A 104,009-nucleotide genomic window follows, 5' to 3' on the forward strand; every position below is an offset into this window, starting at 1 on the left:
CGCGGGTCCCAGCCAAGAATAACGAGAGGTTTGGGAGCACGGGGTGTTCGGGGATGCTCATGTTTGGCAAAGGTGATTAAACGTGAGAGAACACGGGCAGCCCCCTCGTCAGGTGTTTCTGTTTAATCACCATCAGCAGAGTCGCGGGCGGGGCTTTATAAAGCCGGGCTTAGGGGATGTGTCCCCTGCTCGCCGACGCCCTGCCCGTGGCCCCGCGGCCGCCCCGGAACTCTCGGGCACGGTTCGCGTTTCCCGCCGGGCGGCCCCCCCCGCGCGTACCGAGGCGTGCGGGGGAGCGGCGCGGCGCGCGGACCGGGCGGGCGGCGGGCAGCTATGGCGTCGCCCCCGCTGGTGGCGGCGGCGGCGGCGGCGGCGGCCGGGAGCGGCGGTGAAGCGAGCTCGGGCTCCGAGGAGACGGGGACGGCGCCGCCGGGCCGCGACCTGGCCGTGCTGTTCGAGCAGGCGGCCGAGCGGCTGCCGGCGCTGCTGCCCGCCGCCAGCAAGGAGCAGCTGCTCTACCTGTATGCGCGTTACAAGCAGGTGAGGCGAGAGTGGGGCCGCGGCCTGGCACCGGGAGCCCCGCGGCTGTGGGAAAGACCTGGGGCCCGAGGAAGGAGCGGGGCGGGGGCGGCCTGGTCTACCCGAGTGCCCGGGCCTGGGGCTCGCTAGGGGCCTGTGGACACTGCACAAAATGTGGCTATGCAAGTGAGAAAAGTTGTGTGAGGGCTGTGGGAGCGTTCTGCCTGGCACAGTGTTCGGTGCTTCACCTGTGTTGAAGGTGGATGAAGTCTGGTGGGACAGGGTCCTGCTAAAGTAATCCCTTGCTGGCATTCCTCGTGTTTTCCCGTTAGCGTGGATGGCCTGAATGCCGCTTGCCTCTTTCGCAAAGACATTGGTTTGGTTTCAGCGGGACAGCCACAGTCTGGTGTTGCTGTGGTGGCTTTGGCTCCTGTCCTTGGCTGTGACAGGTCACCAGTGGGTTAGTGGCCTCTCCCAGCAGCCACTGAGTCTTTGTGGAGTAATTTGACTAGTAATATAGCTCCCTGGCATGTGCTTGCATCATGAGGCAACTGGGGTGGGTTAGAGAAGGTGGTTGAATGGTTTTGTAGCGCACAGGTGGGGCCCACCTCCCTGTTAGGAACAGCAGGGATCATCACTAATAACCCAGCAATAAATGTTGGGGGGGTTGATGCGAGCACAGGAACGTCCCTGTGCAGATCTGTCTGTGGCGGGCTTTAGAGCAGACCGGGAAACTAAACTGGTTGGTTCTCTGTAATGTTGAATGTGATTCCTTTTCCTATTCAGTCCCTGTGAATTGAGCAAGCTCTAGGATGCATCCCATGGGAATGCACAATGTGCCTTTTTTGCAGCTCCTGTGAGCAACATTATGTAAAACAAACCAAAGAGCACCAATGCAGATACAAAAGACTGTAAAAATCACTTAACCTGGAGAAACAGAAAAATTGTAAGCATTGTTACACTTGGAAGACTGAAGAGTAAAAGTACAAGTACAATTCAGGTATGTGGCAAGATGCTGCCTGGATGTGTTCCTGCTCCAGCAGGGGGACTGAACTAGGTGATCTTTTGAGGTCCCTTCCAATCCCTAACATTCTGTGACTTGAAAACTGAATCCCACCTGTTGGGATTAGTAGTAAAAGTTGGGTGTGCACATCTTCCCCATGATTTTCTTCACATGTGGAACACCCTTGTCCTACTGCTGCCACTTGCAAGTGCTTTCATTTTGTAATGCAATATTTAATTTTCATCCAAGCTAGTAGCTCCTAGGCTGTGGTTTATGGACCATTATTTGTATTAAAAGCGGACTGGTCATGTGAGGTTTTGTTTTCAGATTTTTCTAGTGTTTAAACAGGTGTCCAGGTTTCTCTTTCCCTTTTTAGAAAAAAAAAAAGAGGATATAGAAGAAATACTAGGAGAACTTTTAAGAATAACAAATGGTAACAAGACCATGCCTAGGATGAGGTGAAAAGAAAAGGTGTTTTTTTCTCTTCTGTAATGTTTTGTTTGTATTCTCAGGAGACTTGTTGCAAATAACCTCTTATTTTTCACTCTGTAGCAAATACTTAGTGACTGTCCTCGGTGGAAATGTGAAGGCATTACCTGAACATCAGCTCATGATTGTCAGCAGACTCCAGAGGGTTTTCTGGTGTTAGCTCTGCAAGACCAATAAGGCACTTAATGTTAAAAATCACTTAAATCAGAAGCTAGTTCACAACAGTTTTGGCCCAAGTCTCAAAAAGCTGATAACTAACGCTGTGTCAGCGCAGATTTCCAGTTGCCCTCAGCTGAGGGGAGCAGAGCATTTCTGTCCTCCTCTCCTCCCTCCTTGTCCGTGTCTGAGCAGGTGCCTGTGTGATGCTTGGTTTTGGGCTGTGCCGGGCTCCTGTGCTTCGGTGCCTTTGGCTGCCCAGAAAGGTGCTGTCCCTGTTACCGAGTGCTTGAAAGGGCAGCGCTGGCTGCAGAGGTAGAAGTTTGGCAGCACAGCTACTACTGGATTACCCTTTGCTACCTTTGAGTTTTGCAGCATTCTGTGCTTTAAATCAAAACCAGGGCGCTTAATGCAAGTTTTTCCTCTTTAATTATTGCAGCCCTATCAGTATGCATAATGGGCTGCTAATATATTGCTCCGGTGGGCACTAGTTTTGCTAACGCACAAAAGGTGCTGACTCAGATCTGTCCACCGTCCTTGATTTGGCATCCTTGTCTTTCCTCAGTTTAGTGTTTTATGTCACTAAGGGCTTTGATTTAAGATACAGTGCTATCATAAAAGAGGTGACAGTAACAGCTGAACTCTCTGTTAAAATACTGTATATTATTTATTTCAGACTGCTTGGGTATATAGGCATTTTCCTGGAGTTTTATTACCTTTTATTGAAGGCCATTTCAGGATTTTATTACTTTTCTCTCTGATTTTGTTTATGTGTCAGAGACTTGAAAATAAGAGAATTGCTTAGTTGTCATCTCCAGTGAGATTTTTAGAAGATGTTGCTGAGTTTACGACTCTGCCCCAGAACAGGAGGAAGAGCAGACTAGTTGGTAGGGCTCTGGACTGGGATTGATTTTTCTGTTTCTCCCCCTGCTTTCTCTGTGGCTTTGGGCAAATTGCTTGTCTTTGCCTTGAGTCTGTAGTGATGAAAGGAAGACAGTGCTTGCTTGTTGTGTTGAGGACACAACAAACAGAGGTTCAGGAATTGTAGTAATGGAGACCAATGCAGTGGCTGTCATTCAGAGAGGAGAGCGAATTTGGAACTTGCTGGAAATTATTGGACTGAAAAAATAAAACCTACCCTGTCAGGAGGATGTGCCACTGCTGAAGTAAATGCTGTGGGGTGCAAGCAAGCTGGAAACACAGTGCCCCTGGCAAAACAGGGCTTGTGTTCTCTCTGGGTGTAGGCTCAAGTATATAATCCCCTTTTTGCATGATGTCTTTCAGATATTGTAGAATGTGGGGCCACAAATCTTCCCTGAATGTGGGAGTTTCTGCCTGCAGGTTCCTTTTGCACAGAACAGCATAATGGTGCTGAGCTGGTATCACCAGTGTCACTCTCTCTGGGACGTAACAGCCACTTGACTTCTGTGGTTGATGTCTGCTTGTTCTTACACTTTCAGTCAGTTGAGTACAGGGCTTTTCCATGGTATGGGGCAGAGCTTTGGGCAGGAACGGGTAAGGATTCCTGTCGTGCCAAAGAAATTCAGCTTGCTTGGCCTGTGTACAGTTAAAACTGAGTCCTGCTGTCTGTGGAGGTGAGTTCTGTTCTTGTTTTTACTCCATAGAGTGGCTGCATATATTATTAACTTCACAAGACTTAGGTAAGACTATTTGGACAGAGCTCCCTGCTGTACAAATATATTGGTTAAAAAATTAGCAAAGAGCAGTTTTCCCGGGAGGGGGGAAAATCCCCCTCACCAGGATGAGGTGGTGGAGTAGGATCCTCACAGTCTGGACCAGCAGGTGAAGTTGTATGGGGATGTGAGCATCTGTCTGTCTGAGCACTTTTCTTCTGAATGTTGTGACCTTCAGCTCTCAGGTGAAGGTTCCATCCAAATTTCTAATTTGGCCGCAAATGGAGACGTCTGCAGACACTTTCCATTTGGAGCTGCCTGGGTCATCTTTGTACGATTCATGACTATAATGCCTGCGGGTGACTCTGCACACAGAAGCAATACTGGGAAAGTATTTAATGCATTCTGGCTGTCTTCTTCTTTTTTAATGCAGCTGATGAACTGTAAATGAGGAGAGCTAAGCATCAAGTGACCAGTCAGCCCTCTGGAGACCATCAGTAATTACTTTGTGGACACAGAATGAGAAACTCTTGACTTGAAATACTAATATGGGCTTTTGTCTTTTTGCTGGTTATGAAGAAAAACAGCTTTTGAGGTCCTCCAGGGAAGTAGCATGAACACAGAGTCTTTTACAGAATTTTGCCCCCAGTTATTTGTCAGCAGTGGTGTATTTAGGTAAAACTCCCCTTCCTCAGCTGTCAGGCTCAGACTCTTTTAATGACAGATTCATGGTTGGTTTCTGATGCATTATGGAGTCTTGCAGCAAAAAGAGGGAAGCCAAAACATTTCTTCTTTCCAGCAAAGCCACTGCAAGCCTTTTTAATATACCTTAAAATAGCAAACAGGGCACAAGTGCAGTTTTTTCCCCTCTTGATGGATGAAATTTAACTACTGTTCCTTGATTTGTATTACTGTTGATGCTACTAACAGTCTTTGCTGGAACAGCCTTTGAATGCCAGATCTAAAGAAAGAAAACTGCTGTTGTATTTTGATGATGGTAGTGGAAAATTAATATTAAAACAGATGAGTTTTTTTAATCCAACTTGGCCATTTCTTGGACATTAGATGGTGATCTAAAGAAATGCCAAGCAGGCATTTTCTGTACAGATAATGAATTTGCATTTTATTTCCATGTTTTTATTTTTTAAAACAAGTAGTCCAGTCCATGTCTGAGCACAGGAGACATTTACATTACAACATGAATTGTGACTGACTTATAGGAGAAAGGGCTAGCAACAGTTAACTCCTATTTCTCCATGAGATGCGATATGTTGTTTTAAAAACCAGCTAAGATGTTCTAATTTGAATGAATTGCTCACTGGGAGACAGTCAGATGTACAGAAAATTAATTTCAGTTACAGTCACTCATATCCTTTAACACTTTTAATGAAAATATAGTGTAACTAATAAATATCTCTCAGCATGGGCATGCTCTCTTTAAAGCCTGATTAACAATTCCATCCTCGGCATAAAATCCCCACCCTGTTAAGGTGAAGAATTGTTAGTTGATTTAAGCGTTTCACCTGCCTGAACGCCGGAGCATATTTCATAAAACAATTGATGACTGTGGTCTAGTTTTGCTTGGCTGACAAAATGCTCAGCCCACAGCCTTTGCCCACCTCCAGAACACATCGGTGTTCATCTCCAGGGTCTGTTTAAATACCGTGCATTACGGGGATGTGCTTCGATAACTACTTCCCAGGGGCTGTTGCATTTGGAGCTGTGGTTCTCTTCTGGCTACTACAGTCTTTCATCCATCAGCCCTGGGGCATAGATAGCACTTGCATTTAAAAATAAATAAATAAATAAAATCCCATGTTTTGTGCAAATTCATTCCCTATCACAATGATATTTTTATTTCAGTTAGATTCATTTTACCTCTGACACCTGTGTGCAAAAGGCTTTATTTTCAATGAGAAAAGGCACAGATACCAGCCAGATCTGGTGAGTCCTAGCCTGTATTCCTTTGCCTTCCCAGGCAGGGACAGAGGCCCATTCACTTACATGTTCCCCTGAGCTGATTTGAACAAAATATCTCTTTTGCCCACGTCTCAACCTGCTGATTGCTCTGTTCTTGAGACATTTGTCAGCGCTGGTGTTACCGCAGGATTGTGGTTGTGCTTTGGGAGCCTCTGTCAGAGACTTCCCTGCAGTGATAGGAAGGACTTGGTCCCATCCCTTCCCCACCCTATGGAAAAATACCTGAATCCTGTTGGCACCAACTCCATTTTACACTGGCTATAAGATTAATTTTTTTCCATACATCCATCCAGCAATTCTGTCTCGTTTCCTTTTATTTCTGATTTTGTCCCTCACCTCTTAATTTCTGGCTTGCTTCTGACAGCCTGGTTCATCTCCAGCACTCACAGTACCTATGCAGCCAGGTACTTCAGAGCAAATCCAGAAGCTACTTGGCACTCCTTGGCACACAGTTTGTCCCCTTGCCTTCCAGAGCACCTTGAAAATAATTAAGCAAAGTTGGTTTACTTGAGCTTTGTGCAGAAGCAGGCAAATCTCAGCCTTAATGAATCATTAGTTCTGTAGGAACCCTAATCAACAGGATTTTTCTTGATACTGGTGGAGGATGATGTATTTGGCTGGGTAATAAACATAACATTAAGTGAGAAATCACTTGCTGGTTATCTCTGTTTGGTAATGCATGCAAAAGAAATGAGCTGCATAAAAAAAACTGCTTCCTTTGCATCATGCAAAGAAAACACAAGGACGCAGAGGTGCTAATAACTGAGAGATCCAAAGTGAGGGTAAAGTGGGGTTGTGTCAGTTCTTTCACCTCAAAAGCCTTTCCTCTGGCACAAGAACAAAATTACCCTGAAACTGTCAGAACTCGGTATTTCCTTATGCAAGTCTCCTTCCCTCTGGTTTATTCTAACAGAAGGAATTTTTTTTCTTTAGGTGAAATGTGGAACCTGTAACACTCCCAAGCCAGGCTTCTTTGATTTTGAGGGAAAGCAGAAATGGTAAGAGGATTCCTAGCAATTTCTGGTTCTACTTTTTGCTGTGTTTTGTCTCATCTGTTTGCAGACTCTGGACCTAGAGAATGTCAACTCAGAGCCTGACACTGAACTGGCTTTAAAATCCTTTCTTTAATAGGGAAATGTTTGTTGCTCTGCCTGATGCAGACACGAAATACCAGACTCTTGCATTTAACTTGTTCATCCAGAATTAGCCTGCATGCAACAGAACTTAGCTACAGCTTTACTTAGAACACAAACAGTGTTCCAGCCTGGATCAGGATCCCCCAAAAGATCCTTCTGCAGCCGAGTGCTGCACTGATAGTGGCCACTTGTGGCTTCAGAGAAAAGTTGACAGTTTCAAGCTGAATGAAAGGTGGGTTTGCACACCCTGAAAGTGCTTAGAATGAGTTGCTCAGTGGGTTCCACCAATGACACTATGAAAAAGCGTTGCACTGTCTCCGAGCGGCTTGCTGATGTTTTGTTCTCTCTCCTAGGGAGGCTTGGAAAGCCCTGGGAGACACCAGCCCTCATCAAGCCATGCAGGAGTATGTTGCTACAGTGAAAAAACTGGACCCCAGTTGGAATCCACAGGTAGGAAATGTGAAAATACTGTTCAGAGAACAAACCGGCGTGTCTCTTTGTAAACCTAACGATGGTTCAGCTTCGCACCGATTTTAATTTCCACACGGCAAGCTTCATTTTTAAGCACATTAAAGTCTAAATTAATTTTTAAAACTCTCCTTTTGTTATGACTGAGACATGAAGAACCATCTCTTTCATTCATAATTATCTTCATTACAGGGAGCGCATGCACAGGGTTGGTTTGACTATAGTGATCTAATTTATTTTGCTTTTATTGGTTCATGCTGTATTTAGCATGTAAAGATACTTTTATCCTTTTCTCATCTTTCTCTTTTCAACTACTATTTAAATGTTGATCAATACAAAGTAATCTCCATGAAAGTAACATGAACTGAATGATCAATTCTAAAAATGTTTCCTTTTTGTTTCGATGCAGCAAATTACCAAATCTGATTATGATTAGGTACTCCAACATAACAAGTGTATTTGTAAGTCCTGTATGTGTGTGTTATAGAGAGACTGTACTGTCATTTTAATTAATCTGTCTTTCATCTTCCAGGTTTATTACTTGATTGAATATTTAAGGATATGTCCCTGTTTATAGACTGATTTTAATACAATTTTTAAAGAGGATTGCTCTTTAGAAAAAGTATTACCTTTGACTGTGGATAGAATAGAGATATTTCACTAATAGCAAAAAGCTGCAGGCATGGTGATTTCTTTTCATGGTAGGAAATTGATTCTTTTTTAGTCCTGTGCTTTGGAAGCAAAATCTTGCATGAGCACAAGCCTGTGAATCAAGAACTTGGTTCTCAGTTGTCTTCTGATGCTGTTCTGGAGACTTAAGAGTGATTGTTATTTTTTCACTAGTTGGTGTTTCATGGCATGGATCCTGGTTTTGCAGCAAAGAAATATTGCCGTTTAGAGTGAACTCTTTTTAATGCCCCTGGGGAAAATAGTTTTATATGCTGTGAAGTGCAGTCAGCAGAAGTCAGCTGCACGCTGTGCACATTCTTGTCCAATCTGCTATACAAAGAATCCGTGTATGATTGTGAATGAAGAAAGTGTCCAGCAGTGTAAAGTGAAACATATGAATATTAAGCAATTTTAAAAAAATATGCTTAACACTTCACTGAATTTTTGTGGGTAGAGGTTCTGTTCATAAAAAGACTTCTCATCCATGGTGCTAAGCTTAGCTGTGGGTACTCCCTTCACTTTCTTATCTCGGAGAAGTACTTATTGTCACAGGTGTGACCTTGTGGTTACAGAGCTTGGAAAGTGGAATGATCTGTTAGGGTTTGTTTTGTTGTAATGTATATTTTAAGGAAGCCGTGTGGCAGACAGAGAATGGTTTGCAGCGCTGCTCCTTCCCTCTTCCCGTTATGTGAGGGCTGTTTGCACATGAGCACGTTTTTCTGGTTGCTGTCCTTGTGCAGTCATGTCCGCAGGTCTCAGCAGAAACCAGACCCTGCTGGGTAATGCCATTGTACCCACATGTTTGCTTTTTCATTAATTGCTTTGTCCTCCCTTTTAGAATAGCAGATCCAAGAAGTGTGGGCTCGCTGGAGGAGAGCAATGCCTGAGCATGAACAGAAGTTTCTGTGAAGGTGGCAGGGCTGGGTTGTCAAGGTGGTTTAAATAAATGTGATTTTCTTCCTTTAGATGCTTTTGTTGCAGTGGTTAGATAGCTGTGCTTCTCTCACTCATGTAACTGTGCATATATTGGCTTTTTAAAGCCAATGATTTTCTTTCCCATGTGGTCTCAGAGCTATAATGCTGAGGAAAATCCATAGAGCAATATCTGATTTACTACCCCTGCACTGCTGCACAGGTGCCACGTTTCTTGTTCTGATTCTTTCCTTTTCCTCTGCCTTGCTTATGACTGAGCTAGAAACATGTTGGAGAGATCTGAGCACTTTACATTGAAGGAATATGCACAGGTGCGGAAAGTCTTAGCAGAGAAGTTCCATTAGCAGAGAGTGTAATTTTAAAGTTAACGTTAAAGTACAGGTAACATTGGGTTCTTTGAAAGAAGTCACCTGTCCTTTCTACCATATCTTCCTTTTAATTCCACTTCTGTATGACCAAAATGCTGTCAGTTTTCTCACTCTGTGTCTCATGCTGCTCTGTACTCGCTTTTTTTTCGCTGTTCCCCCTACCAAATCCTCCTTCTGGAACCACGAGAGGGAGCTCTGTTCTTTAAAATGGAGTTGCACGTGTCAGGGGATGGAGATAAAATAATAGCGACTTTAGTCTTCAAATTTCAAATTGTATTTATAGAAAAGATCTGTGAGCACATTACAAGGTGCTTCATCAGTGTCATTGTGTCTCATTTATGTGCTCAGCTGCTGGGGTCCTTTGTGTTTTTCTAATGTTCAGTAGGTCATGAATGAAACACTCCCATGTTTGGTTAAAAGCAGTATAAAGTGCTTGGAACAAATTTGAAAATTTCACTTTCAGATCATTATGAATTGTAAATAGTAATTACAAGGGTGTTTAATTTCTCATCGTGCAACTTCACGAGGTTTGCTATTGTAAAGCTTCCTCAGTATTGCCTACATACTTTCTCTTTGAGAGTCCATCTGATCCCTTGAAGTAGTTCTTGTGTGTCAGCTCCAATCCTCTTCAGTCTCCTGTTTCATATATTTGCAAAGGGTTTTTAGTGTCTTGATCTTTTAGTACTAAATGTGCAGAATTTAAAACTTAGGAACACCTTATCTTTTTCATAGATTCTTTTTCCAGCAGATTTGCTACTGTTCTGCAACTTTCAGGCTGTCAGTATTTTTCTTAATAAATAGAATAGAACTAAATGTGATATTTCTTATGCAGTCCAAATAGATTCACTTCTTTGTTCCTTTTTCTTGATTCTTCGTTGATTCATATTGACCTTGCAATGTCTGTATCGGTATATTTTTAGTGTCAGACTGTAACTGCTGTAATTTATTAATCTTTGTTTTGGATGGAAAAAGAGTGAAAGCATTCTGATGCAGTAGGAGCACCCCAAATGTGTTTGGACGCACTGAGAACACCAATAGCAGCCAAAATCTGACCTGCTTCCCTCTTAGTCCTGCATGGAGTTTGGAGAACCTGCGCTCTACTAGGAGACAACTGGACATGGAGAGGCAGCAGCACAACTGCTCTCTGCTCTGTGAAGCTGGAATGCCACTTTTGACAGCAGCAGCGCATTTGTTGGTTTGTCTCTGTGGCTATTTCCAATGCGGGTTGGGTGCCTCTTCACCCTTTCTGCCAACAGGTTGTCTGGTAGTCATGCCTAATCTTTTTTTCAGAGCTTTGTCTGAAACCTTGAAAGAAATTATCAAGATGTATTTCTTTTCAGCAATTTTGTTTGCTGGGAAATCTTCAAAATAGCAAAGAACCTAAAGGATAGTGAGGTGAGATGCGATGCATCGTCTTTACATTTGTGCAGGAATCTCCTTGCTGCTTTTGTCTTGAAACCTTACGTCTAGAACCAATAATCACAATTGTCTTTCTGAGTGCTTTGCTGTTATATCTTCCTGCATTGGCACAGTCTGGCTGTATTTTTGTGTCATGGGTTGTTTTGTTCCTTTTCCCAAGAGCAGCTGTTAGGAGGGGGCCAGGACTTGACTTTTCCACGCTTGTCTCCATTCTCCTCTCGATGCAGTCTTCCTTCGTCATTTTCTACTGTTTAGTGCATCTTTTGTTTCTTGTTCTTTCTTGTGAGTCATTCCTTTCAGTCTGAAGTTCCAGGCAGTGCAAAAGGAATTGCTTGGACTAGCTCAGCTCTATTTACATATTTCAGAGACATCACCTGTCCTTCAAGTCTATTCACTCTTCCTCCAGAACAGGGAATAATTTATGAAGCAATTCTTTTGCATGCTCTATCCTTAAACAGGAGCATTTCAAGCCATCAACACCTCCCACTGCTTTGGGTCCTGTAGAGAGGTATTTGTGTCCCAGCGGCTTCACTTCTCGTACCTTTACCTATTGTCTTCCTGCTTTACTGGCAGCAAATTGTTTTTGGAAACTATAACTGAGCACTTCTAGTACTTGCAGTTTTTGAGATGTTCTTACTGGCTGTATTGCCCTTCCCTCACACACTCTAAAATTCTAATCTCTGGCACAAATCCCTGTTGGCTTTAAGCATCCAGTTTTTCAAACCTCAGGTTGCCATGGGAGGTTTTGTCCGCAGGCATTGCCGGTCTGGAGGCAGGAGCGGGACAGCAGCTCTTCTGCTCAGCAGTGTCGTACATGTCTCTTTGAGTTTGTGGCACAAGGGATGTGGCTGGAGCTGCGTACACGACACTGCAGCGAGGCGGTTCGGAGCTGTTATTGATCGTTTCTCGTAACAAGATGGTTATATGGCACAGCTTAAACAATAAAAATAAATAATAAAAAAAAGGCATCCAGATTTGCTCATCAGTTTTAGCTTTCCATTTGCTGATTGCAGTTTTGGCATCTCTTGATTCTAAATATTTCCTTTTCCTATTTCTTATATTGCACTTTTACCAGTTGCAATCTCAACAGCTTGTCACACTACTAACTTCAGTGGCATCCTTCCCCAAACACTAGAGGCCTTCTTGCTATTTGATTTGCTGAAACTTGCAGAAGGACTTAATGATTTTTCTATTTCTATATTTTTAAAAAGGCATTTTAACTTGTTTGATTTGGCTTCACCAAGAATGCACTTAGATTTCTGCTGTGTAATGAGGAAAGTTGTGTATTGGGAATTCTGAAGAGCAGAGAGATGTCTCCAAGGCAAAGTGGGAAGAGAGCTCATGTTCAAAGAAAACAGGCAATCACCAAACATCTTTTTAAGCTCTCAAAGGTTTGAAATTCCAATGCTGATGTTTGCAGGGGAGAAAGCTGCCTGTGTTTTTCCGCTACTGTTCTGTGCCTCGTGTGAGTAGAGGAGGATTTTACTTCTCTGTACACTGGACTAAGCAATTAAATACCTCTATTGCTGTGTTGGTGCAGGAGCACTGGGTCGTGGCATTTGGAGCAGCCTGGAGAGGATCCTGCGGGGTCAGTGGGTCTCATGGGAAAGAAAACAAAATTGAGTGAATAAATTGGCAAATGCGCTATTGCTGCAGGCTCAGAGCAGTCTGCTAAACTGGAAAACTTGCAGGAATAAAAGCAAATTGATTTGCCCAGTGGCCAGTGGGTGTTTTTGCAGAAGTACGGCAGGGGGCAATGTTTGATAAGGTGGGTAGCCAGTTACCCTTTGCACAGGGCTGGGCTCCATCCCCCCTTCTTTCTGTTGAAATAACCTTTCTCTGTCACGGTTTAAATGCTACAAGCAAGTTGAAACTAGAAGGTGGAAAAGAGAATTTGCAATTTGAGGATACAGTGCAAAGCAGGAGAGACAATTTCCAGATTGGCAGAAGAGTTGAGCTTGTACATATGCTTTCTGTAGGTTGCAGCAGGTGTCACTGAAATATTTTAATGACAGATTTAAATCGATGAGCCTCATGTATTCAAGTAGTATCTCCAAGGCAGCTTAAAATTTCTGTAGTGACTCAAATACAAACTGTGTATCCAACATTGTTAAAACAAGCATTTAAAAATCCAAACCTAATTTTTTCTTAAACTTGGCCTCATTGTTCAAATCTGGCCTGTTCAGGTCTGGAGCAAGAAGCTTTGCTCTTTTGCAGTTTACAGGTTTTATGTTTGGTCAGCTTCTAAGCATTATATTAATGAATGGTAAATAACACTGTAGTTTCAGACTGAAAGTGGTGGATTTCTTGGTTAGCACTTCAGGTTGATGGAATTTCTTCAGGAAATTAAGAAATGCATTAGGAAAAGGAAATGTGGCCTGTAAACAAAATGAGCGCACCCATTGTGTTTTTCTGTTTTGTCTCCCACCCAAACAGATGTCTCCCTTGATAATCTGCCCGAGCAGCCACGGTTTGTGGTTGGGGAAGAGCAGCAGAGCGGTGTGGGCAGGATTACAAGGGGGAAGGGAACAGACCTGTTTGGGTCCCTGCCTTTGAGGATCCACAGTGTGTTCATGTACCCGCTGTGTGGTTACTTTGGGTAAATTCTCAATGTACAGCTTGCTAGACTGAGAGGTCAAAAACTTGGAAAATAGGGTGGTATAAAAGCAATTTAATGGCATCGTGTAAAGTGGGGACTAATCAAATTATGGCTGTGCTCCTTAAAGCTTGTGTTCCTGTGCTGTGCTAATGCAGAACACTGGGGAGAGGAGCCTCCTGTGTTCTGCGAGCTGGTTTTGCTCATCACTGCTCCTGTTTCTTCTCTGGTTTGTACAGATCCTTCTGTGTCATCTCACCTTTGGTGAATTTCATGTTCCATGTTTGTTCTGTCTTTACCCGAGTGTCAGTAGTTGTACTTAAGAAGAAAAATTGTTCCAAAATGCAGAAAACAAACTGCACTGTTTGCTCTATATATACATATATATTTTGAAAGCTCTTTCAGTGGATGTGACCACATTGGAAGAAGCAGATCACTGAGGTTATTCATAAGCTCTAATCAGGCTCTTCCCCTTTTAATTCTTTTAACAGAAAAGGAAGTACTTGAAGTTAAGAACAAAACAAAACGATCCACCCCAGGCTTCTGGCTGTGGGGCAAGTAAGACTGCAATGTCCTCTGGCTTTGGGCAAACCGCAGAGTTGGGTTTTTTGTGAACTGTGCAAGGGACAGTCTGTAGTGTCCAAGCAGAACTAACAGTAGATGCAGCCTTCCTGTGGGACAGAGTAATCGGTGCCATGCGGGTCTGACAAGAGCTCGCAGGTTGTGTGCGCCTTACTCATATGTGCAAGGCTGCAGGCAGAGTAACCCCCACATGATTTTATCCATGTTGGGAAAAATGACAGGTTGTTAGCTGCACAAATTGGGCCTTCAGTGTTTTGATTTTGGAGTGTGCTTTCAGAACTGGGTTTTTTCCTTACTAGGAAGGGGATGTTTTCTTGGTCTTGCTATGCAAGACTGTAAAATATCCCATGACAAACATGAACTAGATTTCCCTGTTCTTCTGCAATAAAGGCAGATAGTGTTGCATCGTTTCCTTCTCTGTACCTTCTCATGAGGGAAGTATGCTGATGCTTTAAGTACTTGATATAGGTCCTACTCATAAACAAAGCTGTCCATAGGTTATTTGCTACCTTTCTGTACCTGTCTTTGCACATCTAACTGTTTATCAATTTTATTCCATGTGAGATAGCTCAGCTCTGGCGCACTGAGTAACAGGTAGTGTGTTGCCCACCTGCTTTGTGATACAGACTGTTATGCTCTGAGCAGCAAATCAAATTCCATTTCCTATTTACATTTAACTGCTTTTAAAAGCAGCACAGGCTCATGGGCAGTACTGTGAAGATAACACTGCCGTCCTGTGGGCTATTTAAGTGAGGGAGGGGATTAATAAAACAGCACATGTAACTTGTGTTTTTAATGATGACAGCGGTGACAGGAGCTGGCGGTGGTTTGCCCTGAGCCCGTGGCCTGAGGATGGAGTTGTCAGAGATGTCCTGAGGATGTTTTCTTCTAGCAAGTAACTGGCAGCCGGGGTGCTGTGCTGGTGAGGCTGTCAGCCACGGTGGTCTGGGATTTTACCCGTGGATAAGCTAGATAAATTACAGGGCTTTTTGTCTTCTGTGGCTGCATTTTATTGCAGTGCACAAACCAAAATGCCAGGTCCAGAGTGAGATTTTTTTTTTCCAGTTTTTTGAAATTGTGGCTCTGGGAAGCGGTGCAGAAGTGAAAAAGTTAAAATGAACAAGTGTCTCATAGTAGAAATATAAACAGCTGGAATATGTGTCAGGCTCCCACCCCCTGGGAGTCTGTTGGATTGTTCTCTTTGATTTTACATCTCCGTAGAAATTTATGGCCTCAGCTCCTTTTATTTATGACATTGCAATCCTTGTTCAAGCGATTGATTGAAATACAACAGTGCCAAGCTGCAAGCCTGTATTTTAGAAAGATTGAACTTCAGAAAGCAAACCAGCAATGCAGACAGTTGTGTATTGAAAGCTGCACTGGAATCCTATACAGAGGATGCCCATGTTTCTATGTTCCTGATCTTCTTCAAAGGAAAGAATGATCATTACAAGAGTTTATATCTCGTCTCTTTCCCTCCTCTTAAGCTGCCTGATCTCGCTAAAAACATACTATATGTTAACTACACAATCTTGCTACCTCTGTAAGGATTAACTTTTGATTGTAATGATGTTAGCCCCTATTTTTCCAGCTCAGATCCAGCAGCGCTGATGCATTATGTTGTTAGTGTACTGTGAGCAGCATAATATATTCTCTTGCAGCTACTTGATGTCACAGTAGTTCTTTTCTGGAATTGCAGGCAAGAAATTGGGGGGTTCATCATTTTTTGGCTACCGATACAGTGATTGTGGTTGAACATTTAAGTGAAGATGAAATATTTGTTCCTTTTGAATACGTCAATGAATTAATTTTCATCATCTTGCTCTAACTCAAGAAAATATCTTGTACTATCTGGAATGTATTCAGGAAAAAGAATAATTAGAGGTGTAGCTCTGCCTTGCTGACGCTGAGTGTGCTGCTGCAGCATAGTGATGTGGGCGACATCCCGGTGTCCTGATTCCTGGCTTACTGGTGGATTAAGACACGGCGTGTTAGCCAGATATCCCAGAGGCAACTGGAGAAAAAAAAATCACATTTATATATAATATACATATATATGAAAACTATTGGTTTTTAATGATAATATGTAATAAAATGAGAAAAGGTACTTTATTGTCTAACTTTCTGTGCAGCTGGAGCGTAGTTGCTTTTTTCTTTCCCCCTGAATAGATGTCAGGAAGTAACAGGCTTTGCATGGCTGCTGTGTGATCCCACAGCACCTGCTTGTTCTGTCTGGGATTGAGAGGGCGAGACTGAATTTAAGATGTCAGAGCACAAGCTGAAGTGGCTGAGATGCAACCAGGTGTTGCCCTCTGCCATTCCTGTCTTGAGGTGGCAGTTTCTGGCAAGGCAAGCAGCCTTTTAAATGCCACGTGCAGCTTGCTTTTGCTGCAGATTTTAGCAGCAATGCTGCTTCTCTCCAGCAACAAAAATGTGGATAACAAAAAGCATTGAAAAAGCTTGCTTTTATGAAGCTGCTGTGTGAGGCTGTAAGCAAAAAAGAGCAATATTGTGGCATAAGTGACTCTACCAGCAATCAAAACTTTCCTGTTAGGTGCATTTCTGTACTGAAACTCCACTGTATAAAACCAGTTGGGGGAGGTTGCAGTATGGACCTGACAGAGGCGAGGTGTTGCTGTTGCAGAACTTTCAAGTTGCTGTGTTAGAGGCTGTTAAAAAAAAATTCAGGAACTTAGGTAGAAATTCTGGGTTTACCTTACTGTGGAATATGTAATGCCTTGATTTCTTTAGATGTGGAGTTGTAGGTATTTACTTGATAGGATTTAGATACAGGAAGGGTCCATGGACCCTGCTGCTTCACATGGCTGTGTAAAGGCTGGTTTAAAAGAGAGAATGTGTTGAGTAAAAATAGCGTATGCTTCTGGTTAGGAGAAAAGAACTGTAATTACCTTGTGTATAACATAAGCTATAGCATAATTAAGCTGTTTCTTTAGCGGAAATAACCTTTTTCAAACTGAAAAGCTGTAAGTGGTTATGTTTAACTTGCTTTTTTCCTGAAGTATCAAGAAGGTATTGAGTGTAATTACTAGAGATTAAGATTTTGTGTGGATGTTAGCTAACACATTGATTAATGTCTTGTAAGTGCTGTTTGTCTCAGAGTGGAAAAGGAATTATCCTTTAAAAGAGCATGTACATTCTAGTACTTACATACTGTTGTAGTGAATTATTCCTATTGTAGGGAAAGATGGCACTCCTTACATGTCTCTAGAGCATCCTTATAAGTATTTTTTAGCTGAACTAACCCAGGCAGAGGTGTGTGGAGGCTCAGACACAGGGTCAGTGCACAGCACTGAGGGCTGTTCAGCCGGCAACTGCATCCCGATCCTGCTGAATCCTCCTGGCTGAGCCTGCAGGTGCTGACACTCTGTGCTTCCAGAAACCTCCTGCTCCTGCGGGTCTGCCCTGATCCTCCCTTCACCCAGGTCTGTGGGGACAGGGACCGGTGCAGATCTCTTTATTCTGCAGTTCCTCTGTCTGCAGAGCTCATAAATCCACCTTTTGCCTTTACCACAGGTCTGTTGGAGGAAGCAGGTTTCAGCGACGCTGGTCAAGCAGCCTTGGAGCCGTTCCTTTTGTGAATGGGGAGGTTGGTCTCTGCTGCTGCTGTGATGCTGTCTGGCCCAGTGTCACCCCAGCAAGGAGAGGATCAATGTGTCAAGACACAGGCTGGGGACTGATGTCCTATCACTGCTTTGGATCTCAAGAGTCAGGGCTGCCTTCAGCTTCAGAATGCATGTTTTAGCCCAAGTTTGGCCTTCCAGTATTTCCAGTTTGCCTCAGAATATCTTCTGAACAGAGTATATTCAGAGAAGGGCAGTGGAGCTGGGGAAGGGTCTGGAGCACAAGTGTGATGGGAGCAGCTGAGGGACCTGGGGGGTTCAGCCTGGAGAACAGAAGCTGAGATTAGACCTTCTGATCTCTGAACTGCCTGGAAGGAGGTTGGAGCATGGAGCATGTTGGTCTCTTCTCCAAAGTAAGAACTGATAGAATGAGAGGAAATGGCCTCAAGTTGCACGAGAGGAGATGTAGATTCAATATTGGGAAATATTGCTCTCAGGCATTGGAACAGGATGCCCAGGGTGGTGGTGGAGTCACCATCCTTGGTGGGGTTTAAAAGACATGTGGATGAGGTTCTTGACAAAATGGTTTAGTGGTTGACTTGGTGGTGTGAGGTTAACGGTTGGACTGAATGATTGTAAAGGTCTTTTCCAACCAAAATTATTCTATATTTCTTGCCTACAGGAACATCTATGTAAATCTATATAAATTACTATCTTCTGTTGACAAAAAAAACCCCACAGCTATTACAGTATGGGCTGTGTTTGTATGTGTGCTTGATCCCCTCTGCCTGGGTGTTGGTGGATTTTGGTACGGGCGCTGTGGCAGAGGTGATTGCTAGCTTCCAGGGTGGCCAATGCAATGCTCTGTGTTCCCCTTGTGACAGCTCCCTATTTCCACAAGCTGCCTCTGGCTGGAAGGCTGCAAACATCCCACCTGCTTCAGCCTTTGGTCTGCAGGCATTGGGAGTCTATTTACTGCAGAGTCTGCGAAAAGGCGATGAGGGAAGGAGTCTGCTGTCAGTCTCGTGTTTGCCGCCTACTATGTCTTTCCATTAAAAAAAAACAACTCCAAAAGCCACTGCGTTTTGTCTTTTGATTGTGCATATTATTTCATTCCATGCATATGTTAATTTATCGTGAGTCATGAAATCACAGCTACTAGCCGGCATAAAATTTGCTCAAAATTACATTAAGCATTTTACATTAATTTCCCCTCCCCTGGCTGTCTTTACTACTAATTTCCAACTGTGATTATGGTGAAGTTATTAACTGGTTATAGGCTCAATGAGTAATCTACAAGCCTTGTTTTAGATCAGTGCTGTTTAGCTATGCAGCACAATCTATTATAGTATGTTTGTTTTTATTTTTTTTAATCTAATCTGGAAAATATTTACCCTTAGATCACATTTGTAAAAGGAAATTCTACAATGAGATTTAAAAGAACCAGATTTTTTTTTTTTAATGTAGCCATTAATGGAATGTGAACTAAACTCTCTGCAATATTTAGAACAACCAACTCACCCTCCCCATGTTATCCTGTGGAGCACACTGCTGGTTTTTATAGGACACCGTGCTCAAATTGTACAGGTCCTGGTCTCTTGAAAAGGCTCCAGGTGCTGAGTCATGTGCACACTCTCCCCCAGCTGCTGCCGGGAGCCAAGAAGGATTGTTGAGAGAAGAATATTAAAATAGTCTGTTTATGACTGCTGTTAATACGGCTGGTGCAGGGGGGACAGCAGCCTCTCATGAAAGGTGGCTTTGCAGCAGAGTATCCCAAGGAGGCTGTCCTCTGCTGGGCTGGATTTTTATCTTGTTTAGATATAACTGGCCTCTGCTAGCCTGTAAAGAGTGGGGGGAAATGCTGAGCTCATGCATTTTGGTGGAGAAGGGAGGATTTTATTAGTCCTGTTCAAGTGTTTAATACACTGCTTAATTTTATAGATGGCAAAAAAAAATCCTTTTAGTAGCATCACCTCTGAAGGGTTAATATTTCCCTCCCCACCTGTTGCAGGTAGGATGAAGTTCAGCCCAGCTGTAAAGATACAGGTGGAAAATACCTCTGGAAGAGGACATTGTCCTCATTTCATGCTTCATTAGCTGCCATGCCGCATTATTCTGGGGTCAGGAGCCTCCCGCCGTGTTGGGGACATCTCCCTGTCCAAGGGCTCTCATCTTCGGACCACCTGCATTTGGGGTGGAGCACACTCTCCTCCCCTTGGCTCTCCTGGCACTGGCCTGAACTAGCAAAGGAAAAGACGGCAGCAATTATGGCACACACAATTAACGAGCTTCTAATCTCCAGCCTTGCGTGTAATTGCTGCTGTCAAATACCATTAGTGTCTGCCCACGGTCCCTTCCCAGGGGATGGCCAGGCCATGGCACAGAGGGAGGCGAGTGCCTGAAACTTTAGGAGACTTTGTTTTCTTGTTGCCTCCGTAATAATCCTCACTCCTCAAATTGTGTCCAGAAATGTTAATCCAGAGCATTACAGGGACGTGGTGGCCAGCAGAGCAGGCCTTGAGATCTAATGTTGGCTTAACTCTGTGAAGTGTCTTCCATAAAACTTGTCACCTGAGACTATACCAGCTTACTTACGAGTCAATCAGCACACTTCAGGGATTTACTTGTGCCTTCACGTGAGCCTGATGGGGTTACAGGATGTCTCCTGCCATGGCAGCCAAGGTGTAGTTTGGGGAGTTGAGACATGAGCCAGGAAAGGAAAAATAAAACAATAAGTAGCCTCTGAGCAGGTGAGAGAACTTCTTCTGTGCAGTGAGGTGGCTCGGATGTGAGATCCTGATGCATAGCTCTCATTTAAGTTGTCTCACTTTTCTGTTTCCAAGGTGTGTGATGATAAAGAACTTAAGTCTTGACTGTTTCAAGGCATTAGTCGGTGTAACTTCAAAGATAAGTGTAATATTTTGAGGAGATGAACCTTTTTGCTCACAGGTTTCTCTTTTTCTCAGATATCTATGCATATGAAACTACTTGAAGTTTTGGGTGTGCAGAAAAGACAGGGTGAGATATGAGGAAACTGAGGGTGTGACAGAAATGCTGGGCAACACCTTGCCAAACAGCTATCTCTGCTGGGTGTCTAGACATGCAGAACTGGCCAGGCAGAGTTCTCATTTTGCTCTGGATAAAATTGGGATGCTCTACATTTAACCTATGCTTAGAGTCTAGCTGTTCTGTTAACTCAAAGTTATGGTATTTCTTTAAAAAAAAGCTTTACCTGAAACTTGTGCTATTCTTGCTATTCTGTGGCATCTTGCAGGACTTCCCTGTACCTTTACTTCTGTGAGTTGTGCATCCCTCACCCTACATATAAAATAGCTGGGTATTGTTTGGTCCAGTTCAGTCCTAGCTCATCACCAATAGTAAGTTCACTTGCATCTCTATAAGTTCTGGCACATGAGTTTGAAGTGAGTCATCGCAAGGGCCCTGCGAAGGGCCATTGTGTTAAATCTGCGGTAGCCTGTTTTGTGTGGACTGAAACGAATCTTGGGCTTGGAGATGAAAAATAATAAATCTCTGTCCCATCTTCAGGGATACAGCAAGAGGTTGGCCCACCAAACCAAGCCCCAACAGAAAACTACCGATCTTCCTCTTACATGATAATTTTTATCTTGCTCTCCAAAAATGCAAGAAGAGAAATGGATCATGCTGTGATCATGGGAGGCTTTTAAGACCAAAATAGAAGGTGAACTTAAAACCCTCACAAAGAAAATGTTTGTCTCTAATTGTTTTCAGTTTCCATAATGCTTACTATGATAAAACTATCTTCTCTTTCTCCTTTATTTTTCAATCATGATTAGACTTTAATGTTGTTAAAGCTTATAAGTGAGTTTGAGCTACTGTCTCATTGAAGAGAAGATGGAGCTGAAATTGTCAGTGAGGCACTGGACAGGGTTTTTTAATGTGTCTGTCATTATATGTTAACCTCTGAACTGGAACACAACGTCTGTTTTATGGCTGACAACAATTTAAAGGTATACATCTTGACATCGTGGATAAAGGAAGAAGGGGGAGTGGAGAAAAAAAATGAATTAATGATGTTAGCAAATATTAGTCCCTGTATTTCCATTTTGTTCAGAAAGTGGTTGTCAGGCTTTGGGGCTGTCTGGAGCAGCATTGTCAGTGACAGCCAGTCGAAATGCGATTGTACCTTGAATCAAGCTGCTCTTTTATTGACAAATACAGTGTGCTGAGGCAGGGATGAGGATGCTCTGCTGTCTGTTCCGAGAGGAGTGTGGCTTTTCTTCTGGCATTCCTGGTGACATTTGAGAAGGATCATTCTGGGCTTAGTGGAGTTCCCTGTGCCAGTCCATGAGCAGATTGGGAGTCAGGGGAGTTGAAAATGTCTCTTAATGAGTACGGATGCTGCATACTGAAGCACAAATTTGCCCGTGATTGATGCTGGCTTTGGTCAACCAGATCCACCTGCTAAAGTTAACTGTCAAGAGCAATAGTGACTTTGATATTGGCTTTAATTGTACACAAGCAACGGAGAATCAATGGGCAAGAATTAGGGGAAAACACAGCAATTAGCAACACAACTGGTGAAGGGACTTGAACATAAGACCTATGGGGAGAGGCTGAGGGAGCTGGGGTTGTTTAGTCTGGAGAAGAGGAGGCTTAGAGGTGACCTCATCACTCTCTATAGCTACCTGAAGGGCAGTTCTAGCCAGGTGGGGATTGGTCTCTTCTCCCAGGCAGTCAGCAATAGGACAAGGGGGCACGGGCTTCAACTCTGCCATGGGAAGTTTAGGCTGGATATTAGAAAGAAATTCTTTACCGAGAGAGTGGTCAGGCATTGAAGTGGCTGCTCAGGGAGGTGGTGGACTCGCTGTCCCTGGAGGTTTTTAAAGTGAGGTTGGACGTGGCACTTAGTGCCATGATCTAGTAAACAGACTAGAGTTGGACCAAGGGTTGGACTCGATGATCTCTGAGGTCTTTTCCAACCCAGTCGATTCTGTGATTCCGTAATTTCCAGCGCCTCTTAAGGCATCTCTTACATTTCTCTATAATCTGTTCACACATCTCTTACACGCCACTGCCTGTGCTTTGGCCCTCGAGTACAATCCTCAAAGTTTTCTTCCTGTGCTGTCACAAATTCTCCTTTATCCCCCCAGTTTTTAACTGGTAGTCTGAGGGTGAACCCCTCAGTAACTTTGTCTTTTCTACAGCATCTCTCTTACATGGTCCTGATTGTGGATAGCGCTGCTGTCATCTCTCTCGGATTCAGGTTGCAAATTATGGGAGCCTGGGATCATGTTATTTCCTAACTATCATTAGTTACATGTATATCTGCAGCGCTCTTGGGCAGCACTGCCAGCAGTGAAAGAAATTGAGCTGGCTTAATTGAGATCCACATAGTAGTTATATCTTTCCAGCCCTCTTCTGCTGCAGAAATGTCTTGAGACTTAAGAAGGAAAAGTGTTACTGATCTCTTTGGTACGAGTGACAAATAAAAACTGGATTCTGATAGAGCAGTAGCTGTGACCTGGTTGGGAAGGAGCAACTGCTTTGTCCTGTCTCTTTCATTACTCAGTTTAGCATGTTATGCTCAGATATTGTGGGTCCCTGGCACACTGGGCCATAGAGGTATTGGAAGCAGGCAGATGAGCTCATGGCATAGGCAAGTTATCAAAGGCGGCTGGTAAGAAACTAATTTGTGTCTGTGTTGGGGCAGAGTTAATGTTTTGGGGAGCAGCAAGTGTTCCGCATAGCCTGGGTAGATTCCCCTTGGGAAGCCCCAGGGTGATGAGCAGTGGAGCCCAGTGCTGTCTGTCATGGCTTTGCAGAGCAGAGGTGCACATTAAATTCTAGGAGAGCAGAGACTTTTCCTGGACATTTTTCATAATCTCATTCTACATATTGAGGGCTGGGATGAAATAAACTTGGTGCAACATTCATAAGTTGAATATAGAGTTACCTGTTTCTATGTGAAAGAGGTGAAAGAAAAGCTACTTGGACAAAGAACTCGTATATGGATTAAGAGCCAGAGAAGTTTTTGCCTGAGCATTTTTTGGGAAAGCCTTTATCGCTGCGTTTCCCGATGACCTTATGTGTACTCAATCAACGTGATTAATCTTTGGTAGAAATGCATTGGTTGTACAAAGAAGGTGAACTTAATCCAAGAAACCTTTCTTACGATTTCTGCCTCTAGAAAGATGAAATGTATTTTCTCTAGTGTTGTTTCTGACTTTGAAAAAAAGCAATAACCAAAAACTGTAGTGGGAAGAGATGAGAGAATATAGATTAAAACTTTTTGTAATTTCTGACCACTGTCCTCAATATCAAAGGGAGAGGCAAGTTGTGAGTATAGCTTCACGTGGTAGGAATAACTCTTGCATGTGCTAGCAGATGATTTGAAATTAATTTTCTTTGTAACTGGTGTGGAAATAATTGATGGACAGTAAGGTTCTCTGCTAAACAATTGTTTTAAGAGGGGCATTGCACTCTAAAGACTCCAAAGCCCTTTCCCTTCAGGAAAAGAGAACTTTGTGTCATCTTTTGCTCTAAATTAAAGAAAGCCTACTTGCCACAGAATAGTTTTCAAAGCCAATTTCCATTTTTTCTCTTATGTCTGTGGTATCTACAAACCTAAATGTTATAGCTTTGGGCTGAAACAGGAGAGCTGAAAGGTGGAACTGAATGGTTCAAACTGTGCAGAATGTTAAATTAAATGTATTATGAGGAAACTGTAGATTGTTTTAAAACAAAAGCAGCTCAGGGAGCAGGAAGAAAAACAAATGTAAGCATGTTTTATTAACAAAAAATCAACATCTTCCTATGTAGAATTCTGACAAGGCAGTAACTTTTTGCTGTAATAAGCAACATATTGCAGCTACTGAGAGACTGCAAGAGGTTGGGATGGCTTTCCCTTTGCAGATTTTATTCACCCTGGGTGTGACAATCTTTTGCCACAGAACTATCAATCAACAGCAACATATTGCAATGAATGGGCTGGTTTTACAAAGAATTACTGCTGTGAATTGCAAAGCAGTTTTGACTGCTCACCTGAAGACTGAGAATAGTAGATGCCTTTGGAAGGGTTGGGGTTGCTGGTGCCCTGCACCCCTGGTAGGGCCAAGCTGTCAGGCAGCAGCACTCAGCCACTTCTGGAGCTCTGGCACCCATGTAAAATCAGCCAATTGAAGATCCCAAGCTGCAGGATTATTCCTTTTTGAATTTTTTTTAAAGGTAGGCTTGAAGCTCCGTATCGATCAATCATTATTCTAATTGTTCATTTCTATTATGGTGGGAATCATTCAGAATCCTAGAGTTCCTGGGAGTAAATCATTTGGAAATGCTGCCCATTATAAAATTTCATTTTAAATCTATATTAAATAGATTTATAAAGGCAAGCTTTGCAATCTAGTAACAGAACATTATGCTGCCTCACAGAGGCTCGGCTTTTGGGTCCTAAGGGGCCACGACTGGGAGCGAGCGGAGGCAGCGCGCTTGGGCTTGTGAGTGGGACAGTGAGGTTGCCAAGCTGGCTTTTTGGGTGGCCTCCTGGGCTACCCTCAGAGGAATGTTGATTCCATCTGCTGAGGGATCCATCCAGCTGTTCTGGAGCAAGTAGGGTCATGAGATGCCCTCTGCTGTGAAATTGGGGCTTCCAGGGGGCTGATGCCATCTCTGGGGCAGGGGAGGGGGTGGGAGACGACTGCAACAGGATGGGAGCCAGGATGCTGAACCAATATTTCTTTTATTCTTTCAGACAACAGAGAAGAGGGGAAAGGAAAGCAAAACTGCCTTTGGAGGCCCAGTTGTCAGCTCATTATATCAAGAAGAAACAATCAGGTGATTATCTGTGCAGGATTTCAGTTAAAACCAGTATTTTTCTAATGCCCTTTTTTTAAGCTTTTTTTTTTTTTAATATTGGACAAGTGTGGTGGCAACTACAACAGGATAATAAATGACAGGAAAGAACTTTTCAGGTCCATAATCATTTAAATCAATAACTGCCTGTATCATTGCCAGGTAGTAACCTTTCCCTAGCACAAGATGTGGGGGAAGGGCAAGGCTTCCCATTTTTCAGTTATATGGCTCAAAAAGGTAATATTGGATATTTTTAATAGAAAGCTATTCAGACACTACCTTTTTCAAATAGTTATTTCTTTCCCAATACATTCATAAGGATCATTCAGTGAAGGTTTTAATGTTGGACAATGTTTGCCTTCAGGGAGAGTTTGTACCTTATATCAAATTAATTTTTTCTAGCATCTGCAGCCAGCATAGCAGAAACACGTTTTCTGAACTAGAATGGCTGCTATTTAGAAACTGTCAAGGTGCAAGTAGTAATTGATGTTAGCTACTGAATAAAGACAGCTGGGTTTTTTTGTTTGGTTGGGTTTTTTGCTGTTCTGGACTACTAATCGTGTTTATAATATTAACTCCAATACCTAAATGATTACCTGGAGAATCTTTCGGAGTACAGCACCAAATTTTATTTAAAATGAACAGTCAGGAAAGGCTAAATTTGAGCGATGTTTGCTGTCATGGTGCAGTCACCCAGTTATGTGTGTGTGATCGTATTTGTTTTATTGAATGTCTTGCATCATTTTAGTCTGAGGAAATTCGAAGATAAACACTGATGTCTCTACACACAGCCTCCCAAGCTTGCTGAGAACTTCCCAAAGTGTTAAAACTCTAACACAGCATTTCTTTGACTTCTTGTCGCAAACTAATAAAATAAGTCTTGAGGAGGTGGCTCCAAACCCTTTGTAAGGTAGAAATTTATGTGGCCGCTCCATGTAAGCAAAGAGTGGCAGTTTTGTGCTCGGCAGTAGCGCGGGCATGTCCCTTGGTGTTGCGATCCGCTTTATAGCGAGGTGGAAGGGTTGGCTGGGGGTGGCCTTCACATTTGTCACTTGCCTCTGGACCTTGACCAGAGGTGCTCAGGGACCTTGGTTTAACACACTGAGGAACAACATTTCTGCTCGCCACAAGCTTTTTCTTCCCTGCTCTGTCAGTGCCAGTCTCAGGCAACATCATTGCTCTCACAGTTTGACTTTGTGCTTTAAATTCTGTTTGAGCTCTTCTTTTAGGAGTGGAACATGTCAATGCTGCCCAGTGCTGGGTGCTGAGAACAAGCTGTGCTTAATCCTACGGTGCTTTCAGAGCCCTGGCCGTCCTGAATCCTGCCTCTGCCCCTCCTTGGGTATGAAACACAGCACAACGTACAGGAGAACAGAGTTTGCTCTGGTTGGCTTGACTAGTCCACATCTTCTTGTCATATTTTGGTTTTGTTTTCAGGAGAACAGGACTTGTGCAGGACTTGAAGTACAGCTCCAAATACACCATGAGGTACATATGTGCTGTCTATTTAGTGTAGTGTAGCTTTAGTCCTCAGAAAATGAGGCCTTGGGAAGACATAGTCTCTGACACAGCTGGAATTGGGTGATTCTGTTGAAGGGGAGTTAAATGAAGTCTCCCGACTGCTGGCAGGATGGAATCTCGTGATCCTTTAGCACAGCTTGACTCACAGGCATCAGTATCTTCAGTGAGCAAGTGTCATTGTAATCTCACCTGTGTGCAGACTGTACAGCTTCAGCTTTCTCTGTGTAGTTGCCCATCTATTATGGCTTTTGTCTGCGGTTCATTCTCTTACTGGAACAGGGAATAAACATGTGCAAATACAGGCACATCTCTAATGGTGTTAATTATAATAGTAAAAGCACAGCCCTAAAAAGCAAAATTGCCCTGGTACCAAATCTGCAAGGAGATGAGCCAAAGGAGGATGGCTCTAGACTTTCCATTTGGCATCCAAGTTTATCTCAAGCACGGAGTGAATTGGTTTGATAGTCAGACCACTCGCCTGGGAAGGGTGACTGTTCTAAGGCTGTGCATGGTTACTTAAAAGAACATAAGGTTAGCATTCAGCAATACTTAAGCACATTTGTCAATAGAATGTAGTCTTAAAGCATTTTCTGTAGAGAAAGACAGTGAAAATATTTTAAGGGAAAGAAAATTTAATAGCTTGAGCCAGCATAAACACATTGGTAGTTATGGGCAAGTTCAGTGCATGTGTGTGTTGTGTGAGCCAGCAGAGGCAGGACGCAGGAACAACCACAAAACCACGAATGAAATGCAGAGAGTAAATTTATTTTACTGACCTCACCAACTGGGGGATCCCTGAAGCAGCACCCAGGCAGAGGGACACAGGCACCGCGGAGCTCGGTCCGTGCTGAGGGATCACCAAACCTCCTGTTTTCCCTGGATTTCAAGGATTCACACAGGTGTAATTTACCACTGTGCGTTGATCCTTCCCGCAGCAGGGCAGGAATCTCAGGCATGTTTGGTAGGATGCCTGTAAGCCTCTCATAGGCCTGTGTTACCTATACACAGATGTTCTGCTTGTCCAACACACAGGGCTAAACAACAATTAATACAATATATGTGCTTTTCTGCACCCCAGCTGCAAGTCACTTGAGCATGTTTACAGTCCTCCTTGCCAGTCTTGCCTTATTTTCCCAAATGCAAGCTACCTCAGAACCTAAGATCCCAGAAAAGAAAGTTTGATGCAAACTATTTTGACTTGTTATGGCCCTACTGAAGCTTTACAAGTTTGCAAAAATGGGTGTACAAATTAAACCACTTCAGTCTCTGCTTCTTAGGGCTGTTGATAGGATAAACATTTCCTAGTTACAGGATCACATTAAGGAAGCCCAGAAAAAGGTGATTTGTTTTTGTTTTGTGTACTGAAATCCAAAACTCAAAGTCTCATCAGCCCTGGTTTCTGCCAGATGGCTGAAAGTGATTTCTCGGCAGGCATTACTCTACCAAACCCAGCCTACCATGTGCCCTTTAGGATTCCGCTGATGCGAAGGCAGGAAAGGGCTGTCTAATTTATCTGGAGCCTGACATCGGCACAGCCTCGCCTTGCGCCAGGAGATAGACAGGAATGCACGTGCAGGCCTTTGAGGGTTCACCTATGCAGATTTACTAATTTTATTCTTGAAGCTTTTGAAAACAGTTTATCAAATTATTAACCTCCTCCAAGCTACTGCTATGTAACAGGAAGATAAGAGATCTTGTTTTAAATAGAGTAAACCACCAGTTTACCATCAGCAGCAAAACACCAAACAAAGCAGCAAAACCATTGCTTTCAAACTGTCTAAAATTATGCATAAATAATGCTTACATTCTTTTTGTGGAATGAAATGCTTGGGTTTTAGGGTGCAAATCTGTAAATGTTGGACTGAGTGGAGTTACCATACCCTGCCCTAAAGTCAGGTGGATCAGAAGTAGGAGGAACTGGGATGGTGCCAGGGCTGATTTTTGCCTTATCACTAATTATCTCAAATGTTTCTGCTTTGAGAACTAGATAGAAAAATGGTCAGTCTGGCTCACAGAAGTACCCTGCACTGTTTCCAAATAAATTCAAGAACATCCATAGAAACAGGTTATACCGACCTAATTAAATCAATTTAGAAAGAGATTCAGTTAAATCAGTGCAATTTGTGTGTTCGTAGATCAATCCTCAAATCAGGAGAAGGTCTCTTGAGCTAATGAGACGTAGCAGTTATTTACTTTGGGGTGCTGGGCACTGGTCGTCAATTAGGAGTCATTAATAAACCCTGGCAATAAAGAGCTCAAGTACCCTCAGTGACTAATGGGGAGCAGTTGCAGAATGTATTAACATAGTGCTCTGCCTGTGTGTTTGTCTGCAAATCACTTACCTTTCTTCAGGCGTTACAGAAAAATAATGCATGCTGGTGACTGATGATGGGAGTTGGAGGTTCCCCTGGAAGGAAGGATTTGGAAATCATCTGTGATTGCAGGCTGGGTATAGTGGTGGGGTGTTTTACTGCTATATAAAGCTTTATGTCTCTTTTCTTGTCTTATTACCAGAACAAAAGCAGCAGTAGTTGAGCTCTTTCATGATCAAATAGCTATAATTACAGTTTCACAAACCCTGGGAAATGAGCAGTGAGATGAGGTTGACTGATGTGTCACCAATATAAATCTAATCTAAGACACAAACTGAGGGAGATGCCAAAAATACCATAGCATTGGAAATTCAACTTTAAAGTTATTTTTTAATATTTTTTTTTAAAGCAGAAGTGCGGGGGAGGCATTTTATAAGTGCTTCCAGCAAACGAAAGCATTGACTTGGCAGATGGAGAATGTGAAATATTATTAATAACGTTGCTAAATGTTTGTGTCCCTTCCCACTTCCACGGGAGGAGCCCTCCCGTACTCTGCTGTGGGCTGCATGCCGGAACGGGAACCACATCCACCGGTCGGCACAGCAGCCTCCGTGAGCTGAACTTCACAGTTCTGCCATCCCAGGGATGCTGAAGAAGCCCTTTTCTGGTAGAAATTTCCACCTCTTCCCATAACTCTTGGGAGCAACCCCAGTCACGAGTGGGGCTCCATTTAGGATGGGGGTGTGGAGAGGGCACCCCTTGTATTCGGGAGCCCGCCTGATGCTGCGTAATCTATCAGAATTGTATTAATCCCGCTAACGCAGCCGCCATCTGGCCCTGCTGCTGGGCCAGCTCGCACGAGCCCCCGTGATGGATGGCCTCGGGAATTGATTAGTTGTTGTGCGAGACAAATGAACTGTTTTGGCAGAAAATACCAGAGGTCACTGCGTGTGGTCAGGCACAAAGGCTGCTGAATTTTAAAGAGCTGCTTCCAGTATCCATTGCAAGGATGCCACTTTGGAGTGGTGATGGCTTTTGAGATGAGCCTGGCGCTCCGGAGCATAGTTGCGGTTTTGTTCTCTCCAGCCTGTTTTCGGGAACACTGGAGATGAGAGATGCTGCAGAGATGCAGGAGCCAGCATCCTGGTCATGTTGGGAATTGGGTGCTCGTGCTGGCATCGTGCGTGCATTTGAGTGGCTGTGCCACAGGCGTCGTCTGCTCGCACAAATGCTGTGCAATCCCTGTGGAAGAGTTTTCCCGGGTGTGCTGCAGCGTGCTCAGCTGTGGCACATCGCAAACAAAACACCTGCAGGTCTGGGCAGCTGGTGTTTGGGTTTTTTGCAGGTCAGTGTTATTTAGAAATGGATGCTCTTCTGATGATCTTTAGCCAACAAGTCCCTGACTTCAGGATGATTGCCAAGTTTATTGCTTTCCCCCTTTTTATTGTCCCCAGAGTGGTGACCCTTGGGGCTTTGCTTTGTTGTGCAAAGGGGCGGCTTGGCTCCGGCCTGCCTTCCCTTTGGGAGAGCCCATCCTTCAGTGGCAGCTCCTATTTGGGATTTGCACGGCCAACTCCACTCCGGTGCTACCGCTAATCTACCAAAGTGCGTGCGGCAGAGGGTGGGGAATTGGATGACACATGTCTCGCTATGTCCCGGCTGCTCTCAGAGGACGGCACACGAGTGTGCCGGCAAGTGGGCAACACTTCCCCCGGGACAGCCTGCCGGCTCAAAATAAACTTGAGTTATGGATTTATTCAGCTTGTAAAACCTCAGCTGGCATAAATAATTGAGAAAGCAAAGGTTTGTCTGTGGTGCATACCTCAGGGACCCGCTCCTGCCTCCCTCCCTCCCACCACCCTTTCTTATGAAAATGATCCCAGTTGCACTGATAGATAATAACAACACCAAGCAATTAAAAGCTATGGGTGGCTGGAGAGAGGAGAAAAGGTTCAGTTAATGAGCTTTTCCTCTTCCTGTGCCCAGGAGAGCCTCAGAAGTGACGAGGCGATTAAAGCGAAGAGATAATTATAGATTATGTGAAAATGGGTCCCTTGGGGGCCGAGGGCCTTGACATAAGCGGTAAGTGTTGCGAGTGTCTCCGGGCTCCCCGCACGCCTCTGGCTTCGCTCCACTGCACTCCCCCTTGCTCGGCAGCACTGTGCCAGGAGGGCAAAGCCACCTGTTAGTGGCACCTGGGGCTGCAGGGATGTGGCTTGGACCAGCCCTGGGAAAAAGGGGAAAGGACACCCAAAGCAGCAGCCACTGGCAGCCCTATGGGTAGAGCTTTGTGCTGGAGGTAACCTGCAAGGCGGGGAAATGGGGACAGGGCAAATCTGAAGGATGCTCTATGTGCCAAGGTAGAATATTTGAATTTCAGATATCTTCTGTGCCCCGTTTTCATGGTAATTTGGAAAGCAAGGAGATTTGCAGCGCTCCAGGTAAGAAGGAAGTGAAGCCTGATTAACTGGCAGCGGATCTCTCCCGTGAGCTGTTTAAAACTGTTGCGTTAACACGTGTTTCAGACTTTGAAGGCTTGTGGAGCCTTCCAAGCCTGGGCAGGGTGGCTCGGTTTAACTCCTTCCACAGCCTTTTATCCGAGGGTGGAAGAAGCTGCCCACGGGTTACCTGCAGGCAACAGGGATGCTGCAGCTGGAGACTGAATCAGGGTTAGCATCTCTTATTGGGATTGGGGAGGAGCAGAAGAGAACAGCTTTGGGCATTGAACACGTGTCAGCGATGGAGAAGATAAGATTCTGGCCTTCCTCAGGAAATGGATATAAACACGTTCCCTGCCTTTCCTGACAGTCAAGTTGTCACTGACTTGGAGACTCCTTTTTAGCTCAACAAGAAGAGCTGCTGCTTGTTTCCGTGTCAGATTGTGTGAAATGCAGAATTACATCCGTGTCTTCCTGTTAGCTACAGGTTTTAAATATTTTTACACATCTCCCTTAGACTGAATTTCAGTCTTTCCCATCTGAAAATGTCTTGAATGCTGTATTTTTACTTAAATTTAGGTTTATTTGAGGTTTTTATCTAAAAGTACTGATAGAAATGCTATGGGTTCCCCACCCCTATAACATCTAAGTGATGTATTTGCAGTGTCACTTTTGTGCTTCCGATGTACTTCTATCTAGTTTCAGACTGTTTCTACCGATTTCTGGGCCTTGTTGTTGACTCTCAACAGTTTTATGTGGAGTGCAAATTCCTGCTAGGAACTGGTCTGATGAAAACACCGCGTCGTCCTTGTTCTTGTAGCTACTACAGTGGAGGAGTTATTCAGTATGTACACATGCACACATGAAATAAAGAGGGGAAAAACAGTCTGTCTTGCAAGGTTTTTAAGCTATGTTTCTTATTTGTCATGTGTGGTTTTGAATGCAAAGTCAGCAAATAACAGTAACTTGTCTTTATTCCATTCCGACCATTCAAGTGGAGCTTTTTGCCTTGTATTGGTCCCTCTAGAAATCTGGATTTAACTCCTCTGAGCTCTTCTCTTAATTTCCCTTCCTGATTTTGGCACATGACTGGATCAGAATGGTTTACATGTCTAGAGCTTCATGTGGCTATTTTGTTTGCAGGTAAAATGTTTCATTATGACAGTATGGACTTTTCCCTTGAATCTATTTAGGAAAAGGCTTGTTTCTTCTTGTTAATATTTATAGAAAAGTTGGAGATAATATATGCTGATTTTTTTAAAGGGGGCATGAGGGGCAGAGGAACACCTTATTGGAAAATAAATGCAGAGTAGAGAGATGAAACTTCCCAAAACCTTATGTTCAGGTGGGGAAATTGCTATTCTGGATTAATTCCATTGTGGAGACTTCTGAAAGAAAAGTGGTTTTTTGGAAAGGGGAATGTATAGACCATTTGCAGAGGTGGTTATTCCAGAAAAGCTAAATCATATCCGAATAGCTGTGTCAGGTCATTTCCCCCTTACAGACAGTAATATCCTCGGGAAAGGACTGTAGGAGGCTTGTCAGGAGGCTGTGGTAGGACGACTGGTGATTACTGTCTGAGTAGCAGCTTGACCCAAAAGGCTGGTTTTGGCAGCCAAGGATGTTTAAGTGGTTGGACTAACAAGGCAGGACTGGAGGGGCTGCCCAGTGTTATCAGATCAGCCTTGTTAGTAGGGGCAGGCATGTCCTATAACCTCCATCACGAGTCTGTCAAGCTCCATCTCACACCATATAAGCTTTTTCCTTGTCTAATCCTACCATGAGATTATTTTTTTTCCCCTAGAATTCAATGTAACTGCCTCCAAGGTATGCAGCCATCTGTTTCCCAGGAACTTGTGTGTAGTGTACAGACAAAACCTCCAACAAATGAGTTTGCGGGAGGCTACTTAAGAAACTCGAAGACTTATCATGTCCCTAGGCCTATACGTGGAGTGTGAAATCTTGTGTGGCACCTGGCTCTTCACTAGAGATACAACTCAGGTGTGCGAAAAGGGACTGCTTGTGAACAAAGAGCAGGGATGATGTGTGAGACACTGCCACTGATAAAGCAAGGTCAGAGGAAAGGCTTCAGAGAAAGCTGAATATCAACACTTTCTTCCCACCTTTTGCTGGCACTGAGGAAGAAAAAACAGGTGCTTGAGATCTGAAGAACAGTGTCATGTAGTAAGCTGAGTATGTCACAATAAAAGACTAAGTTGATGTTGTGTCATGGAGCAGGGGACATGGTCTTGGTGGCATTGGTATCTTCATCTTTGTTGGGACTGCAGGTCAAAAAGCATTTTTTTTTTTTCTTTGTAACCCATTGCTCAGGAATATAAATGTTTATATTCCACTTTTCCTTGCTCTGATGTTCTTCAGCCTGTGAGCTTCAAGAGCAGTGCAGATGAATGCGAGGACAACTGTTGCCCTATAGCACTGGGGGATCAATTCTCCTCAAACTGCCCCATTGCATTGCAGAGACTCTTCTCTCATGTCCAAAAGGCTGAGAGCAAAACAACCTCCCTTTCACAAATCTCTCAGCAATTACTTACCGAAGAGTGGGTTATAATGTCAGGCACCTATTTTAAAGCCACCAAAGAATGTACTTGCCCACTGTTCAGCCCTTCACACACAGAACACTGAGCTGTAAAGTTTGTCCTTTAGAGAGGCTGAGAGTATGAATGTGTTGAAGAGCAGAACAGTGTGGAAAAAGGACCTGGAAAACACTGATAAATGTGCTCATCGGGATGCAGCCTCTACCTACAGAAATCCTGAAGCCACTGAGTTTCTGCAGCTGGGAGGATCTAATTGGGGACAGATTGATTTGTGTGTGTCCTATTTCTTCTGATTTTTCCTGCAAGCCACCATTAGTGGCCTCTGTGGGAGATGGATGGCATTGAAAGGGCCTTCGCTCTGACCCCGAGTGGCTGTTAGGAGTTTCTATAGTAGGGAGAAGAGCAGCTTTAGCCTTTATCTTCTGTGGGATTGCAAATACCAGGATTTGAACTTGGTTTTTGCTGGAGAACTGTACAAGCTTCCTGTGCCAGTTCATGGGAATAAGCTGATTTTTGCCCTGGCATAATATAGTTTAAAAACCCCTTTGTTTTCTAGGAGGTGGGATCTTCTGTCTTGTACCTTGGAAAAAAAAACATGTTATTCTGCACGTGCAATACTAAACGTCTGTTTCAGTCCAGTGATACTATTGAAATGTCTGTAGCAAAGTTAGAGTATATGGTGTGCATATACTTTGTGTTGTTCAATAATGTGGTACTTCTTCTGTTTTTGTTTCTTGAATAGGGAAGAGGACAAGAACATTTTTGATTACTGCAGAGAAAACAACATTGACTATGTAACCAAAGCCATTCGATCAAAAAAAGTGGATGTGAATGTCACAGATGAGGAGGTATGGAGAAGACCATCAATCTTTTAACTGCTTTGTGTATTAATTCAGGGCAACAACTTCTCAAAATTCACTGGTTAGGATTTTTATAACAAGGTGCTGCAACAGTTGGACAAACATTTGGTCATTGAGACAGGGAAAATCTATTTGAAAATGGCTTTCCACTGAATTCCTAGTAGCGTAGATGTACTGATTGTGATGCTGTAGTATATTGGAAACTTACTTTCTATGTTATTTTCAGCAATGCCAGCGACCACTTGCAGAATAAGATCTTCTAAATACCCCCCTTTCCTTACCTTGTGCATGAAATGTGGTCAGATAGATGTAGGAAGTGAGGGAAATGGCTTTTTTGACCGATTAACTCTGGTGAAGCAGGATTTCTGCTGTGCCATCAACTTTCATCATTCCCAGGTGGCAGGCAAATGAGCGACACCGGCTTTCCAGCTTCACAAAAACAGTGACATTGTCCACTCTGTCTCTGGTCATCAGACTCAAAATGGCATTTCCCCATGGGGAGATAACACAGGCATTGCCAGAAACCTCCAGAAAAAAGATAAGTGTCTAAAGTTGTGAATTGGCCTGATCATTTTCTTGATAAAAGTAAACTTTTGGAGGAGACAATTTCCTGTCCATCCATCAGGAACCGTCGCAGTCCCAGCTTTATGGCCATAGTTTCAATGCCTGTGTGCTGCCCCCTAGCCCTGCTTGTGACCTGTTGGATGTACAGCTACTTCTGCCCGCTGATTTCCAGCACATTGTGGTTTTGGTGAACAGATGAAGTGCTTACACATTCATAGACTGAGACGCCACAAATTCAGTTGGGTTCTCCAGTAGCTCTAAGCAGATTTCTGCCCTCTGAGCCATGACAGCCCCGGCTGGGGCTCTGAATGCTGATGGCAGAGCCTTTTATTATTAATCAGGAATTCATGTGAATTAATTTTCAGAGGAGAGGAGGGGAAGGTGTTCATGATCAGGACTGGAATTTCACATCATAAATTCAATGAACTGAAACTTGTCGTGTGCCACACAGTTGCTGCAACAGTGCCATTGCTGAGCTCCATCCCTCCTGCTGCTGGTCACAGGTTACAGAAGTAAATGTCCAGGGCAGTCCCCCGGAACACAGCTGGAGTCCTTTCGTTAATAAAATCTCATTTTGGGGATCACACGCTTGCAATAAGTGTGTAGTAACATCATGTTAACGTTGCTTCGTTTCCACTGGCAAGCTGCTCTTTCATAGTTAGCGGCATTCAGAAGCTCGTACCTTCCTTTGTGTTCAAGCAACAACTGTGCTTGTTTTCAGCCAAATAAATGTCTTTTAAAAAAAAAATGGTGAAAGACAGGTTGAAATATTTTTGTGTTTTAACAATATAAATACTTAGAGCCAGGTGCCATCCTCTTTGAGAATTATCCACGAGCCTCTGATGTAAGAGAAGACCCGTGTCAGAACTAATAGGTATTAACATGTGACTGTTGCGGAGTATGGAATTGCTTCAGCACGGTTAGGATATGAAAACCCTGCCTCCCTGTGCTCGTGGAAGGATCCCACTGCTGCAAAATTCCACCATAGATTAAATTCTCACAGTCTCAGTGTTTGTTTGTTTGAGCATTTGCTGGGATAATATAAAATAAACAAACAGGGAAGAACCCTTTTTTTTTTGGCTTCCGTAAGCTTGACTCCAGTTGGACCAAGAAAAAAAAAAAGTAGAATTTCAGAAAAATCTGAAAAATACTTATTTCATGTTGAGGAGCTGAAAACATCAGTAATGTTGTTCGATATCCAAATGTGTTCTTCATAGTCTGGAGTGTAGCTTATTTTCCAATATCATGCAGGTTGATTGAAGTTTTAGAACCCATTTTAGACTAGAGATAACCCAGACTGAGTCTTTGGTAGAGTGAAGTGTATGAGGGCATAATCTTGTCATTTTTATTAACTATTTTAGTGTTACTGTAGAAATACATCCTACCATATCCAAAAGATGCCTTCCCTAGCCCTCTGAATATAACTCACACTGTCAATCCTTTGATTTAAATGCACATAAATTTAACATGACAGCAGGGATACATACAAAGAGTTAACTTGTTATGGAACAAAATCTCCTGAAGCACCAAATAGTCTCATGTTAAACTACTCAGCCTTCTACAATAAAGACTTCACTGAGGTTGTAAGGTGTTTAGATTTTATTTCCATGTGATGCATTAGTATTGTATCTAATTGTATCCCCCCCATTTTGTGCAAACCTGAAATGAGTTAGCGAAAGGAGAAAAGAAATCAGGAATAAAAATGTAAAATGGGGACAAGCCAAATTACTCAAAGCAAAAGGATTTCAGAAAGGGCAATAGAAGTCCCTGGTTTTAGATAGATGTACTTGGCAACTTTTGAAGCATAAGTGGTCTCCTCCTCTAGAGTTAAAAAAATAAAGATCTTCATGTACAGCATGCAAGCCAGTGTACCTGCTAACAGTTTGGATATAATGAACTTCAATTTAGAATTAAACAAAGAATCTAATGACAGTAATCATGTACAGGCTTCCATTTACTGTATCTAAATTGCCCGGAGTTCAACAGAGTCGCTTGCATTCACTTAGAAGCAGCACAGACTAAACCCGTTTCTCTTATGTATGTCAACAAGACTAATGAAATAAGAAATGGTCTGTGGCTGTGAAGTCGTCATGGGCACATTCTGGTTGCATGAATTGCTTGCAGCCTTTTTGAGAATAATATTTTTTCAACTTTTAACAAAGCACAAACTGTTCAAAGGCATAGATTAGTTGCTTTTGTCATTTGTGACAAGGGCTGTGGAGGATATAGAGAGAGGTTTGGGTTTGTTTGGGTTTTTTTTTAAGTTGTTGGAGAAATCCCAGTAAACAAATGTTACCTGTGTGCAGTATTTAAGCCTGTGCCAAAACTTTAATGAAAGGCATCTGAAATGATGCTCGCTTAGTCACCAATCCTCCTGCTTTTGAGACAGCAAGTGCCAAATTGGTGCCAGCTTGCCAACAAAAGGGCGGGGGGGTGGGAATGAAGAAAGATCTCGTGCTTATGGATGTGCAGGCTTATTCCCATCAGAAAAATGACCCAAATGTTTCAGAGTTTTAGAAGTAATTGACTTCCAAATCAGGTCTGAAGTCTACCTGTACAAATTGTTAACTGCTGCTTGATTCACTATGTCTATTATCACTGGGAGGGATGCAGCAGCTCTGCATGTATCTCTTCTTAATTACTGGTAATAAAACACTCGCCACGAGTTAGCGTGGCTCTCGCTGGTGTACAGCTGTGCCAGCTGCAAACACCGTGCCTAGAAGTAGAGCTTGCTATTGCAGCGCATCCATTCACTTTGGCTTTGTTCTCCTCTTTCTCTGCACTGGCTAATTGATGTGAAAATCATTCCCATCCGTTTGTCTGCTGAGACTCAGTGTATCTGAGACAAATCCCTGTCCTGTGCTTTGTTTGTGAACACCCTGTGACTTGGAGCTGAGCAAAATTGATGTGCTGTTGGCTTGAGCAACTGCTGCAGGAGCTGGCCAAGCTGGCAGCGGTTACCCAAGCAGAGCACAGAAGATTTAAGAGGCAGGGTTAGAGCACTGAGGCTATTTTTATGCTGCTTTTTTATTAAATACTTCAAAGGCAGAGGAAAATGCATCCTCTCAGGTAACTTCTGCAACAACTGTTGTGTGCTTGAATTGCATGGAGGCAGCACCTTGATGTTTGGTTTTATTTAGTCAAGACCTCAGTACCATGGTGCTTTCCTCTAGGAAATCATTCACGTTGCTTTGTGTCTCTCACTGCTTAATGAAATAGTCATGTGTGAAGCGTTTGGGGAAAGCTCAATCTGTGGCTCCTAAGATTTCTGCCATGTTATTTAAACACAAGAATCCACGTTATGCTGATACAAAGCAGCAGCTGTGCAGACTAAAGAACTTTTCAATATGCATAGGTGATATCTTTGCTAAACAAAGAGTTGGATTGTACATTCAGTGTAAGTTTGTCTTATTGCTAAGGTTTGTTTTAAGGAAGACATGGGAAACAAGTGGACTCTGTAGCTGTATAGATGCCTACATACATTAGCCAGAACTCCTCAGCATTTTAATTTGTCTGATACCATGCAAACAGTAGTGAATATTATTTTGTTTTAAATAGAAGTTTCTTAGTAATGCTTTTCTGTTATACAGTAAGTAGGTTAAGATACTTCTGCAGGTGTTTTTATTTCAACATCAAGCAGTGGGCTCTCGCAAAGGGTCTCCAAAGTCCCTCACACTCTTTGCTTAGGGCGAAGGGTGCTGCAAGGATGTAGTTTTCTTGGGTGGGACGTGTCAGCTTTTAAATAGCACACAATTACAATGCAGAGCCATTTAAGGCACTAATTAGAAAATATTGTATCCATTTAGAGTTGCAGAGAAAATATATAGGTAAGCAGAGTGTAATTACCCAAAGTGGAATTGGCCCAAGACTTGAAATCCATACTCCTGCAAATAGCACAAGGAGATTTTTAATGACTCTAGATGACCAGGCTTCAGCTCCTTTTCTTGTTCGAAAGGCAATATTTGCAGCAAACCTGCCTTCCAGTGTCATGGGAAGGGACCGGCTGCGTGATGCTGCAGCACCCCAAGCTGGCAGAATTGGCCCAAACTATTGTTTTTTTCCTTTCCTGGTCTTAGCCAAGCTCAGCACCAATAAAATGAGATTCTGCTTGTCCAGAGACAAATGCAAACCAATATATTAGAGCCACTAATCTGTAACATGAATTTTCATAGAAAGGATAGAAATGCCTTTACTTTGTGGTGTAATTGCACAATAGTTACACTGGTGTAACTACAATATTATACCTCTACACGTATATAAATAAATTGAAATCTTCTGTTGATTTATTGCTATTGTGCATATTGCAGGTAGTGCTTATTTCTTTTGAAATAAACATCTGTGGCACCAACAAAAAAGTTGGTATTTGCCCAACTGAAATCCTAAGTCTTAAGTAATTACCAGTCCAGAGTTGAGATAAGGATGCTAAACGCAAATTAAAGATCTTTTCATGTTTACCAATGGTTTCAAATTGTGCTCTTTCCCCCTTTTAGACTTTGATAGTGGTGTTGAGTGCAAGAACATTAATCATGAAATGGCCCATGGATGTCATCAGTGCTTCCATAGAAAGTCATTGTCAGAAAATTCATTCTAATTCAAGGTTAATTAGTGTAACGTTAAAATTATGTGTTACAAAAATTAATTACTTGCTGGGTCAAAAAGCATGTTAAAAAGCTTAATGCTTTGTGTCCAAGATCACGTTTCCTTACTCAAAATCATGTTCTACCTCTGCTGTCCTGCCCAAGAGCGTCCAGCAGAAGCAGTGAGAGCCACAGTCACAGGTGTCTTCTGCCTCTCCTGCTGTTTGGCACCATGGTCAGGAAATTTGGCTCACGGTTCCCATTAGCAGATAAATGAGTTGCTCACCTTGTTCCCCACTGCTCTGCCGAGAGATTTATAACCAGGCGTGGGCTAATTCAACTGATTTCATCCGCAAAGGTCTGCGACTGTGTTGTGTGGCAGATTGGAAAACGCAGGTTGGTCTGACAGTGTCGCAGCTTGGAGGATGATTTCTTGGTTATCTGCAGGGGGATTTCCAAGGAATCTCCCCTCAAGCATGCCACACGCCGTCCTAAATCAAGAGAGGCTGACACTAAGTCTAATTTACTAAGAGTACATAGGAAACAAAGAAGAAAACCTTCCATCTCAAACTACTTTGAGCTACCTTTCTCTTTATAGTTGCTGATATATAAAATCTTCTATATATCGTAGATCTTTGGAGTTGCTGATATATGAAATCTTCTATAGATCATAGAAAATGTCTTGGGCATGCCCAGTTTTAATCTGTAGCAGCAGAGGCAGAGCCCGTGGGTTGAGTGTTTTGGACCTGCCACAGGAATGAGCTTTTGGGGACTTGGTGTCCAGGTGACTTGGGCAGCACTGAAAATCTTACTGTATTAAATCCTGCTCCCAGAGCAGTCAGAAGTATCAAAAATCTCAAGCCTATATAGGAAAACAAATCATGTTATGGCTCCTGCTTTTTGCACCTTGCTGCTTTTTCCCCCCCTCTAAATTTTTACTGGCTCATGGTTTTGATGCTAAATTAATGAAAAAATGAACTATATGTCACTTTTAACATTTCTAGCGCTATTCTGCAAGTGCAAATCAGGTGTAATAGTATGTTACACGCTAATATCAGTTTGTTTTTTTTTTTAATACATCCATGTTAGTTTTGTTAGCAGTATTCCATACTTCATAGCAAGACTGTGACTGTGCTGTTTTTCTGGCTGGCTTTAATTTTCTCCTGCTTGTTGCAGGGTCGGGCTCTGCTCCACTGGGCCTGCGACAGAGGACACAAGGAGCTGGTTTCAGTACTGCTACAGCACGCCGCTGACGTTAACAGCCAGGTAAGAAAGGAATACAAAGCTGAATTTGATGTGTTGCATACCCTCCTGATCAAACGTTTTGCACAAAACTGGATTCTTCCAAGAGCACCCAGCAAGTTTGCTCAGAGTGTTTACCGTAGAGAAGAACATCCAAAAAGGTAACGTGGCAAAAACAACAGAATTTGGTTGCATGAAATACATAGTTGTGAGGGGCTTTTTTCAGTTCCTGCTGAAACTTCTCCCTGCAGTTGTTTTTTGATTACCTGGCTGTTGCTTCCAATGTGACTCGTGGTACTGATGGCGAGGGATTTTGCACGTACGCAGTGCTTGGTACCTTCCTACACAAAGTGCATTCTCCAATGTGCTATTTGTAACGCTACGCTCTCAGCGGAGCTGTGTGGACTAATGGAAAGAGAATCCTGCTTTGCCTATCAGAAAAGCGTCCGATAAATGCCTGGTTTTGGCAGAGCACCCTGCAGGGGTACGTGATGCTTCAGGTCACGGCGTGGTAGGCACGTGACAGCTCTGGCAGGATCTTGGTGCTGACCTGAGGGTAAAATTGAATGGTTTGTATCATTTCCATCCCTACATACACACCTTACTCAATGGGAGTTGCTATTTTTAGCATAATTTGATTTAATGCAACATAAAGGGGCTTTTTAGACACCACAGTTTGCAGCCCACACATCTGAGATCTTAACCAGCAGCAGTTTTGGGGTGTCTGAGCTTAACCAGCAGCAGTGTTGGAGTGCCTTAATAGACCAGGCTATGAACAGTGCTGGTTCTGCAACCGCTTTGCAAGTGTTTCATTCCAGCCAGCTCGCGTCTGCCTGTGCTCATGAGTCAACTCTCCCGCTTTTGTCACCTTGTTGTAAGGAAGGGCTGACCTGCATAAGTGCAGTCATGTTCGGAAATAATTGTCTAACGTATTTCTGTTGAGTTATGATTGACCAAGCATGGCACTTATTGGCTTTGTTCTCCTCCTCCATTTGGACATAGATCCACTTCTGCTGACAAACTTACTCACTCTCACCTTTGAGATCTTAAGAATCCTTGTGATAGATGCTTCAGGGATTTGTGAGAGATGGACCTTCAGCGCAGTTGCAACCTGCAGGCTTCTCAGCAGACCCAGAGTGTTCACAGGCTACAAATAGCTGTGTTGGTGTTTACACACACAAAATAGTTGTAAAAATTAAAAAAAAAAAGTATTTCTTGCACTTCCCAGGGAAGAATCACAGGTGGGATGGGTATTAGGAAGTGTGGCTATGCGGTAGATGGTGAGACATGTATCTTCATGCTTAGACCTCAGGGATTTTGGTTGTAATGAGTTTTGTAGGAGTTTTTCCTTATGTAGAAGAGGGCGGTGGGGCCACTACAAGTGGGGGGGCTCTCAAGCCCCACTGTCAGACGAGGCTGTTGCCTTTCAGTCAGAACTGGTGAGTGACGTGTCGGATACACGTGGGAACAGCTTTGCCTTGAAATCAGGGAGCAGTCTGAAAAGTCACTTCCTTGCTTGTCTCATTTCTTTGAGGGTGAAGTCTGACTCTTAGAAGAAAAGGCTGAAGGGACAGTCATCTTCCCAAACATTAATTTTCTGTTAAATTCTTCTCTTTTTTTTTTCTTTTTGATGTATTGCACATTTTCAAACCAGATTATTTTTGGCCAGTAACAAAAGGTTAATAATAGCTATAAAAAGAAAATCAATCTTTGATATTTTTTTTAATTATTTTTTCCCCACCAAGGTAATAAAGGAGAATTTTTTATAAAGGTCTCTGTTTGCTCGTAGGTGTGTTCCCAGAGAAGGCAGACACATTTTTATTCTCAGCCATATATAAATTGCAATAACACTTCAAGACTTTGTGACCTAATGTTTATTTCTCTTTTTTTTTTTTTTTTTTACCTTTACCCTCTAAGAATTCACATCCACAGCAAGAGCAGGAGGAATTTTAAGAGCAACCAGAAGAAAAAGGGAGAGGGGGGAAAAACTCTGTAACAGGCTATGAACACCGCAGCACCTCTGTTATACATTACCAAATCACAGAATGTCAGGGATTGGAAGGGACCTCAAAAGCTCATCCAGTGCAATCCCCCCGCCGGAGCAGGAACACCCAGATGAGGTTACACAGGAAGGTGTCCAGGTGGGTTTTGAATGTCTGCAGAGAAGGAGACTCCACAACCTCCCTGGGCAGCCTGTTCCAGTGTCTGTCACCCTCACTGAGAAGAAGTTTCTTCTCAAATTTGAGTGGAACCTCTTGTCTTCCAGTTTGAACGCATTGCCCCCTGTCCTACCATTGGTTGTCACTGAGAAGAGCCTGGCTCCATCCTCCTGACACTCACCCTTTATATATCTGTAAACATTAATGAGGTCACCCCTCAATCTCCTCTTCTCCAAGCTCCAGAGCCCCAGCTCCCTCAGCCTTTCCTCACACAGGAGATGCTCCACTCCCTTCATCATCTTTGTTGCCCTGCACTGGACTCTCTCCAGCAGTTCCCTGTCCTTCTGGAACTGAGGGGCCCAGAACTGGACACAATATTCCAGGTGTGGTCTCACCAGGGCAGAGTAGAGGGGAAGGAGAACTTTTCTTGACCTACTAACCACCCCCTTTCTAATACATCCCAGGTACCATTGACTTCCTGGCCACAAGGGCCCAGTGCTGGCTCACGGTCATCCTGCTGTCCACCAGGACCCCAAGGTCCCTTTCCCCTGCGCTGCTCTCTAATAGGTCATTCCCCAACTTATACTGGAACCTGGGGTTGTTCCTGCCCAGATTCAAGACTCTACACTTGCCCTTGTTATATTTCATTACATTTTTCCCCGCCCAACTCTCCAGCCTGTCCAGGTCTCTGGATGGCAGCACAGCCTCTGGTGTGTCAGCCGCTCCTCCCAGCTTGGTGTCATCAGCAAACTTGCTGATAGTACACTCTATTCCCTCATCCAAATCATTGATGAATATACTGAATAATACTAGCCCCAGTACTGACCCCTGCGGCCCCAGCAGTTAATGTGTAGGTTACAAAGAGCAGTGGGTTAAGTGTAAGAGAATCTCTAGTGACTTCAGTTGATGCTGCTGTTATTTCTGTCCCATCGCAGGCTCTGTGCCACTCAAGTCTCCAGGTGTTTCTGTCTCCTTCAGTTTTGCAGCAACACCTGCAGCAGGCAGCATAAGAGATAAAGACTATATCAGGGGTTATGAGCAGATAGTGAAGGAGAGGAATGTTACAGACCTTTTTTTTTTTAATTGCCTGTGGTTTAGTATGCTTCTAAAAAGTTAGTCAAGCAGCATGACAGATTTATGCTCTCTTCCATCTTGGCTCTCTTGGAGTGTGCAACAGGATTTAGCTGCCCTAGGCAGGCGGTGATGGTGATGCTCTGCTAGGTGACCCGGAGCAAGTCATACGGGTTTACTGTGCCTGTAGATTTGCCTTAGTCAGTTTTTGCTGCCTTATTTTACTTGTGTTTGTACTATCTATTCTTGAAGCACTTGCAGTCTCTGGATGGAGAGGCTCTGCAGATGTCGAGCTATTGCTCTTTGTTGTTAAACAGCTTGGGAGCAGCAGGAGACATCGCCTGGCTCTGCTCATTGCTGTAGCGTGCTCCAAACCGCTTTAATTCTGGAAATAACCGCACACTCCTGCACTGCAGTGGTCCAGCGCTTTTTGTTTCCAACAGTGGTACTGCAGTTTCAAAAAAGGTGGTTCACTAATGTCACTGAAAAGCTGCAGCCACTGAGTTCTCTGACGGTTCATAATTAGCTCTAATAGCACGTGTGAAAAGAGGCTGTAAGGGATTGCCATGGGCAAGGGGACACAGAAAGGCAACAGGCTTCTCTGCTTTGTTGAAAAGAGGCATTTGTGTAATTGAATTACCTAAATCTTCAGAGCCAGAGGCCATTTCGAAGTGGGTGGTGGTATGGTAATTTGGACCTCTGCTGGAAACACCTGAAGCTTGGGGCTTAGTCTGAAAACAGCCTCTTTCCACTGGAGCTGTTTGCCTAAAATGCATGTTTTTAATTGAGTGATGAAGGGGAGTATATTCATAACGTAACAGTTCTGATGGAGCTCAGCAACACGATTATAATATCCATTTCTAGCTTTAAAATATATGAAGACATGAATTAAGTTTTCCTTGCAGAGGATGGGTGACAAAGACAAGCTTGTTCCCCTATGGGGAGATTTTTTTCCCTGTAAAGGAGGATTTCCTGGGGCCAGAGGAGGCACTGAACACCAGCTGTGCAGAATTGCCCCCCAGCTTCATCCTCCCCTGTGGCTAGGCTGTGGCATCCTTGATGTCCACCAGGCCAGGAGCAGCAAGCTGGACTGATCAGAGATTTTGTTTGTCCTCAGCTGTATCTGGTGGCGTGGAGTAGACAGCAGAACTCTGCTCCACTCCTGGATGTGAGGTGCTGCTCAACCAGCTCTCAGAGGAGCTCCTCCATGGTCTTTGGGGGGAAGTTTAGGCACAGGTTAGTGCTTTCGTGCTGTTATTAGGTGGAAGAGCACTCTTGAGGCTGGGTCTAAGTCTGGTCACGTCCTCCTGTAAGAGAAAGGCAAGTAAAGCGGCTTGAAAAGGAGGATTCTGTGCTCTGGTGCAAAGGCCCCTTGTAATCGCTCATCCTATGCAGGGAGCATTGCAGGTGTACAGATTGCTAGGGCTGTTTTAAAAAAGATGAAAGGCACTGTGGTGTAGCAATTGTCCAATGAGAGAGAGGACAAATAGTATCTCTCCTTTGTGATGGCAACAGACCGTACACTCTCCTCCTGGACTTGCTGTGGCTGCACTTTATTCCATTTGTGGCTACTCTTTATAATAATAATAATAATAATATGTGCATTCAGGGTGTGCCCTTGGGTGTGTGTGGGAAACTACCCTGGAGTGGTCGCCACAGGTCAATGTACTGTGAAAAAGCTTTACAAGCCTATGTAGCCATGCAAACAATTCTTAAAATAAGCATGTTTAGTTGGTGGAACTGTATCTCTTGACACACAGGGTAATTTAGGGCTGTCTACATATCTGTGTGGTAGAGCAGCTGAATTAAAAATGTATCTAAATATTTTATGATTTTTAAACTAAATCATTGTGCAGTTCTATTAATCAGTTTGTCAGTGTTATGGTATTCATTTGTGTATGCTAAAATTGTACTATGATTATGACTACAAGGATGAAAAAAGCTGTAACTGGCCGTCAGTTCTTATTTACTGATCTTTGACTTTCCTAGTAAAGGTGCAGATCACTGTACTGAGACATTAAACTGCTTGTCAGCAAGTTCTCAGTGGTCACCCATGGACCTTCAGGGGTTTGAGAAGGAAACTTGAAAACCAAAGCTGAAAATCATTAGATTAGGAAATCTGTGGCTAGTATATGTGGATTTTATTTTATTCATGCCTAGACACCAGTAAGTTCTGTGCCAAGCATCTTGTGTCTGTGCTGTCTGCAAAGAGAGCTGGTTGCTCTTTGGTGCTGATGTTGTATCTGTATCTTGTACTAATTCACATGAGGTGGCATGGTTGGGGTTCTTGTCTGGTTGGTTTTGGGTTTGTGTTTGTTTTTTTCTAAAATATATCCAGTGTAGCAGAATAGCGCTCACCTCTCTGGCTCGTGTTTTCTTCCCGGTCCTCTGCCACATACGTCTAGGTGACATCTCCTCCGTCCCTCTGCTCTCTTTGCATCCGAACACACTTGTGAGTCAGTGGGCTTCTGGAGTAGCCATCCCCTTGGAATACAATACCTCCACTCATTGGAAGGAAAAAAAAGAGAAAATCTTTTCAAATGGAGACAATGCAAACATAATAAATGGCAGAGAGGGCTCATCTCCCTCATGACTCAATCCTCCTCAAACAACATTATTATTGACTGGCCTATTGGTTGCCAAAAAGGAAAATCAATTGTACTAGAAGTAGTTGCGGGGCTACAGATCATGGTACTAACCCAGCAGAGACAGGTTGATTTTTATCAACTATGCAAAGACTAATTTCCACCATTAGCTAAAAATGAAAGTAGAAATTATGGATATGTTGGAAGATTACTAAGGTTGCTGGTCTGTTGGTTTTGTTTTATTTGTGTGGGGTTTTTTTCTATTTTCCTGCCTGACTCTAAAAGGATTGTGTTTGTATAGGATAAAAGAAGCAAGGGAAAGTCAGGCCTGCTTGCCTGCTTCTCACTGCCTGTTTTTTTCTTTTCAGTCTTGTTAATTTGGGTTTCACAGCAAGAATACAAACTGCCTCAGTCTCTGCATGGGACTTGTGTTGGAGGCATTGCGTAGACGTTAAAAAATGAAGCTGCTCTCAGCAAACACACATCCCTTCCCTGCCTCTTGCGCCGAATATAGCTCATACCCTCGTTTTTCTGTGTCTATAGGAGGGTGTTGAGATCAGTGTGGACATCTTGATTGTTCCAACGGAAGACCAAAGGCCACAGGATGTATCTACACAGCTTTCCCCTTCCCCATGGGTCCGCACAGCTTTGCTGCAGGCTGATGGGTGCAGACACATGTAGGTAGGATGCCAGCGGCCAAAGCACTCTGCTGTTACAACCCTTCTCTAAACCTGTCCGAGATTAAAAAAGAGAATGTCTGAGCCTTGTGCCATTGCAGTTAATGTCCCCAGTATAAATTTTCCCCTAAATATACTGAAAGCCTGGCTCATACAGCCAGGAGAGGCCCTGTCCTGATGATTGCTGCAGAGGGTTTGGTGTCGTTAATGCTCACAGCAAAGGGCATTGCAGGTGCTGCTGAGCTAACCATTGCTGCAGCAGGAAAATACAGCGGTAAAGGGGTAAAAACACTAAACAAGGATGGAAAGCAAAGAAATGAGAGCAGAATTATTAAGTGGAATAGTTTCCTTCTTTCCTTATACCCCCCCAATCCCTGTCTCCATATTTCTGTAGCCAGCTTTGCCAAGCGAATCTCAGAAGACTCTGCAGGCTCAAACCCCTTCAGAGTCTTGACATTGTTGCCAACGGGTGTGAAAGCCATTAGCCAAAAGAAAAGAGAGATCTGCTTAGTGACAGAGGGTAGCTTTCTACATTAAAGCATTGACATGGTGCCAGTCACACAGTTATTAGAGGTGGCACAGCTCCATGTCTCTCCTGCAGGTCTCTCTGTGGAATGTAGATTGGCAGCAGGTTGAATGTTAAATGGTCACCACTCAGCAGATGCTGATTTTACCTACTGGGAGAAAAGTCCCTTTCAGCAGAAACATTTGCAAAATATTTGCAGCTCTGAGTAGATGCTGGGGAGATGCAGAGATTTATCCCTGGTATACTCTTCAACTTCTGAAGACACCTCCAGCCTCACCAACACAAACTGTAGCTTGTATGGATGGGTGTTTCTTTCTGCTTGTGCAGACTGGGCTTTTTTGCACTGTTTCCTCCCATCTTCCATCTTGACATGTACAGTCTGTTTCTTCTGCTCCCTATAGACATATGAATCATTGCTCCATCGCTGGCGCAGCAAAGCAGCTGGCACCCTTGCTTGGGCAAAGCAGCATCTCCAGCCCACAGGCTTCTGTGCTTTTCCAGCAGTGGTTTCAGGGTCCACACAGTCCTTTTCAACCTCTACGTGCAAAACTGGTGTTTGAAAAGTAAAATTCAAGAGCTGGTCCTGAAAAAACTAACAGTGGTCTCTGCTTTACCCTTAGAATCTAAAGCTGTTTTCAGGGTAACCAAAATGCTGTCTTTAAAGCCAGAGATGAAGGACAGCAGCACGTTTTAGTGGGTTGCTGTGGGATTGCCTGGCTTGTGGGCATCACTGTGTTTTGAGGGCTGTGTTGTGCAGAGGAAGGCACTTTGGTGGCTTGGTAGTCCCAAAATGTCTTTGTCTCTGCAGATGCAGAAAACAACCTTACCTAGAATGCCTCCCTGCAAGGACATGGGATGGTCCTGTGCCCCTTTGTGTCTTGGTCCCAGGGTCATCTTTGAAATGAGCATGTGTTAGGACACCTGTAATTTGTGAAGTCATTGTTGGAAATGCTTTAGCCCCTCATTAAGGTGTTTGGTTAACTGCGCAACAGGATACCGCTGGCAGCCGAGCTGGTTTTTCAGGTGAATGTCACCATAGGAATGGTCTCTAATCACAGCAGGAATGGTCCTCCGGCCTTGCTTCATTTCCTATCGCCTTGGTGTCACCTCTCCCTGCCAGAGCAGCAACCTTGGCCAAGCAGTCAGCTCCTCTTTGCTCAGGAGAGGTGGTTCCTAGAACATCTTTCTTTTTTCTCTTTCGTTCAGCCACCTGAAAAAGCTTTCCCTGTTTTGAAGGAGTTGTGCCACTCGCCTCCTCCCTGAGGACTTTTCAATATGAGAAAGTCTGGTTTTACTTTCCAAATGAAATTTTGTATTCATCTGTTGTCGGCAGTTGTCTCTTCCAGTTTGCTTTAAAAAGCAAAGCAAAACAAACCTACATAACAAAAACTAACAACAAGGCAGTTCTGACTGCATCATTGGGACATCTTGAATTTGCAGTCCTTAGCGCGAAGGACTTTTGTTAGTTTTCCCAAGTGAGATTGTTCTAACACTTCAGGTGTTGGGGAAATAACTATGCTTATTTTGTTCAGATTTTAAATAAGATTTTTGCTGATCATAGCTGGTTTTTGGCTCCATGGATTTTAAGTGGCAAAACAGCAATCAAAATGGAAAAGTTAATTTAGAAGGTTTCCATCTCTCAGCTTGTACATCCCATTTCTGCATCCATGTGAAGAGCTGTCAGTGCAGGAGTCTTTCTAGCCCAGTATCATGTCTCTAGCAGCAGGAACAAGTGAATGCTTAGGAGACATAGTAGGGTAAGCATACAGAGATAATTCCATATATTTTCCTGGAGTCTGTGGTTTGGAGGCTTCCTGAACCATTGGTATTATCTTTATGCTCCTGGTGTTTTCTTTGATAAATTTCTCTCATCTCCTTTTGGATTCCCAACCTGTTATGCCAGTGGGAGTTCTGTAGTTTAACTGTGCATTTGCTTTGCACTTGCCATGATCATTTCATGCAAGATCCCATCATTCTTGTGTAATGAGAAACAGTAATTGTTCCCCAAGTTACCTTCTCTGTCCTGCTTTTGACTTTATTGGCCTCCTTGATTCCCCTTGATCACTTCTTTCTCAGACTGAGAAGTTTAATCTATTTAATTGTACCCCGCTTGGAAGCTGCTCAGTAACTTTGCTCCTCCTTGTCACCCTTTGAATCAATTCTAGTTCTCCCTTATTTCACTTCAGCTGAGGGGAGCAGCACTTCTTGGTGCCCCACCTGTAAGTGCAATATGAGGTTTAATGAAGCAATATATTGATGTTTTCTTATTTCCTCTGGTGTTTTTTTGCTTCAAATGCATTGGGTTTTGGCTTTGATTAACTACTATTTAATACTGAGCTAAAGTTATGATAGAACTGTCTACTGTGACTCCTTATCTGTTTCCACAGAGGTAGTAGGTAGTTCGGAACCCATTGCTGTGGATTTAGACCAAAGATGGTTTCTCCGCATGTGCATTACTCGGTGTCTGTTCACGCTGAACTTCATCTGCAGCTTTTTCACCCTGTTGCTTTTAAGATCCTTTTGTAGCATTTTATAGTCAGCTTTTGGCTCGAATTGGATGCTTCACTCTCAGCCTGCTTCCCCTGTTCACTTGTGTGGGTTGAACAACCCAAGCCCTTGCAGAGATCCCTCAGAGACACCAGCGATCACCAGCAGCTGTGCAAACTGGGCATTTATTCCTCTTCAATCTTTATTTTTGTAATCAGTTATTAATCAGTGCGAAGACCATCCCTCTTGCTCTGTGACAGTATCATTGAACAGCCTTTGGTGAGGGATGTATCAAAAGCCTCTTGGAAATCTGTGTGAATGAGCATGCCTGCTGGTGTGAGGGGCAGCAGAGGTCTCAATGGTGCCTGCATAAGAAAACAAATGCTGGTGCCACCCTCCTTCTGCCTCAGAGACCCCCCAGTTGTTCCCTTTAGCAACCAAACAAGTAAATCCAATCCTGGAGTAACTTTCTGGTTTATCTAACAGACCAGTTGGCTGTCCCACCTTAGACATCCCATGTTGAAATGGGTCTTCCATCCTCTCATGACAAGGCTTAACTTGGCTGGAATAAATCACCTTATCCTGAGAAGAGTTCCTTGTAAAATGAAGACCTGAACTTAGATGAAGGTGGAATGTGCGTTGAAGTTGTCTGCCGTGTTTGTTCTCAGGTTAGGACTTGGCTGTCTGCGAGCTGGATGCCAGAGGTGCAAGAATTGATAAGCTTACATCATCTAAATCCCTTTCTCCAGTTCCAGCCAATTAAACATTAAAATGAGCGTGACAAATAAATGTTCATTTATGGGTCAATAACTCCATAGTATGTCTGTGACATGGCTGACCGAGACAATCCACTTCAGTATAGTGCTGGGCAACCCGACATCTTCAAGTATGTAATTGCTTTTCTAGGGAAAGAGAAGTAATGAGGATAATGTAGCTATCAGGCCCCGATTCACTAGTTCAGAAACTTCAGCCTGTTTTAGGATTGTATCAAAGGCCTTACTGTGATGTCAGGAAATATCCTGATGGGAATATGCATTTTCTCCAGTGTTAGATGTTACTCTCTTGAAGAAGCCAATTAACTACCTGTATAAAGATCCCTCGGTGCATGCTTTGTGGCAGTAGGCAGGGTTGTCTTGTCCCTCTCCTTCCCTTTGCCCCTCCCCTATTATATACATATATTTTCTCAGCACTATTAGATTATTAAATGCTTAATGACTATTCCATTCCTGCTAACTGTACTTTTGATGAGCTGCAGTAATAAAACTTTGCAACAGCAAAGTGTATGTCTGGTTCCTTTATAGGAAGGGCACATTTGGGGAGCTGAAGTAATGAGGGATAAAACTCAATTAATGAATAGAAATAAAAAGAAGTAAATGAGGTAATCAAACTCTGAGAAATTAGTATTGGCAGGTTCTGAATGATGCTCTTGGATGAACAATCTTTCAAAATCCTTCCTTGTATGCTGCTGCCGTCTCTTTATTTATTATTAAAATAACATGATCCATGAGGCGCTCGGGGTGACTCCCAGCCTAGCTAATTCTAATTAATCCAGTCAGGGAGAGCAGCAGGGTAAGTGGAGCAGTCTATCGGATTGAAATTCATAACTTAATTGAGGTCAAAGTCCCGGGTTGGGAGAACAAAAGTCTTTCGCTGGGACCAGGCAGATCAATAGCAATAAATATCTGGCTTGGATACAAGTAGCTTATAGTGACGGATTATCTGACACTGGCCAGAGGTCTTGGTCTTGTTGGGGGCAAAGTCCCATGGCACGTACAGTGTAGGGTGACTTTTGTGAGTGGTCCCTCCAAAGCCCTGAAGAACCCAGAAAAGGCTCGTGGGAGCCAGAGGAGAAGGATACCCATGAAGAAGTCCACTGAGTCATGCTGAAATTTGGATTTGGTTTCTCAAGGTGCAGGTCTCAGCGGTAGCACAAGGGCATGTGTCACATTAGTGCTGATGGAGGGTGGAAGAAGTTGCTCAGGCTTACAGGAACTTGGAGCTAAATCACAGCTTGTCCAGAGAAAGACCTTTAGGAGCAGGGGAAGCTGAGCAGTAGATGGGCTTAATGCCAAGTCTGTATTTTTAGTTTGTTTACATAAGAGGAGAGAGGAAGGTTGGAAGAGGAAAGTGTAAATAATCATTAAGGTAGATTTGTAGTGCTGGAGAAACAAGCAGAGGCAGATGTGATCTTGCTTGTTCTTCAGAAAATCAGTCAGTGTCTCTGCTCTGACCTCCAAAAATGTGTATTTGTAGGGGTTTGAATGTGCTATGATGACTGGCTTCCCAAGCACGGCATGACTTTGGGTTTGACTCCAGCACTGATCCCCTAAGTCTGGGCAAGGAGTGTGAGGTCCCATCCTGAGAGCTGCGGCTTTGTACCGTACACACAGCCCTACCCTAGGAGTGATATTGAAATACTGGTCAACACCAGCGACTGAAGAAGCTTCTCTGAACTCTTAAATAAGTAGGTCCTTCAACTGGAGTGCAATATCAAAATGCAATCTTCACCCAGTCTGTTATTAATGTGATGTTTATGCAGATTTGACTGTTCTGCTCGTATCCTCTTTGCAGAGGACAAATACTGCTGTGGTCAGCATTCGATCTGTCCCTGATGGATGTTGTTCTGCCAATGTACTTCAACACAGCTTGGAAGAGAGATGGAAACCGCAGCTTGGACGCAGCCAGTGACTTAGTTTGACATACCTGCTCCTCCCATTAACACTGCATAAGTCTAAAGCATCTGTTAATGTCCAACTTGCTAGAAATGCCCAGAAGATTTCTCCAGCTCTGCTGTTGAGGCTTAAAGAGCTCTAGGTCAGGTGCCTTCTCTGGTCAGCTTTTGGGTTTTAACTGTTGCTATCTCTGTGTGTATAAATGGTTGCTGGATCCTCACACACTTTTGAAACCGTCTCTGGAAGACACATGTTGTGTTCCACTGCAGGACATTTGCTTCATGTGGACAGAACAAGGCAGCTGTTCAATACATATATTAATTACTATTACTATATCCTACTGTTGCTACATACTGGTTGCTATTATACTACGTGCTACTTGGCTCATTCATGGCACAACCTCAACCTCCTCCTCTTAAGCTGGTGGCTTCACTCTCTGGGTTTTTGTTGCATTGTCTCTGTGTTCCTGCCTGGTCAGGAGCAAAACAGAGTTCTTGAGGCTGTTAAACACTTACAGTTGCAAATAAAATTGCATTGGTGGCTGTTGTTTTCCCCGTCATCGGGAGGAGAGGGAGTCTGAGTAACTTATTTTGAGTTCATACAAAAGCTAACAGAAAAATGCAGATGTACCACAATGCTGAAGAATTCGCCACTTAACAGCAAAATGTCATGAGCAACACGTGTCTTGAATGCACTGAGCTTTGAAATGCATATTTCCCTTTAAGTTGCATTATGGCTCTGCTAAGGTTTAGGAGAAAGAAATTAAAATATGAATGGAACCATTTTTTTTGCTCTTCATAGAGACACACATGTGATGTAGACCTGCTATTTGAAAATTCCAGATATACTTTCAAGTGCTTTTGCTGAACTTCAGGTGGTGGTGGTAGGCTAGTTTTACTTATTAGAGGGAATTCATTCTTTTTTTCAGCTGACAAAAATAACACCATCTGTCCATTCAGAACTGGGTTGTCCACGGTTATATATATTATAAAATAACATAGCGGTAGATGTCTAGGTCTGTAGAATGCCTGTTGACTCAGTGAGGAAATTCCCTTTGTGGCTCTTTTCAGAGTCTAGTTCAGGTTTCTAATTCTCCAGTTTTGCTACAGAATCCTGGCGTGACCTTGAACGAGTCACTTGATTTCTTTGTGTCTTGGTTTCCCATTTGGGAAATGGTGGGGCAAATAATCGTTTTTTATCTCATGGATATAACAAGATTATAAAAATATGGTAGTTCTAAGACCCTTAGAAAACTGATCAAATGAAATTAAACAGATCTTGCAGTCCAGATAAAATGAGATGAAACAAGCATGAAACTATTAGGGAAAGAAATGTTTCTTTATCTTCTACAAATAAAAATGCAAAGTGATTAAGTGGGTCTTTTCTAGCTATTAGCAATAACAGCTCTAGCCAGCTGACTTCTGTCACCCTTTAAAATGAATTTGTGGGGTACAGTCTTGAATTTAGTGTGCTTACAATAAATACCCCTAAAAACGTTGTCACCTTCTCTGATGCATGATGTTACTGCTGCGATAGTACTGCAATTAGTTGCCCTACAGATAAAAAATGGCTCCTCTAAATGAGATACTCGAACATAATGGTTTGCAAATTTCTTTTAATTGATTTTTTTTTTTTCTGTGATATTTCTTTCCTTTACTATACAACCAGCAGTATTTTTGTGAGGCAGGGGAGAACAATGGGAATAGCATTAAAGGTTATTCTTATCCAGGACTGTTCATACAATCACAGAATGGTTTGGGTTGGAAGGGACCTTAAAGATTATCTCTTATAGTTCCAACCCCCATGCCATGGGCAGTGATACCTTCCCAGAGCCTTCTCTTCTCCAGCTGGACACCCCAACTCTCTCAGCCTGTCCTCCCAGCAGAGCTGTTCCAGCCCTGGATCATTTCTGTGGCTCCTTTGGCCCCTCTCCAACAGGTCCATGTCTGTCCTGTGCTGAGGGCTCCAGAGTTGGACACAGGACTCCAGGTGGGGTCTCACCAGAGTAGAGTAGAACGGTAGAATCACCTCCCTTGACCTGCTGGTCACACTTTTGCTGCAGCCCAGGACACGGTTGGCTTTTTGGGCTGCCAACGCATATTGCTGGCTTGTGTTGAGCTTCTCATCCACCAACACCCCCAAGTCTTTCTCCTTCAAGGCTGCTCTCAATCCATTCTCTGCTCAGGCGGTATTTGTGCTCAGGATTGCCCTGACCCATGTGCAGGACCTTGCATTTGACCTTGTTGAACTTCATGAGGTTTGCACAGACCTGTCAAGGTTGCTCTGGTTGCCATCTCCTGCCACCCACCTGACCGCACCACACAGCTTGGTGTCATCAGCAAACTTGCTAAGGGCGCATCAGTCCCACTGTCCGTGTTGCTGGTCCCAGTACTGCTCCCTGAGGAAGGCCACTTGTCACTGGTCACCACTTGGACATTGAGCCGTTGACCACAACTCTTTGGGTGCGACCATTCAGATGTGCTTGGACTCAGCCAGAGGCAGGCTTACCTGTCCACAGGAAATTTCAATTTACTCTTTTTTCTTTTTTTCCTTTTATTTTTTTCTTATGCTGGAGTTTTACTCACATGCAGACGGTGCAGATGAAATCTGAGTCATAAGCTGGGTCTGCTAAAGCTGCCTGGTTACCTTCTCTGTGATGCTCCATTCCTGATGCTGTTGTCAGGATATTTTCAAGCAGTGTTCACCGATTACACGACACTTTGGCTTCTGAAGTGGTGTGAAATTGAGCATTGCACTTTAAATTCCAGCGGCCAAACTCAGAAGAGATATGTAAAGTTATGGCTCAGCAATTACAAATGATCAATTTTTCATAGCTTAATAACCGAGTGCTGTTTTTTGAATGACGGGAAGCAATCATGTACACCCTTACCTCCAGTCCTAATTGCAAAGTAAAAGAGGTTAATTTAAACCATGAAGGCAGTTTCGATCTGGATGTTTCACAGCAGCAGCAACACTATGGTGACTTTAAGTCATTAATTTTACTTCTCAGATGGAAAACTTAAGCGCGGATGTGGTCAGTTTGCACGCATCTGCTGGTGAAAAACAACTTGCTAACCCACAAGAGCCTGGTCGCTTGGGATGAACCGCAACGTAAAGACAGTGTATAAATGTATATCGAGTCTAAAATCAAAGATGATGTAACGTATTCATATAGATCTGTGTTAAGGCATAGGTTGTTTTGTTTTGCATATCAGCTCAAATGTTCCTCTTGTCCACATATGAATTATAATATGAAATAGCTCTCTGAATTTACCTAAGAATAACTACAAAATCATAGAGAAAGTGTTATGTTTTGTTTTGCCTGAGGGAAAGGAAGAGCCAACTTAAGCGCAAAAGAAAATCTCTTCAAGCTTTTAAAAAACTGACTAAAAATGCAGGTTTTCACTGTTTTGCCCAGTTCTTTTCTCAGATGTATGTGAGCAGTGAATGTGACCGCAGTGCCTTTCTGCGCACCAGCCAGGCAGAGCTGTCCGCTGGTACATAGACAGTGGCAGGTTTAATTGTGCCCTCAGCTCTTCTACCTCATTTTGTCTGTTTTAACTAGTAGAAATGCCAGTCGAGGCACCAAGCAAGAAGGAGGACTGTCCCCATCCCAGAGAGATCGTTTTGGCATCAGCTGCAGCGGGTAGTGCAAATGGAAAGGTTGAGCGAATGGAAGAGAACAAAACAGAGATCAGCAGAAAAATGGTATTCTTGGCTCATTGCATCCCCAAGCAATGCCAGACAGCGGTGACACAGGGTCGTGGCAGAAGTTGTGTTACTGAGGATTTAAAGGATGGAAAGGTGGCATTGCTGAGGACTCCTGATGAAGGATAAACACGTGAATTCCCTGCTGAAGTCAGTGGGACTTTTACTGACATTTATCTTAGGGATGAATGTGTCCCTTTCTGGGATCGGTTGAAAAAAAAACAACTCCAATTGTTGCTTTTTATCAAGTTTATTGGGAGATAAGTTCAGCGATGGGGAAGAAATTGGAGACTTTTCATAGAGAAAAAGAGAAAATGGCTTCATTTGCATAGGAATGTATCACAGCTGTACCCACTGCAGAAAATGTTTCCTCTTGGGATAGAGTGGTTTAAAAACACAGTCATCCAGCTGCAAAATTGCTTCTGGTTTAGGCAGATAGTAGCACTGCATTTCTGGATGCATGATGCTTTCACCCTTGTGCCACCTGGTACAACGCTGGTCTCCAAGATGTCATCTTCCTCTTAAAGGTAGGAGTTTACAAACTGTTTCTAAACTGAGAATATCTGAGCAATATTCCCTAAGTGGGGAATTGTCTGTCCAGATTTGCCAACCACAACCCATCTGGTTTGATGTGGATACGGCTTAGCTCCTATAGCGGCACCTCCTGCATCATTGGGTAACATATAAACATCCAGCTCAGTGCTTTTCAATCATTTTGTCTTTGAGATGCTTAATTTGTATCTGGGTACACTTCAGTAAGTCAGCTGTGTGTCCTGTGAAGTTGTAGCTAATCACAGATGGTCCAAGAGATCAGAAAATCTGTGTAAGGTTATGCTGGGGGTGCCTGGCATGCTTTTAGCAACACTCCTCATTTCCCAAACACGAGCATATTAGTGGTTCCTTTATTGTGTTTGCCTTCAGTGAGTTAGGAAGGAAACGTTGTGGCTCTGGAGAAGTAATAAGGTAGAAAAAAAGGAGCGTTTTGCTATGTTTCATTGACTAAATAAATTGTCTTGAAAATATCAGTTCTAGTTATTGTTGCGGCCACCGACTTTACGTCCTACCCTGAGGAGGTGCAGCATCAGGCTGGACCCCTATTGCTGTGGTGTCTTGGCCAGGAGTGTGTTTTCCCATTGTTATTTTTCATTTTGGCAAGATCCTTTTTGCTGCTTCTCTTTTCAAAATACTCAGCTGGTTTTCACCTCGTTTCTCTCTTTCGTGTCCCTCCTAACTACTGGACAGCTGAGCTACAGGTCTACGGAACATTACACGGCAAACGCCTGATGAGGCCTCCCACTGTCAAAGTCTGTTGCAGTGAAGTGCCCAGGTATCCCCAGGAATGAATCCTTTTGTTTTCCTTTTCCTAACATCTTAATTATCCAGTATCCACCGCTTCAGCATTGGACATTTTTGCACTCAATTACTGGGCATTGATTCATTCTGCTGCGGACAATTGAAGATTATAAGCAGCAAGGTGCGTTGCCCTCCCTGGACACCACTGAGGAAAAGGAGAGAAATGCAGTAAATGCCTCATCTTTAGCACTGAGGGTTTCATTTTGCTGGAAAAAAAAAATCCTAAGAGGTGTTTTAGTGTAAGATTCAGAAGGTTTCAAAGAAGCATCAGTTAAACCTGCCCGCTCTGTGATAGCCAACAAGCGGATCTTTCAGATGTCTGCGTGTTCCCTGGAGGTTCACATTATTGATATCTGCCTTATGACAAGGTGGCTGTGCTGATGCCAGGTTTGGTTGGGTTTTTTTTCCCAGCTGGCATGATTAATTTTTCTTTCCTTTCTTAATATCTCTGAGCCAGATGCTTCTAAATGTCCTCATAGGGGTGTATTGCTGTTCTTAGCTACTCCTCCTTCCCCCTCGCCCCTTCCCAACTAATTCATATAATGGCTCCAGAGAAGCATTTTGTAGAGTCGCAAAAAGCAAAACTTTGAAAGCCTCCTGAGGTGATGGACTTGACATGTGCAAATCTGGCCTCCTGACGTTCCGCGTGGGCTTGAAAGCTCAGTGCCAGGTAGTCTGTCAATAACGTTTCCCATTTCAGAGTCTGCTTATTTGCCTAGCACTTTACAAATTATATCCAAGCAGAACTGCTGAAGTGCAAGTATTTCTGATGGGGAGAGTGACAGTGGGGTGTTGAACCAATGTTTTGGAGAAATCGGAGGAAGTTTTAGCCAAGGAAATGAAGGCACACTTGCATTATTTACAGAAAGTACCGTGCATCTTCAAGTACTGGTTTATTTTAAAGGCTTCACAACATTGTGGTACTAAAAAAAAAAAGTCGTTATTCTGCAAATAGAAAATAATTCTCATTCAAAGCTCTTCTTCCAAAGCGCAACTACTCAGGCTTGAGTTTTACCAGCTCGGAGAGCGGGAGACCTTAGCAAAGCTCTACAGCAAATGGCTCCTTTCCAAGGTGTTTGTACTTTTGCCATATTTATCCACCAGTTTCCTCCAGGTAACAGATTTGTGGGTCTTTGGTATTTGTCCTCAGCTGTTTTCAGTCATTAGTACGTTCACCTGTATCTCTGGGGCTTTATTCCTGGAGGAAGCAAAGCCCAGAAACAGAATAGTGGTAAATAGGTTAGGGTTTACTTGCTTATTTTTGTGTGTGTTAATACTATACGTGGGAAGTAGATCACTGGATTTACTGATGAAAGTCTTAATTTAAGAAGCCTAGAAAACAGTGTTTCTTAATTTCTTACAGGGCAGGCTAAAAATCTCTTTACATCTGTTATGTTCTACTGTATTTCAGTATTTTTCAATTTAACAGTGAGAAAAGGTATAATACAAAGCAATGGATTTGGCAATGCGAATAGAGTTGTAATTAGGGAAATCAAGCCTTTACTTTCAGTCTCTCTTTTTTCTGGGAAGATGAGGATACTAAGAATACCCTCAGAGTAAGGATACTCTTAGGAGATGCTGTAGGAGTCCTCCTCCTACAGCATCCTAAGATACTCCTAAGGAGTATCCTAAGAGTAAGAGGAGGAGGACTCCTACAGCATTATTTACAGAAAGTACCGTGCATCTTCAAGTACTGGTTTATTTTAAAGGCTTCACAACATTGTGGTACTAAAAAAAAAAAGTCGTTATTCTGCAAATAGAAAATAATTCTCATTCAAAGCTCTTCTTCCAAAGCGCAACTACTCAGGCTTGAGTTTTACCAGCTCGGAGAGCGGGAGACCTTAGCAAAGCTCTACAGCAAATGGCTCCTTTCCAAGGTGTTTGTACTTTTGCCATATTTATCCACCAGTTTCCTCCAGTATCCTAAGATACTCCTAAGGAGTATCCTAAGAGTAAGAGGAGGAGGACTCCTACAGCATCTCTTTCTGTAACAGGCGCTGTGTACCAGGCAGCCTCAGACAGCCCTTTAGCCCCCAGCAGCGCGGGAATTAACTTAAAATTAACCTGAGTTTGGAAAACAACTAGCACCACTTTATTTGTCCATTTAATTGAGTTATATGACGCTGTGTGAGTACGCTGACCCCCAGACGTAAATTGCTCCACCCTACCCATTTCCCTGCTTAATTCTTTCATGCTAATGGAGCTGATGGGGAAGTCGACTGCACAGAGAGAGGAGAAAAAGGCTGGAAATAAAAGGGACCATTCCAGCCTCATGCAAACCTTCCCCTTCGGTGAAATGCTTCCGAGTGTCACAGCTGCACTAACCCTGCAGTGATCTTTGTTGCCATTAAGCTGATTATATCCGCTGCAGGATTCATCCAACTAATCCCACAATGCTGCAACATATTTAAGCAGGTTTTTTTTTAATTTTATTTTTCTTTTCTCTAAGAAATAAAAGTCAGTTTGGCTTCACTGCACTCTCAAAATGGGTCAGGCTGTTACAGGGACCCATTTTTTATTTTTAAATATTTGGTTGGTTAATACAGGAAAATAGGACACATTAACGGGCTCCATGTATTAATGGATGAACTCAGTTTGGGAGAGGTCTGTGCGCGCATTAGGACTCAGCAGCGTCTGGCGTAGTTTTGGGTGGGTGTTCTGTGCAGGTGCTGTTGCTGTCACTAACCTTTGGCACCGCATCGTTTTGTGGGCATAGCGTACAGGCAGCAGCTCTGCATCTAACAGCGACTAATGGGAGAGACTCCAACAGGTTGGATTGATTTAATTGATTTAATAATCAATTTAAATCTAGTTCTTGGTTATTTTTCTAAGGAATGGTTGATTTTCATTTGTTAGTGGCCATTACAATATGTTCATTTGCAGCTAAATCTACCCTTTATAGTAAATTTAGTTCTTCTTGCTAATCAGATACACAATGCCTGTCCATGTTTACTTAATTATGGACTTTAACCTACTTTATTCATTCTGAATTTTCACATTTGAATCAGCAAATGAAACATCTCTGCTGGACTATTAGTCATTCTGTTCTCACTTGTGTCTCGGTCCATCTGAATGGAAATTAATTTTTTTTAAATGAAATTCTTACAAGCAAATTATCAAAGACTTCTTAATAAATTAAAATCTCAAATATGATGGGTTTAGGTTTGGAAGGGGACAAATATTGTATAAAATACAATAAATACAAATATTGTTTTTATGAATAACACACTACTCAAAGGAGATGATGTCTGACACATTCAGGTAGTCAACTTTCCTGCCCAAGTTTTGTTAACAAAATCAAGGATTTTAGCAGCAAAGTAAAGGAGCAGCTGGAGGAAGATGAGGACCAAATATAGGCTTCAGTTCTGCTGTTAAGCATTTGATGTTTGGTGAAGTTTTATCCCCTTTTATCATCTTGTCTGTCATCTACGCTCAGACTTTGGGCTTGACTCTGGCAGCCCAAGCAGCACAACTCCCATGGTCCAAGCAAACAGAGACTGGAAAGAACATACAGCATGTTCAATGACAGGAATTATAAAGAATTACACATAATACATTGCCATGATTTTCTTGTGGGGTTCTGCAGTATTTTTGGAATTTCATGTCTTTTAAAAGCTATTCCTTCAGACAGTGTGTGGTTACCACTCAGGCACTTTAACTTTTTGCAGTGCTCCTGTGCTGCAGACACGGCTGTCGGATACAAAAGCGTATGGTCATTATTTACAATTCCTCAGGATTTTAAAGCTAGTAAATCTGTTGTGTCATACTTCATTTTTATCCACTAGTAGTCCAAAGCTGGTCTAACACCTCAAAAGAAAGGTTACAGGAATTTAGTCACTTACTGCTCAGTAGTCTTTCTTTAGAGAGAAAGCATAACGTGTGCTGCTTGAAAGCATGCATCGTTTCTCTTTTCAACTGTAGTTATTCTATGGAATTGTATTCTTTTGGGCCATCATTTATGTTTCCCAAACTTCAGATATATCAGAGAAGTCATCTTTATTTTAACAGGGAAGAAAAAAAATAATAAGAATAATTTTATCCCTCCTGAGAAGTGATTGCTTTTATTCCATAGGAGCATCTAAAAAAGTATTTATTCATTATTCCAAGCACAACTTTTCATGTGAGCTTTAAGGTCCCGTTAAAACAAATGATATTAATTCCTTTGAGATTTTTCTCTTTAATACTTAATTATTTAATTGACTAAAACTAGTAAATCTGCCTGCAACCAGTCCTTGGTAAAAATGAAGACGACTGAAGGTGACCAGCCCAAAGGAACGTGCCAGCCCAGCTGCAGCAAGTCCCTTCAGCTCATAGTTCAGTGTTTTTCAACTTTGGGCTCTTCATTGTTTTTTCTTCCCAGATTAATAAATGCAAGCAAGACTAAACGTAGGCTAAGGTGAAGACAGATCTTATGAGAAGAGGGAAGACCCAGTGTGGAAAAGGACAGCATGTCCTGATAGTCCTGAGGGCTATAGCGCTGGGAGTTCAGGATCCTGAAACTAATCCTGGCTCTGTTCCTCGTTTGACTTTGAGTAAGTCAGACACTAGCTTTTTTCGTGTGTGTCTGTCTCAGTAACATGGGAATACTATGTGCATATATCCCTGGGTCTTGCCTGGATTAATAAATCAATATTTGTAAAGTAAGCCGTGATAAATGCTAACTGTATTAATCCACATACTTGAACCTTGTGCAGAACTTTAGGAACACGCCGGTGTTTCTGCTGTGCGAGTGGCTGAGGTACGTTGGGACCCTGAGACGGGGTGGGCAGCAATGAGAGAGACCAGTTTGGGTCATGTTCTTCCTCCCTAGGGACCACCGGTAGCACACATCTGCTAGAAGGTCTTGAATACAACTTTTCCACTTAACATGCTCCCCCATCACCCACTGTCAGCAATGAGATTAAATTCTGTGCGACTGCAGAGGACGTGGCATGATTAAAATCCTCTTTTAGAAATTAATATGTACCGTCGCTCTATAGTACTGTGCCTCTTCTCCGAGAAGGGTATTGTCTCCTGAGCACTCAAGGTGTGAAAAGCCACCAAGCGAAGCTGTCTATCTTTGAATTTTATGCTGTTGCACAGTTGCTCTGATGGCAGATACAACTGCACAATATCACAGGGACCTGGGAACTTCTCCCTTCCCAGGGTCACAGAGATGCGGGGTAAGTTTTGCAGAACAAGCAATAGAATAGCAAATAGAAGTCCCGCTCACAGCAGAAAAGGTTTCCTGAAGGGGAAAGGATGGTCAAAGTCTATCTTCACCCTTAGGAAGCATCTCCCATAACTAGGTAAAAATAAAACAAAAAACAACACCTCAACAAACACCAACACTTTGACCCCAAATACTACACAGCTTTTCCTTACCTTGTTCCCCATATTAGCCCACAGAAATACCATAATCAGTGCATTTTCTCATCCAGATTCAGTCTTCATTAGGCATCAGCCATGAATGCAGCCTGCAGAAAGGCTTTACTTGCATAAACTTCGCTTGCTCTTGGTAGATCCGTGTAGGTGTGCAGGGCTGCTGGGTTCAGTACAAACTGAAGCCCTTGAGCCATCGTTTCCATCCTGCATTAGGTGCTGGGAGGCTTTGTGGCATGGCCAGGAGGTGCAGTAGGGTGAGTTATCCTGGATGGATTGATGGTTTTCTGGAGGAACTTTTCTGGAAGCAGCTGATATTTGAATATCCATGTTTAATACCACTAGCAGGTTTCATGTCACTTTCCAGAGGGCTTGACTTGTCCTACTCCTGTGGATAAGGGTTTGCCCTACCAGGCTCTGTGGCTTCTCTTTAAAAGCACTTGGATTTATCCCAACCCTTGTCAGCTGGGATAAGGAGGGAAGGTAGCAACTGTGTCTTTTTTTACAGCAATTAGTATTTCAGTATAGAGCTGCCTTAGTTAAGGCTGAAGTGGTGTTCTCAGGTGTGTTCAGGGCTTTTCCAGCTGCAAGAGATTGTTGTAGGTCACTGTTAGCAGATAGAAGTCATTGAGGAGGAGGTTGATCTGTTCCCCTTTATCATTCTTTTATAGTATCTGAAGAAAACTTTGAAACTGTTTATTTAAAAGGGAAGAGTGAAAAATCATCTTCTTTAAAGACAGAAGTCCTAGTTTTTATCTGATAATTTTCTTCTAGCATACATTTAGGACTTCATAAAAATATGTATTTCAGAGGGAAGGTATCTCTTTTAATGGAATGATTTTTCATTTGAGAGTGTGTAAAATTGTAGCTTTACTCGCTGTTAATGTTTGCCTGGTATTTGAGTTTATAGTGCTCTGGTTAGAGCTCTCCTCCCACACTGCCCTCAATGGGCGACAGGCAGCACTTCCAAGGCTTTGGAAGATCTGTGAAATTAGGTTTTACCAGGTTAGACTTCCCTGGCTTTTTCTAATCTCAAAGAAAAAGGGGGAGGTGGGCAGGAAATTCTGAACATCATGAAGAAGTCTATAAAAAACATAAAGGTTGCAAGTGTTTTTCTTCCCAGTGAAAACAAGCTTTTTAAATATTGATCTTCCTCGGGATTGTGTTTTCTCTGCCAGCTTCACATTGTGCCTGATTCTTCTTTTTCCCCAAGCTGTAGAGTGGACCCTGAAGGGCTCCAGGGCCTGGGTTTGTTCGGATCCATCGCTATCATGTATTTTTGTGCTTCAAGCAGCCTGATCATGTCCCTCACTTTCCTGCTTTGCTGCCAGAGGCCTCAACCTTATTGCTGGTGATCATGCAGGAGTGGTGGAATTTAAAAAGACTTTACATCTCTTTCATTCTCTTGGTGCTGTTGTGTCCTTAAAAGCAAATTCAGCGTGCCTTAGACAAATAGCCGTCTTCAGAGATGTGCATGCCGGACAACTCGGGAATACAGGCTAAGGAGTCCAGGTTAAAAACTATTAATCAGGTTTGCAAGGCATATGCCCAGTGTGTCAGATCACAGGCTGGAGATGCAACTTTTCTGTTGGACCGAGGGGACCCAAACATGCTGGTGGAAATGAGGATAACCCCCAAGTCCTTTTTCCAAGGCTGGGTCTGAAGTACCGGCTGGAAGGAAGCATTGATGTACTTTTCGTTACTCCCGCATCATACTTATTCCCCATTCATGCCTGGTGTGGTTTTTGGAATTAAGACACAATTCACACGTTGTATATGGTGGCGTTAAGGCACCCATGTGGTTTTACACTACTTTTTCATGTACAGAAAATGAAGTTGTCACCAGGAGCTGCAGACTGGTGCGCAGGACCTGCTCTCATCTCGTAATTCGGTCCCTGTTGTTGAAGCATATGCCTTAATTCCTGCTCTCCTGACCTGCCTGAGTACCAGCTGTTGAGCCTGGGACAGACACGCAGCCGCGCTTCAGCTTAATTCCCCTCCTGGAGTCTGAGGCACGGGGACAAGTGCCCCATCTGGAAGGCACATTCTCTATTTTACAGGTGGGGAAACTGAGGCACAGAATGGTTGGGGCTTGACCACTGTTTGTGGTAGAGCTCCTATTCCCCACACTGTGCTTTCCCCGTCTCTGTAGGGAAGAAGTGCTGGAGTTGAGGCTCTGAACATGGATACTTTTGCCACAAGGACTGGATTATGAAGCAGATGGGATTTGTGCCTGCTGCTCCATGTTCTGAACGTGCATTCCTGCTAAAACCTTTCCCTGGCTGCTGGCGGGCTCCTGGTTTCCAAGGGCTCAGTCGTGTTTTTCCTTCAGAAAACAGGGGATCTGGAGGAATTTGTAAGAACACTAACTCAAAGCAGACACGCGGTTTCCAAAATTGAATCTGGCTTTCCATGGCTTTTAGCAGAAGGGTTGATTCAGGTCAAAATTAATGCAAACACTTGTGTAGACCATTTAACTTTTAGTTTATGAACCTGTTAAAGCAGCAGGATAATCCCTGTAGATTACCCGTGTAATTCCTAGTGAATATTTATTTTAAAGTGACTTCAGTGCCCTTAGTCATTAGCAAAGGTTAGTGATGCATCACACAGCTGCCAGACCCAATTCAACAGCATTTGTCAATGGGAGGGTTTCTCCTTTTGTCTCCTTTTTTTCGCTTGTTTGTTTTTTAACATTTCTCCAGCACTTGCCGGCCTAATCCCACGAGCTCATCTCTAATCGCAGGGAAGCATCCGAGCTGCCTCGGCCGTCTTGACTTCCACTTGAGCAAGGCTAAGGAGGGCGCCTAATCCTGGGCTTTTCTCCCGCTGCCTGCTGAGGGTGTTGGGTACACAGCCCGCCTGGGCTGCCGGGGGGAGGATGGAGAACGCCGCGGGTTCAAGGACACGCTCCCGCTTTAATGTGCGCAGACATGCTCCCGCTGCCTCTCTGATTGGCAAGGTTAACTCGGAGAGGCTGCAGCTTTTTAAACTGATTTGATTAGACCCGCTACTTTATCCCATTCCCTCCCCCACCACTCGGCCCACCACCTCCTGATCCTTTTAACACAGCCCTTGGTCCAATAACCAACCAGTCTGATTTATATTTTTTTTTCCCTCTCTTTTTCCAATTTTCGTGCTGAATTTTGACATTTGATAAAACAGATTATGCAGACCGACAGGGAAGATCGGGAGGCAGTGTTTTAGTCTCGGGGCTGTGTTTTATTGTGGCTAGTTGAGATTTGCCTTCTCTTCCTCGCTCTCCCCAGCTCTCGGGGTGTGTGTGAGTTGAGGGACAAGATGCTGAGGACTCACATACCCCACTCTGAATGCTCATTGCTCTCCAATTCCTCCTCTCCCTGCAAAACCGGTGCTGGGAAGGGATTATACGGTCAATCCAAAATGACTTAGCACCCAGGTTCTCTCCTGCTGTGATCTGATTCGCAAAAAGAAACAGGGACAGCATGGATAGAGAGCTCCCTTATCCTGTAGGAGCCAAATGATGGTCTATTTTTAGTAGCAAACGTTACTAGTCAGGATTATTCTGGGAGAGCAAATCACCCCTAGTTTCCAGCTCACGAATGGGATGGGTTTGGAGGGATGAGGAGAAGCTGTTTTGGCATTAATGTCCCCGGCCATCGGGACAGCGAGGGTTGAGTGGGCACCAGCCCAGCCTTTAAGAAGTCTGTGTAGCCAGTGTGCTTTAGTGCTTTGTGTGCTGCCAGCTTTCAATCCTGGGCTCTGCCTCTGGTACGCAGCTTATCTTTGTCATATTAAATATTCCAGGGGGATTTGGAGCCTTTTGTGCATAAGTGCCTCTTGCCAAGTCTCTCTTGTCCTCCTATAAATAAGTAAATAAAGCCTATAAATTACAGCCGCTTACAAAAAGAGAGCCCCAACTCACAGAGCAAAATTACTGGAGAGTAACCAACACTGCTGAATTTTTGGGAATCCCAGACTGATCCAGGGGAAGGCGCATCTCATCTCGTTATCTTGCTTATTTGTTCCACTAGAACTGATTTAGAGCGGTGTGGGCCAGTTGGGCAGCTCGGGGCTGGCAGGGACTGAATCCAGCAAATGGGACCGACCCTACAGAGTCACCCTGGTGAAACAGCACAGGATATAGACAATCCCCTACACGCAATGTATTAAACCTTGACATACTGCATTACTTAAGAGGTCTCGGGGAAAATTAAACCCCTTTTGACTGGGTTTTGCAATGCAGGGAAAATTTTAGTGACATTTAAAAGGTTTCTCTTGTGTTCCTCTAATGGGATAAATAAAAAAAGGCTTGTTTTAGGCCAGCAAATGGGGGGACAATCCAATTTCCCTGATTCCATCAAGGCACTCTTAAAGCATTAGCTTGTGCAGTTTTAAAAAAACCCACAACAGACTGACCCCTCTGCCTGATGGCTTTGGAAAGTGTCCTGATGTGGAGGTATTTATCCTACACAACCTGCTTCATCGAGGCACTCCAGCAGCACTCCTAAATATACTCCTTTGTTATTAAACTGTTTAGGAGGACAACATGCACAGGAGGAAACACAAATACCAGTTTATTATTTACTGCAGCAATCCACGCTGGGGCCGCACTCAAGAGACTAATGCGTGATGACGTGCTCTTTAAATTTGGTACTTAGAGAAAAAGGATGGCATTAACTAGTAACATTTCTGATGAAAGACCAAAACCTGAGCGTGCCCTTAACTTTATGTTTTTAAGCGTAGCTTTGGCTCAAGATAAATAAAGATTCCCCCGTGGAACGTTATATTTGCAGTTTGTTTCCATCAGTCAGAAAGATTAATGTATCAACACTTACTTCGAAGGGGGCCCTGGGGATTGATAATGGGAGATACGGAGCCTTTCACCTCGAGGTCACTGGTTCAGCTCCAGCCAGCACCAGTACCTGCCATCTGCTCCTCCCCAGTGCGAAATGGGCTGGTCCCAGTTCTGGGTGCTGGGGACAGATGTCCCAGCGGGCTCCCCGGGCTGCTCTAGTGGGAAATGGGACGGACCCGCTGAGCTCAGCCCCAGATGTGATGCAGCCCCAGCCTTGGGCTCAGACTCAGCACCACCGGGGAACTTGACCTTCTGCCGCGCTGGTCCGACCCGTGAATGGCGAACCTGTTATTCCTGCCCCCGTGCAGAATAACTATTCAAAAAGCAGGACATCCCTGAACATAAATCTGTCTGTTATAAAGTTGGCCGCGGTTTTCCCTGGTTGCCTCCCGCTCCTGCTGAATTTCATTAGGAACACTTCTATTATACAGCACAAGGAGGGAGCAAATGCTGCCTCTAGACTTTGAAAGAGCCCTTTAAAGCGAAGATCAATTTTGCGTCTCACTAAATAAGTAATGACAGACCAAACTGCAAGTACTTAGTTCAGCTTTATTTTAATAGCACTGTGGCTCCATCAAGAAATCCCAGTTACTGATATAGTTTCATGTCCTGAGGCAGTTTTCTCCAGACATTTTTCCTCTTTTTCTTTAGCATTGGCACTTTATTAATAGCTGTTTGGAAACCTGGCAGTCTGTGAATAAGCAGTACCAATAAACCTTTTCCCTCTCTATTTATTTCTCCTTTCTTCCATCAGGAAACTGTCCCAACGATCGCAGGCTGAGGGGTGAGTTTTCAGAGTCTGACGTGTGGTTGTACTTGGTGGTGGATGATCGAATAAAAGAGCAACTTCATGCCTTATAAAAAATAGTAAATCAGCTACTAATATAATTCACAGAGGCTGCTAAAAGGCTGTTGGATGTCACAAAAAAAACAGCAACCCTTTGAGGTGATGAGGCGGGAGCTTCTTAACACGTGCGGTCAGCTTTTCCCTGGTGATGGTCCACTTTGGGGCAGGATCCAGGCTCCGGTGCCTTCCCTCTCCGACAGACGGCTGTGAGCCTGCGAACGTCCTCTCTAATTCCAGATTAGCCACAGAGAGGAGTCATCGTGCTTAAGAAGCAGGCATGCTTGGGAAGGAAGGGCTGCCTGTAGGCTGCAGGGCACCGCACGGTCCTGAGATGCTCTGAGATGTCCGAGCGAGGTCCATGGTGTTGGGTTTTTCCAGAATCTTCATCCTCGCTGACTTAAAAAGATAAGAAGGTCCCGAGGCCGATGCCAGCTCCTGACTCTGCCTTTGCCCAAATCAGCAAAATTGCTGGGCCATCTTGTCTAGAACATCCTTTTGCCAAGAAAAGTTGGACCAGATGATCCTTGAGGACCCTTCTGACCTGGGATTCTATGATCCTATGAAATCAAACTCATGGGCTCAGGCAGGGCAACTGCTTTAGCCCACACAGGGGTGGTTTCTTTGCTTTTCTTTTGCATTTTTTTCTCTGTGATGGTTGTTGGCTTTAAAATGACACTTTATACAAAGAGGAAATGGAGAGTGGCAGCTCCGAGTCCATTATAGTCGACAATTAAAAGTGCAGCATCCCCTTGGCTATGGGTTCAAGCCTGCATAGGGCAAGAGGTTATTTCCAAAGTCCTGAATCTCTTTAAATAAATATAATCCAGCGTTTGCCTTGAAGTCAGAAGGGGCTCAGGTGGCAGCAGTGCCCTCGGCTCCCGCTGTCTCCTGTCTGCCCCGCTAAATTTAGCAGCTTAATCGAGCTTCCTTCCCTCTCTTTAATCAGGTGGAGCAAGTGGCCAGTTGTCTTGCTGGTCAGCGCTGGATCCCCCATCCTGCTCACATCATTTCCAGCCCCGGGGCAGCAACCCGGGGAGCCAGATGCGGGGGAGCAGCGTGTCTGCCCGGGCACCGCATCCCCTTAATCCCTCTGCTCCCGTCCACACGTGCTGGCCTGATATCCGACAGCCGGTCCCGCGCGGGCCCGGTGCCAGCAGTGACTTTACAGGCTTTGTGGCAGAGATTATTTAAAGGAGATTAACCCTTCTAAACCCCTTAGATTTTAATTATTTCTGTATGTATTTATAAAACCTGCAGTCTGCTAGTTCCAGGGCACAACTGCCCCAGTCCCCATCCTTAACCTGGATTTGTGAATACACAGTGCAGCCATATTACAGGGCAGGGGCAGGACTGGAGAGGGGTCATTTGACTTATTTATTTATCACCATTCTGAAACATTATGGTTTCAAATTGTTAAAGGAGCTAATAATTCAAATTACTTTAAAATACTAGCGCTAACACTGCATTAATTGAATTGTTTGAGTCAATGCAGCATCTCTCACTAATTGTTTTGATTAAGGCAGCTCTGTAGGGTTCATGTGTTGGCACCCAGGAGAGGGAAGGCCTGTTTCTTTCATTCACTCTCCTAGCAAGTTTTTAATATGTATATTAATGCTGTGAAATGATGAATTTTGGCAAACTGTCGTAGCTAGCAGGTACTGTTGTGGGTTTTTTTAAAGGGCATGCACCTCAATCCTTTATTGCGTTCTCTCCTATTTGTTGGTTAGTGCTGGGCTAATTAGTTTTTTTAGAATTAAGGAGTGATGGAGGGCATTTTTCCACTCTGCATGCGAGCTGTAAAATCCAAATGAAACTGGAAATATCTTATTTCTCTTTCCCAGAGCAACCTGGTGAATCTCAGGTGATGCAGACTTTGCAGAGGTGGGAAAAGCAGCTCAAGAGTTGGTAAGAGTTGGATCAGAGTTACTCCAGAGGCCACCTCTCAATATGGATTGAAGTTCTGGCATGAGTGCTGGAGCTCTGTTTCTCTGTATTCTAGGATTGCTGCTGAAAAATAACAATATTTAAATGTATATCTGCCTGTTTTGTAAATGCAAGCATAAAAGGTGGCTGTTACAAAGAAACAAAACCCACAGCATTATGAAGACAAATGATCTGAGAAAAAAGTCATTTTGAATACATTTCTTTAAATCAGATGATTTTTATTTATTCTTGTCTCTTGAGCAAGGAAATAAATGCAGGCAGTGCCAAGGAGTCCATAAATAGATTTTGTTCTTGGAGCATCTCTTTAATATGCACACGGTCCTGCATTTGTAGCAGTGAACATTTGACCAGTAGCAATTAATTTCTTATCACGGTCTTTCTATGAGGTAAGAAGACATTAGTGTCTCCATTAGGAGGTGGAGAGCAGGAGCTCTCAGGGAGCAGACGATGAGCCCGGCTTCTCTCCCGCAACGTGGCTGGATGCTCCTCTGCAGGCAGATCTGTCCTCCCGATCAAATGATAGACTGGGAAAGCGTTCAATAACTCCGTATTTCAGAATAAATACCGTTAAGCTAATGAATTTTCAGCCTCTTGCCGTGAAGCATACAGTGTTTCCTTTAACGGCAGGTGGTAAAATAGAGAAGAAAAAAACCCCTGAGGTCCCTGGTATAAATCTCTTCTGTCTAGGAAGGATGAAAAGAGGGCTTCTTACAAAACCAACCTCACGGAAAATAACCTATGATCCCACGGCACATAGATGATTAGGCAAACCATCCCAAAGGTTAATATGTCTTTTCTCATTCAAATGGGCAGGATCTCGAGCTGAAAGTGCCGGACTTGCGTTCAACCCCGTGCCCTAGAGAAGGGGGAAAGCAAAGGGTTAAATTTCAGGACTGTAGAAGCAGATTGTGTTTTCCTTCTATGATGTGGGCTGACAAGACATCAGTATTCTATTCATCTGTTGGGAATTAGGCTGTTAATCCAATCAATGACTCTTGAGCGAGCTGCAGCCTGCCTCCCCACTGGGGAACAATCGGATCAGACGGGAGATTGTTTAAGAGCACAGCGCGGTCCCAGTGTCAGGTGGAATTTCCAAGCGTTCCCTAGTGAATTGGGGATGGGAAAGCTGTCTCAGCCCATTTATCCTGCCCCTTAAATAACCAGGTATCTGCCTCAGCCACGCTAAAGTGATAAAGCAGCACGAGAGCTACTAACTTTTGCGTGGGGAGGAGGGGGCAGGGAAGCACCCTGAGAAGAGAGATTTTAACATCTTGCCCTTCGGAATATTGTCCTGCACGGTTTTGTTGGAGGCTGGCTCAGCTGCAGCGCTGTGACACTTGTTACAGCTCTAGGCACTGGCTCTTCCCAAACACATTTCTGAGGCTGAGGAAGCTTCCCGGAGCTTCCCAACAGCTTTTATATTGCGCTGACAAGCTTGTTTGATGACCAGAGTGATGCCTGATGCTGGAAGTAACAGGCAGTAGCACATATTATTTGGAGCAACCTTTAAATACATATACAAATACACAGCCGTGCTCACAGTGCTGGCTGTAAATTGGGGTGAAAATGCACAGTAAGAAAACAGCCCTGAGAGTTTCAGGGTTGCTGCATGAGCCGCTGCGTGGATTCAGAAATCAGTTTGTCCTGCAATTAAAGCCGGCTATGTCTGCGGTGGGATGCTGAGAGCCTGTATCTGTGCCAGCAGCACTACATGCTGATCATAGTAGATGCAATAAATCCCATTGAAATTGCACTTGGAAATTTAGGTGCACCACCAGTTAGAAACTGGGGCGATGAGGGATTAGCGTAGCCCCGGCACACTGAACTCCTCCGGCCGGTGGCGTTTGGGTGCATTAGCAGATGCAGTTCCTGGGCATCATATTCTCTCCGAGCTTTCTTAGATCTGATTTGAACAGCGGCTTTGCAAGTGGAGGGCTCCTCCAAATCAGTGCACCTAAACGAACCAGGAATATGAATATGAATGATCCCAGGCAGAAAGATCCCCAGCACCGAGGCTTGGCTTTGAAGGGCTTCAGCGTCCCTCTTCCCTTGATCATAACTTTGAATCAAACAAAAGCTAATGCAATTTCCTTGGCCTTTCAGTAGCAGATTGTGCTGTAAGGGTTCATGCCATTAGAAATGTAATAATTGCTTCTCTATGCAGATCTAATTTATCTGTGAGGCACTTAGAAGATAGGCCAAATGATAGCCTGGCAGTAAGCTTTGGAGAAAGGCCCAAGAGGTGATGATAAAGATCTATCTAGCACCTTCCATCCTTACAGATATCTGTCCAGCACAGTGCAGGAGAAGGTCTGGATGGGAGGAAGGGGGCAGAGGAGAGAGCTCTTGGGGAGGGACAGCTCAGCAAGAGAGGGGACCCTGACAAGCCTATCCACGTGGAATGGAGGTGGAAGAGTCCGTTGAGGAACCAAACTTACAGGATAGTTAAGTCGTGCACTTGTCAACCTATTTGCAATCCCCAAATAACAGCTCTTTGTGACTAGTGCATGGATTTTGGTTTTGCTGATGCTGGAGGCTGCTCTGCATCCTTCGTCCCACGGTGTTGGTCCTTGAGGAGCATCTGAGCTGCCTTCAAGCTGGCAACGAGGGTGGACACAGTGATATCTCTCAGCAGCCTGCGCTCAGCGTTAGCAACCATAACCTTACAAGCATTTTACAAACACCAGCTAAATAATTATCCTCATGTGGGCCACCCAGTCTAAAACAGTGGGTCACAAAGTATATTTTGCTTTAGCAAAACCAAAAGCTGAAAAATTGTGAGAAAACATAAAGATCTGCTTTATTTTTCTGGCTTCGGAGCTATTTGGGACTCTGGATGTTATAGCACAAGACTGTTAGATGGTGGTGTTTCTTTTTTGCACTGCCACTGGCATTCAGACTCAGGAGGCACCTAAAATCAAAAGTCTATCTGTATGTGGGTGGACACTGGTCTAAGGCAGGGATTTTAAAAGAACGGGGTCAAGTTTTAAACTAAAACATTGCTTTTCTCTGCCAACATTTGCACACACAGCAATCCGCTTGTCTGTCTGCTTCGACAGGACAAGCATTCATTTTATATGTATTAATGTACATGTCCAAACCCAGGCTGCTGTGTGCAAAAGCAGCATGTAAATGGAAATAAAAGCTGTGTAGGGGCCATCCACTGAATTGTCTGGTGGAGTTCAGACTGGTTTTATTAGCCTGCGTTGCCTGGTTTTACATGTTGGTGGGTATTAGCATATAAATTCTGCTATGCTCTTAGCTATAGTCTCACCCTCAGTCATCTTGGGGATAAAATTTCAGCGAGAGAAAAAGAAGATGATGAGGTTAAAGTAAATTGTTGCGAAGTTGAAGTCTAAAGTGGAAATAAATGAGGAGTAAAACCCTTTTTAAAAGTGGAGGGAAGTATTTTCTTGCTATTTTTCATCTCCCTGGCTTGAGTGAGTGTGTGTCGTGAGGCTGCAGAGATTTATATTCACAGCTCCTAAGCACCGGTGCTTGTTCAGAAGCTGTATTATTCTAGCCCTTTTTATTCACTCACCTTCTAAAGATGTAGTGTAAATATTTATCTTCCCTTCGGCCTATCCACGCTGCCCAGGACCCAGCGCTGTTAAACACTCTTATCACCTCATCGCTCTTATCTCCTGCAATCCCTGCCAACATTTGGAGTCTGTCAATGGGAACACCTTAGAAGACACCACGAAGGAACAGAAAGAAGAGGTGATGCAGGAGTAATAATACCTTAAAATAAGCAGTGCATGTGCTGTCGCTCAAAAGGGAGAGGTTGGTGCGTCTGTTTTGTGCTGTGCTCTTCGTGCTCATGGTGTCTGTGCATGAAGATGTGATTGAAGGTCTCTGAGGACCAGCGCAGGAGGAGAAGTGGGGCAGCTGGTGTGGAGGGCTGTCTGGCCCCCGCTTCATCACCAGTACATGGTCTAAGAGAACCACAGTTCACCAAGATAACCAACAGGTTTTTTTTTCAAATTCCTCTTTCTGTACTTGTGCTAAATAAAACACATTAAATGGAACAAGAGACAGTGTCTCCCTTAGGGCCGCCATCCCACTTGCAGACGTTTCCGCACGCAGCTTGGAGGGCAAATGGGTGAGGTCTGGAAGATCAGTCTTTATATAACATTGTTTTAAAAACTGTCCTGTGAAACCAGCACGGTCAATTGCTGTCATGTCAAGGTGTGCTTGCCATGGCGGGGCAGTGGAAATCGTGTCTTATAGCATGTGCAGCATCTCGGCCAAGCCCCTCAGCCCAGAAACCTTGTGTTAGGTTAAGCAGGGTACAGAAATTCCCAAGAAATGAACACGGGATGGCAACACCGATATAATCCTATCACTTATAAGACAAAATTGACGTGCAGTAGCCATAGTACCACTTAACGGATAAGACAGTTGGTCCATCTGCGCTCGGTCCATCTTCTCTCATTTCTCTTGCTTAAATTTCTCAGGAGCAGAACAAAATCCTGTTATCCAATAAGTTACCCACTGGTAGTTGGATTTTCATTGAGTGACATCTGCCGCAGACCGTGGATGTAGGAGATACTGGTGATTTTGTAGCATTTTGTAGACGTGGGCATTTGGCTTTATTTTTAAAGTCTTTGGACTTGTCTCCCTTGAAGGCCGTGCTGTCATCCTTGTGTTGCCAGATGTGCCAGGAGGCTGTAAAATGCACCAGGGGTGGCATGTGGCATGAGGAGGCAAGAGGAAAGCTTGGACTCGATCTGTTGTTGGTCGGTAACTTGCTTGTGTGGGACTAAGCGCTCCTACATCCAAGTGTGTAATGGTCTTTCCTTCCTTTGTGGTCATCTTCTGTTTGTCTGCAGGGGTTCTGCCATTTCCACAAGCCCCTTTTTATAGATAGGGTGTTGCTAAAAGGGCTCTGGGACAGGGACCTGCCAGTGGCTTTCAAGCCAAAAGCAAAGCTGTAGAGAAACACTGTGTATTACTGCTTTGAGCCTGGCCTTTTCCACCTTTTGTGTTGAAGTTCCCTGAATCAGAGCTCTGATTTTCTCCTTTTTAACCTGTTGCATTGACATTATTCCAGCCTCCATCCTGGCATAGAGCAGAGCTGAAGGATGGCCCTGGAGCTGCCAATCTCTTCTTCTGCACTCCCTGTCATCAGCTCCCCTACTCAACACCTTCTCTTTGTGCTCCTGTCATGCTACAGAAGCTCATATCGGGGCGAGGGGAAAAGTCTCTAATTTCTTTTAACATGCCTAAGCACAGAAATTATAATGCACCATGATTACCTGACTTTCCATGGGCAGTTTGGAAATAACTGGTTACAGTATTGAGGTTTTTAGGGTACTGATTTATCGAATTACTGGTTTTGGTGTGTATCGATAGACTCTGCGTTGTCTTGTACTTGCAGCTCTGTTCGATTTGCATTTCTGTAATCTGAAAGCTAAATTGGAGAGAGAAGAATTAAACCGTCCTGACAAACATCTCCCTCCAACAAGTATCCCGGTGGGTTTTGACGGAGAATAATTAGCTGTCTGTGCTTGCAAGCCTGATGAGCGACACGGTCCGTCTGATCACCGCCGGCATCTCTGCCTTCCTTCTGCCGCAGGGATGTGCTCGTGGCTGCGACGGGGAAATCTGGTGCCGGCGATGCCGGTGCCATCGCCCGGTGCCCTGGGAGGGTACAGCGGGGTGAGGACAGAGGCTGTGGCGCTCTGTCCCTGTCCCCTTGCCGTTTGAGGTCATTCATCCCAGCAGAGGCACATCCTGGGAGCAAGACACACCACACCTTACTTAGGATGCTCCAGAAACCACCGCTTTCAGTCAGGAAATATCCCTTCCATCAGTGCTAGCTACAGTTCATCTTAAGACCACTTCTGCGTGTTGTAAAAACAAATGTTTCCAGCACCTGGTAGGTGATATTTGTCTCACGTAACTTTCCGCAGTGGGATCTGTAATCCTCACTGTCACGGCCTATTTTTTGATTCGTTTCCAGGTGTGACCGTTTAGCGCTGACGGCTCAGCGCTGCCGTACCTGGAGCCAAGCGCTGTGCCGATTAGCCACGGTGGTGCTCCAAAAAGCCAAATCAAAGAAGGATTGAGATCAGCAGCCTCCCAAGGGCATTTCAAGGCCCTTAGTGAGTGACCACACTAGAGCTTTTTCCATTTACCTGGATTAAAATTTGTCACAGAGAAAAATACAAGCAAATAGCCTAGCATCTGAGAAGTAGAACAAATAGCACTTGGCCAGCCGTCAGGCTCAGAGGGCAAAAAGAAATCCAGTGTAACTAAAGTGTAAACAGTGTTTGCATACCATTGGATTAATAGTTCTTCTTAAAAACCGCACTGGGATTAAAGAGACACATTTTGTATGCCGGGACTTGCGTGCCCTTCTTGGCCCAATAAATGCCAGTAAGTACATCTAAGAGAAATAAAAAGCCTCGTTAGCCCAAAGGTGGCTGCTGAAGCCACGGTGCTTTCTGCGGGCCTTTGGAAGAGGAACAAATGGCTGTGGTATTCCTGGAGCAGTCCCTTCTATTTTATAAGGAGTTTTGCAGCAAAACGTTCCCATGGAAAGCAATTTCTGCTGCTCATCTCAGATCCCATTCACCTGCAGGTTTTGCCAACTACAATTTTGAAGGCGGTGTTGTGGAGGGGAGCTGGCTTTGCATCCGCCAGCACAAAGCGATATTTGAAGTCTTTTGCAATAACTCATTTACAGCACTCGCGCCTCCTCTTCCCCAGCCCTGCTCCCTGTTTTGCTGAAGTCAGTGCCGGCCCCGTCACTCCTCCGAGCTGGCACAGGCTTAGGGGCTCTGGCTCGCATCAGTTACCTTATTAGTGTGGAATAATCAATGGATGCCGTCCTTGATTCCTTCGGTTCTTTGCTTTGCGGTATCTTCTAGTGACACCCGTTTGCATTACGATCCCCGCAACCTGGGCAGAAATAGGATGCTAAAGCGAAGCAGCTCCAAACGTTGGCGTGAGTGCCACGAATGGGGCATAGTGGCACGTGGAAGGAAAAACCTCAATCCACACATTTTCCCCAGCAAAGAGGCGAGATGGATGTTCAGGCAGCAAATGCCTGTTACATCCGGCTTTTCTCTTGTGTCCCTGTTGAGGCTGTGGTTGTTGTGCTGATGCAGTGTCTCAGAGCAAAGAATCTTCCACCCTAAAACACAAGTCCTTCCTAGGAACAGGTTTAGTATCAAACAGTAACAAGCTGGGAAACCAGAATTCTCCAGACAGCTACGGGTGGGATTTCTACCTGTTTTCTTGTTCTTCTTTTCCCTTTCGCCTGCTCCGGAATCCACGACAGGCTGTAGAATTTGCACCTTAATCCCAGAGATGATGGTAATTAAAAACTTAAGTCTCCATAAACAGATGCAAATAAATTAAAGAGGCAAAGAACTGAATTAGAGGCTAATCCTGGTGGGGCAGTGAAAGCAAAGGGGGTGGTAATTCCGTCCTTCTGTTATTTCACCTGTTCCTGCGGCACGATCCCTGGGTTCGTCCGCGCTTGGGACGTGCTTCCCAAACCGCTGCAGCTGATGCTTTCGCGTACGTGTCAGCTTGAAGAGGGAGCTGCGCGCCGACGTCTCCAAATCATGCAGTTTGCTTTGCCCTTGCACTGCAGGTGTTTTGCACGGATGAGTTCAGCAACCGGCTCTCGTTCCCCAGCACTTTCCTCGCCCTCCTTCTGCAGGGATGCCAGCAGCCCCACAGAAATTACTTGGGCTTTGTGTCCACCTGAAGAGCAAGGACCTAAAATTTATTCAGCTGGAAGAAAAGCGGCTTTTTTTCCCCTGCGTTTTCCTTGGCACTGAGTTGTGCCTCTGTCCCAGTGCTTTACCCTTCTCTGGAGTATCTGGACAAGGCTGTGCTTGCACAGAAGCATTTTGCTCTAAAGCCTCAGGATTAGTGAGGGTCCCAAAGTAAGGCCGTGGGATTGGAATCCTTCATTTTTATGGGCTAGAAGAGATAACGCTATGAACTGAATTATCCTCCTGTCATGAAGCGATCCACGCGCTCTTGTGCGTGGATAAGTATTGATTATCCATCAATATGGATGGATGGTGGGTGATGATTCAAAGCCTGGCTGCCCGGTAGCTGCGTGTCCTGGGCTGTTTATCTAGTCAAATAAAATATTGCTGTGATTCAGCATATTTATTTAAAAGTGGGATTTACTCGTATCCCCCCGACATTACCAATACCTCTAAAATCAAGTCTCTCTCTCTTTTTCAGGACGGGGAAGGCCAGACTGCACTCCATTACGGTAAGCTGCCTTTCAGCGTGGTTGTTCCCTCTTAACAAGGATGGCTGTGCTGCTGGACTAAATAGTCTACATACAAAAAGCAAATTTCGGCAGAAATGTGAGCAGGGAAGCTGGATTTGATTAACTGGCGCCTACTTCACCAGCAAATCCCTGCATGATATGAGTAGGAATGATAAGAGAAGTGGCAAAGAACACTGCTGTCCTCCCTTCCTTCTCCTCTGCAAATTTCACCTCAGAGCTTTCCTTTTCTCCCGATTAATGATGCACTTTCTGCAGAGTTTTTCCTTTGCGCCTGTGTGATTCCAGGGCGCAGTTGTGCTGGGTTTAACAGGTTATAGAGGTGAGGGAGGGGGACAAACACGGTGTCCTTCACCTCCACGTGTCCTGGTGACAAACCCGCTTGGGCACAGCTGACAGAGCAGCAGCTTCTCCACTACCAAAACCAGCAGAGTGAAGTTACAGTTTGTTTCCCTCCTACAATTACATGCTGATGAGATACATGATTTTATAGCCATCTTTTTAATTGAAAGATTGTTCTGTCTCCAAATGAGAAAAGTGGAGAGTAAAGTGACACATGCAGTGCTGATGTCTGGAGAATAGGAAAAAAAGTATCGATTTAATCTGTATCATAATTTTTTCCAAAATTAAGACATACCCAGTTATTATTTTTTACTCTCTCTTGATGCCTGTCACGGTGTAATTAAGGGCATCCTTGTCATTCTGAAGCGTTTGTGTCTTTTCTCTCTGAGCGCTCCGCAAGGACATTAGCAGGATGGCAAAATTGCTTTGCAGACCATCACTCCAAGGCACCGCAGTTGGATCTGGATCTAAACTACCAGATTCCAGGGCCGCTGAACCGAGACTGTAGTTACAATAATGTATCATTTCTCCCCATGTCATCTTTCCTGTAGGATACTTTATTTTTCACATTCTTATCACTCTGAAGCAGCACATCCGTTGCTTAGTGCAGCAGCCTCTGCAGAATGAAGAGCACTTAGTGCCACGTTGCCTCTTTCCCAGCCCATTCCACATTTTGGGCTCTCCCCTGCTCTGACACTGATATCCATCTACCAAGGGGTGCACGGTGGATGATAGCAGGTTGTGCAAAAGAATAGTGTGTGTAAGTTTTCCTGCTTCAAGCAAGTTCAATATATGAAAGCAGAGGGGGATGCACCACCTGAGCATAAATTCTGTGCAGGAGGTTGATGCTGGTTCATTAACACAAGCAAACAAATATAACTGTTCTAATTAACATTATTTCAGAAATGGTTTCTCTGATCCACTCAGCTCAGATGTTTCAATAATGAGAGTTTACCAGGGATTTTTTTTTCCTGATATTTTAAGTGTTAGAATTTTTTCTTCTTCTTGAGTATTATCCCAGCTCCCGTCCCCAAATGTCATCTTTGGGGAAGCCCCCCTGGGTTGCTGGCACACGAGTCCGGTGTGTCCACGGGTGCCCACTGTCCCTGGCTGACCATCTAATTGCCCAGGATGTCCAGACTCCCTCATTTAGCTGATCTGGTCATAAATCACCCCAATCTTGAAAACTGCGTGTTAAATGAGTGAATGGTTTTGAGTCAAGTGGCTGTTGGCCTGAAACTGGAACTCACTGAAAATGTTCTGATGCCTTCTCGGTAAGCGCTTCGTAATCAAACTGCTAATTGCAACAGAGAGGCACAAGAGCAGAATGAAAACTGTCTCTGGCAGTGCCACTACAAGGTTTTTCATTTTCTTAGAGGCCGTTCAGGGAAGGGTTAAATCCCAGGAGCAAGGCCAGCCAGACAAGCCACTGCTTTTAGGGTGTCTCCATCCCTTTTTATGAGCCGGCGTGGCCTGACAGCTGTCCTTGCAGTGACAGCTCTCCTGATTACAGCCCGTGTCAAACCGCATCCTGCGGCGGGTTGTAAATCCTTCCTCCTTCCGATCGGCCCCGACCTGGGGTTTAATCGGAGGTTAAGCGGGGCCCAGCCGGCAGCACAGTCCGAAGGCTCCGACTCATCGGTGGAACCACCACTAGACCCGGAGGCTGCGGTCGGTGCTGTGTCGATTGGTACAAGCACAGTCTCCCTGCTAAACGGCCCGTTCATCTTCATCTCCATCCATCCACCCACCCGCTGGGAATACTAAAATCATTGCCGCCGCCTCTCCCAGAGGAAATCAAGGCTTCTCGGAGCGCTGGTGGCCACGTGGCCGCGGGGTGGGCAGGTTCTGTATCCTCATGGGCACTCCGGCTTCCCTGCAAAGCACCATCTGTTCGGCTCTTTCTGTGCTGTGGCAGGGCAGTGGGAGGGGATGCTGGAGGGAAAATAAATAATAAAAAAAAAGAAAGGAATTCATCATCTGAACCCTGAGGATTAATGGAGTCGGAAGGCGAACTGCGCTGAATGGAAATTCATCTTCACCCGTGCCAGTGTCAGGGCTGCCGTTCCGGCCCTTGACAAATCGAGGGTCCCAGGGTGCGATAAATCCAGCAGCTCTGCTCATCCCGGGGGACGTCCCCGACCCGCTCGGGGACATGGGCTCTGCTGCCGGTGGCACTGGATGACACAACCGCCTTTCCCCGTGCAGGTACCATCTCCCCATCCCCAGGAGCTGCACCACAGCATCCTTGGTACCCCTGGAATTCAGCTTTCTAAAAGGGTGCTGCACTGTCCCCCCAGGACATGCCCCAGCCCTTCAGCTCAGCCTCACCCCCACCTGCTTCTTCATCAACCCTCTCCCCTTTTTTCTCCTTTTTTAAATCTTTTTCAGGATAAGCTCCAATCACACGTCAAATTTTTTTAATTAAACATTTCTGTTTGTCCCTTTGGGTCAGTAGAAAACTGCAGAGTAATGCAAAAGACGCTGTAATTACTACATTTAACAGCAAAGAAGAGTTAGTCGGTGATGTTGTAAAAGCACCTAAAATATCATTAAAACCAACCACTACCAATGCGAGAGGAAGCTGCCGGCTTTGCCATCTCTTAAGGCAGTTTGGGCCTGAGGCAGTTTTTGGCTTCACCAGGATCTGCATTGCATGGGCTTAAGGGAAGATCCGGGGACTAGGATTGCTGCTGGTATCAGCCAAGCCCGGCTCTTCAATGTTAAGTTTTCATGGTTTTTCTGATTCTTCCTTTTTAACATCCTTAGGCAAGGTTGGAACCAAAAGCTGCCGGGGCTGTTAGAGCCTTGGGCCAGGGCAAAGCTCAGCTCAAACTTGATTGTCTCTTGACAGAATAAATCAGGGTTGAAAAATTGAGTTGCTTATGGAGATATGGGTTAGAAATAACAGTGATGGCTCTCTGTGGGCACAGGGATGTGCCCTGGAGCACCAGATAGGAGCTAAAAAACATCGGAATTTTCCACAAGGAGCGATGATGGATGGAAGTGGGGAGTGAGGCACCACTGGCCGGGATGTGCTGCCCGGGGAGGTTCAGAAGGCAGCTGAGGGGCAGGCGGTTATAAATGTGTTATAAATTATAAATACATTCTAAATTCTGGGTACAAAAGCAGACAGAGAAGGTTTTCCCAGGCTTCTCAGCTCTGTCTCCAGTCCTGGACATCAAAGAGCATCAGCCAAACTGCACCCTGTGCATCATCCCAGGTGATGCGCTGCAAACCCCTGGGGCTCTGGTTGCACCAGTAACCATCCCCCCCCCCAGACTTCTGTCTTTTCATTGCTTTCACTCTGTCTTTTTCCTTTGCACTGTTAAATCCAAAGGCAAATAATTTATTGAGTACCGAGCACTGCCCCAAAAAATGATCTTCTCTGCCTGGCCAGGTGCTGAGACAGCGCTTCCTGCTGCTGGCACACGCATGGGGTGTCACCAGCCACAGCAGCAGCTCCAGAAACGCCTGTCACCGCCGCCTCGGGTCAGGATCCCCACACTAACCCTTCCCTTTCTCCCCTCAGCTGCTGCCTGCGAGTTTTTGGATATTGTGGAGCTGCTGCTGAAGTCGGGAGCCGACCCCACGCTCCGGGACCAGGAGGGCTGCCTGCCGGAGGAGGTGACGGACTGTAAAGCCATCACTTCAGCTCTGCAGCAGCACACCGCTGGCGGGACCTAACCCCGCGGCCACACGGAGGACAGGGACAGTCCGCAATAACCCACCCTTCTTTTCCCCGCTGCCCTCCGAAACGCCGTGGGGCTTGGAAGGGGAGATTTTAGAGCACAGGGTCTGGGGGGCCTCTCCAGCACGAAGGCTGGCTGGCCAAGCACATATCCAGGGCAGGATGGGATCAGGGTGTTGCATGCTCTGACATTTATCAGTATTTGGGGGGGGAGGGAGGGAGGAGAGAGAGCCTGGAGGAGGCCCCCAGTATCATTTTTAATGTATTAAATGCAAGTACTGCATCGGATGTCTCTCCAGAGCAGCCTGTGCTGACTGCTCCATGGGGAGGGGAGGGCTGCTGGGCCAGCTGAGATGCTCTGCTCAACCCTCCCCTTCAGCTTGAGTTTTGGTTTATTTTTTTTATTCTTCCCTGGGTCCAAGCAAAATATTAAAAATAAAAGCACAGCGTTGGGATGGAGCTTCTGTGTGGTTTTCTTGCAGGGAGTGGCTTGATTCCTTGTCAGCAATAAGGATGGAAGGCAGCTGAGTGCTGGTAGAGCCCTTGGAAAGCTCTGCTCAAGCTCTCGCCGTGTCCATCCCTCTAGTTCTCACCTAATATACGTAAGGCAATGGCTAACCAACCTCTCGAATTTGAGAGGACTTTTACCACGTCACAAAACCACTTTGCTGAATTGAACGGCATTAAAACCCCCACCTCCATCAGCAGTTGCAGGGCCTGTCGCCTGCTTGGACGCTGCCAGCGGCCAAAGCAGCCCATGGCACAGCAAACACACACGGCAAGGGGCGGGCTGGGTCGGGGGGATGAAAGGGCTTGGGCAAGTTAATGGGGTGTGCCTGCCCTTATACTGACCATGTCAATTTATTTTGTGTTAATATTGGAGGGGGTTGTCAGGCTGGGTAGCTGCTGTGGTGGACTCCATGTTTTGGGAAAAAAAATAATTAAAAAATAATTAAAAATACCCACAACACGCAGGGCTTTTTTGGAAGTCAGTAGGAAAACTGACCCTGAAGCCTTTTCCCACTGAGCCTCCCAAACAAGGAGGCTGGAGCGTGGGTGGCAAGAAATAAAATATATCATGTGCGTCTGTTTGCAGCCTCTTAGCTGGGGGATGATTCTGCTGCCGGGGTGTGACAAGGGGCTGGTGAAAGGCGCTCGGATGCAGCGATGCGTGAAGCCAACTGCTGCTAAACATTCACGCCGCGCAGCGCACGCCGGGTTTCAACATTTACGGTCCCTGCGGGGCAGTGGCGGCTCGACGGAAGCGATACAACAGCCCCCTGGGACGCGGTGACATGGAGGTTGGGGACAGGCGAGGCCACCCTTGTGCCATAACGCACAGGCACTGCCTTGACGGACACGTTGGGTAATAAAACAACAACTCTCTCTTAAAGCAGGAGGAAAAGCAGTAGCGGTGATGCCCGTGCTTTCAGCGAGCACATTTGGGGGCTGAGCACTCAGCCCTGGAGATGTTTATAGCACTTTAGGGCTGTTTGCGAGGTTGGAGCGTTTCCAAAAAAAAAAAGTGGGGAGGGGGGGAAAAAAAATGAGAAAGACATATATTATTGTTTATAATCTGCTTTATTCAGCCAAACCTTTCCCCAGCAGCCTTGCGGATTGCTGTTTAAATCCCTCGGTGCCTTTAACTACCGATACAGAAAGTGGTTAATGTGCATTCGGCCTAAGCTTGGCATCTACTCCAGGAAATCACTTTAATTGAGAAGCATTAAATGTTAAAATGATTAAAATAGAGAAAAGCCAACACACCGGTGCCCATGGAGGGGTTTGGACACCCCCGGGCATGTTTTTTCCATCTCACCTGTGCCCACGGTACGGATTTTGGATGGCGGGGGGGGTCCCCACGGTTTCCCCGCCATCCCTGCGTGCTGGCAGAAAAGTTGCGAGCATCTTGGGGTGCCGTGTGGCAGGGATGGAGATGCTTCCCCCCAAACCCACCCACCTCTCCATCCCCGCAAAAAGCCAGGGCACTGTGACCTGTGTCACTCGTCCTGGATCCCGAGCCCAAAGATCCAACAGTGCTGGAGCAGGTGATGCCGATGGTGGAAGGAGAAAAACAATAAATCCCAAAACCAGCAGCTGCTAAAGAGCATCCCGAGTTTTATTTGACATCGCTTTCCCTCCAGGCGAGGGGGTGACCGTACACATCTCATGCCAACGTGCAGGAGGGCAGGGTACAAAAGCAACACCCCAGGCCCGAGTTTGAGAGGACTGGGGGAGGTCCTTTCTCCCCAAAGACTTGGCAATAAATAAGGTTTTAATCTTTGATTTTTTTTTTTATTATTATTTTTTGTTGGGGTCTATTTTTCCTTTTTTTCCCCTCCCCCCCCAGGAAACAAGACTCTCACTTTCTGGAACTGTACAAAATTTACACAGCGAAGGGAGCAAGGGGGGACACATTTGGCCTTGTCAATGGAGAGCAGTGGGCACGGCTCCCCCGGCCCCCTCCCCGCCAGCCGTGCCCGGTGAGGCTGGGGGCTTGGCACACAGCAGCACCCAAAGCTGGGGAGGGGGGGAGGCACATGGGTGCAGCTCCTGCAGCACCAACACACCCACGCAGGGGGGACAGGAGGGACAGGGACATACCAGTGATGTGCTTTCTTGTGTGGCAACATTTTGGGTTTTTTTCAACTATTATTTTTTCTCTCCTTTGATTTTGGAGCACCCCCCCACCTCCAGCCTCTGGTTGCAGCGAGGTAACTGGATCTGCCGCCAGCCCCCACAAAGGGCAGCCTGGGACCATCAGCACCACCCCAGAGCTGGGGGGTGATGGTGGGGACCCCATGGTCAGGGAATACCCGCAGGGCTGGGGTGGAGTTGGGCACCCCAGACAGAGAGCGCAGAGCTGGATTTTATCATCGGGTCAAACACCTGGTGAGGGTGGGGGGTGAGCAAGCAGCTGCCTGGGGTCTCATCCACCCTGTCCCCTCCAGTTCCCACCATGTGGGTGCTTCTGCAGCTGATGAAGTGCCCTTTCCCCCCTCTTCTTGGGGGGAATTTTTTGCAATATCCTCAGAGCAAACGTTCCCCACCTTCCCCCGACCCTTCCCCAGCTCCTCTCCCTGTGTCAGCCCCGCTTGGCCCTTGGGCAGCTCAGGCTGCGGGCTTCTATTTTTTCTTCTCTTTTAATTCCTCCCCACCACGCAACCAAGGTCAAACCTGCAGTGATGCACTGGAAGCGCTCCTGGGGATCAATCACAGCCCCAGAGCCGCCGCATGCAGAACAGCATCACCCCCGGGCAGTGGGGCGATGGTCCTGGCCTCACTAAAATAAACCCTTCTACAATAAAGAATTTTCTTTCCACCGAGGGTCCGGGCAACGTCACATCGCGTATCAAGTCCATACCGAAAAATAATTCTTGAAAATAGCAGCGGGAGGGGCGCGGGGCTGTTGCGGGCACCGGGATGATCTCTGCCACCCCTGATTGTCCTCCCCTCCTGCCAGCTCGCACCATTGCTCCATCGCACACCCCGCCAAGCCCCAGCCCTGTGCTGGCATCTTCGCCATGTGGCCCATGTGCCAACACCTGTCTTGTGCTTACACCCAAAAGCATCTGTGCCCCCCAGCCCAGGCACAGCCGCCCCCACCACCGCCGATGCCATTCCCCCCCTCCAGCCCTCCGGGGCTGGTTCCCATGGGAAATCCTGGAAATGTCAATCGCCAGCGAGATGGCTTGTGGGCTGGGGGGGGCAGCGAGAGGGGACCGGGGTGGGGGGTGAGCGGCGCTTAGAAAGGGGGGTGATCCATGTCGTCCAGCCAAGAGGCCGGGCTGGTGGGAAAGTCTGGGTACCCGACGCTGCTCCCCGTGGAGATGTCGGAGGTGGGGCCCCCCCCGGCCATGGCCCGCAGCGTCTGACTCACCCCCTGCGCCCCGTGGGCCACCAGCCCCAGGTTGCCGTCCATGGCGTAGTCCAGCCCGTTGAGTAAGGGGGGGTGGGCCGGCAGGGAGGAGATAGAGGATGGCGACTGGGGGAGGCCATAGGGACTCCCGTCCCGCAAGTCCTGGTACGACTGTCCCGTCCCCTCCATGGAGAAGCTGCCGTTCAGCAACTGTCCGCCCGCCACGTCCTCCACGGTGCCATAAACCCTGTTGGTGTGGCCGAGCTCGGAGAGGATCTGGTCTTCTGCTGGGGAGAGCAGAGAGGCAGGGTCAGCACAGGGGGGACCCCCAGAGTCCCCCCACCCCACACCAGCACCCCGCTCACCGCGGAAGCTGAGCTCGCTGTCGCTGACTCCGCAGTCCTCGGCCGAGCTCTCCTTCTCCAGCTTGCCACCCCCCCGGCTCCGCTTGACGCTCTTGTAAAACTGTCCCCAGCGGTGCCGCCCTGCGTCCTTCTTCAGCCGCTTCTCCTTGGCACGGCGGTTCTGGAACCACACCTGGGATGGGAAATGGGGACATCGATGGCATCACAGCTCACTGGCACCCTTGCAACCTGGCTCCCATGCATCCATGCAACCCAGCACCCCTGGAACCCATCTCCCAGGCATCCATGCCACCCCGGCACCCCAGCGGGACCCCTGCGTGGGAAAGGGCATCCCCACGGCCTCACCTGCACCACCCTCATGTCGAGCCCCGTCTCGGAGGAGAGCTGCTCCCGCACGTGTCGGGCAGGCTTGGGGGAGTTTTTGTAGGCGTTCTTCAGTGTCTCCAGCTGCTTGGCCGTGATGGTGGTCCGGGGCCGCTTAGCGCCCGCCTCGGAGTCATCTGCAGGCAAAGAAACTGGTACCAGCCCCAACTGCAGCAGTGTGAGCAACCTCAAACCACCAGCCCACGCCACTAGGGAAAAGCTCCCAAATAACATCTGCCTCAGAGCCCGCAGCAGCCCCTTCCCACAGCTACAATGCAGTTACATGACCCGCAGCCACTCCTCGGTGTGATGTCCCACCTCATAGTCCTTTCGGGGTGCCTACCGTTCTGCTTGGCAGTCTCGTAGTCCTCCTTGCAGACCAGCCGCCCGTCCTCCATCAGGTAGAACTCGTCACCGGTGGCCAGCTGCCGGCTGCAGATGATGCAGGCGAAGCAGTGGAGGTGGTACACAAAGTCCTGGGCTTTGCGGACCACCTGGGTGGGGGGGATGCCCTGCTGGCACGCCGTGCATTTGGTCCCAAAACGTCTGTAAGGAGAAGAGGGAGACCCTGAGCCCCCCGGCGAGGTGGGCTTCACCAGAGATGGGGTGGGAACCGGGAAGACAGGGCAGAGTTTAAACCAGCAATCAACCTAATTATGCATGACACTTCACACGGCAGGGGTTTATCTTCTTCAGTGTGAAAGACCGGCCTAATGGAGCTGAGGAAGGTTTGATTTTAATGGTTCTTTTAACTAATGCTTATAGGCTGCCTGATTTTCCCCCACAAGGACAGTACATATTTCATCCACGTTAATACCAAATAAATTAATTACACCGCCCCGCTAGCATGATGAATCCCAGATTAATGCAGAATGATGGGGCTCTTACACCGTAATGACAGCCCAACGGGTGCATGGGGTGTGCTGGCTTGGGGTAGGCGTGAGCCTAAGCAAGCCCACCAGCACGGCTGCGAGGAGAGAGCAAGAGGTGTGCAACCAGCATGTGAGAAGTGTGGAAGCAGCATGTAAGTACCATGCAAGAATGGTGCAAGGAGTGTGGAACACGAATGCAAAAAGTGTGCAAGCAGATGCTAGAAGTGTGGAAGCAACATGCAAGAATGAGACAAGAAGCATGCAATGAGGGTGGAAAAAGCATTCAAGGACCATGTAAGAACGGGGCAAGAAGTTTGGAATGTGCATGCAAGAAGCATGGAAGCAGTATGCAAGGAACGTGCAAGAATGGTGCAAGAAGTGTGGAAGCAGCATGCAACAATAGGACGAAAAGCACGGAAGGAACGTGCAAGCAGTTGTGCAAAGAAATGCAAGAAGTGTGGAACAAACATGCAAGGGCCATGTAAGAATGGTGCAAGAATTGTGCAAGGAGTGTGCAAGGACCCCATGGAGCCATCCTGGCGTTGCAGCAGCAGCGAGCAGAACAAATCTGTCCCCTTCACCTTAAACAGACCCCTCTGGGGAAAACACAAGCCCTTCAGCCCCCAGTCCCAAGGCTGCAGGGGCAGGCGGTGACATTTGGGGTTCCCCAGAGGGTACAGCCACCCCAGGCACCTCTTGCTGCCCCTCCAAGGGCTGAACATCCCCCAACCATGCAAAAATCACCCTGTGAGACCCACAGCTGCCCGTGTCCTCACACTGTCCATGAAGCTGGGGCACAGCCACCAAAGCTGGGCCCCTGAGACTGTCCCCGAGTCATGCAAGTGTCACCCAGAGACGGGTGGTGGGCACCAAACATGAGTGGCACTGGTGCTATTTCAACAGCTGCCCAAAGGGGTGTTAGAAGCAGAAGGTGAGGAGGGAAAAACCTATTTTGTCTCATTTTCTGGGCTTGTATCCTAAAGGGAGAGTCCCTGGACATCTGCTGGGGAGACCTCAGCTCTCCCGGAGTCAGCTGAGAGGGAGGGTGGGAGGTGATGGAGAGAGGGAGGGAGGGATGAAGGGATGGAGTGAGCGATGAAGGGATGAAGGAAGGGATAGGACAGACAGACAGACGATGCTTTTCCGTACCCAAGACTGAGCCGGTGCACACTCTGCAGCTCCCACCCTCCCTCTGCCCATCCATCACCCCCACATAACCCTATTAAAGCCATTTTAAGCCATGCTCCAGCATCCTAGGGTGTTTCCACACAACCTGGGGATGGCCAGACCAAGGGCAGAGCTGCCCACAGCGGGGGACCAAGCACTGCAATTTGGAGGAGGAAAAAAAAGGTAAAAACCAGAAAAATCTGGTGTTTTTGTAAGTAGCTCCTGTGTTGTAAACCTGCTGCTGAGGTTGGCCTGAAATCCTTGCGTCCTCCACAGGTTACCTACCCCGAAATCAATGAGCGGTTGAAATAAAGGTGAGGCGAGCAAGTGCCGAGATGCTATTGATTGGCACCAAATAATCCAGGCAGGACCTCATCTAAGAAAGTCACTGATCTCTCGGCTCTAATTAACATTGATTACCCGCACCTTTTGGGCGACTATTTAAATGACTTGGAGATTAATAGGCTGGAAAATATCAGAAGCAAAAGTGTTATTACCCAGGCTGGAGCGGCTGCTTTAACCGTCACACGCTTGCCAGCTGGGAAGGAGAAATTCAAGATATATCTTTGGCCCTGGTGGCTTGTGGGGGTGACACATAGGAGGCTTGAGAGCCTGGGGATGGGCAGGCAGGGAAAGTCCTGGCCAGGGATTAGCACGGGGTGTAAGCACCATGGGTTGGTTTAGCCGGTGATAGGAAGAGCTGGAGCGACCAGGGATGCGCAGGAGATGATGGCCAGGATCCTCCTCCCCGCAGAGCTGTGCCCAGCCCTGGTGCAACACCCTCTTGCCATCCCTTGGGAAAGCTCCCGAGTATCGCCAGCAGCCAGAGCATCCCTGATGGAAAGTCCATTTTTAATGGGAAACAGGTTGTCCTGTCCCGGGGGAGCAGGGAAAGGCTGAGGCTGCAGCATCGCACAGCTCAGAGGCAGCTGCCGACAAATCAAATGAAGTTTGCACACTACTGGAAGGAAAAGAAACAAACCAAACCAAACCAAACCAAACCAAACCGAACCACTAAAAATGTAAAAAGATAAAAAGCAGAAGGGAGAAAAATGGCATCAGCAAACCCCGGTGAGGCGAGCGAGGGGCTCGGGCAGGAGCAGGCAGCAATGCCGCTGCCTTGCGCGGTTTTCTCCTGCCCTCTAGCTCTGAACAGAGCCGGGGCCGCTGCCGAACCACGGCAGCTCGACATCCCATGGGGGGCTGAAACCAGCACGGGAGAGGGACAGGAGCATCGGGGGGATTTGGAGCTTTAAGAAGGTTAAATCCCAAGCAGCAGCATCCGACTTGCGGCAACAGTAGAGTAGCAACATATTTTTTGTTGTGACAATAAAGGAAAATAAAGATTTTGGAGAAATAACGTCTAAAAACAGGCTGTGTGTTTGCTTCACACACGGAGAGACGCTGCATTCGGGGGGCGGTGCCCCCAAGAAGTACTCACTTGAAGAAGTCCTCCTTGCAGTAGACGCTGCCGGCCCGGGAGAAGCAGCGGTCGGCCAGCTGCATCTGGCAGTCGGCGCACTTGAGGCAGGAGCTGTGCCAGTGCCGGTCCAGGACCTTGAGGATGAATTTGTCCAGGATGTGCTGGTTGCAGCCGGCACACTGGGGGATCTCTGGGCAGGGCAGGGAGAGAGATGGAAAGAAAAAGCAGCGTCAGCCACCGCAGCCCCCTCCCGGCACATCTTCCTTTGCCAACCTTCGCCAAAATCCTCTGGGTAGCAAAGCCCATGGCTCTGCCATGTGTGGACACACACAGGTGATGCTCTTCCCTTCTGCAACCCATTTTTCAGGCCACGCTCCCTCCTCCCTCCAGGATGGCATCCTGCAGTCCCCAAACAGGAATATGGCTCGGTGCTCCCTACGGCCACCCTGTCCCCCAAGGGCCAGGCTGCCGGGGGGACCCACAGGGTCCCAGCTGTGACCCAGGGGTGCAGGACACCAACCACCTCCACACCACCTGCAGAGGATTTTTCAAGATGGGCAAATGTCTCTTCTCCTCCACTGCCACTGCAACCTGAGGACCATGAGCCACTTTGCATCCCTCCATGGTCCAAAACCCATTTGGTCCCCAGGACCCTATTTTTCACATGATGATGGGAACGGCACATTTCCACCCATTTTTTTCCCATCCAACTGGGGTGTTACAGACCCATCCCACTGGAAATAGCTGGAAAATGTGTGCATAAGTAAGGCCAGGCTGGAGCACAGCTGTGGTGGAGAGTCCAGCCCCATGCAGTCCCTCCCGCAGCACCCATGCTACGGGAGGGTGCTGGGAGTAGGAGCGTTTTCCTAAGGCAAGATGTACAGCCAGCCACCCAGCCTCCTGTGCAATGTCTGCCTATAGACAGACAGCTTCTATAGATCTGGAGAGCTGGATATTTATCTCTCTCTCTATCTGCCCACAGTTCAGAATAAACGGGAGGTGCTGTAAAAGTCTGCAGGAGAAGATTGCCGGGTAAAAGCCAGGCACATAATGCTGACACACACGCATGAAAGAAGATTGATTTTGGGGGGAAGAAAAAAAACACAACACATGCCCATAGCTGGAGCGTAAGAGCAGGAGTGATGTTTATGCATAAAGGATGCCAAGGGAGCCCTGACAGTAAATATCGAGGGGGGGTGCCTCAGATTATTTCTTTTTTGCCGCTCCAAGTGCTGGGGAGGCTGAGAGGGGACGTGCTGTCCCCAGCAGAGGTGGCTCCTTCACCTACCAGCGGTGGCACCAGCCAGAGGAACAAGTCCCCGCATCCCCCCCGCACCTGGGGTCGGAGCCACTCTGCCCGGAACGAGTCCCCGCATCCCTCTGCACCTGGGGCCGGAGCCACCCTGCCCGGAACGAGTCCCTGCATCCCCCCGCACCTGGGACCGGAGCCACCCTGCCCGGAACGAGTCCCCGCATCCCCCCGCACCTGGGGTCGGAGCCACCCTGCCCGGAACGAGTCCCCGCATCCCCCCGCACCTGGGGCCGGAGCCACCCTATCCGGGCATGGCGGGGCTCGGCAATGCAGGGGGAGAGGGAGCTCCTGCAGCCTGCCGGGAGCGGGGAAAAACAAAGGAGGGAAAACAGGAAGGAAAAAAGGGAAAGAAGGAAAAAAAAGGGGGCGGGGGGGGGTTAAAAAGGGAAAGGAGAAAAAAGGAAAAAAAAGAAGGAAATAAAGGAAAAAGCGGGAGGAGAAGAAAAATGGAAAAAGGGGGGGGGAAAGGAGAAAAAAGGGGAAAAAGAAAAAGGGGGGGAAGAAAAAGGGGAAAATGAAAAAGGGGGGAAATGAAAAAAGAAAGGGGGAAGAAAAGGAGGGCGAAGAAAAAGAGGGGGAAGAAAAAGGGGGGGAAGAAAAAGGGGGGAAGAAAAGGGGGGGAAGAAAAGGGGGGGAAGAAAAGGGGGGGGAAGAAAAAGGGGGGAAGAAAAAGGGGGGAAGAAAAAGGGGGGGGAGGGAAGAAAGAAAAAAATAATAAAGAAGAAAAAAGATAATGTGGGGGAATGAAAAAGGAGGGGAAAGGAAAAAAGGTTAAAAAAAGGAAAAAATAAATAAAAAAAAAGAAAAAAGAGAAAAAGGAAAAAAGGAGGAAAGGAAAATGGGGGAAAAGGAAAAAAAAAAGGAGGAAATAAAAAAAAAGGAAAAAAGAAAAAAAAACGGAAAAAAAGGAAAAAACGGGAAAAAAACGGGAAAAAAAGGAAAAAAGGAGAGATAAGAGGAGGAAAGAATGGAAAAGAGGAAAGGCGGAAAAAGAGGAGAGATGGGAGGAGGAAGAGAGCACAGTAGAAAATTGTACAGCCTTAAACAACACTATTTTTAAATACTTTGAGGCACTGATACATATCCCAACTGAAGGTGGTTTATTTTATCAATCATGAGGTTAGATAGTTACAATCCCAGTGCCCTTCAGCCTGTATTTATTGCTGGCATTTAAGCCTCTGTTGCATTAACAACATGAGAAAAAAAAAATACAAAAATACAATTAAAAATATATATATATTATATATTATATATATACATATATAAAAAAGTATCTACAGCTTCCATAGGTCCCCCTCCTCCTTCCTGCTCTGGAAACACCTGGATGATTTGCTCCTCTGGTCGGCACCAACCACCTTTTCCACATTTCATTTGTTAAATCCGTTTCAGAGCAACGTGAAAACCTTTGGCACAAACGACAGCACCAGCCCGAAGAGGAGGCGCTTTTGCTAGTATTGCCAAGTAAATCATCGCCATTTATTCCAGAGACATGTATGCTCGTTTATGAAACAGGTTTTTATATAAGTGGTTATTTATATAAACATGTGTATACATATATATATATACACACATACATGTATATATTTGTACTCACAAGCTAATAAACACAGCTTTCTCCTTAAAGGCAGCAACACAGCTTAATTTCAACAAACAAACAAACAACTGCAGCAGATGCTACAATGTCATCCTCCAAATTTCAAGCGATTTCTTTTTTAAAAAGAGACCTGTTTCTTTTTTCTTTTGATCTGTCTGTAAATTTACAGCAACAAGCAAATGCACACAGGTCTGTGTGTGCACATGCAGATGTGCAGAAGTCCTATCAACTTGTCTCCTCTTCCCTGTGCATAATAATAATAATAACGATAATAATAAAATAAAAATTTAAAAAGTGGGACCTGTGGGGGTACCAGAAGTTGTCCAGGTCAACACACTGTTTTGCCTGATGCACGCAGAGAGAAGAATATCTTAAATACAACCCCTGCATTTTGCTTTGTGCTTTGACACGGCGGCGGCTGCACCAGGGTCAGGTCTGCACTGCCTGAGGAAAGCCTCGTATTTGTTTCACTTGTTTTAACTAAATTATTTGATATAACGGGAATAATGTTAATGGTATTGATGTGCTCCCTTGCTGTCGTTGCCCACCAGTATCTCCGGGCTGGCTCTCTGTGTGGCTGGATGCTCCCGCAGACAGAGCAGGGGGGGCACGCAGCCCCACAGCCCCCTCCTCTCCACCTCGGGGACATGGGGACCTCTCCAGGGATGCAGCAGCCTCAATAAAAGCCGTTTCTCGAGGCGGGGGAAAGGCTGGGGGTCACCCCCTCCACGCACGGGGTGATGTGCCAGGGATGGGGAGGGCACAGCCAGTGCGCATCCCTGCCTCCCGTCCGGACAGGATTTGGCCGTATCCCATTAAAACCCGTAGCCAGCTCTGCAATCCCTCCCTCCCTGCCCCCGGATCCCCCTCCGCGGCGGGACACTCGAGTGCTGGCCTGACAAGATGGGCTGAGGTCTGTCCCCTCGCCGTGACCGTGATTTATTAGCCGCGGGTCCATCTTTCCGTCCCGCTCCCTTGCCCCGACGGAAAATAAAATAATAATAATAACGATGGAAACGAAACAAACCGGCGTGTGGCCTCAGAAATCCCTCGGACCTCAAAAACCTTCAAATGCGACGGTGGAGGCTATGCCGCGGCAGGGTTTGGGGAGGATGCCCACCCCCATAAGCACCCCGCAGCCCGACCCCACACCACGCCAGGCACCCAGGTGGCAAACCACTCCCTTCTTGGGGGGTTTTATTTGCTTTTAGAGGGAAGGAAACGTCACGCGTGGAGGGGACGGTGCTGCAGAATGGGTGTCTCGGCAATGCGGTGGAAAGCCGGAGCACAAAGGCGGTCCGGTCCCCCGGTACCGGAGCCTGCACCCAACACCGTCCCCAAAGAAAGCACCAGGTCGAGGGCTGTTTAAAAAGACTTTCTGCGGAGAGGAAATCTCATTCCTTCACATGAAAAAAAAAATCCTCCAATTCATTTCTCTGCAGCGCGCAAACGACTTTCCCAGCGGCGATTAATCAACCCCCCCGCAGCCCCTTGGCCAGGGGCTGGCGGCACTCGGGCACGATTCCCACAGGCTTTGGCAGAAGTTTTTACTTCGGTGAGATTTGCAAAATAATATTCATAAATAATATTCGGAATCACAGTTGTAAAAATCCCGTCTGCAAAGCTGGAGCTGTCAGGGGGAGATTCCCCGAGGCTCGGCTCCCCAAAATCTTGCTGGTGTAGATGCAGTAAGACACAGCCCCTAAATAAGAGAAATAAGCTAAAATAAGGAGGCTGTGCGGCATTTAAACAGAAAGAAAAATCTGCGATTTAATAGGGATTAGAAATGAAAATATCAAATATTTTCATCACAGGCATGATGAAATATCGAGGTGCTGCTGGGGTGGGTGACCCTGGTGAAGGCAGCGGGGCCGAATTCCCCTTGGGAAGGTGTTCCCTGTCCAGGGGCAGCCCCTTTCGCCCCGGGAAGCCGTTCACACGAGTAACTGGTGCAGGATCAGGCCCCAAATCTGTCACACCACGAAACCCGATGGCCGGGAACCGGCAGCGGAGCGGCCGGGAAACGGCAGAGCCACGGAAACTTTTATAACAGCCCATCTGCATGTATTTTGCTCCTGCCGCTAATTTTTGCGCTTAAATAAATATTAACAATAATAATAATAGCTGGTATTATTATTTATTTCCTGATAATTCCTGATACGCGTCAGTTAGTACCGAAATGGCAGTGTCACGGGTGGGAGAGTTTGGTGGCATCCAGAAGAGCCAAACCAGGGAGCTTTGCTGCGGCGATTGCTGCTCCCGGACACCGAATTCCTCCTCAAACCAGTGGGCCTTCGGGGCCATAAAAGTGACCCTGCCGCTGGGAACCGGTGGCGTTATTCGGTCGCAGGGGGATGGTCGGAATTTGGCGGTGGGATGGACCCTCCCCACCCCTGCACGCTCCAATCCAAGGGGATTATTCTTCCCCTCTGCTACGATGAAATAAGGTTAAACGTACCCGTCTGCACCTCCCCCGGGGCCCGGCGACAGGACCGAAACGGGGGATAACGGGGACAGTCCCCCCAAAGCAGGATGGGGACTGGTCACCGAGAACAGCAGGCAGGGGCACTGGCTTCGCTCCCCTTGGAAAACGAATTCCAGCCGCCCGGGGTGGCCGAGGGCCGGTGAAAGGCGCGGGAGGCTCCGGGGAGCAGCGGCGAACGGGGGATAAAGCCTGACCCAGAATGGGCAGCGGTCGGGGTGCGCACCCCCCCACCACCCCTGCGTGTCTCACGAAATGCGGCCGGGCCCCACGGCACAGCTGCCCACCCCCGCCGGGCTCTCTCGGGGCTCGGGCCCGTCTCTTCCCCCCGCCTCCACCGGGGCTCCCTCCCCTCAACTTTCCGGGTGCCTCGGGTTGGGGCAGAACATCGCCCGGCTCCTCCCGGCGGGCTTCCCCCCACTCCCGGTTCTCGGGAACCGTTTGCAAACTGAGAAGTATAATTAATAATGATGATGATGATGACAATGCCCGCGTAGCTCCAGCCCGCACCACTTGCCGAGCGTCCCCGCCGCCCGCCCCAGCAGCTCCGGAGATGGGCCGGGGGCGCAGGGGGGCACGGTCGCCCCCGCACCGGCTCCGCTCATCCATAGCGGTGTGCGTGCAGAGGGCCTCCCCCCCGTGTAGGGCTCGACGGCTGCCGGCGTACGCGTCCCGCTGAGACACGCTTGGGTACCTACACCCGTGGGGTCCATACACATCCATACCTGCGTGGGCGCATGTACCCCCAGATACGCTGACATTCACCCTCACAGCAGGCGCGAATATGTGCTTTCATACGAACATGCTACCTGTAGCTACAGAGCATATATGTGCACATACAGATACGCAGGTGATTTTGCGATAGACGCAAACACGGCGGCATCGTTCCGAGCCAAACCGCGCTCGCCGTCCCGCTAACATGCACGCACGCTCGTGGGGACCCTTCCCACCGCCGCCGTTCGCCCGTGAGGCTCTTCTTGTCGCGATAAACGATATAAGCGGGGGGCCGTGCGCTGCGGGCCGGGAAACCACACACACGTACACTTGCACACGCGCCTCCACACGCACAACCGGAGCCGCGGTCACGAAACCTCCCCGTCGGGACCGGGCCCGTACGGCTCCCGCTGTCCGCACGGCCCGGGGCACCGCTCTCCTTTCCGCACCCTCCTAATTTAATTTACACATTATTAATGCTGCTACATATAGGTGAAAAAAATAAAGAAGAGTAAAAAAACCGCGCCCGGGCGGGAGCGGGAGGCACCTGCCCATCCCGCAGGGCGCTGCCCCTCCAGCCCCTGCCCGCCCGCCCGGGGCCGCCTTTGCGGCAAGGAGCGAAGGAGGGAGAAGAGAAAAGCGTCCTTACGTTGCACCGGCACACCGAGGATCTCGGGAAGCCCCTTGACAGCCCCTTCGGCAGCGAGCGCGGAGCTTTGCATCATTTTATTGGCCCGGAGGGCGGCGGAGGGGAGAGAAGAGGGAAGGGAGAGACGCGGCCCGGGCCGGCGGAGCCCCACGGCGGGAGGCAGCGCCGGGTCCCGCGGGCGGTGCCGGTGCCGGCCCGGGCGCGGCGCCGCAGCTGTACCCGCCAGCGCCGCCCGCCTCCCATTCATTCACCCGGAGGGGAGCGCGCCTGACGTCACCGCCCGCAGGGGGGCGGGGGCGGGCCGGGCCGCCCGGGGCCAATCGCTGCCCGCTCCGCGCCGGCAGGGGCGGGGCCTGACGGGAGGGAAGGCGGGGCCTGCGGGGCGGGGGCGGGGCCTGCGGGGAAGGGGCGGGGCTGGGGGCGCCCCGCGGAGCGCACCGGGGCCAGCCCCGGCCTCGGGCGGCCGTCGCTGTCGCGACATGGTGCTGTCACGACCAGAGGCGCTGCTGAGTACCAGGGAGGGTGCCATAGGTGGAAAGGGTTGGGTAGCACACAGCCCCAGCCCTGTCCTTCCTGCCGCTGAGGACAGGCGCTCAGCCAGGCGGGCACCTTCCCCGGCTGCAGCGGGCACCAGCGCATCACCACCTCCTTAATGCCACAGCAATGAGTTAGAGAGGAGACCTTGCTCTCTACAGCTACACTAAATGAGATTGGAGCATGAAGGGTGTTAGTCTCTTCTCCCAAGTAACACGTGATAGGACAAGAGGAAATGGCATCAAGTTGCACCAGAGAGGTTTAGGTTGGATACTGGGAACAATTTCTTCCCAAAAGGGCTGTCAGGCATTGGAACAGGCTGCCCAGGGCAGTGGTGGAGTCACCAGCCCTGGAGGGGTGGAACAGACAGGGAGATGATGTTCTCAGGGACATGGGGTTAGCGCCAGGTTAATGGTTGGACTCAATGATCTTGACAATCTCTTCCAAGTAAAATGATTCTATGATTTTAAGATCCTATTTCCCAGTGGTTCATAACTCCCATGGGCAACACCAGCACTGGGTATGGCCAGCTCTGATTCGGCAGGGCACTGGAACACACTCATGGTCCAGGGCCAGTCCCAATAGCACCTCCCACAGGGACACACCTGTGCATGGAAAGCGCCAACCCAACTCCTCAGCACTGCAGCAAACCCACCTGACAGCCCACTGGCTGCTATGGCACAAGGATGGTAGAATCATAGAATCATAGAATCATTTTGATTGGAAAAGACCCTCAAGATCATTGAGTCTAACCATTAACCCAACCCTGGCACTAACCCGTGGTGATGCCAAAGGGACAGGGCAAAGGGCTCGACATGACTGTGGCTTCCAAGGGCAAGGGCAAACCCTGTGACAATCCAGCCTGAAGCACCAGAGCAAAACTGATGAGTTGGGAGGCAGCAGTACCCAACGGTACCCGAGGGGCAAAGGGCTGAGTGAGGAAGCTCACCGAAATGCATCTGGAGGGGTTGTCTCGAGCCTCATGCTTCCCCATGCTCACCACATCACCGGCTTGGGGACAATGATGCCAAATGGCACCAACGTGCTCTGAAGTCCCACTCTGCCTGGCTAGCGGGCACTTAGAGCGCCAAGCCTGCCCAAGCAGGGTGAAACCTCTGAGGTGGGACGTGTGGCAGTGCTGAGAGGGAAGGGAAGGATGCTCAGCCCAGCCCAGAGCACAGTCACCCTCAGCTCACGTGTGCCCTTTCCATGCTTTCATTTCCAAGCTGAAATACAAACTAGGAAGAGGTTTTTCCCACCTGAAAAAATCATGAACTATCCCCTCAGGAAATGTGCAGGTGGGACACATCAGCAATTTGGAAAAAAAAAAAAAAAGTAAAAATAAAAGTCATAAACCCTGAGAAATGTATTAAACCTGATAGTTCCTTAGGAAAAAAAATGTTAGCTTTTCAATGACCTGCTGGTTTTTAACCCCGAAAGCTTCATTTTATCAGCAAAACCCCAGCCAGCTCATCTCACACCACCAGGCAGAGACCTGTGTGCACTCATTGCAGGAGTGAGCTCCTTCCAGCCTCCCACCGCAGTCCAAGCCCCAAAATCAGCTCCCCACCGCAAGGGAGGAAAATCCCAACCATTCCCATCTCCTCCCCTTCTCCCCTAAATCAAGCACTGACTCTTAAGTGCATTACGCCCAACCAGACCCCCACCAGCCCCAGCCACCTGCGCTCCTCAGCCCCTTGGGACAGGGGCCGCTGTCCCCCTGAGGGGTCCCCGAACAGCCCACAGCACCAGAGCTCCCAGCCCAGGGACACAGAGAGGCAGGTCCCTAAGGCAGTTTTACAGAAGAAGTTTAGCCGGACATGTGGACAGGCAGACAGACAGCATCCCATAGCCTCCCTGTCCCACCACTTTGCATTTCTAACCTATTTACCTAATTATTGCACCTCTGCTGGAAGTCATCTCAGTTCCACCCCCCCACCTCCCCCCCGCTGCTCCAGCACGCTCTGATTTATCTCTCAGCCATCCTAACAGCTCCCCCCACCCCCTTCTTCTTGGGGAATTCAATTTTCATTCATTTTTCTGCTTTGCCAGATTGATCCAGCCCCTTCTGCCCCGCTCCGGATCACTCACGGCAGCGGCCAGCGGGCAAAGGGAGTCACACAGCACTGAGCCTTCACCTCAGGGGAGCATTGTGCTGCTGGGGCACTGCCACCACAAGTGTCCATTAAAAAAACCCACCAGCATCTTCCTCTCTGCTTGCTCTCAGCTCACCACATCTTCCCAGCTGAGCCTTCATCCCTTCTGTGCCTTGCAGTATGGCTTTGTCCCCAGCTCAGTCTTCCTGCTGTCCATCTGTTCATCGTGTCAGTGGGGTTTTTTTGTCTCTTTTGGGTTTGCTTTCCCCAGCGCACCCTGTTATGCCTGAACATTGGGAGGAGAAAGTGGTGGGGATGGGCACGAGCTGCTGGCCCAGAAAACCCGCTTTGTGCCACCCAAGATGCTGCCAGGTCCTGGTGGTACCCAAGGAGATAGAGCTTTATATGTGATGGGTGTGAAATTCCCACCCCAGACATCCTCCTCCTCCCAAAGCTAAAACACGGCTAAGGATCAGTGGTGTTGCGCCTGCAGAAAGGTGACTGTCACAATTTTCAGAGGGTTGCATTTCCAGGGCAGTTTTTGGGGGGCTCTGGACCTGCACAGATGCCCCACTCCCTCCTCTGCATCACCTGAACTCCTCCTGGCCCTGCAGCCAGATGAAGACACCAGTGATGATGCAAAATCCACAGACAAGTGGCGATTAATTAATAGTAATAATAACAATAAATCAGGTAAATCCCAGAACCTTCACCAAACCCCAGACTGAGCCTCCCTTTGTGTGCCCCAGCCCTGGGCAGGTGGGAACTGGGGATGCCCAGGGTGATGTCCCGTGCTGAAGGCAGCCTGTCACCCATGGGGACGTCGGTGCACCATTCCCAGGTGCAACAGGAGTGTTTCAAGGCAGAATTGGGGTTTTGCAAGAAAAACCCACCCCTGGCCTGTGCCTGGGGAGTGGAGCATGACCACAGCCATGTCACCCATCAGCAAAACCTGAGTGGGCTTGAAGGTACCAGAGAGCTCAGCAGACAGCAAGGCTTCCAACCACCTGTGCAGTGAGTTTGCGGGGTCTCAGCCCAGTTCACAGAGTCCGCTCATGTGACCAGCCCCCTCAGCCCAAAGGGGAACATCCTTTGGGGGCCAAAGCTGCCCAGAGCCACCCTTCAGGACGGGGTCACCTCCCCTCTGAGCAGCACTGCAGGCCCCCATGTGCACAACCCACCAGCAGCACCCACCCCTCCCCAATTCTTAATTATCCCAATAATTACCCGTGACCCCATCCCGTACACCCCTATTGCCAGGGGTGGTTTGGAGCGGTGACAAACACAGAGAGAGCAGGGTACTCACCAGCAGCCGGAGAAAGCCTTTTCCCTTGCAAGTGTTGCCAAACTGGGTGTTTCTAATTGTAATTGAAAATTAACCGGCATTGAGCGAACCCCCAGTGATTTTTTGACTGGAGCGTGTGCGGAGGGGAGATGCTGGTGGAGAAAGGTTCTTGCCTGCACCGAGGAGGGAAAAGGAAGAGGGGCGAGGAAGGAGGGAGTGAGCACCAAAGGGGTGGGAAGGTGGCTGTGTGTGCTAGGGGCCGGCCACCGGCCTCGCGGAAAATTAAATTGCAGTTGAGGGCAAATTGTATTAGGGAATAGCGGCTGTCTCACACCAGCCTCAGGCCATTTGGGTAATTAGCCCTGGGGATGCCCCAGCTTGTGACAGCACTGGGAAGGGGTAACCCCTATTGGGGAGAGCATCTTGGGGGGTTTGGAGTGGGTTCCCCCTACAAAGACAGCCTATCCCATCTGTGAGCATGGCCATGGCACAAGGTGATGCTTCTCTGTGCTCAGGTAGGGGCCTGGACCAAAGTCACCATTCTGGTGGGGGACAGTGTGGGGACTCCCCCACCCTGGGCAGCCCTGAGCCCTGCAGCAGCCTCCTGCCTGCACCGCTGCCTGCGATGGCCCATTTGAGCCCTGCAGTGGGGTTCCCCAGCTGCTGGGGGGGACACCCTAGTGCCACAGCCCACCAGAGCCAGGGCCAGGAGGATTGGGACTGCACCAAACAGGATTACGGAAAGTCTATTTACTGGACTCTCTTTTTTCCTGCGTGCACGGCAGCTTTAGCTCCCCAGCCCTGTAAATCTCCCTGGCGGGGCTGGTGGGGATGCTAATCTGGGCAGCCCTGCCCACGGCTGCCTGCGAACCCCCTGCCAGCAGCTCTCCCCTCCCCAGCCCCCACCCTCCCAGCCCTAATTCCCTGCACCCCCTAAAGCACCCACCTACTGCACCCCCTAACACATCCACCAGCCTGTCCCTGGCTTCAGCAGCCCCCCTGGCGCTATTTTGGGCCAGGGGTACACGCAGGCAGCCCCTCATCACAAGCCCTTGGTCCCAGGCAGTAGAGCAGCTGGTGGGGAGGGGGTGCACACGGGAGTTATTGATGTTGGGGATAAACCCCCTGGGGAAATCAAGGAGAAGGAGGCAGCAGGGCTGCAGCGATGAGACCTTCCCCATCCATCACCCGGTGGTGGGCAGGACTGGCACTGGGCTGGGGGGACACAGCCCCTGGCTCTGTGCTGGGATGAGATGACCAAAACCCAGCTAAGGGACATGGCCGAGGGCAAGTGGGCCAGTGGTGGCACGGCAGGGGTGCCAGCCCCACGTCCCATGAAGGT

General features: G+C 46.3%; 2 protein-coding genes across 6 annotated transcripts; one reads left to right on the top strand and one right to left on the bottom strand.

The window, feature by feature from the left end:
• Nucleotides 1-297: 297 nt before the first annotated feature.
• Nucleotides 298-84,391, top strand: ACBD6 (acyl-CoA binding domain containing 6). 5 transcript variants are annotated; one of them, XR_013922446.1, is made up of 9 exons: nt 298-540; nt 6,715-6,779; nt 7,271-7,367; nt 25,263-25,345; nt 34,932-35,037; nt 41,367-41,456; nt 71,554-71,617; nt 79,871-79,901; nt 83,794-83,831. XR_013922446.1 is itself a non-coding variant. In XM_080348961.1 (9 exons), exons 1-7 carry the CDS (start codon nt 334-336, stop codon nt 69,644-69,646), a joined length of 675 nt encoding a protein of 224 aa, XP_080205087.1. In that variant the 5' UTR covers nt 298-333; the 3' UTR covers nt 69,647-69,649; nt 79,871-79,901; nt 83,794-83,886. The 5 variants fall into 5 exon arrangements, 3 of the variants coding, with proteins under 3 accessions (XP_080205087.1, XP_080205085.1, XP_080205086.1); XR_013922447.1 differs by lacking the exon at nt 83,794-83,831 and adding an exon at nt 69,620-69,649 and having other exon boundaries at nt 79,871-79,888; XM_080348961.1 differs by lacking the exon at nt 71,554-71,617 and adding an exon at nt 69,620-69,649 and having other exon boundaries at nt 83,794-83,886.
• A 3,306-nt stretch (nt 84,392-87,697) lies between these two features.
• On the bottom strand, nt 87,698-98,999 carry LHX4 (LIM homeobox 4; the record flags this gene model as incomplete). The annotated part of the gene is made up of 6 exons (XM_080349233.1): nt 87,698-88,095; nt 88,177-88,348; nt 88,522-88,676; nt 88,883-89,085; nt 92,020-92,191; nt 98,753-98,999. The coding sequence occupies 6 exons, from the start codon at nt 98,997-98,999 to the stop codon at nt 87,698-87,700; spliced, it is 1,347 nt and encodes a 448-aa protein (XP_080205359.1).
• Between the last annotated feature and the right edge of the window lie 5,010 nt (nt 99,000-104,009).

Source organism: Nesoenas mayeri, assembly GCF_963082525.1.
Source record: "Nesoenas mayeri genome assembly, chromosome: 8".
In the NCBI taxonomy this organism is placed as follows: domain Eukaryota; kingdom Metazoa; phylum Chordata; class Aves; order Columbiformes; family Columbidae; genus Nesoenas; species Nesoenas mayeri.

Excerpts from the sequence above, each read along its gene's own strand:
- ACBD6 (XM_080348959.1), top strand. The coding sequence starts at position 334 with ATGGCGTCGCCCCCGCTGGTGGCGGCGGCGGCGGCGGCGGCGGCCGGG. Across the intron at positions 6,780-7,270 it reads TTTGAGGGAAAGCAGAAATG|GGAGGCTTGGAAAGCCCTGG; the intron begins GTAAGAGGATTC and ends TCTCTCTCCTAG. Across the intron at positions 41,457-79,870 it reads CCGCTGACGTTAACAGCCAG|GACGGGGAAGGCCAGACTGC; the intron begins GTAAGAAAGGAA and ends TCTCTTTTTCAG.